A 144179-nucleotide genomic window follows, 5' to 3' on the forward strand; every position below is an offset into this window, starting at 1 on the left:
GGTAAATTTATTTAAAATTGCAGATTTGCTGGACTACAAAATTAAATCATACAGAAATCGTTCGAGCGTTCAGAATTTGCGTTCTTTGTTCATTGACAGTGAAAATGCAGTAAAACAATGTAACGTACAGCTTTCGTAAATTTGACACTAATAAATGGTTGAAAACCACCTACTGGTTGTATATTATATTATAAAATCATAAGTGATTGCTTTTTCCATTTTCCATGTTTCCAGCACTGAGTATTTTTTACCCCAGTTCTTTTTATTGAAATATGAGTACAAAATTTTCCATATTTTGACACATATGGACAGTACACACATGTGAATATGAGTCTTTTACCCATTAAATGAGTTCTCTAAGTTTTGTCCTGTTTTGTCTGATATGGATGGTATAATATTCATTTCTCGGTTGATTTTCCAGAAGGCCGTAACAGCAAGTGACAATTTCTATTTGTTTACTTTCTCTTCTATTAGCGGTTTACACGTATATCACTTAACTCTTTGCATAGAATGATGCTCGAAACGTTCGACTTCCAAACAGAACTGTGAAATCCAAGAAAATTTTTTTAGATCACATCACAATAATCGAAAGAGAGAGTGAACAAAGAGAAACTGTCACTTGCTGTTACGGCCTTCTGGAAAATCAACCGAGATTTAACTTAAATACTTAAATACGGGTACTTAAATTTAACAGTGTACAAAGTGCTCATTCCCGCTTGTACGTGCCTGGTAGATTTTCCCCCAGACGCCTGGCAGCGTCTGTCAGAAAATTTTGTCGGAAATTAGACAGAATTCCGACAAGAGTCTGGCAACAATGCAACAACCGTTTCCTGCAGAGAATTTTGCTAGCGGTTATTAATGGTTCTGCTTCTGCCGGATTTCTGCTTCATTTTGAGTGCCTTTTGTTTTAATTTTTTTCATTAAAAATTGAAATGAAGGACAAAGACAGCTTTTGCACTACAAAGCATGATTGGCACATTGTCGCAAAACTGATTTACCGGTAGCGACACCTGCCAATGAAAAACGGAACCAAGAAAAGGAGGATTTTTTCGGAAATTTTCATATCGGTAGTAGTGATTTGCAACATTTTTATCGTTTATTCAATAGTACAAATAGATATCAGCAATAAAAGTACACTCGGAGTAGAAGAAAATCGATTTCAAAGTGATTACTACTACTTTTTTTTAGTGTAAACTACGATTAAACATGGAAAATCTTCAGAAATGTGTGAAATTGGGTAAGGTTAGGTTTTTTCGGATGAACATTTTTTTAAACAAAAACCAGGGTAATGTTGATTTCTTGAGTACTAGAATGTATAGCGATCGAGTATTATTTATTTTGGATACTTTATTTGTTATTTTCAGGCATTTGAAAAATGGTATCAAACCAAGTTTAATGCTCTATTCCGAATAAACGGTAGACTTCGCACAATGAACTAAGATCAATATTACCAATTTAAAGTAAAAACTTTTTCTTCAACTTCTACTATGATTTTTCAAATGGATTTGAGCGTTTTCAAAAAAAATCGTTGGAAAGGTGGAGAAATTAGAAATTTTCCTACCGATTTGACAGCTCTTGCTGAAAGTATAATTTCTAAACAAGCAGCGCCTCTACATTTCAGTTTTGCGACAATATGCCAATATGCAAAGCTTCTTCTCTCAATATACCAATATTTTTATTTCATTTACCTTTACGGATAAGTAACATAAAACATTCTGACACAGAACTAAATATTACGAAGTAATTTTTATAGTTTTTTATAATAAAATAAAGGTAGTTCTGCAAAAAATCGTTTATGAAGGCGTTTGTGTTGGAGAGTGACGAGTTGAATTCGAATTCCGATGGATGCTGCTGACTTCCTTCATCTATTTCCAGGCAGACCTCTCCGTAGATGAGATACTGATATGGTTTTCGTAGGTATAACATTCACAATGACCATTTGGCATAACGCCGTTTGACATAATGATTATTTGGAAACATTGTTATTTGGCATAATGGTCATTTGTCATAATAATAATTGGACTCGCAATATTTTAATCTAATGTGAAATTTTGTTTGTGTTTCGATCGAGTGATGTTTTGCAAGGAACGAAATGTCTAGTTTCATTTGAGCCAATTTGTTCTGATTCCTGAACTGGGAAACTATTTGTGTAGAGAACAACAACAGATGAGCGCTGAGTGCACATCAAATATTAGTACCCACTGAAAGACGATTTTTAAGTTGTGATTTGATGTGTTTGTACATCAACACATTGAATCAGATTCTTATGACACTGTCTCGCTTGTATTCGCTATCCACCAGAGTTGCTATGGGCGGCCGTTCGGATCGATGCAATTTCAATCCAATTCTCAACACATGTTCTCGTATGCTGGAAAACGCATTCGGTTCAGTAGCCAGTTGTGTTTAGCTCGAGACATGAAATTCAATCATTTATGGTATACATCACGCTACGGTTCGACTTTTTTTTCGCTTGTGCTCGTTTTGAGTACTAGCAAAAACAAAACCGAAAATCTGGGTTGCGTTGGCAGCTCTGTGGTTTAAGCATAAACTCACCGGTGTAACTCGATACGGTGATGCCAAACTCAGTACTTACTTTTTAAAACTAGGAATGAGAGTTAGATGCTATGAAATCAAAACTGAGAACCATCAATACCATCATAACTTGATGTCAGCGGTGCTCCGTATAGGTGAGTGTGTTTGTTGAGATCAGCGGTGAGTTTCATCTTTACCATCGTTTTACGGATTGCATCGTAAATCATGAGGTGTGCTAATGAATATGTGGCTACCTTGTTTCGCACGACATATTTCGGAACGATACCCATACTGGTATAAAGATGTGTTCTACATCAATACTTTCATTTTCGCATTGCGTGAGAGCGTTGGCGTTGTAATTGAATGTATTAGTGACGGCGCGAACTTTTATTCAAATTCCGGACAACTTTACATCAAGCTCTGACGACTTCCACGATGTATAAATTTCAGATGGTGCAAACATCCTGACTCGGAATTTTATTGCAGAGACAAAAAAATGAAAATATCCAAATTTGGTTTTCCATCAACGATTTTTTTTAGTGCAATAGTGCCAAAAATTGGTTTAATAGAACGAATATTACTGCTTGAAATTACAAAACATGATCATTTTTTTCAGTGGATTAGTTTGTTTCAATCAATATGCTGCCCATACTTGCATATCAGTCCCATATGGAAAATCGGCATGTCGAGAAAAAGACGAAGAAAATTTAATTTCCGAATTTTTTGATTTATTGTGCTATCTAATGCTATATCATGGTATTATTACATGAAATCTCGGTAATTCACCTTTGCTATTCCAAAATTTCAAAATATAAAATTATTGAAATTTACACTGAATGGGACTGACATGCGTGAATTTTGCATATGGGACAGACATGAATTGATATTTTTTCACATTTTACTGAACAAACCCTCAACTTTTATTGCAATTTCTGAGAGTATATTGAGGGTAGATTTCATTCCTCAACCTAACTCAAAATTGGCAAAAATCGATATGGGACTGATATGCGAGTATGGGCAGTATGATTCAATGATAATAATAGCAATTTCACAGTAAATTTAATTAGAAAAATTAGCGATGACTTCCAGTGAAGCTCTCGACGTGTGTGCATGTGGGTTGTTGTTACGACGCCGCGAAACTATCATCTGGAGTCACTGTAAAACCAATTACAATTGGCATATTGTCGCAAAACTGAAATGTAGAGGCGCTGCTTGTTTAGAGATGATACAAGCAAGAGCTGTCAATTCGGTAGGAATATTTCAAATTACTCCACCTTTCTTCAACGATTTCTTTTGAAAACTCTCAAATCCATTTGAAAAATCATAGTAGAAGTTGAAGAAAAAGTTTTTACTTTAAATTGGTAATATTGATCTTAGTTCATTGTGCGAAGTCTACCGTTTATTCGGAATAGAGCATTAAACTTGGTTTGATACCATTTTTCAAATGCCTGAAAATAACAAATAAAGTATCCAAAATAAATTACTCGATCGCTATACATTCTAGTACTCGAGAAATCAACATTACACTGGTTACTGTTTACAAAAATGTTGATCCGAAAAAACCTAACCTTACCCAATTTCACACATTTCTGAAGATTTTCCATGTTTAATCGCAGTTTACACTAAAAAAAGTAGTAGTAATCACTTTGAAATCGATTTTCTTCTACTCCGAGTGTACTTTTATTGCTGATATCTATTTGTACTATTGAATAAACGATAAAAATGTTGCAAATCTCTACTACCGATATGAAAATTTCCGAAAGAATCCTCCTTTTCTTGGTTCCATTTTTCATTGGCAGGTGTCGCTACCGGTAAATCAGCTTTGCGACAATGTGCCAATCGAAAACATGAAAATAATAGAAAATACTAACACAATCAAAAAAATAACCTTATAATAATCAGGCGAGACTAGGCTTGTCACGTCAGTGACACAGTAATTAAAAAACTATCAGTTTCAAATGAACGAACTCTAATTAAAGTTAATAATAAACTTTGTAAAACTTTTCCGAGGCTCGGAGGACCGATTGTCGTATAACAAACGATTCAGCTCGACAAACTGAGGGAATGTCTGTGTGTGCAAAATTAAGACACGTGTTTCTCATAGATGGCTGCACCAATTCTGACAAAACTGATTGCAAATGAAAGATCGTTTAGAAAGTATTTACGCGACTGTTACGCAAAAAATCTAATTGTATGATTACTTTCCGAGTTATCCAAACTTTTACGAAAAAAAAATTTTTTTTTTGTGAATATCTGTTACAATTGACCTTGTAAACAAAATATGTTGTGAGACCTCGAAGAATGGTAATAACTATTCAGCAAGCCAATAAAATCCGTGTTGAAATCCGATCATTTTTAACGGAGACAGGCGCGTACCCAGAAAAAAAATTCGGAAGGTGTTTTCATAATATAGGAAAGACCAGGGCTAAATCGGACACTTAAAGGAATTGAGAAAAACATTATTAAACTGGGTGTTTACCCAAGCCATCTTAATAACAGGTTTATAAGATATTTAAGCTGTCCGGTTTAACATCGTATCTGGTCTAGCCCCTGTCTCCCCTAATAATTTCTAAATTTTCGTGGAGGAAGGATCTGAGCCCCTAGACCCCCCGGCCCTGTACGCGTGCCTGAATATCGGCATTTCCGTGTAAGCGACTTTCCCCAAGTATACCAAAACGCGTTTTTTGTTTGCACTTCAGAGGTTTATTTTGGATCCTAAATGCCTTTATTAGAATTGTTGATTCGAATTGTCCCATTCCCTTTTGATGTAATTAAAATTGTTAGTAATCCACCTAGAAGTGAGGTTGAAGTTATATTTTGCCTACATTGCGTGATAGAGAACTCATATCTTCGGAGAAGTTGTTATTATTATTACAAGAAAACATACCGATCACATGAACTATTTAGAATAGATTGATGTCGAGACATGAACATTGTTTATAGAAGGCCAAAAAATGAAGTTTTAATTTTTGGAAGCTCTTTACTTTTTTGCTTTTTAAGCTCCAAAAACGAAACTCACCTCGATTTCTCAGCAACCGTTAAACCGATATTCATAAATCTAGGCTCAAATTGAAGCTTTCATTGTCTAAAAAGATACTGCGCAATTTCATCCACATCCGACTTCCGGTTTCGAAATTATATGGCAATGAGTATCAAAACTTTCAAACCGTCATACAAAATGACAATGCAAAACCGAAAAAACGGAAGAAGGAAACACCAGCGCTTTTCGAACGAAGCAATCAACTAGCTTTGTTCAATTTTGTATAGCGTGTACCTTGCCACATTTAAATTTATATTTTTCGTGCGAAAAATCTGTAAATCTGTATCGTGGTATCTAAATTCTGTATTGAAAGTCTGTATATGAAAATGATAAGAAATTAAAGCGCAACGAAAGGAAAAATTCATTAAATCGAATCTGAAATAAAACTTTTTGTTGAGGTAGCATATTGTAACGTAATTGGCAATCACCAAGATCACCATATTTCTATCCTATCAGACCGCATTTGATATTTTTCATTTTCATTTAATAAACGGAAAATACCACCTACATTTGCCTGGTAGATACACCTATGCAATTGCTTTGATGCTTAGTAGCTAATAGTCAACAAGTTTTCTTGGGAACTACTTTCTGAGGTTCATGAATTAATCTTTATTCTAGAGTACAACAATCAATCATTATTCAAGAAGTACAATGGTAGGTCAACAAAACGGGCGCTCTCATCTTTCGTTTGTCTTTATTTTAAATCAATTCTAATTACGATTTCAACACGATTTCAGGATTCGGCGAAATGACCCTTTCGGCGAAATGTCATTCGGTGAAATAACCCTTTCGGCAAAATGGCTTCCGGCGAAACGACCCTGATCCCAACTTCACTACTCATTTCATATACTAAAATCCTAAGATAGAGTGAGATCTACCGGCTCTGTTTCAATCCATTTACTCTAGAGGAAGATGAAAAGGGAGCATTCGCTTCTAGCTTCAGTGTAGCTATAACAGCAGTATTGCACAACTATTTTGTCGTGAATACGACTTACTTTACTATGGGGCGCCTTTTCCAAATTAGCCATTTCTAGAAGAATGGGCAGAACTTAAAGGTGAATACCTCGACTTGTATTAATGGCAGCAACATAATTCTTTCAATAGTTCTTCAAAAATATGATCAGAAATTCAATATAATATTTTGAACAGTTTGAGATAACCACAAACATCTCAAAAATTAAGTTTGCTCAAAATCTGAGAAGTACGCGGAAAACTCTTTACTTTCGCTTGGGTTCTAATGGCTCTAAATGTTATCTAAAGAACTATTAAGATTACTTCTCTGTAAATCGAAGGTAAAAATCAACAATTTAGTGATAATACGAAATAATTTGATTTGCTTCGTGCACTTTTCGCTGTGCGAAGATCGTTCGAGAAAAATGTTCTGAACTGTGCTAAATATCGTAGAGAATTCCACAATTTGGTCCTTCTAAAAGACTGAAATGAATCCTGTACAGCATCTTGATAGTTTCTTCCAATGAAATATGCAAATCCGAAATGAGATAATCGACGTCAAAAGTTTCACAATTCACACAATCGATCAGCTATTAATTCGAATTCGATAGTATAAAGAAATCGTGTCAGTTTTATTCGTATTCACGACATCCAGTTGTGTCTCTGACATTACACACCCGTACTCTTTTTCTGCGGTATTTCTGGTCGGCAAAGCTGCATAACGTGCAACTTGAGACCGTACTATGCAGTGGCGCACCGAGGAAATTTGGCGCCCGAGGCAAAATAAGAGATTTGCCGCCCCCATCGTTGGATTAGTGACCAAAAAATAGCTGAACTCCATCTCCGGGAAGCTGACTTGGGCGATCAAAAGAAAAAAGGTCCCAAGGATTACTTTGCGCCCCCCTAAAATTGTTGCGCGAGGGCGAAACCCCCCTTCGTCCCCCCGAGATACGCCACTGGTACTATGCGGTCATTAACCTCTTATACAAAATTCCCATCCCTTCCTCCCAGCGGCGTTGGTTTTGGTGAGAGTCATGAACGGGTAACCAACCCCGGTGGGAGCTATGGTCGTATACCGACACGGAAGGGAAAAATGAGCATCTGTTCCCCATGTTAGGGGCGGCTCAAAACAGCGTCTGACCCGCTGTGGTTGAAGATGAAACGTGGTGTCTTATCAGCTATAACAAAGATGGTGTAGTCCCGAAAGTAAGCTACGCATCCCTGGTAAGATGGCATACCGAAATAAAATAAATCAACACCAAGAAAAACGATAAAAGTAATACGGGATTGCTTCTTAGAACCAAAGCGAAAATATTGCACTCTATTTTATAACAATTCGCTGACTAGAAGCCGAATTATCCGCAACATAGCATGGCGACTCAACTAATGAGATAACTATTGGTACAATAGTCCTAACAGATCAGCGGCCCTTGGACGAGAATTATTATTGTCATTTTTAATGATTACTAAGTAATGTCATTCTAAATGTGTGTGGAGAATTCATCATTTCTACCCTTACACGTTCATTAAAAATGACAATATATTTTTTTTGTAATGACACTTTTAATGATCGCGTAAGGACCGCTAAAAAGTTCAATGACACGAAGATTGTAGTCACAAAAACACGCAACCAAATGATGCATAAACACACATTCATTCTTCATCGCAAGCTTTTGATTTTCTACTAATCTACTTATAGTTGAAGTTATTTTTGTTTGACGATATTTAGATTTTTAGTGATGCTCTGTATTTTCGTTCAATTATTATAACCGCATTAGATACAAATAAATGGAATACAATGTTACACGTAGAGAGAAGGAAGGATTGAAACATGTTTTTGTATAACTGCTTCAGTGGTGCGGACTTTTCAATCCTGTTTAAAAGATGGCTGGTCTCACACTTATGGCGTTTGACCCGAAGAATTTAAATCACCCCCTGTATTCCTTTCACACTTGAGCCTTTGTCTTATCATTCTCTTGTTTTTATTGTTTTATATCTAGTAATAAATCCTATTTTCCGAAAACCTTCGGCGGTTGGTTTATACCCGAGCTCTCCATGTCTTCTCATCGCTACGGTGTTTGAACAAACCGAGATCAAGTTTGAATGGTAGATTTTGGTCCAGGTAGAAAGGCAAATATCGAGATGGTCTTTTTGTAGAATAACAATAATAGCCACTTGAGATTTTCTACATGCTTTTATACGGTTCTTTCGTTTCTCTAATATTTTTCACCAGAAAAATAACAATGAACTACCACTTTAAATAAGAATAGTGCGTCGAAGAAGCGTGGCTGAGAAAAAAAAATCTAGAAATTGATCGATGCCGAACGTAAACAACCAACAAGAAAAATCTGATAATCGATCGTTTTAGATTCGGTGTGAAGGCATATAGAAGAATTGAAGAAGAGCTAATTTGGACTCAATGAAGACCGTATTAAAAGCATCATCTTGAAGTTTAAGTTCATCATTTGGTCGGATCGTCTTGTGTTAAGAATCTTCGAATTAGGCGTAAGCATCGGTATGTGGAATTTTATCATAAATTCTTTTTTTATATGGGTTATTATCACAATGTACATGATGGTAATTGATTGCATAGCCGAATCAAATTTTTTTGTGAACTTTTTATTTCTATGCCATTGAATTATGAAAATTCTTAGAAAGCAAGTGTAAAATATAGTTTATCAGTAGAGTACTTTTGCTGAACTGTAGTTAGTTATGAGAAAAAGTTTTCTGCCGTTGAGATCACATGTAGTGTTTTAATATCAGAAAACAATGTTTGTTACAGAAAAGTAACTGTATGTTACTGTTATGCAATGTAACATTGTTCTGAAGCCCCAACATTTTGCTTACTGAGTATAGTTGACCAGCATTATTGTGTTCATTCGTTTACGCTGAATTTCATTTTTGATTCTTGTATGAGGCTTTGCGGACTGTTGATTATTTACTTGTGGTGTGTGTTGATTATACTCACGGAATGATGTTATTCTACGTGTTGACTTTTCTTCCCATCCATTTACTACACATAGCGACACAGCTCAGCTAGTTGCTCAAACTGCTCTCAAAACAGGATTGAATGATTCTTTCTATCGTAGTACTGTGTAGGTATGTGCCCAAGATAGTGTGTGTATTACCACACAAGAGAAGGAGAGTAACCCAGGATGGAATTCTTCAATGCATTCAGTCGTTCACCGACAACCGGCCTGCAAACGTGTTCAAGTGGATTGATTAGGCTTTTTATATCAAGGTACAGGCGTGGGTTGCTAGTCGTGCAGAATATATTTCATTGCTTTTGCCTATAGAATGTATGAGCGAAGTAGACTTTTCGAATGTACCGTGATCTAATCAAGAAAGACGAAGCAACGTGGCGCTGGACCTTCTTCTTTGATAGAGTTTGTTAGATTGATAATTTACAATACAAGTGCTTCGAAGTGTCAACATATGCATCTAGTATTCAATTAATAGTTCTGATATAGAAACGATTCGAGGAAGTACATTTTGGAATTGAAACATTACATCAAATTTCTACGACGTGCACTAACTACTTATATTATAGTGTTTTCAAAGGTGTAAGTGCACCCTGACACATATGCAGATGGGAATAAGTATTGATAAAAATAAAAATTACGATAATTTCACTCCACACAGTGTGTTTAGATGTATGGGTGTAAAAAATTGTCGTTTCTAGTAGTCGAGCTAAGAGGATACCAAAGCCGGAATCAGACAGTGATGATCAATTTGAAGTTCTTACGATTGGATGTACATGATAGTGATAAAATTTGTGCAGCCGTTTGATAGCGTTATCATGGAGGATCTTATTCAAATTGTTTGATGTGAAATACTACTAAAAGAATAGTTCAATTCTGGTAAGTGCTTGAGTTATATTCTTACAATAAGCAATTTAATCATAGTCAACGATTATTTGAATGGTTTAAAACTAAGTATAATGATATTTTTACCTAATAATCCTTGGAAAGCTAGTAGTAAAATTCCCCAAGCAAGATTATATAAGCGTTTACTTGTTTAATAATCACTAAACTGCAATTGAAGAAATACCTTTTTTTTCGTTCCAAAGAATCAACCAATTGCAACAAACTGTTATAATGTCTATTGAGGGCTGTTCATAAAAGACGTCACGCCGCAAGGGGAGGGGGTGTTTCATAAAACGTGACCTTTTGTGACAGGGAGAAGGGGGGGGAGGTTTTTGGAATGTGACGTCCAATATTTTTAATGAGCGCATTTTTTTAATACCTAATTATATTACTGCTTTGCTCTATTTCCTGAAAAAATCTCCACAACGTTTACATTCTATAGGAAAACGTGTACTTGTTGATGTAAAAGCTTCTTCTTGTAAATTCTGAAATGAATGATGCAGGAAATCTTTTATGTTGTGATCAACAAAAGTGCACGGAGGAGCGAGTAAATTAACGAAATTAATAAATTTTGCCTAATATGAGTAAAAAGGAAAAAGATGCCATCAAACGGTTTAACTTAAGTTATGCACTGACGATTTTTTCAGTAATTTGATTTTCTAGCATTGATAATAGTATATCATAAGAATTTCTCTTATCTGATTCTGATGCAGTTTATTCGATTGTACTCCATTTGATAAAGGGCGGGAGATCAACGATTTCAGACGTAGATCATGTCATGTCTTATCTTGATCATATGTGATTTTCCTCCACCAACATCAAAGCTTATCGAATCATCCAATGATTGAACTTACATAAATCAAGAATCATTTTAGCTCAAAATCACTACCCATTGTGTGATGGAAGATAAGTACCGATATTGATCGATGTGATTGGAAATTCACTGATCAACTGATCTCTTGGCAAAATATTTCAATTATGTATAAAATGTTCAAAACGACGTATGTAACAATGAGAGATTCTCTTTGTTTACTTTCTCTTTCGATTATTGCGAAATATTCCTGCTTTTTTCGGTAATTTTTCCAGAGCAGATTAAAAGATGACAGCTTTAGTTATTATTATCGGTAAATGATTGGAGAGAAGGATTGCTAAGAGTGCCGTAATAATCAAAAGAGAAAGTAAAGAAAGAGAATATCTCATTGTTACATACGTCGTTTTGAACATTTTATACAGAATTTTCCATTTTCATTGAGATAAAGCGCGTCTTGTCGGTTACGTTACTCATACCTTGTTAGCTTGTTGTTGCAATTTCCGAGAAAATTACGCGGTTTTTTTGATTGAAATTTCTTTTTCGTATTCCGTCGAACTAAGTCGAACTAGGGGTCTCCGAAGTCGAGTTTTTAAGCGATTCTGTATCCTTTCTATAGAGAAAGTCAAAAACATATGAACATAAATAAAACAAATGTACATGAAATTTAATTTTCGCTAGAAAATTATAAAAGAAGTTTTCTAAAATTATCAAACCACTAGAAGTAAAAGTATACTAACTTGATGTATAAAAGCAGCGAACAAATACGCTACTATGAGTTATGGCAAAAAATATTCTTGTTCGTGATTCATGAATTCTGACAATCTTTTCCTGGTTGGATAAGTAAATCTGAACGCCGACCAAATGTAAAAAAGAGGATTGTCAAAAAACGGAATTCTCGATATAAAAACATGTTCACATCAGTATTCTGAAGAAATCAAATATCGCTCTGACTTCATACTAGACAGATCTTCCATTTCAAAGTAGTGCGGTTAACGACGGTCAATTCATCTCTGAGATCTCGAAAACTTTGTTCCGAAAACCAGTTTCTGATGGGTTCATACTCAAAATTTGTTACTCATAGAGTGGAAGAGAGTTTTGAATGATTTGATAACCTTTGACAAGAGAAGTTGGACGATTTTGATTCCGAAAGTTACATCATATCTACTTTAATTTGTGTGTTCAGGATTCCCAAATCTTTCTTTTACAGCGCTCATAAGCAAGAGATGTGCTCAATTAATGATGGACTGAATCAGTTTTCATTTAAACCTAAGTTTGTAAAAATGACATATTAGAAGAATCGATGTTTGTTCCATCTCGGATTTGGGTTTCTGTCTGTACAGATCAAAAAGGTAAAGATCTCAGAGATGGCTGAGCTGATTTTGATCATACTAGCTTAAATGGTGTTTCCTCTTTTGTTTGGCACAGTTTAATTTTTTTTAGACAATATCAGTTGACCTTGTAAACAAAATATGTTTAGATACTTGGTTTCACTTATCCAACAAGCTAAAAATTGGTAGAATCCGCCTTCTAACGGATATATCGATATTTTTGTGCGACCTATTCCATTAGAGAGGATTTAGAACGAAGCATGATCAAATCTCTCCAAATATGCTTGGAAGCAAAATTCAGCGAGAAATTGAAATGGTAACCTATGTTTTTTTATATTGTGCACAAAGTTCAGAGAGGACTTTATTTCGTACTATCTATACATTTTCTATACAAAATTGTAAAATTACATTACTTTTACCTGTAAAATGTGGTTTTCGAGGAACAGTATCTTCAACAAAGTTTCTCATAATGATGTGTTTAATCTTCCTAAATGTGAGATTAAAACATCATTTTATTTCAGGATCAGCATAAAGGCTAAGTGACTTTGACAATGTTGTGCAGAAAGTCCTTTCAAACAAATTTGCAAAATGTACTACTCCCATAACTTAAGTAGAATGATATAAAGTATTTTTTGAAAGGGGTTTCCTAAAAACCAATTTTTTTAGGAAAACTATATTATAAATTTTTATGAGTTTTTCATATTATAAAAAGTTGTTCATCATTCAAAACTACACAACTTTCTCGAAAATACTATGGCCATATTATTTCAGAAGATGAGAACACTTCCATATAAAACTACTATAAAACACTTCAAAAGAGTCTTAATACGTTGTTAAATTACTCGTCTGCGATCATCTGCAGGAAAAATATATTCTATTCAAATATCCTTAAGATTCACATTGATAAAGTTTATTGTATAACAGCTCCGATTTCAATATATATTCGTTATCATGGAAATTGTCACAATAATTTTTTTCTTGTGCATCGACGTCTATGAGTAGAAAAGTTTTGAAAATAGCCACGACTTTGGAAAAAGCAATCATAAAATCGAACTACGCTATGTTGTTTCTTGGTGAAATTTCGTACTCAATTATTAATTATGCAAAACACAAATTTATCGATTGTTAGAAACAGAAAAGTCTTTTCAAAATTTTTAAATTTATTTTTGAAAACGATCACTACCTATGAAATTTGATTAAAAAACATTTTCGGAGTAATTAAACAGATGTTATTTGACTTATAAGTGAATTTAGCTAGTTTTCACCAAAGATGAATCTCATCTGATCTCACAGAACACACATTCATCCCAATCGAAACACCTACGATCATATTAATTCAATTGACTAATTCTATACTTATTTTTTAACACATTTTATTCTTTTAGCATAATTTTGATGTGAGCAATTTTGCAAAAAAATGTTTATATTTAGGAAAAATAGGAACGAGTGTCGAAAACAATATATTTTATTACTTTTACTTTTTTATTAAGGTTTTCCAGTGCTCCTCAATTTGGCGACGCGGGTATCAATATATGGAATATGATTTTGATAAAAATTAAAAAAAAAACTAGTATTTTTGTCTCAATCAAAGAGGTTTTAGCCTTGTGGTTATTTGTCATTCAGTCCAGAAAAACGTTCTGGATGTGTGTGTGTGTGTGTGTGTGTGTGTGTGTGTGTGTGTGTGTGTGTGTGTGTGTGTGTGTGTGTGTGTGTGTGTGTGTGTGTGTGTGTGTGTGTGTGTGTGTGTGTGTGTGTGTGCGTGTGCGCGCGCGCGCGCGTGTGTGTGTGTGTGTGTGTGTGGATCAGGAATCAATTTCTGACTGACCGCGTAAAAGGTGACATGCCGTGTCTACCTAGATATGCTTGCTAATCTTGTATTAAGCTATTTAATTTCAGTTTGTCATACTCGGTGCGTTTATGGTTGGGTGACGGTTGGGGAAACCGAAAAAACACTTGTTGTGAAAAAGTTTTATAGGGTTTAAGATAAGAATGTGACTTGTATGATAAGATATGAAAGGTAATTTTCAAATTGCTAATGTGTTGTTTTTATCAATGAACTTCACTGAGCAAAACATAAACATAAGAGTTTTAAATATAACTTAACTCCTAAATTAATAATCTAATGTTCTTACTAATCAATAAAATGGCAGTAAAATATTTTTTTCAAAAGACGTAATCCTACATTTAAAAATAATTTGTCAAATGACAAGAATGACCTATTTTTTGTAGGAAACATACTTAGTGCAGAACGGATGTAAGGAAAGTGATGATCTACAAAAGGATAGGATCTTTATCGAAAAATTCTCAAAAAGCCTGTAAAAAAGGGCGCCTTTTTATTGGTAGTCGCTTTAGAGATAGTCACGATTAATCCTTTCCTGAAACTTATAAAATTATTCGCATCTATATGTATTAGTATAGCACGTAGCTCGCCTTACTGTATATATCAAGCGAATTCTCTCTCACCTATCCACTTGATTCAGTATATAAATTCACACAACTTGTTTTCGTTTGTTTGGGTATATAATCAGAAGAGTATAACAAACAACGACTGTATAACAATAACAACAACACCGAAATAAAAACAGTGCAATACTATGTCAACATTTGAAATAATAGTCGCCGTCGTCAAGCACTCTGATTTATTTTTAACACATTTTTATTATCATGCTTTTGGTTCTTGTTTCGTTAACACATGTCGATTCCCCAATACTCGTTTGCATCTCCTTTTTAGTCCTCGACGAACGAATCTTTGGACTGAATTTTGATTGTTTGACCTGAACAATTCAGACTGAACTGTCCTCATTCGTGAATTCGCGTCGTCTTAAACACGAATCTATCGTTTACTTATACAACTATACGTACTAACGCATGTTAAGTAAATGAAAAATCGCTGTATTCTCAGCCGCTGTGTCTCGATTAAGAAGATGCGATTTGGCTTTGGTTTGACAAAACAGTACAGCCTGCTCTACAATGCACTGCGATTGTTGTAAATACAATCGGTTCTTTTAGATGCTTCTTTGACTCATAAATAAGTAGATGTGTATTTGAAATGGTTACGCATTTGATTTATTTATACATGATTGAAAATTAGAAATTTATATTTCTTTCTGTGCTTCGTAGATTTGCGTATACCGCTCGATAGATACACAATCTCCAAGATGTTACCCAGTAGAGAGACATACAATGTCATACGTCGTCGGTCATACATTACGAAGACTCCTCTGATGAATAAATGTATCAGTTTCGTTAGTATTCCTTGAAATACCGTGTGTGATTTGTTTCGATAACCAATTTGGTTATTTACGTAAGTGCAGATATTCATTGTGATATTATAATCGTTCGTGTTGCTAAATCTTTTTTTCTTAAATGGCACATATAAATGGCGTTCCGGTTTAAGTTGTCAATACTTTTAATGCTTGATGCTTCACATATTTTTTGTATATTGTGTGTATCTGCATGTGATAAATTTTGAATCAGATTCAGATAATTCACAATAAATATTCTGCTTATTCTCGAATATCTCATGTCTGGCGTAAAGACGGAGTTACTTCACTGATTTTTGACGCGCGATTAAAATTTCGAATAAAAATAGTAACTACACTTTTAATTCAACTCTTTTTTCGACTATAAAATCACGTGCAAACATTTTACAATATATGTATTTCTATGTATAAAAGTCTCATATTTAAAATAGAAACAAAAGATTTTTTCAAAAAATCCGTTTTACCGTTCTCATATAGAGAAGCTACGCAATGACTGTTAAGCCGACTTTTGAACCGTGGCCTACCCGATCAGATGATAATAACAGAATTATAACAACTGGAGTAATTTATTTCAGAAATATTTTGTAACAAATCTTGAAATATTTTTGGCTGGCAAGCTGTTAAAATAACAAAAATCATAACAAAAAAGACTCTGGCGGAAACAAAATCGTAACAGATTTTGAAACGTTCGTATCACAATTATTATTGAATTTGATATAACTACAGAAGTCCGAAAGCAGAAAGTTATAACAATAGTTGTAATAAATTAAATAGCATATTTAACACAGAAAAACTATATCAGAGCAAACTTTTAGCATCGTTTCAATCCAAAATTGTTGAATGATTTTTTTTAAATAAATGAATAATTTATTTAGTGATCTGGTTTCTTGTTTAAGTTTTTTGAAATTCTGATCATTATATTTCGATATAAAACAACAGAAAAACTTTTTTTTTCAATTAATGAACTTTTTCATGAGTCTTGCAAATGAAAATAAAATATCATAGCTGATTTTGTTATTATACTGTTACCATAAATTTTACCTTCAACTGTTTTCATTTGTTAAATATCTCAAAATAACACAAGTTGTTATACATATCCACTGTTGATATATTTGTGTTATGATTTTGTTATGTGCATCTGATCGGGTAGAGGACCGAGTGTCATATACCATGTGTGTTTGTTCTAAAATATCACATACTTTTCTCGCAAATGGCAAAACCGATTTTCATTAACTTCAATTGAAAATACTTACGGTCTCATAAAAAATAATGATTTCAGGTTCCGGAGTTACAGAATAATATGAGTATAAAAACCTGTAATGGTGCGTTTCTCATAATCGTTATTATAATAGATTGGTTTGAATTCTATTCCAGAAATTTGACCACTACTTTCGATATTTATGAAACTAGATCCTGGGAAAGGCATACAAAGAAGTTTCTATGGACATCAACTAACAAAATCTATGTATTGTAACAGTTTTTAAAAAATTACGATCGTCATTAGAAACGAAGGTTTAAGATTTTTAACACTCATCGTCCTATGGCCGAGTTTTGATACGAGAATTGATACAAATACGGAAACAACTATGGTGCTATAAGATTATTTATTTGAATCTATGTTTATAAAGATCGATTAAGCCATCGTTGATGTAAGTTCCGTTTTAAATTTTGACCATTATCACCCGTACTTCCGAAAGTGTGAACTGGGAACGGATATAGCCAAAGTCGGTATTCAACTGACAAGTTCCTCAAATTGAAATAATTTTAGGTACAGTTTCGATAAATTTTGCGTTCTTCGCATCGTCACTTGAAAAGTCTATTTGTAATTTTCAACACTCACATTCTGATCGGAACTATCTCCATCAGTCGGTGAATTGATAAATATAAATAACTGCAAAATTACTAAACATTTCTCAGTATCATGTGAAATAGTTTCAATAGCGCAATCGTTTCAATGTTCGTACCTGATATCACATGATTTGGAGGGTTCAAATAGATATCATACATTTTTTTTCGCTGAACCTCGGCAAAATAATTGCCGAGAGTCGCACCACCGAGTACTCGGTAATCTAATCGGAAAAAAATAAAATTGCTGAGACTCTTAGTAATCTCAAATTTGACAAACGTTAGTTATTAGCGAGATCGCCAGTAAAAAGTGTACTGTCTGTTCGGCAGTGTTCGGCAAAAGAGAAATTTATGAATTACGTAGCCTTCAGCAATTGAAAGTAAACAAAGAATTCGTTTCTTTTTAATTATAAATATGCAGTTGAGGATCAAAATTCCATTTTATTTTCGTAACATACAAAAAATATACACCACAATATTTATGTTTCGAGTACTTGCAGTTGTAAAATTAGCAATTCAAATTAAACACCGATTGTCGAATATATGTGTTGATATGTCGTTGAGTTTCTTTAAAATATCCTATAATGACTTCTCGACAGTGAAAGCAGGATCCGTATGGAGCTTTCTATAAATAATCAACAATAATTTGTAGTTATTATACTCATTGGATAGATCGTAGATTCTCACGTCTTTCTTTCGGACTAACCCCATTTTTTCTAATGACCACCGAAAAATTTCTCTGAAATTCTTCGTTAGAAAATAACTGCGTAGTGCCAAGTGAAAATGTAAAACGTAAATGACAGTTGTCTAGCCGAATTTTCACGAGAGCTAACACATATTTCGGCAAACGCATTTACTGATTTTGGGATAATTTTCAATCACTAATCAACACAAGATTATTTCGAATCTCGACAAAAAGATGCTCTTTGCCGAAAAATCAGTAAATCTACTAAAAGAGTCTGTCTCGGCATTTTACTTTACCGAGCTCAATAATTGAAGTGTGAAGGGAAAAACTGAAGCTACGAGAGTGAAGTGAAAAACATTCCGCAAATAACGCACATTCCGACCAATATGGATTTCAATAGAAGAGTTTTTACTTCAAATATAGAGAATTTTCATTATGGAATCGTGAATATTTTTGAAGATTTCATGTTAAAATATGATAAACTTTAACTGAAATGAATGGTCTAAGGGTCCCATTTGAAAAAAAAATTCATTTGCATCTGGATTCGACTTTCGATTTCAGAGTTACTTATTAATATATGAACGATTAAAATGTCACTTGATGGTCTTAGAGATCGCTGAACGGATATTCAAATGCTAGCTTCTACGACCTCGAAGAAATGCTATCCGATTCCGACTTTAGGAACCGAAATTACAGAGTGATGTGTGTTAAAAATTTCAATTTTTGGTATACTGGAAAATTTACAGAGGAGCTATTATCTTAGAATTAATCAATAAGTTCTTCTAGTTTACTAAACTTGTTAGTCGAGAGCCAAAAATCACCGTGGTTCGATTTTGGGAGCTCCAAAGGTAACGGATCAATCGTTTGTCAAAGATACCGAGCCTTGATTCCAAATGAATTCTAAACGACATGTAAGTGATCTGGTGAACTGGTCTGAAAACTATTCAAATAAGTAGATTTTTTTAGTCGATGGCCAATCGAACTCACTCCACTCAATTCGGTCCTGCTTTCCCGTTTTCGGTATAGTAGTTTAAAAAAAATCAGAATGTGAAAAAACATCAATTCCTCATGCAAACGATAATCAGGCAGCTATGATTGCACCACTAGGTGGATTGACACTGTTTTACCTTTTATATATATATATATATATATATATATATATATATATATATATATATATATATATATATATATATATATATATATATATATATATATATATATATATATATATATATATATATATATATATATATATATATATATATAAATAGGTATAGAATTCGCTCAAACATTAGACAAATTTTCCGAGGCAAGTGTATGTGTGTGTGTGTGTGTGTGTGTGTGTGTGTGTGTGTGTGTGTGTATGTGTGTTGTCAACTAAGAGGTCGAGATCTCAGAGATGGCTGGATCGATTTTGATCAAACTAGTCGCAAATGAAAGGTCTTCCCGTCACCCTGAACGCTATTGGATGGTTTTGAGATCGGATGTTTACTTTTTGAATTATACGAAGTTTTATGTCAAAATTTTTCCACAGTATCTGTCACATTTGACCTTGAAAACAGAATATATTTCCAAACTTAGATTTCGCACGGTAAAAGCAATCCAACAAGCCATAGATTGTTAAAAACCGTCCATTTTAACGGAGATATCGATATTTTCGTGTAAGCGAGTTTTCCATCTATTCCAGTAGTAGGAGTTTTTAGCACTGTATGATAAAGCAATGCTTGAAAGCAACGTGAAACACGATTTTTTATACTGATACATACAATTCTTTCTAAGTAGCAAAAAGACTGAGTACAGCATCCTTTTGCATAACATTTTGCCTCGGACCGATTTTAGCACGGTTCGTTTTTGGGAACATAGTCGTTCGTAAACCAGATAATGGCAGAATTTTCGAGTTGAAAGCAATTCCATAATTATATTGTTTTAAATTACTTCCAGCAATAAATGCTGGAAGAACATAACAGCTATATACCATTCGAATCAGTTCGTCGAGATCAGCAAATGCGTGTGTGACAAATAATTTCACTCAATTTTTTTCCGAGATGACTCAACCGTTTTCTACAAACTCATATTCATATGAAATGTCGTATGCTCCCAAACAAGGTTCTTGAATTATGTTTGGTTCCAACCTCTGGTTCCGGAACTGGAATATTTTGAAACAAATGTAATCTACACAGCTACTCAGGTGACTTTATTTGACTTCGGCTACAACGATTTTCGAATTCCGGTTCCAGTATCGAATCGTTTCTCAAAGCTCAATCGTTTTCTCTAAAAAAGCCAGATCGACAAAGGCAAAATTAATTAATTTTATCAGATTCTGACTTCCGATTCTGGAATTACAGGATGATGAGTTATTAAAATTCAAACCGATATAGAAGATGACAATCCCGAAAAGCTTTGAAGTTGGGCTCAAAACTATTGCAATTTATTCGTCATATGGCCATAAGAATCGGTTTGGGTTATGCTCTGGAAGTACCTTCAATAATCGTAAACTCTAAAGTGGAACTTACTTCGACATATCATGGAATGTTCAATCGATTATCACACTTTTAGATTCAAATTCGATCCGATTTTCAGTTTCGACATTACAGAGTAATGAGGCATTAAAATCTCAAATTGCCGCTTAAAACGACGGTCATTAAAATAATGTTATGACAACTGAAACACTGATGAATATTCATGCAAAAAACACATGCGGAATGATAAAAATGGTATCACCTCACTGCTAGGTGGATTAAGCACGTTTTTTTTTTATCAAAACTGCTGATCAACTGATCAAATTACCACTGTTTTGGTAATTTTTATTAAAAAGTGTCGTTAGCTTCAGCAGGAAACATAACGTAAGTTCAAAAATAGTTGATAACCCGACATGGTAAATTCGAAGTATTGCAATAAAAAAATGTAAATTGTAGTTCCTTGATCGACTGACTCGGAATTTGTAAGGTGAATATCTTCTAACACTTTTTGAATTGTCGATAACCTGAAAGGTATTCATGGATCATTACATATTCTGTTCAAATCCCTGTTTCGTCAAGTAAATTTCAAAATTAAATTTAAAATTACATGTTTTCAGCAATTATTTGTTGAATTTTGTGTAATGTAAGATGTTATATCATCATTTGAAAAAATATTTGTATTTATAGAAAACTTCTAATAGGAACTGAATTGGAAGAGAGAGAGAGAGAGAGAGAGAGAGAGAGTGTTAATACAAAGATCTTGCAGTTGTCATGGGATAAGGATATATTCTTCTACCATTGAATTTATGGGCGAAATACTTATCCTTATAAACGAAGTGCCTTGGGACCGCACAGCTCAGTTTTGGGTGTTCAATTGAGTGTCAAGATTATTATATAGAGTGGGAAATTATTGATCAGCTCGTAATGTGAGGGCGGACTGTTGCAATAGAATAGTTGTCGTTCTACAACAGTATGCATTAAATTTTTTAAATATATTTATTTCAACGGTTTTTCTCAAAATATGCATTTGAAATAAGCAAACATGAAAATTTAATTACTAATTTGACACTGCGGCCTTATTTACTAGAGCAGTTCATTTCTATTTCGTAAAGTTTGCAAAGTTACTAATTTTGTATCCTTCCTAGAATTAATATTATCTAATCTCATCATTTTCGAAAGTTCCACAGCACTCTACAGAAGCGTGTTTACGTTGCTTACGAACTTACGAAGTGTATATTTTTTGTGTCTGCTCTACGATCTCACACGACAATTCAGAATGTGGAAGGGCAAGGAACTGAAGTGGATCGCAACGGAACAGACGACGAATTAATGCCACAAAAGCAAACACGCAATCGTGCTCTGAAGCATGGTTTGGTAGTCATGGTATGTTTAGCTGTCTGAGTCTGACCAACACACCCTCCTCTCGCCACCATGCAGTATTTTGGTCTGGTCTAGATGGATGGATGGATCTCGTTGGTTGGCCCCAAGATAAAGAAGGTGCATTCCACATTCGCGAATGAACTAAACAAAGAGAAGACGCGGATAGGATAGGAATGCTGCATGGTTCGCTGATCTGACAACGTCGGTCGTCTGTTGAAGTAGTATCTTCCATACGACGATTACACCTACTAGGATGACCGTTTATAATTCATCCGGATTTTCATACCACGACGCATTCACTCATCATGTACGATCAGAAAAAAATAATCTCAAATCAATTAATAATGAGGTTAAATCATTTACTTATATCATCACACTGATCATGTTTGATTAGAAGAATTTACCGATCCTTATTCCCCTCTTGTTCAATCGCCCCTAGTTGTGAGCCACAATACTGTAGAAGTTAAGGGCTTATGGTACAACGCAGCTAGATCGATCGACTCGCCTCTTTGCTGTGTCATTAAAGGTCTTCTCCGTTTCAGATCAAGTTTTTGCAATTCCACGAAAAGACAAACAACGCGCCCGTCGTCTTTGCTGGGTCGATATCGTGCGAAAACGAGAAAAAACGCGCCTTGGTTGTCGTCGTCGCTTGATCATCCTTGTCGTGAGTAAATTTATGCTGCGAAACATGTGTGTTTAATACCATAATTTATAACATTGTTCAACGCGGAAAAGGTATAAGGAACTGTTACTGTAAACGGGTGAGAGAAGCCATTTTTGAACGAGCCCAGTGCCCTCAATTTCACTCAGACTATTCGTGAAGTAAATCGACCACATGTGTACATTTAAGATCAAGAAAACGTTATACTCCGGACGAAACGGGCAAATAAAATTGTGTTACGGATTTATTAAACTCGTTATTTTCTGTACTGTACACGGTATTAGTTACAAGTCAGAGATTATGTGACAGTGTAGAAATTATTGAAATTTGAAAAATTACATAACGAATCGCAACAACTGAAGATTACTTTGATGTTTTTCGAATCGACTAAAACCCTTTTTTATTACCTTTCCATGGCTCCTCAAATTCTGGTATATAGCTCTTTTCTTTTATACGCTTGTCTTATCGATCGGAATCAGTAAATCTCGAGATAAGAGATAATCACATGTAACAACCCACCGAGCATGAACACTGTGAATACGTAATTCTACACTTTTGATCAGTAATTCAAGATCTGTTTTCATAAAATCTCGCGTTTTGGGGTAAGTGCCAAAAAGAGCACCTGTCACCATTCACTTTGCACAGGAATTCTGGAGAATACAGTGCTCACTAAAAGTTAAACGGAAAGCAATATTTTATCTTTAGTCTGGTGTTGAAGTTTACCCTCTGTTAGGCATAGGTCACTCGCATTTCCTTTGCTAAGTTAATGTTGACAGGGGACCACTTATATTGAAAATTTAAAAAATTCAAATTTTTCTAGAAGTGCGTCTTTGGATATTCCACAAAACACAATCCTGTTACTGATCGATTTTGTATACAAAGTCAGCGAAGTTGTTCGCAACAGAATCGAATTCCAAGCGATCATCAAAGTCAAAAGTTGTATAAAGTCTGAACTGAAAGCAGGAGAAAATATTGGAGTAAATTGTATTCGTACAGTATTCATTTTTCCTTATACCTTCTGCTGTTTCTGGACTGGTATCGCATTTAACTCATTCCTCACACAAATTCCTCGTGCTTAGTGCCGGTCGGTCATCAATAGTGAACTAATGAAACCGGTTCTACAACATTGAGCTGGCCAAAAAAAGAATCGTTTGTGTACACATCGTATTTTGTACGGTTGTAGATTTTCTTCTTAATTGTTTCTTTCCTACGTTTTATTTTGTTCTCCGAGAATTCAGTGCTGGATCACTCGATCTTGCTGCAAGTACGCCCGCAGGTCTGGATCCCGGGTGTGATTCTCATGTTTCTCGTCTGGTGCTTTCGGAAAGTTTGGTTAGTCTGCAATCACTTAACTATACGTCCTTTCGAGCATCGAGACGACAGCAACCTGGTCCATACCATATCGTGACCGGAGTGTTCTTGTGGTTATATATGTATCATGATGAAATACACGTTTGCGATCTTGGTACGCGCAAGAATGATTAAGAATGTGTAGAAGGAAAAAACGGACGAAATCATCATTAAATAGAATTCGTGCACTCAATTGCGCCAAGATATTGTATTACGGCAGTTCAAAATACAGTCCGACGCTCGCAGTCCGACACTGTCAGTATTTAGCAGTATCTGCGATTCTAGTGGCAAAGTAAGATGGAGAATGGCGCCGGCCACGCTCAACGGCTTTGCAAAGATTACACAATTATTACTTGTTAAATATATTGCTAGAAATTGTTGAATTGAAAACAACATTGTGTATTCCGGTTTGAAATCTCTGCTTCGACCATAAGAAACTATTAAAGCTCTCTGGGTTAAAAACCTTCCAGGGATGATTTCAATATGTACTCAAAATCAATCAAACGGTTAGCATAAATCATCACCCGTTTCAACTGTTCAAAAACAGTTTCATTTAGTATAGTTGTTGAAAACCTCTGTTCGTTCTTCGGTAGCATCTAACTGTTTTCTTTTAGTCTACGTTCAGCACCTGTGACTTCAGTTTCAATAAATAAGAACTGTGTATTAAATATGTCCGGTACTTTCACATTGAATATTATTGGAATAATCATTCCGGAAGTCCATGAATTTTATGGTGCTTCTAAGCTTCTTAAGTTCGGAACAAACTAAATCGCGCGCGAATATTACTCCATTTTCCATTATTTTTTAACAAATACTCTTCTCCCCCGTGACACTTGTGGAGTTCGCAGTAAATACGGCGCCTAACATCCACCGTTGGACTAACAATCCTACCTATTCCTCAGCCGACCTACGTTTGGGCAAGTTCCGGTACGTTCGTTGAGTTGCGGGGCTATAAAAAATCAATAAATATTGCTGTTGAAAAAATAAGTATTTAGCTTTGCGTTTCTTTTAATTTTCTGACTTACAACTCTATATTATATTCAACTTAAATTATTAAAAAATGGATTTTATTGAAATTAATAAATAATGGAATATTGTAAAAATGTTTTCTTCAAATTTGACCATAATTTCAACTCAAATTAAACAGATATTATTAATGCCATTATGTGGTTAAAAACGATCATATTGCAGCTTGGAATGAAAATTATACAAACATAAAATTCGCTGTTTTGTTGTATTAAACAAGCTACGTTTTTCTATGTGTAGTTAGACGTGTGAAAATTACGTACTAAACATGTAAATCTCAAGTAGTGATTACGTATGATAATGTTGATAGACAGAAAAATAAGTTTTACATTTTTTAATGTTTACGTTGCATATAAAATTGATTGGAAACAAACTTAATTATGTGAAATAGTTCCCGTCTTCGCTGTTTAAGTCAGCTTTGAGTTTGATTTTCAGATTTTTTTACTGTGCAATCATTAGTACAAGACCAATGATAAATTAAAGATGAAGTATGTTTTCCGCCACTATGCTGAATCAAAGGTTTACATAATACATTAGAAGATACTTTCGATCGGTACTAACGAAGATAGACACCAGAAACAATAACCAAGTGACGATTGAATCGCTTAAAATGTAAATAGCGCATTTTTGTTCGAATCATGTTGATACGGCATGTTGAGTACAAGCATGCATTTGTGTGTGCGGGACAAGGCGTCAAGGTACAGCTGGAAGCCACATTGAACAGACTAGCGTTTTTTCCCTCTCTGATAGATGAGCGGTGGCGAGATGAGCAAACCATGAGCAAATTAGGTCGGGATTTCGGACCTATACTCATTGGTAACAATACAGACACCGATGTATAGAACAGTGAAACCGCGTTAACTGTTTACTTACAAATGATGAGGTAATCAAATTTGATAACAAAAGCGCAATGGAAAATTTTTCGAAAAGCTCTGCCCCTCCAATCCAACCAAAAGAGATTAAATCCTTGATCTGGAACCGGTTCAGATTGATTTAATGTTTATGTTTCACCTAAGTTGGATGGGGTTGAATCGTATGCAATCATGCTCGTTCCAAGTCTAATGCTTTATATTGATATGCAATAATGATGTCAGATAGCTAGTCATTAAGTGGAGCATTCAATTGGTTTTTAGGAGACTGGAATGTTTCAGCATTAATTTTGAGATTTACATATATCCAAGTACCGGCAGCTTAAAGCTATTTAATTCAAAAAAAATTTGTATTGAATAAATCTTCAACCTTTCTAGGAACTGTTTTTTTAAACCCACTTCATTGTAAAATAATTCAACCAATGATAGTCCAAACCAACAACACATTCATTAATCTTCAGATCATCGTTAGGAGTGATAGATAGAGCAGTGTTGTATACATAAAATCGTCCGAACATTTTTCCTGCTGGCATTAGATTTTCTTGTATGTAATCAACAGGCACTGATGAATTTTATTTTTCATTCTTCATTTCTCATTCATAAGAGCACGGATTCATAAGTAACGGAGGTTTTGGTGCTTCTATCAAGGTTATTTTTTGTTTGGATGAAGTAAACAAATCCGCTACTTTATTTGTTTCAGTTCATTGTCTCATGTTAAACTTAAAAATATTAAATATTGAAAATCTATATAATCGCATTTCAGGGGACGGGTATAGCGTGATGGTATAGTCGATGTCTTTCACGCAACCCACCTGGGCTCGATTCCCAACCCTGCACATAGGGTCAGAAAGTTTTTCTGACCCGAAGAGACGAATGACCTTAAGGTTAAAATCTCTATAATTGGAACAAAAAAAAATAATCGCTTTTCAATGTTATTAAAAACTAAATGCCAAACTCATCAAAATTGTACAAGATTGATTGCTTTGCGAAACAAAATAAATTGTTTAAACAATTGTGTTATGAATTGATCTATTGTATATTGTTGATATTTAATGAACAGTCGTATTCAATGCTGAAAATTGAATGGTTTTACTTATGCTTTGCTTCGTGTTGTGTCAATGGTATTGGCCGCATACGCACTAATATAGTCAGGTTTGCTACTTCAAGGACTATTCACGCCTTTTCGATCCGGTTCTGTTCCGTGATGGCACAGTGAAAGTGCATTCAGCCCGCTGTCAGTGTTTCTTTCATCGAAATCCTTCCGTGCCGTTTTCTGACACTGACAGACCGACTTCAGTGAAAATAAAAAATATCGGTGACGACGATTTCGAGTTTGTCGGACGGACGCTACACGATAAGGAGTTGCACTGAAACGACACTGTGTCGGATAGGTGTGAATACGAGCATAGAAAACTAAGGAAATAATTTTGGTGTCCAGCTCGGTGCTGTGCCAGCACTGAACCGGATCGGAAAGGTGTGAAAAGACCTTTACTCAGTCAGTTGCTTGGGAATTAATAACATTTTACCTCAGATTGAAGATCGCAACAGTCTGTTAGCCAACATTACCGGTTGCCTCCATCTCCATCGTTTCCAGGGCAAGATGAAAGATATGGAAGAAAGAACAGATTTTTACTGCACATACTTTTTTTTATTCATCCACATAATCACTTAAAAATTTTTTTTTATTCATCAACATAATCAAATTTTTTTTTATTCATCATTTTTTTTTATTCATCAACATAATCACCTTTTAAAAAGTTTTTTTTATTCATCAATTTTTTTTATTCATCAACATAATCACCTTTTAGGGTGATACAATGGTTCCAACGTTTTTCCAATTTTTCAATACCTTGTTTATAAAAAAATTTATCTTTCGCTTCAAAATAAGCTTCAGTTTCAGCGATGCCCTCCTCATTTGAGCCAAATCTTTTTCCCTGGAGCATTTTTCAAGATCAGCAAAGAACCAGTAGTCACTGGGGGCTAAATCTGGCGAGTATGGGGGGTGGGGAAGCAGATCAAAGGCCAATTCGTTCAATTTCGACTTGTTTTTGTTCCATCGAAAGCAATCGCGGCACCCACTTGGAAAAAACCTTTTTCATGCTCAATTTTTCATGAAGGATAGTAAATACACTTCCATATGATATCTGTGTCATCTCAGCAATCTCACGGAGCTTCACTTTATGATCTTTCATTATAATTTTTGTCACTTCACTTACATTTTCCGGTGTAACGGCTTCCACAGGTCTAACCGAGCGTTCCGCGTCATTTACGTCGGTACGACCACGTTTAAACTCGGTGAACTACCGACAAATCGTTGCTTTTGATGGACAAGAGTCCGGATAACATTTTTCAATCCATTGTTTCGCTTGCACGGTGTTTTTACCCATTAAAAAACAATGTTTTATCAAAACACGAAACTCGGTTTTTTCCATTTTTTAAACAAACTACAAAACGACTTTACTCCAACCTCGATAACTCAACTGTTTCTGGTCGGATCGACTTAAAATTTTGACCCGTTTCAAGCAAAGGTTAGTACTCTAGAAAGGCGTGGTTACTGGTTTACTACGAGCGCCATCTCTGCTTTAGTCTCGGGACTTATTGATCCATGTGTTATATCTCCAAAACCGGAAATCACAGCGATTTGATCTTAGTACTTGATACACAATTCTATAGTAGCTTTCAAACGAGCCTTTTTTACCTTACCTGGCAACTATAGTCCTGGGGTGTCCTTTGCTGTATGCTGAGACGTATTCTCCACAAGACTCGGTCGCCACCCACTTAAGACATGGATACTTAGAAGACCGTCCTCCACGTGATCCATCCATCTTGCTCGCTGCGCTCCTCTTTTTTGTGTCCCAGCCGGATCGGATTCAAGAACCATTTTCACTGGACTGTCGTCCGGCATCATAATGACGTGCCCAGCCCATCGCAGTCGTCCAATTTTAGCTATGATCATCAACGAGTTCTGTCATCTAGAAGAATTTACTGATGTTTCTATTCATGAAGTCATTTTCAAAAACACACTCCTGAATTTGAAATTTTAACACATATCATCCTGTAGTTTCGAAACCGGAAGCATGTTTTAGTGTGGTCTATTAAAAACAATTCAAAGGCATTCAATAAGTCTTCATTAAATCAGAACCTGCTGTAGTTCACTCACTTTCAACCCTTTACTCTGCGTTACGCAATTTTCACATGAATTTTTAAATTTAATTGGTTTGATTATGCTTCTTAAAATCAGAACAATTGTAATACAAAGTTCAGCATTTAGTGTATAAATTCATTTTTACACAGTCGATTATCGATAATACTCATATCAACGTATTAGAATCTATTGCTTCAAATATTATTAACTGATAAGAACAATAGCAATGGAAACTAGAAATCTGAAAACTGTTCTGTGTATTTCGTATGGTATTCATAAGTTGTACCTCACTGTAAGTCACAATATGACATAGCTCTCAATGCTGCTCAACAGAAGTTGAACAATGCTTCACAAGTGGGTGTTTTGAGATGACCTGCTAAATAGCTCCCACGCATTGCCCTTTGTAGGTGTCCAATAATAATAATCTTTTCTAGTGTCAAACTTGTTTCGCTTCCATACAAACTGGAAAGGGTCTATGATGCAAATTAAACTCGTTTATCATTGAAATAGTTTGATTGTTTGTGAGCCGGATGTCGCATATGCGCGTCCTTATCTGAACGTTCCAGAAATAGAAGGCTTGTAGAGGCACTCCATGAAAGATTGATTTGTTATAATTTGTTATTATCTGAAAACATAATTGCAAAGCTTCAAAGTCTAACTTCGAATATTTTCGAAAATACACAGAAAGAAATAATGAAATTTACACGAGATGTAAATCAATAGTAACATGGAATAGACATGAGTTGAATCGAAATTTTGATTGAAAACCTTCATCGATACAAAACTAAATTGAATTGCATTGAATTTTCAATGAATATAACTGTATCTTTCAATTAACGCTTATTTTGCGATTAAATTATATTGAAACGTACAGAATTGTAAAGTATTTTTATGTTTAATTACCTGCCTCAAATATGTGCATGAAAATAGATGTAAATTCACAAAATATTTTTATCTGTGTAGTTTTTTTTATGTACTGGCGCTCAGTCAACTCGGATGCACATAGCAAACAAAGATCAAAATAATAAAAAAAATCACCATCATATCTTGTCATATGAGCTATTAAAATTTCATTAAGTACGATAGATCCAGTAGTTCTATCTTCAAATAATACACAGAAAAAAAATGAATTTTACAGGTGACATTAGTCTACAAACGATACAATTTACAATTATTTATTTTTTCAAATGACGCAATATTCCACTTGCACAGGATTTTACACGCTCCGAGTGTAATTTGTACTCGGCTACCAAGTGCCGCTGTATTGATTTATATGTATCAATTATTCAACAAACAGATGTGCGCTGTGATCGAATGTTTCTCGGATCAAGGGATGCTGTTGCTGTTGAAATTTTGTTTTTAATTTCATTCGATTTCGAGCCATGTAATTTTCAAAATCACTCAATTCTACATGTTCTTGAGTATAAATTTGTGTGAAATACGACGCACCATTAATGTGATGATAAAAGATGTAAAATTACAAGAGTTTTTCGAGCTGTGTATATTATTGAATCATAAGGTGGAAACTACACTTCAGATAAGAGAAATGTTAGGTTAGGCCATCTCTAAGAAAATGTTAGGTTAGGCCATCTCTAAGAAAATAAAAAGATGTACATCCGAAACCGGAATCTGGGAACCGGTATAATCGAAGTTGGTTCGTGAAAAGTGGCTGGGATCCATTTTTGAGTCTATGGCTACATTCTTCGGTCATTCATCAAAAACCCAAGAACAAGGAAAGCCAAATTAATGTTTGGCTGTCTACTGACCATGACTACCGATTGGAATAGTTTTGAGACAAGTTTAGAAATTACTTTACTTTTTATTTCCAATGCTTCCGGAATCACAAACCGAGAACCAGTATAGCCGGAATCGAGTTGTTTGGTTGTCTATTGACAATAACTACCGTTGGAATACTTTCGAGACAAGTTAAGAATTTTTAACGTGTTTTGTTTCGCCGCTTCAAGTGACGGAATCCAATGTTTAACACACTTTACCCTATAATTCCGGAACAGGAAGTCGGATCCGGATGAAATTCGGAAGTTTTGTATGAGACCTTTCATTTGAATCTAAGTTGGTTGAAATCGGTCACGCCATCTCTGAGAAAACTGAGGAACTAATTTGAAATATGAATTTTTTCACTAACTTCACTGTAACTCCGGTACCGGAAATCGGATCAAAATGATATTCAGGAACTTTGTACAGGACAATTGTACCTTTCATTTGAATCTAAGTTCAGCCATCTCCGAGAAAAGTGAGTGCAAAAAATATTACATACCTACTTACACACACACATACAGGCAATTTGCGTACTCTACGAACTGAGTCGAATAAAAATGATAGAAATTGACTTATATTCTGTTACATGTTTGAGTGATATTTTGTTTTTCTAATAACTGTACTTGATGATAGTTGTGAAATATAATCTTGAAAGACTATGAATGTTTAATGAATGAAGAGATAGTTTAGTAAAATAGAGCAACCAGATGTGAAACGTTGAAAGAGTCTGCTAACTGAAGGAAAACAACTCCTCCAATGTAGGCTTTTATGACATGAAAGCAGGAACCCAGTGGATCTATTCTTAGTTGTTATTTTCCGCCATCCCCGGAATTTAGACTGGTCGTGTCCGGTGAAAGATTTAGCTACTACTGGAATGATACCTAATTGGTCATATAAACACTACACCAGCATCAGAACAGCCTGTTTAGTAAGAAAATGTGTGTGCTCGATTGGCGTTATCCGGTGGAAACGTGTTCCCTTACAATGCTATCACTTACATACGATATAAAATATGCCGTTGATTATGAAATTACAACATATTTTAGGTTCGAAATGAGATGAACCTGCGAAAAAAGATAGCATGACTGACGAATCGCTACATGAACCAAATGGCGACAAGGGACGCGGACGAAGTGTGCTCATCACCACCTTTTCAGTTATTTAAAAACAATTGCATTGATAAAATTGTCTAATTTTGATTTCAAATATGGGAAAACAAAATTTAATATTTCTCAAACATGTTCAGAAAAATACAAGTACTACTAAAATTTATATACATTCAAGAATATGTCTAAAATATTCAAGTGATGTTTATACCGCAATTGAATGCTTTTCTTCCTAACCACACGTTTTGGTGCTGAATTTTAAGAAATTATGTAAGCGGCGTAATCTTAGCAATTTTTCTTTTGTCCAAATCCGTTTCTTAAATTTTAACAAACATGAGCTCAAAGGAAACAATCCATTAGTAGTTAGCAGTATCTAGGTGGTTAGTGAAAAGTTCCTAAGTAGTTGTATTCAAAGTTCAGATTTTTTTAATTTGACATTTATATAAGCGTTTATGAAAAAGCTATCATTACACCACTAGGTGAACTGAAACAGTGGTGTAATGAACAGAAACAGAAGTTATTGCGTTTCCCAGTTTTATTGCTGTTTCGACAGTAAGAAACCAAATATTAAACAAAGGTAATTTGGTATAAAATGTCAGCGAGCGCAATGACTCATCTACAACGCGTTACCAGTAGTTGTGAATTTCGTATGTAGGTATACCATCCATCAGCAGAAAGAACTACATTCTGCACTCATTTTCAAAGAACGCTTGACTTTCGCTAATTTTATCGTATTTACGTTATCGTTATGCGAATAAACTGTCTTCATCATCAAAGTAAATTGAACGAACCGTATTCAGCATGGTGATAGGAGGTGAAGGCTGAGGAATGTGTGCTGTGAAATAAGTAATGTTCTTCAGGTCATTGTTCTCAATATTCGAAGTGCTTATTCGAGTCATTTTTTTGTACCAAGGCAACGATGAGTTCCTATTTAATACTCAACCGATGCCATGCGCTTACGGGAAGAAAAACGCCTTTACACTGTGTTACATTTTTTGTGTTAGCTACTTCTCTTTAATTCGTTATTAATTTATTACTTTAACAGCCAGTATGTTTGATTGCCAATGATTATCATGAATAGTTGTACTTGTTGATATATTTTATTTTGTAATAAAATGCTAAATAATTAAATTCTTGCAATATGCTAAAATTATAGAAAAATATGAAAATTTAACGCAATTCAGTTTCACTTGATTGAGGTTATGAATCAATTTTTTTTATTCAAGTCATGTTACATGCCATGATATATATTTTTCTGTGTACGCAAATAACTTAATTTGAAATCAATGTGAACTAAATGGCTTACGTTTGCCTTTCATTGTTGCGAAAAAGAAATTTCAACAATAAATTTTAATGCAACGGGTTTTGTATAAATTAAGAGAATGATAATTTGTAGTTTAAAGACAGTGATGTAAATTGATTTGAAAACTAAATGTTTATTAAAACAATAACTCATCTTGCTAGATATTTGCAGAGCTAAATCAATCTTGAATTATTCGTTCCTATATGAATACTGAAACACTTCATTAAGAGAATTCTTATTTAATAACTCTGCTTAATAAAAATACACGTTTCACGATTTCCAGTCATTATTGTCACATTTTGTTTATTTGGCGTTGTAGTGATAATCTATATTTAATTAACAGGAACAAAGTTTGTTTACTAATTCATTCCGTTCGTTCGTTATTTGTATTCCTATAGGGTAACGGTAGCCCCATTCATCTCAGCTCCAATAGTCATCTCATATACGAAACCATTAGTTAGAGTGAGATCAGCTGTCTCTGTTCGGTTGATTTATTTCAGGGTAAGACGAAAATAGGAACATTCGCTTCGAGTTTTCGCGTCGCTATAACAGCAGTAGTGCACAATTTTCGAACTATTCTTTGCGGTGTTTCTTCTTAGAGCCGAAGCGAAAATATTGTATCCGATTTTATCTCAATTCGTTGATTAAAAATCGAGTCGTCGACAAAATAACATGGTGAGTCACCCTTATAACAATGAGATGACTATTGGTACAATAGCCCTATCTGTTTTACATTACTTTGGAACAGACAATCGTTATCATTGTCGCACCTTAACGATCAGAGCGGACAGTCTACGAAAATGATTTAATTCCTTCTACACAATTACTAATGTGGAATGTGCGCTTTTTGTTTAGCTGGCGTCAAAACGCGATCCAATCAGAAATAAAAAAAAAACACTTCTTTGAATATTCATTAACACTAAGCACAAATTGAGATCGGAAAATCTGGAAGTCAGCACTCGTTTCGCTTCTCTAATTAGCGTTGTTTGATATCCTGCCGTATTCGTTTAGTCGTCAACACTCGAAGCAAGTTTGGTTTAGTAGATGCACACTTTTGTTGTTTCTTTTTCGCCCATCGAACGCATTTGCAAGCACATCGAGTGCTTTTACGCGACTTAAACTCATTAATCTATAATTTATTCAAGCGACAAAGACCGTTGTTCCTATACCTGAAAATAAACAACATTTGCATACTGATAATTTTCTGTTAACCCACCGCACTAATCAAAGATAAGTCTACGGTTTGCGAGTGAGAGGGAAAAATACATTCTCTATCGAGTGATGGCACTGAATGATATCATTCGTACTTCACTAACTAATCTCTTTATCCATGCGATCTACAAGTTTATGTTTTAAATTGAAACATATTGCAATTGAAGTTTGTAGTAGTAAAGTTCACGCACATATGTGTTTGAAAATTTGAAAGTGTTTGTTATCAGAACACAACATTTCTGAAAAACATAACAGGTTCACGATGTTAAATAAGTGTAACAGTACCAGTGACAAAACCAGGAATTACTTGTTCCGATATGGGTGCAACTTTGCACACGTCTTAGGTATCTTACCATTTATGTTCCTTCCTACCATTTATTGGCGAAATCAATTTGACTCGTGACTTACTTTCAAAAAAGACTATTGCAATTTGGAAACCGTGCATTGTCCAAGAAGAATTTGTAGAAAATCGGTTGTCAGTGTCTAATGTGGACACTAATCGTTTTAAATATTTTCATTTTAAATGGTGCAACTTCTTAGAAACATCAGTTCTTGTAATGTGCGAATGAGCAAATTTATTGCTTTCGATCGGCTGAATCATACTCAGTTGCAAATGTTGCTGCTGTAACGTATCTCAAAAGGTACAATTCGCATCAACATCAGGTACAGGTTTTAATAACGATAGTAGAATTTATCAGAAAAAAATAAAAAAATAAAGTGACTTTTCAATTTTGTTATGAATATGTTCATTTTCTTGTTCTTGTAAAAAGTATTTTACATTGTTTTTTTCAACTGTGTTTTTAGAGTTTCCAATCAATTTCCTACAGCTTCGTTTTGGGTGCCATCACTTAACTGTTGCCCTGCTACGATTTTAAAGAAAATGCTCAAATATATTCACTAAAAAAATCGTAATTCGAATCGATCACTCTGTTTTCATACACATCAAAGTAAACGATTTCTGATAACTTCTTATTCATTTCTGAAATTTCTTTGTTCGAAGTTTTTTAACTTTGCACGGTCTGGTGAATGGCAGTTATTCTTGTGAAACCGATATCACTGGCATCTCTTTTAACTATGTCAACATTTTTTTTGTTTATTTGTTTAATCGAGACTTCACAGCACGGACCCTGAAGAAGACGGGCATAGCGTGATGGGTAAGTCGATGCCTTTCAAGCAGCCTATCTGGGTTCGATTCCCAACCCCGCACATAGGATCGAAACACTTTTCTGGCCCGAAGAGGCGAATAACCTCATGGCTAAAACGACGGGATGCAGTTTCATACACTCTAAGCACTGTATTTCCGGAACCAGAATCCGTATCTGGACCAACTTTATATAATATTATACTTTTCATATGAATCTAAATTTATGGAAATCGCTTCAGCTGTTTCTGAGAATTATATTGATTTCCAGGTTAGAGTACACGATCACTTTTCCGGTACTTCTGGAACCAAGAACGAAGATCCGCTATACTCAAAATCAATGTATTTGATCATCAACTAACCAGACCTGTCCAATTGAAGAATTCTATGACTAGTTGAAAGTATTTGGCTGGATTTTTCCGGGTCATGTATAAAAACACGCTCTTGAACGGGAATTGTTTATGCTTGTCAATCTGTAACTTCGAAACCAAAAGTCGGATCCGGATGAATTTCAATAACTGAGTATGGGACTATGATGCCATTTATTGGAATCTGTTCTATAATCGATATGAGAAAGTAAAAAACCTTTTTTAATCCACCTAGTGGTGTAATGATGCCTTTCTCATATTACTTATATTTTCAAAAATATCACTAGAAAATTCTGTAAAGAAATTTTTTTCAATCTTGAATAAACTAAACTTTTTTTGGGTATGAACTTACATAACCTTTTCAATTTGTATACAGTTACGTCAAGTTAATAAGAATTTTTCTTCATTTTACATCGCCGTCAGTGGGACCCAGATGAAATGACAACCTATGAAACTATAGGAACAAATCATCTCTGAGAAAATTGAGTGATTCTCGTTTTAAACGGTTTGACCACTACTTTTGGTACTTCTGGAACCGGGAACTGGGAACCAGTATAGCCAAAGCCGGTTCGTTTAGCAAGTAACTAATATAGCCTACAAATTGAATCAGTTTTAAGCCAAATCTAGAAGAATTTTATCCTTCGTCGCTCTAAATGACGGTGTGAAATTCAATAGCAACCTATGGGACTACGAGATTTTTTGTTTTAAAAGTGACATTATTTGACACGTATTCACACACATACACATACATTGCTCAGCACGATGAACTGTGTCTCATAATATAGAAAACTCAGCCCTTCGGGCCAATTTCCTCTAGCCAGTTTTTCAAGTGATTGTATAAATTGTCTATATGAAAAATAAGTGCACTTTAATATCAGGTGTACAACTTTGGTTCCGCCGTTTTCCGATAGGTGGCTGTACCGGCTGTGGCTGGTTAAAATACATAGATGATAATGCCTTTAAAGTGAGTGTGTACAGTGCCAACGAATTGTCATCGCCGTTTCAGTGACAGTTGTTCTTATTTCCGTATTATTCACGCTCGAAAATGTCGGTTTATGTGTCTAATTCTCGCCATTACTACGGTGATGCTGCTCTGAGTAAAAGAACGTGTCGGGAGTTGTTTCAACGTTTTAAAAATGGTGATTTCGATGTCGAAGACAAACATGATGGTGGAAGAGAAAAAACCTTCAAAGATGAATAACAATTTACTACGAGCTCTTAAAACCGGGTGAAACCATCACAGGAGATCGCTAGCGAACGCAACTGATGCGCCTTAGTCGCGCGCTAAAAGAAAAGCGGCCACAGTATCAAGAGCGACATGGCAAAGTCATCCTCCAACACGACAATGCTCGGCCTAACGTCGCAAAAGTGGTCAAAAAGTATCTGGAAACGCTGAGTGGGAAGTCTTGCCCCACACGCCGTATTCCCCAGATGTCGCCCCTTCTGACTTCTATCTATTCCGTTCGATGGCACACAGCCTGGCAGATGAACATTTTCAATCCTTCGAAGAGTTGGGAAAATGGATTGCTTCATGGATAGCGTCAAAAAAGGACTCCTTTTTTCGAGCCGGGATCCGAAAATTTCCGGAAAGATGGGACAAAGTTGTCGCTAGTGACGGATAATACTTTGAATAATACATCTGTAAGCACTTTTTCGCAATAAAGCTTTAAATTTTGGAAAAAAAACGGCGGAAGCAAAGTTGTACTAATAGAAAAGCATCGTCACCATGATCTTGTAATAACACTAACAAGTAGGTATAAATTAAATAGAAGAATTAAAAATTTACATATTTTTCACCTGTACGCTATACGAAAATGAACAAAGCACGCTGCGAATGGAGCAAAGCCGCATGTACCGTCGCGTACTAGTTTTGCATCTTCATTTTAAATTTGAATGTTCTGACACTCATCGCCCTATAATTTCGCAACCGGAAGTCGGATCAGGATGAAATTGCACAGTATTTTTGAAGAAAATGAGAGCTTTAATTTGAATCATGATTCGTGAAAATAGGCGAACCGTTGATGAGTCACTAATCGTGCTGTAATACCAGAAGTCGGTTCTGGATCAACTTTTCGGGGGCTTTTTAAAGAATTTTGAGACCTTTTATTTGCATCTTAGTTTGAGAAAATCGGTTAGAAATTTCCAAGAAAATTGATTGCGCATTTTTTCATAAATTTCCACATATTTTCTTGTAACTCCGAAACCGGAAGTCGAATACAAATGAAATTCAGGAAAATTGTATGAGGCCATAAGACCTTTTTAAGTTAGTGAAAATCGGTTCAGCCATCTCTGGGAAGCATGTGTGACTATTTTTTTCCTTTTTTTGGTGCATGTCACTCTGTAATTCCGGAACCGGAAGTCGGATCCCAATGAAACTCTGGAACTTTGTATGGGACCTCAAGATCTTTCATTTCAATCTAAGTTTGTGAAAATCGGTTCAGTCATCTCTGAGAAAATCGTGTGAAATTATTTGTCACATACACACACACACACACACTCACACTCACACACACTCACACACACTCACACACACTCACACACACACACACACACACACACACACACACACACACACACACACACACACACACACACACACACACACATGTTGTGATCTCGACGAACTTGTTGTAAGGTCAGTTTTCACAGCGATTGATGAACATGAACTTAGCGAGGCACCTCTCGTCGCTGATAACACAAATAGGTGAATAATTGGTTGCTTATTTGTTGCTAATTAGTTACAGTAATTTTGAATTTGTTGCTGAATTTTTTTTTTAATTTTTTGCAAATATGCTTCAAAACAGATCGAAGCCCAGTGAATAATTTGTTATTAATTTGTTGCTTATTAGTTACAGTAATTTTGAATTTGTTGCTCAATTATTGTTTTAGTTTTTTGAGTATCAGGTGTACAACTTTGGATCCGCCGTTTTTCGATAGGTGGCTGTACCGACTGAGGCTGGTCAAAATACATACACGGAACGACCGAAATCAGCATTTTCGCGAAAAATTTAGTTGATTTGCTGATTTTAGTTAGTTATTTTTTGAGACAACTAAAAATATCTTACTTTTGCTGATTTAGATTTTTTATTCTCATTCCCTTAATAATAATAAAATATTTGTTGAAATGACTATTTTTTTAGTTGAATTCACAAATTAAACGTACTGTCATTTCTTAGCTAAGGCACACTTCATATCCAGTCAACTAATTTTTTAGTTGAATTAAAGAAATATAATGTTGTTTTCAACCAATATGAATGGTTGAATTGGCTTCTGCAATCTGCAGCTATATGGCGCCCTGTCACCGAAACGGTAACACCTTAATGACTACTAGCCACTAGATGGCACACTACTGCCGAAAAAAATTCAGACGCGGTTGTCTTTTCTATATTGGCAGGTATAAATACGATGTTGTGTTGGAGAAAAAGACATAAACGAAACGTAAACATCTTTTTGAATTTTTTTCCTTCTAAATCACTGTTTCTTCATTCTCACTGAAAACTTTGAGCACTCGGAAAACAAAAACCGAATACAAATAGTACACCGGACGGCGCAGCTCGGAAGGTTTGAAGATACAAAAAAACTTCATCACAATTAGAGTGAAACATTCGAAATTCACATCACTGCTCCGCGTAAAAACATTATTACGCACAATCGCTTCAAGTGCGCACAAATTCGGAATAAATACACTTTCCACTAACAGTTTACGTCATTTTTACATATCGGTTTAGAAAATTATATAGGGATATATCGTAACACATGCGAAAAACATCTAAACAATTTGCGAGCAGTTTCAACAAGACTGTCCCTTTTAGCTTTTTAATGGATTGTTTTGCTTTGACACTGCTGTCCTTCAGTAATGACGGTGATAGATAAATAGAATCAAAGTTTCTGATTTTAATAGCGAAATTAGTTGTCAATGAGAATTTCGTGTTGGATTGAAATATTGCTGGTTTGTGTCCAGAATATTCGCCAACTAAACACATTCTCTAAAAATAAGAGTTTTTTTCAGCACAGTAAATTCTACATTTTAACTAATTTTATAGTTATTTTGGAAATTTTGTTGTTAGAATCAACTAATTCAAAAACAGTAATACGAATTAGGCGCAGAGCTAATTTCGGTCGTTCCGTGTAGATTATAATGCCTTTAAAGTGAGTGTGTACAGTGCCTAACGAATTGTCATCGCCGTTTCAGTGACAGTTGTTTTTGTTTCCGTATTATTCACGCTCGGAAATGTCTGTTTTTGTGTCCAATTCTCGCCATTTGCGGGAAGTTTTTCTTTTCTGTTACAATTCGACAAAAAATGCAGCTGAAGCGCATCGAATGCTCCTAGAAACTTACGGTGATGCTGCTCTGAGTGAAAGAACGTGTCGGGAGTGACACGAAGACAGACATGGTGGTGGAAGAGAAAAAACCTTCAAAGATGAACGACTAGAAGCATTGCTTGATGAAGATTCGTGCCAAACCCAAGAAGAGCTTGCTGAATCTTTCCCAACGATTCGGCAAGCTCTTCTTGGGTTTGGCACGAATCTTCATCAAGCAATGCTTCTAGTCGTCTTTCAAAACGTCTCAAGGCCCTGGACATGATTCAGAAAGAAGGAAACTGGGTGCCGTACGAGTTGACAACACGACAATGCTCGGCCTCACATCGCAAAATTGGTCAAAAAGTACCTGGAAACGCTGAAATGGGAGGTCTTGCCCCACCCGCCGTATTCCCCAGATGTCGCCCCTTCTGACTTTCACCTATTTTGTTCGATGGCACACGGCCTGGCAGATCAACATTTTCAATCCTGCGAAGAGTTGGAAAAATGGTTTGCTTCATGAATATCGTCAAAAGAGGACTTCTTTTTCCGAGCCGGGATCCGAAAATTTCCGGAAGGATGGGAGAAAGTTGTCACTAACGACGGACAATACTTTGAATAATACATCGCTAAGCACTGTTTCGCAATAAAGCTTTTTATTTTTGAAAAAACGGCGGAAGCAAAGTTGTACACCTGATACTTCGCTAAGTTCATATGAAGTTAGCGAAACCCCTCTTTTCAAATATGCTTCAAAACAGATCGTAGCCCAGTGAATAATTTATTAATTATTAGTTACGGTAATTTTGAATTTGTTGCTCAGTTTTTGTTTTTATTTTTTTTTTGAGTACGTCGCTAACTTCATATGAACTTAGCGAAGTTCTCAAACAAATAAAAACTAAATTGAACTACAAATTCGAAATTATCGTAACTAATTAGCAACAAATAAGCAACAAATCATTCACCTATTTGCGTTATCATCGGCGAGAGGTGCCTCGCTAAGTTCATGTTCATCAGCGATTGCATAGCCTTTCTATATGAGAAAAGAAAAAAGCAGCATACTATCTATTTTTCGGGTAACGAATTTCACTATAAATAGTCGTCACAAGGCGTAATCTGGGAAATCACATAGTGGGCGTGTGATGTATTCGACAAACACCTTTTAGAGAAATAAACGAATTAGCGATCTAAGATTCCTGTTTGCTACATTCTGGATTCTGCCGTTTTCTTCCGTCCATTAAAAAAATGTATCTATCAATACCTGAAGGGAAATGATGTTTCAAATTAATAGATTCCATTTTTTAATTTGGATTCCTGCAAACCATTCAAAATATCCGGAATACCATATTTATTCTTATTTTAAATCAATAGCCAATAAACTGACTTTGAATAAAAAAATGAGTATCAATAGATTGTATCATAAAATAAAAAAGATACCATGTTTTTATACTCAGAACACAGAACAAAAAAGATACCATGTTTTTATACTCCAATGGTCCTATTTCTAAGGGTTTCATAGTAGACGCTCAAGAAACTGGTCTGTTGAATTAACAGAATCCTTTTGTTGTATAAAATAAAACATTAGTTCTATAGAAATGCATACAACAACAGATTACAGATTTATTTCAATTTTATACTTTGTAAAATGATTTTACAGTGAAATTAGAATAATTATAAAAACCTCATATAAATGAGTAAGAGTCAAATACGATTAAATGTAGTTATTCGGCAGATGTATTAGTAGCATTGATATTCTCTTGTATATCAATAGCTAAGTTTTATTGACAATGTGCGGTCTCGGGAACCAACTGTTGACGCTCCGCTGCATCAAAATAAATGGGTTACGCTACAACTGCTTCATTGAATATAGTAATCGCAGTCCGCCTATTGTACGCGATTTTATACGTGGGAAGGGGTCAGGCAGGTTGGATAGAATGGCATTGCAAATGAACCAACATTGTAAATGGCAACCAAGCGTGCCCGCCTACTCATGGCATAGCCACCACTACTGATAGATTAAAAAGTACACATGTCACTTGGATTCAACCAGACTATAAGATAATTAAGGGTTATTCTGATCATGATCGCATATTTGGCGCATTTGTATAAAAAATCGATTGGAAATGGAAGTAATATGTGATCATAGGTAGAATATATAGTTTGGATTTATTAAAGACAGTTGTCCATATTTAAGTAAAATAATAGACTTCCATTTCAGTATTCAATATTCAAAAATCATGACATGCTTCCTAGTTTTTGAAATTCTACATTAAACTAATTCTTTACAAAACAAGACAATTTGGCAGCGTACCATGAACGTGGCATCAAATTCCTACGCTTTCCCTAGAATCACTGCAGCATAGACGCAATAATTTATAAGAAATACAGTACAATACCAAAATGAAAAAAAAATTTCTCGTCTGCGATTAATGAACCATCCAACGATCGGACGTGGTACGTCTTTCGCTATAGAACGACTTTCCTAAGTACGCCGATTCACTTAAGCCGGCTAAATATTTTGTATATAAATAGGTTTTACTATAAACAGTATTTTCTTCCAACGTTTCTTTCAGCAATTTTCAACGTTGTGCTAAGGAAATACAACCGTATGTTACTTTTGTTGGTTTTATTACAGTGAAATTTTACTACTGGTAGTAAACTTTGCAGTTACAATATTTTTGTCTTCCTTATATTCGTAACGTCTATTTATAATCGAGATCATTTATTAGACTCAGTTTCAGCTTGCGATGATGATACAATTTTCCTCGTGTTGTCTGTAAGCAGCTCCGCACGATATATTTAGTATATTAATGCAGTCGGTGCGATATGACGATGTTTGCCAACGATATACGGAAAGCGAAATTGATTAATTAGGCGCGCTGATCGCTTCACAGCAATTCTAACTAGGAGTTTAGAAGTGTGTTTTGACTAGAATGCAAGCAAAATGTTTACCAGTATCCAGCATACTGACTGTCTGAGCGTGTCTGAGTACACTCTTATTTGTAAAGACTACGTGAATTTGTACAAATAGGAGTGAAAACTTCAGATGATATCCTTCTCAGTAATTGAATTTACAACTTTGCAAAAAATTAAATTGATTTTAACTAAGAGTGTAAGAACTGTAAAATGTAAGCGGGTATATTTCATCGTTTTACCGAGTTGAAATTTTAGCCCACCGGATAGTTTGTGACTCATGGGTAAATTTCGACGCAGAAACACATCATTCTCGATACAACTCTCTTTGTTCTCCACATTCGCATCATCACTTATCCGAGCTCACTTGATGGTAACCCGGCAAAGCCGTCGCATAGCAGACTGAAACTTTGAGCAAGTTCTGGTTCAGGGATTCCGTTGGAAAAGAACAATGAAACATTGCATTTTTTTGCTATTGTATAAATTGAAATACGAAATACATGAACTCTAAAAAGTGATTACGGATTAATACAACTCAAATTAACAAGCAAATGTTTTTTCTTGCTAGACTCTGAATCGAATCAGCTCTGCAGTAATGCGGACTGTAATGTTAATTTAGGTGACTCAACAACTATTTGTTTTCAATATCAAGTATACAAAAATATAATTGACATACTATTACTAGATACAATAGTTGAGATTCGGGAAAAACTTTTCAACTTGTTAGAATAGCATAGGAAATTAAGTAAATACAGAGTGTTATACAGTTATAGTATTGCAATAGTGACAGTGCCTTCCGATACGAAAGAGCACGGAACGACCGAAATTAGCTCTGCGCCTAATTCGTATTACTGTTTTTGAATTAGTTGATTTTAACAACAAAATTTCCAAAATAACTATAAAATTAGTTAAAATTGAGAATTTACTTTGCTGAAAAAACTCTTATTTTTAGAGAATGTGTTTAGTTGGTGAATATCCTGGACTCAAACCAGCAATATTTCAATCCAACACGAAATTCTCATTGACAACTAATTTTGTTATTAAAATTAGAAAATTTGTTTCTATTTATCTATCACCATCATTACTGAAGGACAGCACAAAAAAACCAAAACTGAAATGGGTATTATTAACAAATTTATTAGCCAAAAACTCATGAGAAGTGTCAAAGCAAAACAATCCATTAAAAAGCTAAAAATGACAGTCTTATTGAAACTGCTTGAACATTGTTTTGATGTTTTTCGCATGTGTTCGATATATCTTTATTTAAATTTCTAAACCGATATGTAAAAATGTCGTAAACTGTTAGTGGAAATCGTATTTATTCAGAATTTGTGCGCACTTGAAGCGATTGTGCGTAATAATGTTTTTACGCGGAACAGTGAAGTGAATTTCGAATGTTTCACTCTAATTGTGATGAAGTTTTTTTTGTATCTTCAAACCTTCCGAGCTGCGCCGTCCGGTGTACTATTTGTATTCGGTTTTTGTTTTCCGAGTGCTCAAAGTTTTCAGTTAGAATGAAGAAAACAGTGATTTAGAAGAAAAAAATTCAAAAAGATGTTTACGTTTCGTTTATGTCTTTTTCTCCAGCACAACATAGTATTTATACCTGCCAATATAGAAAAGACAACCGCGTCTGAATTTTTTTCGGCAGTAGTGTGCCATCTAGTGGCTAGTAGTCATTAAGGTGTTACCGTTTCGGTGACAGGGCGCCATATAGCTGCAGATTGCAGAAGCCAATTCAACCATTCATATTGGTTGAAAACAACATTATATTTCTTTAATTCAACTAAAAAATTAGTTGACTGGATATGAAGTGTGCCTTAGCTAAGAAATGACAGTACGTTTAATTTGTGAATTCAATTAAAAAAAATAGTCATTTCAATAAATATTTTATTATTATTAAGGGAATGAGAATAAAAAATCTAAATCAGCAAAAGTAGGATTTTTTTAGTTGTCTCAAAAAATAACTAACTAAAATCAGCAAATCAACTAAATTTTTCGCGAAAATGCTGATTTCGGTCGTTCCGTGAGGGGCGAAAATGTTCCTAAAATGTATGCAAAAAGTTGTGTTCTCATGTTCTCAATAGTTTGCAGTCTTTTAAAAACTGAAATTTCTTAACTTAAGATCGATCAAATTTGCAGACAAATAATCGGATCAGGGCCGTCTTTTCGAAAACGAGAAACTAAGATCGACATAACCGAAATGAGTTTATAAGACGATTTGTAAATTTAAATCTGAAAATATTGTACATCTTTTCGTAACTTATATGACGATTTAAAGACTGATCCAAATACCTGGAACCGGAAGTTGGATATGGATAACATTCAATTGTAACCAATGGGATACTCAGACCTGTTATTTGAATCTGAGCTCATGAAAACGGTCTAGCCACATGTTTGTTTATTTGTTTATTTGGCGCAGGGAAAAGCCCGGTGGAGTTAGTTTCTGTGAAACTTTCTCTCCAACAGGCATAAAACCTCCTCATCTTTTGCATCAACAGACTACAATAATCCAAATGATACATTTCACTTAAACATAGTATTTCTAAACAAACTAAAAGTTAAACTAATTAGGTAGTAACCCTAGGAACAATTTCTTTACAACGTTTCGTAATAGATTAAAGTCGAATGAATTGGAACAGTGGTTGAATATTCGACATATTCGGCTCGTTATACCCATAATTAGTTCTAGCATAGGGGATCCTAAGAAAAGAATAGTTTCGAAGATTACGGCGATGGATATCTATTTGTAAAAGCTGTAAGTGCTCGGAGCAGTCTATTCTATATTGGAGAATATCTGCTACAAAAGTAGCCTTGCTGACATCGCGATGGACAGATAACAAATCGAGATCAATCAGTTTGCATCTGGGGTATGGTAACTTGGTTGGTTTTCGTTGGATTGCTTTTATGCGTTGGATATCGTTATGGTAGTGCGGTGACCAGACAACCGAGGCGTATTCGAGAGTAGAGCAAACTAAGGCACAATATAATGCGTTCAAGCAATGAACATCATCGATTTCTTTAATAACGCGACAAATGAATCCTAGCAGCTTGGAGTCTTTGGAGATAGTAAACTCAATGTGTTCCTTGAAATTTAACTTAGAATCCAGGAGAACACCAAGGTTCTTCACAGACGATGTACGTTCCAGAACAATTTGTGAAATATTATAGTCGAAACTGACTACAGACTGTTTGCGACTAAAAGAGATGACGGAGCATTTGGATTGGATTTGATGACATGAAATAATTTGAAGTCATCGGCGAACGATAGATTCATGCACTTGATCGAAATATTTAGATAAAGTAAAAATATAAACGGTCCAAGGTGACTTCCTTGAGGAACTCCAGAGGTAACAGCAAATGGTAGGGTTGTACAGTATCCTATTTTCACTATCATTTCGCGATCAGTAATAATCAGAGTAATTGATATGAGTTCCATTCCGGTATCTTTTAATCACTACTTCCGGTGCTTCCGAAAAAAGAAATCGTGGACCAGTATATACCGTATTAAATTTGTGATAACACGCCCCTCATTTCAGGAGGATTTTTAGTTCATTTTTAATTGAATAACTCCTTTTTACAGTGTCGCATATAAAAACACATATTTGAAATTTGAAAAAAAAATCTATCTTTCTTGTAGTTCCAAAACCAGAAATTAAATTTAATGAAATTCAATGTTATACCATTGATGTGTGCGTGCAAGATTTTCCCTCATAATTTAATTTGCCAATTCGAAAACAAATGGCTCAACGAGCCACATGACAATGTAATGTAAAACCTACCTATTTTGGTAAGGTAACGAACGTCTGTATTCATGCACACCGAAAACAATACTATATCGGCCCCAAGCAATCTCAGACGCTATTTATCGGTTGCATCACTTATGCGATTATATCTCCGGAACCGTAAGTATGTGCAATTTTATCTTCGAGCTTGATCAATGAAGCGAATGCCGCTTTTAAGTGAGACTAGGATTGTTGAAAACGGTCGAGTCTTCACCGAGAAAACTGAGCGGCGAGAAAAAAGCGTTTTATCGGTTACGTCACTTATACCATCATATCTCCGGAACCGGAAGTGACAGCCAATTGATCCTCGAATTTGACCTAAGAGTAGCTTACAAACGAACCTAAGTTTGTTAAATTCGGTCTTTGAAAGGTTCACACACATTTTCCGATCTCGACCAACCAAGTTGAATGGTATATAACACTATGGGCCTCCGGAGCTCCGATCAAAAGTCGGTTTTCCACCAATTCTGCTCTATAGAGAAAGGCAAAGTCTGATAACAATGTTTTCAACAACAACAAACAAAATCGAAAGCAACAACAGCGACGACGAATTAATGGACGAAGGTGCTTTAGGTGAACCAATAGTTGGGGTGCTTCGCTGGATGTTACACACTTAGATTCCATTCCGTTGTTCGGTAATTTTTTTGACGAAAACTTTCGGTAATCAATAGAAATTACCGATATTTTGGCACATGAGCGTCATTTTACAAAAATTATGCAAATTTTTACCGGACACAAGTTTTCATTACCATATTCTGTAAATAGATATACAATTCATACGGTAAATCTGAATAGTAGCCGAGTACGGTAAAACCCTACCGTCCGTATAGTAAAATAATCTTCCAATAACCGAACTTCTGTAAATACCGATTGTCGTGAAAACTAACTGTCAAACAATTGATAAAATGTTCAGTAAGAGTCTTTTTATAAACCAAACGAAAAAAATCTTGAAGAGCTTTTTATTTACTTATAAGCAGAAAATAATTTTGTATCACTTGTCCACTTGCTGCGTACACAAATCGTTCGAGGGTAATTTCTGGTGGACTCGACGGATTGTGCAGTGTTTTGGAAGGTGGAATAAAACCATAGCCACAACAGGTTGGAATTAAATTAAAAATTCATTTATTTTGTGAACATGTGTTGTTTTTTGAAATCCGAAAATAAAAGAATTTTAACCAAAGGAAAACAAACAAACAACAAATTACCGAACAATCAGTTAGATCCATTTTGTTTACAGTTTACGGTAATTGTTTGACAGTTCAGCAATTACCGAACGATCGGTAATCGATTGTATTACCGAACTGATTACCGAACGTTCAGCTGTTGAAAATTCGGTAAAAAATGACCGAATTCTGCGAAATTTTCTAAGTGTGTAGAGAGACTACCTCTCCTCCAAAAAACAATCGAAGAGATCCTGAACAAAGAAAAATTGCAGTGATTTTAGTTATACTTTAAATAAATAAGATGAACCGGCTCTATTCAGTTTTAAGGCTATTGAGCCGTGTCAATTGAAAAAACCCTTCTTAATCCACCTAGTGGTGTGATAATGCCTTTCTCTTAATACATAACAGTCTCATGAAAATATATTTCATACTTTAATTAAATAATTTCGGATACTAATTTTGACACCAATTGATTCAGATTGATTAAAACAGTTCACAAAAGCAGGCTTCAGTGTTTATGTCACACAGTCAGCATCATTTTTCCAAACTAGTGCTTACATTTGCGTGGCCTATTCGTATGAGAAAAGTGATGCTAATCTAAAAAACGAGTGACATTATTTTCACATTTCTGGTATATATCACCCTGTAATTACTGAACCGGAAGTCGGATCCGCATGATATTTCGGAACTTTGTATGGGACCATAAGACCTTTCATTTGAATCTAAGTTTGTTAAAATCGGTTTAACCATCCCAGAGTAATGTGAGTGACATTATTATCACATTTTTTATGTATTACTTTCACATTTTTTATGCATATCACTCTGTATTTCCGGATACAGAGGAATGGATCTAAATGATAATCAGGAACTTCGTACTGGACCGTGAGACCTTTCATTTAAATCTAAGTTTGAGAAAATCGGTTTAGCCATCTACGAGAAAAGTGAGTGACATTATTTTCACATTTTTAATGCATTATTTTCTCATTTTTGGTGCATATCACCCTGTTATTCCGGAACCGGAAGTCGGATCCAAATAGAATTCAGGAACTTTGCATGGGACCGTAGGGCCTTTCATTTGAATCTAAGTTTGTGAAAATCGGTTCTGCCATCTCCGAGATAAGTGAGTGACATTATTTTCACATTTTTGGTACATATCACCCTGTAGCTCCGGAACCGGAAGTCGGATCCAAATTAAACACACAGACTTGGTATAGGACCGTGGGACCTTTCATTTGAATCTAAGTTTGTAAAAATCGGTTAAGCCATCTCCGAAAAAAGTGAGTGACATTTTTTTCACATTTTTAATGTATTATTTCCCCTTTTTGGTGCATATCACCCTGTAATTCCGGAACCGGAAGTCGGATGCTGATTAAATTCAGGAACTTTGTATGGAACCATGAGACCTTTCATTTAAATCTAAGTTTGTGAAAATCGGTTCAGCCATCTCGGAGAAAAGTGAGTGACATTTTTTTCACAATTTTTGTACATATCACACTGTAGCTCCGGAACCGGAAGTCGGATCTAAATGAAAATCAGGAACTTTGTATGGGGCTAAATCGATCTTCATGAAGTGAAGCCTGCCCCTGAATTGAAACAACAAATATGAATTATATATTATTCTTATTATTCTAAAGATCATTCTAAAAGTGTTCAATAATTTGAAAAGGAAGACGAATCTGAATGCCTAATTTGGCCTTCAACCGAAGTCGTGACTGCTTTATCTGATTTAACGAGTGAATATTATAATTCAATGTATCCAAATGATTATTTCATTTGCTTATGAAATTTCCTATTCATTATCCTATTGTTATCAATTCCGTTTAATATGGAATACGTTGTAAAGCAGTCACGCAATGCAGCAATGCAGTGTAGATTCAATGGAGTGTCGAAAGGACATTTTGGATGTACTAAAATAATAATTACACTGAAGTCTTTTTTATGCGAGTTTACGTACCGCAAAAAAGCCGTATAACTCTGAAAATTTCCTTAAAAACCGCATAACTCTGAAACTTCGTATAAAAAAACGCAGAAAGGAAACCGCATAACTCTGAAAATTCGCATAAATAACCGCATAACTCTGAAACATCGCATAAAAAAACCGCATAATTCTGAAAATTTGCATAAAAAAGACCGCATAAAAAAGACCTCAGTGTAATAACTATTAAATACAAATGAAAAAATAATCGTTTTAGTTTTGCCAAGTTAGTAATAATAACAATTATATCAAGATGTCAGATGGATGAAACTGGCAAAAGAATCAGAAACCTGCTCAGTTGAAAGTAGTCTTAATAAGGGGATATTCAGGAGTGTTCTAGTTGTAGATGCATAATTTATATCAGTTTTAAAATTTAAATCAAGCAATTGTAACAAAATAAACTGGCAGCCCTAGCAGCGTTTTATCTGTGTTTCAAATATGGAAAAAATAGAAAGGCAGCGTATACCAGTTTTAAATTTGACAGTAGAACTGTTCGAATAAATAAAACTAAAACGGCTTGCTGGGGATACGTTTGTTTCAGTTTCAGTTACATTATAGACCACCCATATGAATCTTGCAGCTGCTGAATTTGCTCTTAGGGCATATTCAGTAGTGTTTTAGTTCTAGATGCATAATTTATGCCAGTTCCAAAATTTAAATCTGAATTTTATAACAAGAAAAACTGGCAGCCCCAGCAGTGTTTTACTCGTGTTTCAAATATACAAAAAATAGAACGGCATCGTAGACCAGTTTTAAATTTGACAGAAGAACTGGTCGAATAAATAAAACTAGAACGGCTTTGCTGGGGATACGTTTGTTCCAGTTTCTGTTCTATTATAGATCTTCCATATAGAACTTCTAGCTACTGAATTTGCTCTTAGAGTTTTGGAGAGATTCATAATAATTTTCGAATTTAATGTTGGAAATCCAGACCTTGAAAGGATGTTTATTGTGCTGCAAAAACACCGCCTAAATCGACACTATAAAGAAACCTACCTAATAACCAAAGGCTTTCCATGTGCGGATGTTATCAGTGTTCTACACTGCATAGTTGTTAGTTAAATAGAACACATGTTGAATGATTTTTTATTATTTAAATTTAATTTTAACGATTTCCATCGAACTCAATATATCCATCACAAAGCGAAAATTCTGAAAATTAATTAGCATGCGTTGTAAACATTGGCGCAAATTGGTTCATGTTTGATAATCAGTTTACGGAATGATTAGAGTGAATTTACTAACAGTCATGTCGAGAGTCGAGCTCCCACATTATTTTGTAGATCAGTCGTCAATCAACGGATTGCAACGTAATCGATGACCTCGTTCCCAAGAAGCAAAGGCACTGCAATATTAGTGTTAAATTTTACAATACTTATGTTAAAGTAACGCAAGAATTCGGAGCGAATGTGTCAATTTTCATCTTATCATTTGAGCCAATACATCGAACAAAGAGCAGATCGCTCTCTAACTGGCTGGTTTTGATATATGAGATGAACGGTAGAACTGGGATGATTAAGGCTAACGTTACCCACATAGTTTCTTTTTCTCTCAATGAGAAAGGCAAAACAGTGAGCATTGACCAACGTGCGACATCAATCCGGCGGTTGTCAACATTACACATTGGTTTATTTTGATCCTTCTCAAACCTAGTGTTTCAAAGTCATGAACAAGGATTGTTTGTGAAGAGTTCCTGATATGCGGTGCGGAACGACCCCGCCCAGTCGAGCAACATAACGACATTGTGTTGGTTAGTCCTAGTTGTCCTTTTCCATGTGGAATCCACCCGCTTGTTGCCGACGTTATTTGCTCGCTGAACTGTGTGTCTAGTTTATTAATAGGACTCTGAGCTCCGGCTAAGGAAAAACAGGCATTTGATAGCATCGCGCGTGGGTTTATCTCTATATTGCTTGTGGCTTGGACTGGGCGCTTTGTGCACCTAGTCGTTGAAATAAGTAATTTTTCTGGCAACGAACGAAGGCGGCCTTATCGGTTCTCTATGTCTAAAAAGGAATCAAAGCTGTCAATATAATACAACACATAGCATCTTTAATGTAGTGTTTGTACTTGTTTGTATTCTTTATTTCAGTAGCAAACACGACATTTATTCGCCCACTGGAAGAATCAATCGCTTTCTCCGAGTAAGCTCGCGTTGTTTAGCAACCCCCCTGAAAAGCTTCTGTTCTCGGTAGCAATGTTTCATTACACTATTACCTCGTCTTGCAGGTCCCCATAATCCAAGTTCAGTTACCAACCTACTACCAAGGTACCATTCCTGACCTTCAATTGCTTTTTGTCGCACTTATACATTCTGCTTCCATCTGTCTTAGGCCATGTACTTGCTCTTTCCATGTTGGGACCATGCCCTCCTTCGCCTTTCTCGTGCAGACCACAACCAATACTAGTGCAATGCATAATGTACCTATGGAGCGAACAACGAATGTCGAGCATTTTAGCAAGCAAAAACCTGTTGCTTTATCAGTGTAATACGAGACAAAGTACAGGTTAGGCGTGATGTTTCACATGGATTTGTATGTACAATACTAAATATGATTTTGGCACTGTTCTTCAATTCTATCTGCTATTGCTTACGATTGAGTTGAAATATCAATTCAATATAAAGTATAGAAAAATAACACTATAAAAATATATGTGATGAATTAGTATATAATACGTAGTATATATCTAAATCTAAAAAAAATTCAATAAATATCGAACGTTCATGGTCCCAAAGGCGCTGCTTAAATATCTATGAAATTGAATTTAAGAGGGCTCCATGACAGGTAGTGCAATGAAAAACAACACGCGCGCCTCGATACCTTGGGGGATGGATGAGACGAACCGGCATTCAGTAAACAGCATTACCTTCCTCTCCATGGTTATACTTTTTCCATGTTCAAGGACGAATCGGTTTCGGTGACACCATCCTATACCAACCGGATAGCCTCGGCCTAGGTCTAGGAGAGACATTGACTCCAATTTCTCTCAGTAAATCACCGAACTTTTACGGAGTATCCGAATGGTGGTCGAGTATGCGCAAAAGCCTGTATTTTCGGTCTGATGGGCCCGGCAAACTCTTATTCAGTCTGCTACCACCCCAGCCGGCTATTATTGTGTATGGTTGTGCTTCAGTGGCATGTAATAGTGAGTGGGATAGGGCGTACTATGACCCCACCACCGATAAAATTTGCAGGGAATCGTTACGTAGATACGGAGCAACATTTCATGTCAACCAGTGGCGACGGCTGGTTTGTATAGGTTATGTACATTCATTCAGAGAATTTCGTTCGTCTAGAAGTAGGAACAGAGTAGGAGGGCATTGAGGTTTTTAGTTAGTCATATTCTGTAGTCAATATAGGACTGTTGAAAGCGTTACTTGTGTATACGTGTCGGTATATGAATCAAAATCACATTGTTTGGGACTGGTCGGTATTGGGAAATTGATACCCTTGAAAGTTCGGTGGAATGTAGAAAAAGAATAAACTGTTCAACGACAAATACTTTCTCGCAAAACTTGCAATGTTTCGGTAAAATCGTATCGACGACGGAGATCAATGAATTAAGGTAAATCAACTGCCCATAGAAAATTTGAGTTGGCAAATTTATAAGGTTTTTTACGTTTCGTCTCCGACTTATCAGTTTTGTTGAACCGCTAACTCCATCTAACAATTCATCATAAACCGGGTTATTGTACCAAGAGTCATTTAATTTGTGTAGTTACTACATTATTTTGTAAATTACTCGATCCTCAACCAACATATATCCGTTAGTGATAAAGTCGGATGCAACATTTTCTTTTCGGCTTTAAGGAGTAACATGACATAAAAATTATACAGAAAGAAAAGATGAAACTTTCATTTAGTTTTTCATTGAACAAGACTGTATTTTTACAAACCGCTTAGTTTTGCAATGTAACTTTCCGTTCAATTGCCTATTCCATATATGTGCTTGAAAATAAATGTAATATTTTCATGCGCATATATGGAAACTGTAATTGATCTAATACAGATTTAATGCGTTCTGGCATATTTTTAATTGCTGTAACATGTAAGTTACATGTTAGCCCGGGTTGGCGGTTCAAAGCATACGGTGCTGGTCATACCAGCCGATTGTTATACGTTCGAGTCCCGACCTAGAAGTGTCAGTAGAACTAGTCATGCAATGATTCTGTACGCTAAGAATCGGCTGCGAAGTCTGTTGAAATAGAAGGTCAAATTGCACTACAGGAATATAATACCAAGGTTAACATGTAAGTTTACACACCAGTTGGAAAGGCTGAGTATGTTTGACACATATTTAAATGATTTGTGTAAAGTTCAGGCATTTTACGAATTTTATTTTTTTCGAATTGAGTTATAAAGGGACTTGCGTTACCTATGAATTTCATATTTTTTTGCTGTGTGGTTCCAGTATATAAAATGATTGGTGGAGCTGTGATATATGGGAGTGCCCTGGTTGCAACTTCCAAGAAAAAAATTATCAATTTTACACGACATGTAATGTATAAAATAAAAACCAAAGTGATATGAAAAATGTAGTGATATGAAATAAAAACAAAAGTGATATGAAAAATAAATAGTGATAAAAAATCAGTTGAATCGCAAAATTTGACTGAAAACCACTATCGATGTAGAACTAATGGAATGCATTGATTTTTCAATGAATTATAATGTATTTTTAAATTACTGATTTGTTTTTCCTTTGAATTATATTGAAAATAAAGACATGTAACCTAACTTAATATTCTATTTCTTGTTTGCTTTTGTGTAAATTCACAACATATTCCAATCTGCGTTCGTTACTGACCGGAATCAGCTGAATCAGCATTCCCTCCTTGAAAAGCCTGGAAAATTCCTTCCTAATCGAACAAGTTACCTTTTACGACGAAAAAAAAGATTTATTGATTGTATTTTTTGGGCAGCAGAAGGCAATATCGGTACTACCAGTAGTTAGATGATCGAGCATATCAAGTTCTTTCTTGTTTGTTATACAACATAGCGTAAAAGCTGTAAGGCCAATTCATCATTATAACGAATTTTCGGCGAGAGATAATTTTTATCACCCGAACTATGGTCTTGAAAAATAAGAAATAACGGCACGTCAGAAAAGAGTGTTTTGCAAATAGCATTAACTTTACGTCTGCTTAGCGGTTCAAATTGAACTGTAAGTTTGCACTAAGCAGCTCAATTTGAACTGCTCTGCACTGACGAGTCTAAGACGAAACGTAAAGAAAAGTAAAAACGGTTCTGTGCCTAAAGCACAAACTTAGGATAACCCCTAAATGACCATACCTGAATCGGCCAGTATTAGTCGAAAAAGACGTTTTCGTTCGGCACGTCAGAAAAGAAATGGCTCTTCGGTGCCAATTGAAAATGTTTTGCAAATAGCATTAACTTTACGTCTGCTTAGCGGTTCAGAATGAACTGTTTAAGTTTGCACTAAGCAGTTCAATTTGAACTGCTCTGCACTGACGAGTCTAAGACGAAACGTAAAGAAAAGTAAGAAAAAATATGAAAAAGTGAAACAATTTTGCCAGTGAAAACTTGTGCATTTCGTTGATTTTTGCATTTCAAATATTAAAAAGTCATGCAATCACCGACACGAGCCAAGTCCTGGAAGCTCGAGTGACATTTTCTACTCGGTTTAGTTTGATTTGGAGATCATGAAATGTTTGTGTGTGCTTTTTGAAATAAAGTTGTAGAGTTTAAAGCTGTGTGTGAGGGACACAAGTTTACTTTGAATGTTTTCCGCAAAAAATTACATTATTTCGTTAATCCACATATAAAAATATAAAAATACGGATATTGCGAAAATACTCATAGAATAAAACATAGTTATATTGAAATCCCGAATTATACAAAAATTATACTTGTTATGTTATTTGGTTTTAATTGCCGCTTAATGTCTACTCTATCGATTTTGATTGGTTCTTTTCGGCAAGCATTAACTGAGGGAGACGAAAGATATGAAATGAAAAGACGGATTGATATTCTTGATTGAATCAGTTATAAATTTAGAACGGGAAAGCTAGCCTAGGCAGGCTCATATAAGCATGATCAGAAGAAAGACATGAGTTCTATTTTACCTTCTGCTTGAGGGGGTCGAACACTAAATTCGAGTCCCCTAGTATGGTCGTGTAACAAGTGTAGTTCTTCACCACACTATGCTACTGACACCGGCTGATATAACTACACACTTAAAAAAAACCTGTGATTTTACATCTTATTAGATGCAAATTACCGCGCATCGCCACAAGAAAATTTTTCAACTTCTTTGTATAGACGCCAAACAAAAACTAATCGTACGATATGCGTCAAAATTTGACAGAATGTGTATAAAAGTGTTGCCAACGTTGAGAGAATAAAAGTTTACCGATTGGACAAGCGCGGGAATTTTTGAAAATTCCGGTTCTTTTTTTATCATAAGGTATGTCGTTTTTGTTTTAAGCGCTGCGCACTGGTGTAGTGTAGCCCCGACTTTACTCACTCTACTTGGGGTGTAATCAAGGCATCCTTTTCTTCCCTACATAGGTGTACCGTTGAAACCGAAAACATAGTTAGCTTCATTTGGCTACAAGTATTCTACAGTCCTACTCCTGCTTTACTATTGCTTCAGATGCTCGAACAGAAAGAAATAATTAAATACCCCATTGTGATAATCACTTATTATGTTATATTTATACAATACTTAGATAATGCATCTAAAAGTTACCATACCAAAATCAACAGATGATCTAAATTTTGAATTAATTTGAATTAAAAAGTTGATTTGACTATTGTACCAATAATCGTCGCATTGGTAAAGTCGACATGTTATTTTTCGCATTATTCGATTTTGAGCCATCGAATTGTAATAAAATATTTTTGCTGCGGCTCTGAGAAGCAATATAAAAGAAAAAATAGTTTGACAATTGTGCAATACTGTTGTTATAGAAACGCGAAAACTCTTACCTTACCTCTATCTTACCCTTAGCACCAATGGATCGGATTGAGATAGTAGATCTCTTTCTATCTTATGGTTTATGCACAGATAAAAATATTTTGTGAATTTACATTTATTTTGATGCACATATTTATAGCAGGAAATTGAATGGAAAGTTGCGTTACAAAACTAAGCGGATTGTGAATATACGGTCTTGTTATCACTAAATCTGAAATAAGTTTATTTGGTTATGGACTATCCAAATCTGCTAACCCGATAAACCTGATGATTTATGTTAAATAGACATTTTTATACCAATCACCATGTATCCCCGAAACCGGAAGTTATATCTGACTGAAAAAAAATATGTTTTACAGATTCTTAAAACTTTTCATTTAAATCTTAGATCGCCATCTACGATAAAAATGAGCTACACAATTTTAATTTCGTTTTACATATCATCCTATAGTTCCGTAACCAGAAATCGGATCCAAACATAATTCAGGAACCTTGTATAGGAGCATATGACTTTTCATATGAATCTGAGTTTGTAGAAAACGGTTGAGTCATCTCCGAAAAAAAATTGAGTGAAATTATTGGTCACACATGCATTTGCTGATCTCGACGAGCTGATTCGAATGGTATATTCATGTTATGTTCTTCCAACAAGTAGTTTAAAACAATATAATTATGGAATTGCTTTCAACTAGAAAATGCTGCCATCAATTGGTTTACATATGTCATATTCCAACAATTATGTTGCCAAATACGAACCGTGCTAAAATCGGTCCGAGGCAAAATGTCATGAAAAAGGATACTGTACACAGTCTTTTTGGTACCTAGAAACAATTGTATGTAACAGTATGAAATATCGTGTTTCACGTTGCTCCCAAGCATTGCTTTGTCATACAGCGCTCAAAACTCCTACTGCTGGAATAGGGGGAAACGTCGCTTACACAAAAATGTCGATATCTCCGTTGAAAATGAACGGATTTTGACAATCTATGACTTGTTGGATAGCTTTTACCGTGCGCAATCGAAGTCTGGAAACATATTCTGTTTTCAAGGTTAAGTGTGACAGATACGGTCAAAAATTTTTTTGAATTTTGACATAAAACTTCTTATAATTCAAAAAGTAAACATCCTATCTCAAAACCATTCAATAGCGTTCTGGGTGACGGGGAGACCTTTCATTTGCGACTAGTTTGATCAAAATCGGTCCAGCCATCTCTGAGATCTCGACCTCTTAGTTGACAACACACATACAGTAACACACACATACACACACGGATATTTGCTCAGTTCGTCGAGCTGAATCGATTGGTATATGACACTCGGCGCTCCGGGCCTCGGTAATTTTTTTTTAAGTTTGAGCGAATTCTATACCTATTTTTTATATATACATAAAAAAGGGTAAAAGCAAGATATTTTCAAAGGAATTTGTTGATGGGGTCTGAGGCCTAAGTTAATTTTAGTAAAGGAGTCCATGGGAACCCCTGGTCTACACGGATAAAAATATTTACATCTATTTTCATGCACATATTTGGAAGCAAAGTCAAAGTCCTGGCATTACATTCCTTTTGTGGAATTTGGCCTTTCTGTTTCAACAGACTTCGCAGCCGATTCTTAGTGTACAGAATCATTGCATGGCTAGTACTATGGATCCTACTATGCATTGAACCGCCAACCCGGGACATATTTGGAGCAGGAAATTGAATATAAAGTTACTCCTCAGGTCTTTACTTTTGAATATACTTTAAAAGCAAAAGTAATCGTAGATTAAAATATGTTGAAAAATTCATTGAAAAATCAACGTGTTCTAATTTACTTTTACACGTGACGGTTTTCAATCAATTTTTTATTCAATTTATGTCTCTTTCAAAGTATCATTGAATTACATGTCGGGTAAATTTAATTATTTTTTTCTGTGTAGAAGTTTTAGATCCAACTATCAACGACAAAATGTAGTCTAACGTGCAATAAGTTGTAAATCATTACACTCACACCGTACTTAATTATATACGTATCATTGATGAAACCGCTTCAAATTTCCTATTTTAAAACACAATTTTGAGATGCTTTTTTGCTTTCTTTCAACGTGTAAGACAAGAATTGTTTGCCGCACAGATATAAAACATCTATTTACAAGATGAAAAAATATACATACAATGTTTTTTATTCCTATATCTCTTTCTTCTATTTCAGCCATACACAGATCTTGGGTTCACTTGGAGTCAGCGCTGTCTGCTGTTTGTGTCGAGAAGTGTTACGATCGTAGCTTGAGTCTGCTTAGAACCAATCACGCGCTCAACCAAACCAGCAGAACAACACTTTCTGGCGTTTGTGCAACAACCGGTCACGAGACACCGATGTATATATACATACCTATGAAAATCGAGTTGAAATAAACAAACTCCCGGGAGTCTAAGAAGCACTGTGTGGTGAAAGGAAAAAACTGTAGCGGCAGAAAACAAATTTTTCGATAGAATTACGTCAATAGAATTGATTTTTAATGGATTCCAACGTGGATGTAAATGATTTTAGTCTGAAAGCTGATAGCTGTAGTGAAGACGTGGCAACAGCATGCTGTCGCTAGCAGTGTGAAGTGAAACAAAAATAATAAAATATTGTTTTATTCGGTTGGTTAGTTAGTATTTGTGCTTGTATGGAAATCGAAGATTTATCAGTTGAAACACAGTTGCAAATTTGTGTTCCTCTGCCGGTGACACAGCCGGTCGCCTGGAGGCGTCGGAGCTGTACAAATCAGATAACATTCGGCCAATGCTTTCAGCGGTAGAGAGCCTAGGATCCGGCCGGGTCTATTCCCATCCGTTTCCAGGGACAACAGCATCTTCACTTCTCGGCCAGCTTCCACTTTCGGCTGCCGGCCTACCGTTGCTGGGTCCAAATTTGGTCGACATGTCGGTGGCTGAATTTGCCCGACCCTATCCGAAACAACAGAGGTAGGTGAACTAACGTGTGTTGATCGTAGTCTCACTACTGTGCAATAAGTTTAATAAATTCGTTATATAGTGTGCGCGATTTAGTTCCTTATCAAATCTAGACAGATGTTTCATTTGAAGCAAATTTGTCGCAAGGGAAAGGAATACCTTTTTTTCTATCAAACATAAACGAAACGCGAAGAAATAGAACCAAATTATGTGCTTTTTGCACGAACAAACAAAACCCCTGAATGATGAATTAAGAGATATTATGAGATAAAGTAAGGTAACTTCTTCTAATTAAAAATTTCATATGTATCTAGCATAATTATTCGATTCGGTGTGGTGAGAATTGAATACATTTTCGTTGTGTTTCAGAATTGATAACTTCAACCGGGTCAACTTGACAGTTTCCGAACATACTTCTCATACAGCTTCTCACATCGAAGAATAGTATTAATGTATAAAAATAATACTCTAAAGATAAATACTATGTGTAGCTGTTATTCAAATACAAACATATCAGACGTTTTGATTTTTGCTAAGATATATTACCTGTGATGCAATCGTCGAGTGGTTTGTATATCTTGTCAATATGTTATCCGTTTATCGGAATTTTTCGTTTGTCTTAGTTAACAGTAATACATTCGCAATAGAAACTAAAGCATTTTTGCCTTTCTCATAAAGAAAGGCTATGCAATCACTGTGAACACCGACTTTTCAAACGAGACCCAAGGGTGATTCCCAAACTGGTCCCTACAGTCCACCACTGGGCGCTAGCTGATTTCTAGTGGGCAGTAATCTCTTCATGGTCAACGAGCGGGTAATGAGATGTATATAGTGGACTGTGAAGCTTTTTCAAAACAGTTGTTACGGTACCCCCCTGTATACGCGCCTGGTGTATGTAATATTTTATCGTCACTTAAAGCGGCGAATCAAAAAACTTAAAAATATGTCTAAACCTGGCTTGCAACTATTCCAATCGCTAGTCTTTGATAGTAGACGGCTTTTCAAATTAACTCCGGGTATCCTAATTCGCCAAAATGAAACTCAGTATATTTTCTCAGAGATCGTTTGACCGGAAGTCCACAATTTAGTGTGGATACTACTTCCGGTTCCGGAACTAGAGTATAACCAGAATTTATGAATTTTGCTAGATTACGTCCGAACAAATTTTCCTGTTTCTATTCAATGAAAACGGCTCTTAGAATTCCACGGAAATATTCATGATGGTATGAATTATATGAGAGTGGAAAGGTGGAAAGCGCAAGTGGAGAGTGGACTAGGTGGAAAGCGCAATAGTTTTATTGATGTACCATACTTACCATAGTTAAATTTTCCAACTCCCTATAACAAGTCGACAACGTTGTTCTTCAATCGATTCTACTATAAAAATACGCACAGAAATGCTGAAGAATGAGAAAAAAATATATTCAAAAATAAACATAATGAAAAGTTCAAGGTTATTCTCTTCTCTCCGTCAGTCAACACGGTGATACTACCCAACAACATGTAACTCACGCAAACTTGCTCGTGTACATTCACTCTGCAACCTACCGGCAGATCCCGCATCCACCAATCATTCATTAAAATATTTTTCATCCACTCACTATTTTTTCGATTCCTTCCTTACACGCTTCTTCTACTATCCCATTCTTCGTTGTTGCCATTGTCCTCATCGCATTCCACCGGTTTACGAACTTATCTTCCACACGACACTTATTATGAACAGAGGCTCATGTGAGTCGTTTTCCTTTCGGCAACAAGTTCCCACCCAACCATTTATTGGCAGTGACCGGATCATCTGTGGGAGTAGGAAAGGAACACTCATCAAAGAAGTTGTTGAAATGTCGTCTAAAAATATCTACATCCAAATCACACACATTCCTGGGATATTTTCCCGAGACATGAAATCCACATATTGAGTGTGTAGGAATAGTAAGTATATAAACGACGAAAGCGCCGAATCAATACAACATTCTCATCAACTTGCCGCTAGGCTCTCTTTTTCGACGCCCAAAGGGAGAAATTTCTACACTATTAACTGCTGTTACGGTAAAAATATCATACCATCAAGACTAAAAAAAAAACAATATTTTGTCTTAACCTTAGCTAATGCTTATCATAACGTAGTTATAATAAAAATTTGAGTGTAAAGCTTCGTACTTGTACTTTGTTTTATTTTCCGTAGTAGCCTTCACGAGCCGGTATGTCGCAAAATCGCTGTAGGTATGTCGTAAAATATTGTAACTTTCATTGGAACATAATTATATTTTACAGCATGTTGTAATTTATAATCGATATCGGTGACATGCTGACGATATACTGAGGTTGATTTTCGTGCTTTATAGAAAATTTTAAGGAAGCTGAATATGTAAAAGTAAGAGGCGAATGCACAAAAGTGTAAAACCTCCTAAATAAAAATCAATCAATCAATCAAATCGTTTTGTTATTATTTTTTTATTCAGACAATGAGAAATGTATGAATGTATTGATTTGCTGCTTTCAGCATTTTCTGTCGTTTTTAGTATATTTTAGAAAGAAGTTCAAAATATATAAGAAAAACTCGAATTTTGGCAGAATAATGGATTGAAGATTGTAAACCCTGTTTAAATGATTTTGAGGGCTGATTAATTTATTCGAGCTACCAAAGTTGGTATAAAAACTGTCCCAGAAAGTATGGACGCACTAATTCACAAGTGTTAGATATTCAAATTTTATTCGATATTTTAATAATATTAAACTACAACAACAGAATATTATTCTCAACATTTGCTACCTAGCCATTGTAGACTAATTGGCGCACCTTCTTGCGAACGTTCCTCATTAAATTCCGTACAAACTTCTTGGCGACAAGTTTTGGCACTTTTTTCCAATCTTTTTCGAACTGTTGAATGGTTTCGGCTGCCGAGACATGTTTCCTAAGATCTGCCTTCGTTAATACCCAAAATTCCTCAATTGGTCGAAGCTGTTGGCAATTTTATGGATTCATGTCTTTTGGGACGAAAGTGATATTTTTGATAGTATACCATTCTACCGTTGATTTCGAGTAGTGGCAAGAAGCAAGATCTGGCCAGAAGACAACAGGATCCTTGTGGCTTCGAATCATAGGTAGAAGTCGTTTTGTAAACATTCCTTGATGTATATTTCGCTGTTTATTGAAGCAGTGGTGATGAAGGGTTTCGAAATCTTATCGCAGCTACAAATGGCTTTCTTACCAAATTTTTCGACTTCAATCGATGGCTCGGACTGGTTTAATACTTGCCCTTCTCGCACCGTATAATATTGTGGTCCCGGCAAGGATTTGTAATCGAGTTTCATTTAGGTTTCGTCGTCCATGATTATGCAGCTCAAATTTCCAGCAAGAATCGTATTGTACAGCTTTCGAACCCTCGGCCTGACCGATGATTCGGACTACGTTTTGGTTGTTTCTGCTTCATATAGGTTTGAAGATTCAAACGTTCTTTAGCACGAAGAACATTTGACTTCGAAGTGTCCACTTTTTGGCCACATCCCAAACTGAAATTTCCTTCTTTTGTTCGAACGCCTTCAGTATACGTTTATCCAACTGAGGGTTAGCAGGACCTTTTTTCGACCCGTTTTCGGTTTATCCTCAAATGTGTTGTCCTCACCGAACTTCCTGATTGCATTTCGCACGGCTTTTTCACTTACTCCTCCCATTTTTGCTATCTTTCTCAGTGACAGTCCGCTGATAGTCCACGCATTTCTAAACAAACTAATGAAAACGAATAAACAACTGCACAATTGACAGATTCTGAACCATTGCGAAATGGCAGCGGTTTTTGGTTGCGTCCATACTTTCTGGGACAGTCTTTAGATACTTCTTGCTTAGAGATACTGCTTCTTCAGAGCTAACCGTAAGGGCACCTTAATGGGGAAGAGAGCGTAGCAAATGTCCTTTAAATGGGTGGCCATGAAAAAAATATCTAATTTGACGAGAATTGATTCGTTTTGAAGACCATAGAAAAATTTTGCATTCCGAAGACATGATAATAAGGGGGGAGGGAGGGGGTTCGGTTGGGGGATAAAGCAAGTGCATTTGATCTGAGGGGGTGTAATGTTTGTAACGGCATAACTCCGAAACTACTGAACGGATTGCTATCAAACTTAGCACAGACAGTGTTTGTGAACAATCGACATTTTTCAACAAGCATATTTATATGCGTAAAGGATAGCAAGTGTCGCTAATAAAGAAGCTGGAAGTCAAAATGTTTGTATACATCAGCAAAGTTCCATAACAACTCAGTAAATTATCACCAAACTTGGCACAGGTAACATATTTTTTGCAATTCAGAGGTGGTCATTAGGGTATTTTTTTATTTTTCTCGACGAGCTTAGATATTTATTGCAGAGGTGTTCAAGAGGGTGTAATTCGTATCAATTGCCTCTAACAAGGGGTGTTTATTGTAAAATTTTCTTATATGTCGACAAACAAGAGAGGGGGAAGGATTCAAACTAGGAGAAGGGGGTCTTGAAAATCAATTTCCATCTTCCGTTTTTTGTAAAATAGGAGAGGGGCAATGCAAGACCTTTCATTTGAATCTAAGTTTTTTAAAATCGGTTCAGCCAACTCTGAGAAAAAGTGTACTCAATTTGTTGTGCACACACATACAGGCTTTGTCGATCTTGACGAACGGATTCGAGTGGTATATGACACGCGACCCTCTGGGTCTTGGTTCAATAGTCGATTTTCATAGTGATTGCACAACCTTTCTAAATGAGGAAGGCAAAACACAATAATCAGCGAATGAAAATTTGTAAATCGATGCAAAAATGTAAAAACTTTTTTTTAAATATTTTTAAGTATAAACACCGGATAAAAACATTGGGTGTAAAAAGCAGACTGAGATCGTATATATATAATGCAAAAATTGTTGCAAAACATTTCTTCATTTCTAGCACCGCACAAAAAAATTGTATGCAAAAACAGGCTAACTTCTGGTTAGTTGGTTATTCCGAAACAAATGCCTATATCCGATTACTTTTGGGCCAACTGTTGTTAAGGAACGCGGCGTGCATCAGTCCCCGTAACTAATAAACAAATTCTGTATAAAATGTTCAAAACGACGTATGTAACAATGAGAGATTCTCTTTGTTTACTTTCTCTTTTGATTATTACGCCACTCTTAAGCTACGATCAGCCTAGCCAGTTTATCTGTCACAGTTTATCTGCCACAGACAAGTAATTTTTCGGCAGTTTATATTTGGTCTGGCAATGTGATTACACTATTCACAGTTAAATGACTGCAACAGTCAAGTTTGACTGCCGACAGTCAATACTTTGACAGTTGTTATGTTTGACTGTGACAGACTTTTTGAGCATGTCTGTATTGTGATTACATTGATCAGACAAATCAAACTGGTTACAGACTTAAATATAGGGACTGGGCTGTTTATTACAGTTTTTCTGCACAAAGTGATCACATTGGAAGAAAGTTTGTGGGGCAGAGAACTTTTCACGGAATATTGCATTATGATAAAATATCGATCTGATCTCACAAACGGAAGTTCGTTGCGTTGCTACTTGGTGTGTTGTGTTTCGAAGAAATTAAAGAAGGAATATAAATGTGCTCCGGTTTTGCCTTTCTCATATAGAAAGGTTATGCAATCACTGTAAAAACCGATTTTTGAACCAAGGCCCGGAGGGCCGAGTATCATATACCATTCGACTCAGTTCGTCGAGTACGCAAAATGTCTGTGTGTGTATGTATGTGTGTGTGTGTGTGTGTGTGTGTGTGTGTGTGTGTGTGTGTGTGTGTGTGTGTGTGTGTGTGTGTGTGTGTGTGTGTGTGTGTGTATGTGTGTATGTAACGTATTTTTGCACTAACTTTTCTCGGAGATGGCTGAACCGATTTAAAATGAAAAATGAAAACTTAGATTCAAATGAAAGGTCTTGTGGTCCCATACAAAATTCCTGAATATTATTTGGATCCGACTTCCGGTTCCGGAATTATGGGGTAAAATGTGAAAAAAATTGTGAAAATAAGTGCACTAACTTTTCTCAGAGATGGCTGAACCGATTTTCACAAACTTAGATTCAAATGAAAGGTCTTGAGGTCCCATAGAGAATTCCTGAATATTATTTGGATCCGACTTCCGGTTCGGGAGTTATGGGGTAAAATGTGCAAAAAAAAAGAAAATATGTGTTCCAACTTTTCTCATAGATGGCGCGACCGATTTTCACAAACTTAGGTTCAAATTAAAGGTCCTGTGGTCCCATACGTAGTTCCTGAATTTCATCAGGATCCGACTTCCGGATCCGGAAATATACGCCCTTATTCTGAATAACGACGTATTGATTTTTCGATCGAATGTGGTTCGATCGAATCATAGCTACCTTTGATTTTGCTAGCGTCATGGGGAATACAAATGAAATACGAGGGAAAAAACGATACGACGTTATTCAGAATAAGGGTGATAGGGTAAAGTGTGTTAAAAATTTAATACCATCACTGAAAAGAGCGAAAAACCGTAAAATGTTTTCTAAATCGACCTCAAATCTTTTCCAATTGATAGTTTTTATCAGTAGACGGTCAAACAAATTTATTTCGGTTATTCTTTTAAGAATCGAAGAAAAAAAATTTTGAAGAATACCACAGTATTATATATGATAGTATGATTGATATGAGAAAAAAAATTTTGAAGAATACCACAGTATTATATATGATAGTATGATTGATATGAGAAAGGCATCATTACACCACTAGGTGGATTAAAACAGGTTTTTTTTTATCTTTTTTATAAATATCAAAAATAGGTATAGAAATCGCTCAAACTTTAGAAAAGTTTTCCGAGGCCCGGAGGTTATTATTTTAGACAATTTCAAATACTGAACTTTTCCACAGTTTTTGAAAATGTGAAACCGAAGCTCTTCGATGTATCTAAAAATCATTTATTACCCAAATATGAAGTGAGCGGATTTTTGTTAAAATGAAACGTTTATTTTGAATGAGAAAAAAAAGTCGAAATAGTGACCATCTTTCTAGCAATTTGTGGATACCTTGCGAATCAGACATCCCATTTTCGACTTCTTCGTAAGAATTGAAATGGTGCAAAGTCAATGCGTGGCTATTCGATAAAAACAAATGGTAGTCATTTCATTTAAATTCATATTTCATTTCAAAATATTTCATCTTTGGTTGTTCTGTTTGTTATTTCCTATCTTTATCTTGGTTTTCACTGATTTAGTGTCGTTTGATACAAATAGTATTCGGAAATAAATGAATACGACGGTGAGGGAGAAGCTCCCAGTCAAGTGCTTTGATTGTATCCTTCCTGAACTTTGAAACTGATTTTGATTTGACTCTGCAGTATTGTTCTTCAAATGCAAGCATAATTCTAATGCTTTCCCCAAATCATCTCTTTCTAATACAAAATTCGACCATTTTTAAATGATGAAAATATACGATGTTGTCTGTTCTATGACTATGATGTATATTTTATATGTTTAGCAGATGTCATAATAACAATTGAGATTCTTTCACATCATATGTTCATTATCTACACGTTTGTGTCTTAACGCTCACATCATACTGGTATATCTGCTATTACTAAAAATCCAGAGTGGCACCAAGATCGAAAGCGTGAAAAAATATGTTTCGCAATTGTTAAGTATTTTTCACGCAACAGATACATTTTCAATAAATTGTAAATGGAGTGGTAGATTCAAAAATCAAATGCAATAAAAATCCATAGAATCATCCTACCTCCGTAAATATGACAATTGAAGAGTTAAGATTTTGGGAAGGTTGTCTCCAGTCCAAGCTCTTTCAAACATGGTATAACGGTATGAATTCGTTTTAGGGCAGAGTTCAGATTTTGACAGATCCACAATTTTATTACCAAACGCTTTGTAATCAATTCAATTATCGAACTAATGAACGAACGATAAGCTATTGGAAATTCGGTAAATACTTACAAATTTCAAATAAGTACATTTTCTGTTACCGTTCAGAATTTTTTAATTTGGAGTAGTTAATACTTTTTTCATTAATTCATTATTTAATTTTTCATAATTATTTCATCCAAGTACAAAGCAAAACGTTCCAGTACTATGCTTCTGGAGATCCATTGCACTTTATCGTGAAGGAGGAGCTCGGAAAATTCAGTAGTAATTTCTATTAGTAATTCGCATAAGCATATTTCGCGATAAGCTTCATTGTTTCCACCGGAAATGACGACATTGACAACGCGGTTCGGTGAGAAGTTAGTACACGTGGTTAAGCGATAGAATTGGGGTCCAATACTCGTTAATCGATTTCGATCGATTTTAAGTACTTTTTTGTAAAATAAACAATATTTGTGTATAAAACTAAAGAGCCACAGCATCATATGCAAAGAGCCTTTGGCTATTCCCGACTTTCTGTTCCTGAAATAGTGATCATATACTCAAAAATGGAACTCACTCACATTTCGTAGAGGTCGATTGACCGATATTCACAAATTTAGGTTCAAATAAAAAGCCAAAACTCCCGAGCTTCTGAACTTTGCGCGGATGCAAGTATTTAAAACTTAAACCGTCGTTTAAAGTACGATGGCCGAATCATATAAAATCTTATAAAATTGACTAAAATCAATACAGTTTGTAAGTCATGTTAACAGATGGTCATTCGAACCGACTTCATTTACACCGGTTGCAGAAGTACCTCCAATAGCAAAACTGTTTCATTTTGTTGGTTGTGCTAATTATTTTTTTTTCTTTCAAGAAGCAAAAAAAAAATATTGAGGAAAATCACGTGTACTCACTTCTCACACTGGTGCTGGAACTTTTTGCTTTGTGTTTGGATGAAATAAACAAGTTTTTGGTTGTCATAGAATCTGTGGCAGACAACTTCTGCACAACAGTTTCAGAAACAGTCAAATTTGTCTGTACAGTCATCAACTGTTTGTCTGTCGACTATGATCACACTGTGATTACATTGTCACAGATAATGTGCATACTTTGACTGCATACAGATGGACAGTCAAGCCGATTTTGACTGCTTGCAGACAACTGCGAACCGATTACACTATGATACAGTCAAACTGCACAAGTTTGTGCAGATAAACTGGCTAATGTAATCATACCTTTAGCAATCCTTCTCTTCAATTATTTACCGATAATAATAACTAAAGCTATCATCTTTTAATCTGCTCTGGAGAAATTACCGAAAAAAGCAGGAATATTTCGCAATAATCGAAGTAGAATATATGTTTTCTAAACGATTTCATTTCGATATATATGTTTTCTAAACGATTTCAGTAAAGTACGGGATGTTCGTGGGATCGAATGAACGGAAAAATTCGTTTTTGGAGACTCTCTTTTTGGTATAGTTCCGATGTCATTGTCTTATTTGTAACGAAAACTTTCGTTTTTTTGCCACAGCTGCAAATGGCCTTCCAAATCATAAATTTTTTTGCAAATTTGTCGGCAAAAACAAATTTAAATCTAGCTGGAACATCCCCCCGAGCCGTTGCCAAGTAAAATTTTTATCCTGGGATTTGCCCGAAGTCAGCCTTGACATAGGTTTTATCGTCCATCAGAAAACACGGTATTTCTGGGCAATTTCAGCTGTTTAGCTAGCCTAGATGCAGTTCGCAATGGATTTTTCAAATAACTGTGCACAATTTTTTCCCTTCTTTCGGCTTCCATGTTGATTGTTTACAAAGTACAGTCGATTTGCGGAAAGTCAAAAATCATACGTGAAGCTGACAAAATTCCCGACACGATGGCGTCAAGAACTTCCAAATCCGTCCACCATGAGCGCCACTATAGCAAAAGTTTGTTCCAATTCTAAATGAAGCAAGCTTTACTATTTGATAGGAGAAGTCAAACGAAAAACCCTGTAAATTGCATTTGACAAGAAGACATTTTATTGTTTTTTTCATTCTGTATGAATAAAACTTGACACAGAAATAGGGTTACCATCTGGTCTCGCCCAGCAGTGTCGTGCTTAGAAGAAGCTGTCGAACTTATAAAATTTCTGCCGAGCCGCAGTACGAACGATCACTCTTGAAGATTCATATGATTTAATGATTTCGTTAGGACGTAAAGTCATTATTAACTTGGCTTTACTTTTAATCAACACCCAACGAAAGACAGATTTACATAACTGACAATTTGAAAATTTCACTGTCTTCACTAACTAGCTGATTACCCATCGAATTAAAAAAATTGCTGCGACACAAACTGGCCCACTTAGAAAAAACCATGCGCATCTCCTTCGTATCGTAGATAAATACATACACCCCTAACAAAGGACGAATGATATTGTGTAATCAATACCGAAGTATGTTACCAGCATCAGGTATTCACCCTTATTCTGAATAACGACGTATCGTTTTTTCGATCGTATTTCATTCGTATTTCTAATAACGCTAGCAAAATCAAAGGTAGCTAGGGTTCGACCGAACTATATTCGATTGAAAAACCAATACGTCGTTATTACATCGTAACGATGTCATGATATTTGTGACATAGCAAGAAAAGTTGAAAGAATCTACTCCCTTAAATTGCTTTTTTTTATCAAAAATAAATTGCTGCCTAGCGAGAGATGTATTCAAGATGGTAGCTCGACAAAGAAACATGATCTAAAGTTTTAATAATAATAACTTGTCAATTGTTGATTTTACGGTTTATGGTATTACGAATTGAATTCAATTGCAGAAAATATGTAATAGAAATTTTTACTGAATTATGATACTAATTAAACTGATCTAAGAATCATCTGTTTTCAATGATAAGTATATCATAATCTTTTATCTTCCACTTCCAGATACAATGAAGCAACTCGAAACGGATTATTATCATCGACGAGAACTAAATACTCAGATCCGCCCCAATCACCTCAGACTGGTCCAGTGAACTTAGCTGTCAGTCCAAACCTGCCAAATCCTCACAGCGCGCAGTCGCTAAATGCTGCTAAACACAACCACTACAACCATGAGTTTCACGAACGTACTTTGCAAGCTCAAACACGCACTCAGCAACATCTCCAACAGCAACAACAAATGCAACAGCAACAGCAGCAGTTTCAACAACAGCAGCAGCAACATCACCATCAGCAACAACACCGGCATCAAGAGCAGCAAAAAGAAGCCGCGGTAGCTGCTGCTGCAGCTGCTGCTGCCGTGGCTGATATTGGAAAGCTGTACTCCCCTACCAATCCTCGTTTGGCTTTTTTCCCTAGTCCTTTGGATGCCAATTCCTTTCCTGGTCTAAACTATGGACTTTATCCGTTTGGGTAAATTTTTACATCAATCGTTCTTTGTATCTTCACGTATATATTGTTATTTTCTTACAGATACCCTTCAGCACATTTGGACGCGCGAATCTTAGGACGACCCACGTACATGCCGGGACAACGGGAACCATATAATCCATCGTCTTTTCTTGCTCCAAACACATTCAATTCACCAGAGAGCAAAGCCAAAATCTATCCACCAGTTTCCTTAACTAATTTGAACAGCCATGGCGGCATGAAACCTACCTCTCTTCCACAATTACCTCAGGACAAATTACTCTCTGATGAGAGAAGTCCCAAAATGTCATCATCTCCATCGTCGTCAGCTTTGATTGGGGCTTACAAAGATCGAGAACTTGGCTACCTGAACGGACTGACGAATGTTCCGGAGCATTCACTTCTTAGCAAGTATAAAAACAGTCATCCAGCACCACCTGAGAAGGAGAACAAATATGAGCACAAGTCACTGCAGCAACACTCTAGTCATTCTCAACACCTTCATCAGATTTCCAGTTCCATGACAGGGTTATCTTCTCATGGACAACACCATTCCTATACTCCATCAACTTCATCATCTGAGGCGTTTGTGACTACTTCTACGTCATTATCCTCAGCCCTGTCGTCTTCCAGTCAACGTCACCACTCTATGCCACATCCGACAACTTTGTCGCATCATCATAACCATCAACATCCCCATCACCAAACAGACGGGTTACGTCTCGACCAACTGCCCCACGATAATGAATTCAAAGTGCCGTCCGGCAAAGAAGGTTCTCTTAAACATCGCATTCTAACGCGTCCGGTCAGTGAACGTGAAATCAAACGAAGATCTCCAACAACGAAATCTACCACTATTTTTAGGTGAGCATTGATCGTATCGGTAGTATTGAATGTTATTTCATTACAACTTGTTCAGGCGCGACTCATTTCATTGCACTTTCCACGGAAACTTTGAAGAGACTCCTTTCAAATCCAAGAACATTTCAGTCAACCACAGTGCATGCCAATGTAATATAAGGCAACCTCAATAATTGGGAAAAACAACCTACAAGGAGTTTGTCACTTTACAATTTTCGTTCAAATACTTTCTATTCAATTTGTATATAGCATGTATATTTAGCTTAACTCCACATAACCCCTTAATACTTGAAGTAAACGAAGCTAGAAATACGTTTCCCATCGAACAATGTCTGAACACGCATTGAAACAAAAATTACAGTTAGCGATGACACGAGCCTTTTCATTCGTACTCAGATTCGAGTAAATCTGTGAGGTTCTAAATGACGTGTTAGTCGTTTGAACTTCTTTGTAACCTTTAGACATATCTTTGTGATGAATAATGACAATGTTTTTAATTATTCAAAACGAGCAAGTTTCTTTCATTTGATTTCGTTTGACGATTGCTTTTCAACATCGTTCTAATAAAAAATTCACTATTACACAGACCATTTGAAAATGGCTCAACGACGAACTTCACCAAAGGTGCGTTGATCCAACTGGCAGATGAATGCAAACGAGTGGAAGATGTTCGAACGGAAGACTTAGTACAAACGGCTGAGAAGTCAGCTGATCTACGATTGGCCGAGTCGACAACAGTTAAAATTACTCCGCGAAGCAACAATGTGATAATCACGTTCAGCTACGACGACAACAGATCTAGGGTAAGTTGGCTTATCTATGTCAATTTTGTTTTGTTTTTTGTCCCATATATGATGTTCTGTTCAAACAGGAGGTCAAGTTCATTATCGAAACGTATAATGCATACTATGCATTAGGAACATTTTTTTTATCTTGAACACTCAATTTCTATAACTTTTATCAGATTTCAAACATCATAATTCGATTTTTTTTGAATCGGTTCACTCAGAATCGTAATTCGAGACAAATCCCAACAGGCGTCCAGCAAAGCATATCCAGCTTCAGGAACAAATATTACAAAATATGCACGGAACCTTAAAGTAATGAATAAAACGTATACCTATCCACTATGCATTGCTACTAGTGCACTTGTACTCGTTGCCTAAGGGAAATCTATTAAGGGGAATTTACAATCCTAGAAAAACATCCATTGTTGCCAAACGCAAAAGCAGTTTTTTCGCTACGCTAGACTGTAAGTGGTAGCAATTTTTATCACAGGGATGTATAGAAAAGAGAAGAAAAAGGGACGTAAAAGAAGAAGAGAGAATACGATACGCAACAATCAGTATAGACCTACGCGACGAAATAAACAATACGATTGAAAACTTGGAACATGAAACTGCAAGTCGTTAAATTTCACAAGATGCAATAGGATAATCAGCTATAAGTTAAATTCTTGCTAATTTTGACGTCGTTGCGCTACAGGAGCTTTGTTGAATGAGAAAGAAAAATGTCATCGAAATAGGAAGATAGGCATTATACAGACCAGTAATCAGACCTAAAAGCCTTTATGCCGTATTGAATGACAACAACCAAGTGTCAGCTTTGCGGCTAATCGGAGTATGGTAGACAGATACACCTTCAATTCTTGCAAGTACATCCATAAAGCTATTTGAAGATCACCTGGCCAACAAACTAAATTCCCAATAATCCACGGAGTTGCTCACGATTATACGTAGTAGCTGAAAGTAGCACTACAAACGGAAGAGCAGCTTGATGCAACTACTTCTGAAGGTGAAGAGACATCCGAGCTACCAAAGGTCTATCCGAAGATGGAGTTCAGCTTGGTTTTTGTTCAGTATACCAACGATGGGAGCGACAAATCTTATTTTGCCTCGATGCGACTGAATTTAGCTTTTATTATAAAACATGTTAGTATGTAGAGCGAACTTGTAACGCGAGAAAGTAGTAACTGTAGCCCTACCCGGTGAACGACCAAAATGGTTAAAGCCGGGGTAAAATAAATGATATAAAAAAAACGTAGTAACTGTACCGTGATAATGACACAAGAAGCTTCTACGAGAGGGTAAGGTCGCGAAGATGTTTTGTATTACAGCCTGATATGTTCAAGGACTGCAGCGAGAGTCTTCACTCCTCAATGACTGTGAGGTCAGAAGGTGGCGACAACATTTGTACGAAAACTTCAACAGCGATGTGCTGTAGAGATGGGCAAAACAGTGCATTTAAAAGAACCGTTCAGTGATGCAGAGTTCTGTTGAACGAACTAGTTTTCCAGAGCCGTTCGTTCATTCTACTCATAGTTGATTTGTTCGTTCAAAGACTAAACGAGAACTTACTTTTGTAAGCTTAAGCGAGCAAAAAAAGGTCCCTCGAAGTAGAACTGAGGTTTTGTGATGAAACTTTCTTATTAGTACCATTCTTGTTAAGCTTGTTAAGTGAGCTCAAAAAACAAAAAAAAAAGATCCCACGACTTTGAACTGAAAAACTACCGTTCTCGAAAAAAAAAAACTACAGCTCGTTCGTTCTTTCAAAAGAACTAGTGGCGGTGTGGTAACGAACTTTAGAGCACGTGTTAGAGGACAAGCAAGCAAGCTACTAAAATATGGTGGTGATGTACTGAAGAGAACGCTGCTCTGGATCTGGTAGTGGGAGGACGAGATTTTACCGGATTGCGAAGGAAGGATTCATAGGAGAACGTGCTACTGCATACCACTTCGTCAAATTCTTTAGAAATGTCGTGAGTGCATCTTGGCCTCATATCACATTTTCGTCAACTTTTATACTTACGATACAACCGACTGCAAATAGCCATATTTGCCATAGAACACGAGATCGGTTTTCCGGACAAACTGACTCGATTGATCAAGTGTATTCTGGATCCTGCGTTTTTATAAGAAAATTAGCGGAATTTTTTGAATCACGACTAGGGTCTATCCTGTGCGCTGTTTTACATCGGCATTAAAAGCGTTGTTCGAAGTGTGGTCATCAAAACGAGTGCCACGATTACGTCCTACTTTAACATGAGGCGCCTTTTCGAAATACACTCGGTACAGGAATAGGCAGGCTTTACTCGTGAATATATCTTGTAGTATTCAATACAGCCATATATTTTTTTTATACATTCAGAGATATGTTCAGCCATTTTTTCCCCCTTTATGGGCAACTTTGGCCGAGGGGGTGGTTACACCGATCCGAACTTTCCATACCGGACGAACTAGGCTATGGTGCCCAAATGAACACTAGTAACGAAGGAGGAAACCCTCCAATATGTAACCCAAGCTACAGATTCCTTTACGGTTATCAATTAGCAACGAAATGTACGAATATCTTCTATTGCAAGTTCATCAGAGAGTTTGTCACTTGGGCAGGAAGTGTGTGCTTCACCCTGTAACCAGTCAATCATTGAGTCGTGCGTCTGTATCGTATTGGTATTTTGTCATTCTACCAATTGCTTCTGTGTCGTAAATGTCCTCGTCGATGAAACTTTGGAAAATTTCGCATTGTATCCGCTTCGGTCTTGGTCCTGCTTTCTCCTTTCCTAACAACATATCCATTCTAATCTGTTCTGATTGATCTTTGTAGAAGTTACGTTACATTTCCTTTTTCCCATTGCATCGCTTTTTTTACTATGCCGAAGAAACCTGTTAATATCTCAAGCTAATAATTTATCAAGAATAAAGAAATAATAATAATTACAACAACAATAACAATATCAATAAAAAACAATAATAGTGAAAATCACAACAATAATAATAACAATAATACTCATAATAATACAACAACAACAATAATAATGATAATAATAAAAGTAATAATAAAAATAGAAATATTGACTTACCAAAAGTTAATATGTCATCAAATGAGTTATTACATGAAAATACCTATTTTTCGTCGATTTACTGGGGCTCTGGTTTTCATTTCAATTTCATTTTGGTATTCCTGTGGCACCCTAGGAACTTTCCGCTCCATATCGTTTTTGTCTATAATCTTTTATTTCGATAGTTTCTCGTGATTAAAATAAAATAAAGTCATGTGTTAGTAAGTTCGTTAAGTTATATAATGTAAGGATGCGCATTTAACACTAGATTGCCCATCAGAGACGCTATATGTACACAATCGAAGGATTGCTTAATTGTGCTCTTATTTTATTCTTTATTTAACGGTATATGCACTAAGGCACACTGGACTAGCTTTTAGTTATTTTGTCACAGTTTTTTTTCTTCCAATCATTTTTACTGCTTTTGAACAATTTAGATCTATACCAAGTTTTGGGACTTCTAGTGTTAAGCACGCATCCAGGAAACAAGAACTACATGTATTTCGTGAAGAAATACTAGGTGTGATTGTATGAAATGGTCCACGTGAACCGTTTTCTTCCAGAAACACACATCTCACAGTCTTAGTTAGAAGGTGATATCTGTGTCCAAGTTGGAGAAATCTAAGTACATTCAAATCTTTCCCGATTTGAGAGTGTATTTACACCTGATCAATCAGTTTCGCCGTCATTGCAATTTGTAAACATTAGTACCGATACCGAACCGGATCGGAAAGGTTTGAGAGTTCCTTAACGGTTCATAAGATGTCAATTTACTCCTATTCCTGATAACACTAGTCCTTCTTTTTGAATTAAATTCACCAAGTTCAGGACGAATATGATATATTAATATTCATCCCAACTAGATCAAGATAATTCAAATTGGTGACCAATTCCAGGCATAAGAATGCTCGAAACCACCTAATGACCTATTGTCAATGTCAAGCATTATTAGTCCTGTCCACTCCGTGATTGATTCAGATAATATATTAAATTTTAATTTTTTACATTTATAAGCGAACGATCGATCTCGGTATGGTCCGACTGTCAATACGAAGAATAAATTGACCCCCACCCCCATCCGCCAAAGGGGGGTACGCGCCCTGTAGCTCATCATCCAAAGACTAGGGAGAAATAAATTCAGCAATTTAGGATAAAATTTTCAGTATAACCACAATAACCAGTGCGAAATTCACACCATCGGAGCGCAAATAAAGCCGGCGTTTGGCAGTTTCTCGTTCGAGCAAAATGCTCCAAACAGTGTTTAATATCGTAGAGAATCCGTAATGAAATAAACAACATCAAAATTCAGTATATTACTATTTTGCAAGCTGTTACAATCTAATCCGTACTTTAGTGTAGGCAGTGTGGGTGATTGCCGAAAATTTGACAGAAGCTGCTGTATTGCTATCTATATTGTATACAACATTTTCAATCCGGTAGAAGATGCTACAAGAACTCGAGTCTCTAAAAGCATGAACCGTGAGAGAATTTTGCTACATTTCTTCGCTCCACTTCATACTCTGAGTATTTCACGCCCTTAAAAAAATTTACAGTCTGATAATGATCGTTGCTGTGTGGAACTTCCCAAAAGAGAATCGCAAGTTGACAATTATCGCAGAAAATCGAATCGATGATTCAACCTTATGATTCTCATACTAGATTGCAATATTTCAAAACCCTTATGTGGAGCATTCACAGACATTTTCATAGACACAACTTATACAAAGGTTATATGCACATAGTTAAAATAAGCGGCAATAGTAAAATAATTCTATCGCAATTATCAACTGACTGTAGAGAATCGGATCGCGAAACGAGAATAAACGACCGTTTGTTGCTTCAGAGAGAATCCCCACAGCAGCGTGCTAACCTTTGATTCTCAGAAATGTTATCGAGAGAAATTCGCTCTCGCACTGGTGTCGATTCTATGTTAAATGAGCCATTCCGGGTTTTTGTTGTTGCGATGATATCCGTCTCTCTTTAATGGCACTGATTCAATCGTGTGAAGAGTTGCCAGTGAGAGTTCTTTGATACGATAAAAGCCATCCTTGAGTGTAGGTGCGTCGTTTCAAATTCTAGTAGATCACAATTGGTCAACTAATTGTAATTCGGAAGTGTGCCAGTATTATTCGCATTCACGTTATCCAGTTATGTCTGACATTACCCATCCGCCCTTTTTATATGGAATTGCAACTTGCTTGTAAGATGTTCACTAAAATATCTAGTTTGTTATGTGCATATCCTATCAGCATATAAAACCGATGTGATATTCAAAGTACATGGCTTGCTGGCGATTGTAACAAATGTTTTTAAACAATTTAGAAATGTTATGACCGTATAATGAAGGCGCGTTTGTATTTTTTAGCTTGTCAGAATTCCTACTTCTCATTTATATTACTCAAATAACAGGTCCACGAACTGATTGTGTTTGATTTAAAAATGTAATGAATGAGTGTGTGTACTGTTCATTCAGTTCAGACTGTGATATTTATTGTGGTCTACTGATCACATGTAGATCTATGTAATTTTTTGAAAGTTTTTACTCTGAGACGTTCCTGTTCCCATAGAAAATACGAGTGGTAAAAATTGGGCTATTCATAACAATACACAATAATGACTTGTTTTAGTCTAGTTAAAACGTAGAGACGCCTTGAGCTAGTTTTAAATATGATCAGTATCTAACGAGAACACAGCTGACTAAAATAACATGCGAATTCAACTATTCAACCCGTAGCTAGCTCCTATTCGGGGAAATTGTTTTGCCTACTAAACTACCCTGCATGTGAGACACGCGAAGAAACATCCTAATTGATTAGAATTACTTTTTTTTGTTCTTTATTTTTGTCCTCTCTTTCACTGTCTATGGTTGACGAACCCGATCAGTTATCATGAATCTCATGAAACGAAAGAATTAGTGCTTTCAGTAAAACTATCATGTTCTGAGCGGTTCTTTGATAATATCGGTTTTACCAATCTCTAATGGATATGCACCCGAAAATGTATGTATAAAGTAGTTTGCTTATTTCACATAACCACTGTTTTATTCAGTTTCTTCGTATTTTCAATGATTACTTGCATTGTTGGTACATAAACTGGATGATTTTAACCGCTAGTTACTATGGTTATGTAATATGAACTGGCACATTTTCTCATGATTTGCGGACAACAGTTACTTATTATGAAACCTTTTCTAGGTGGTTTATGAATGATTTTTTAACGTCGTTATCCTTCAACTTGCTTTTATTTTCAGATCGACATCGAAGCAGCTAATGAGCATCCCTTCTTCGTGTACGGACAAGGCTGGGCCTCGTGCAGTCCGGAGAAATCTATGCAAGAATTTGGTCTCAAGTGCCAAAAATTACAAGTCGGCGACATTTGCCTCTCTCTAATTCCACGCGAAAAGAATAAATCGAGTCATTCCTCTTCATCGTCGGGCTCAATGTATTTGGCGCCCCCCAACGGCCAGTATTTACCATCGACGCAGCAGCTACATCATCACGATATCAACGGTAATCAAACATCTTTGCACCACCAGTCTCCTTATCATTCAGCGGACTTACGATTGGCTAGAGACAGAGGAGATCCCAACAATAGTCAACAAAAACCACAGCAATGTCTACCTCAAAATCTTTCGCGAAAATCTTCTCATCAGACGTTTCAAATTCCAGTTTCTGTACCAACAACGAATATCTCTTCCAGTCCATCCAGAGCTCCGTCGTATAACAGTTATCCGTCCGTGCCAGTTTTCTCGATGCCATTTTCCGCGGCCAATTTGAGTAAGCCACATGAAATAACACCCGATCTGCTAACCCAAAGCTCTCGATCTGCAAACAATCAGCTCAATTTCTTTGAATCTAGTGATCACCCAGTTGCTATGATTATGGATAAATCGATCCACTCGTCATCCTCTTCAACATCTGGCGTTAGCGGTACCTCATATACATCCTCGAGCTCGTTGACGTCTTCAACGTTTTCCGTAGTAAGTCCGAAAGTAGGAAGCTGTAGTACATCGCTACCGCCACTGAATTTGGCAAATGATCACGACGAGGATGGCGCAATTGATGCAACATTATCGCGTAAGCGTCGTTGGTCCGCTCCAGACATTTGTGACGAAAGTGAAGCTGAACATTCATCGAATACTTCAGTTCATCCGCCATCACTAAAGGTCTCTCATATGATAAAATGATAAACGTAAGTCCTCTTGCATATATTTATGTATTGTCGAGAGCTCTACACTTAAAGTAGAATGTGATTCTGGGTTAAGTTCGTTGAGCAGATGAAGATTTCTACAAGGCTTTAATATGAAATTCTTTTGAACCAAGTTTATAAATCTTTGGTGTATATAGTTTACCTGTATTGTTTTACTGTAACCTTTTAAGTTGCAATTTACAATTTCATCAATAACAAAAAATATTTTGATCGATACGATACTCAACGAAAACAGTTCTAGAACTGATTTTAGTTTTTTTTGTATCGAAAATAAAATTAAAAATATATTTGAAAAGAAATAGGAATATTCACAAAGACAGATGTTTATGTTAGTTGTTATATTGGAAACGTTCAAATACATCGCAAAAAAAAGTTTTTTTTTGTCGCTAGGGTGTAAATTGTTCAAAATACTCGTACTATTTCGTTATCAAAATTGCTCAAGTTACAAACATGATGGTTGATAAACATGTAAAGAATAGTTTAGACAACACAAGATGCTAAAAATGGAGCTCCTGATAGTATTACAGAGGAGATATTTCACATCGCAAGCCTGTTTTGATGCTAGCTGAGTCCTAAAATTTTGCCTGGACAGTTGTTAGTTCTGAAATTGAACTTTTAACCCAGCTCGAATTTCGGTGTTCGCGTTGGCACAAAGGTGGATGTTTATATCTTCTCCAATAGTACTATTGTATACATTATTTCAAAAACCTATTTTCGTCGGTAATGTACGAGTATTAAACAATCTCCAATTTAATCCCAGAATTGTTGAAATGCTTAAAGAAAAATTTCAGGTGCCACTTCCACTGCATTGATGGATGTAAATATTTGTGATTATTAAATAACTGAGAAAGAACAAATGGCTCACTTATTATAAGACGATAGATGTTTTCTAAAAACAAAACAAGTGCGTTCAAGACGCGTTGAAAGCGTGAAAAACACAAAAAATATATTATCGAAAATGCTATTGATGTGATTGGGAAACTGAAAAGTATTGATTGGAATCAAATTTAATTTGTTGTTGATGCACAAAACAATAAATAACGCAGTGAACAAATGTATATGTACATCTAAACAAATCTTCCTAGATAATTAGGTAAGTGGTAGGGTTAGATACTCATTTGATTGTATGCCATGCTACAAAATAGTTAGATATCAACTGGTACTGTTGTCACGTGTACACTAAAAGGTTTCAAATGTCATACCGTGCAAAACGATTTTAGTTTTATTTTTCAAATCCAAACCCAATACATAAACCGATGGTATCTCAGATCAAAAATTTAAAATTGCGGTGAATTTAATGTAAATATACCAATTACGGTAAACGATACTCCTACAAAAAATAGTGCACATTACAAAAACAAATGAAGACAGGTGGTAAAGATCTCGGGGCATTTGAACTAAAGAAAATACAAATTTGAATCGTAGATGATTAGCAGAAATTCATATATTTTGTCTCCAAGCTGAAATGTCAAACACGTGCCTTTCGGAAATATTTTTTTCTCAAAGAGTGAACCGCTAGTACTTTGGTACAACGCAAACCAAATGCCTTTTTATATTACTGAGAAATTTGAAACGATACAGTTGAAGTTGGAAATTTAGCTCACATACAGTTATTTCATATTAACCACGATTAGTATTGCAGCAAATGGATTGTAGACAAAGCGCATCATGTAGCTGAAGAATAGAAAACTGTGCCCAGCTTTTGACAGTGAGTAATTGTTTTAGGGCGATGTAGTGCACAAATTTAAACATGTATATAAATTCAAACTACTGTTGTAAATCAATGTCAATCAGGTTGAAAAATAAACGAATAATAATATAACACTTACTTTAGAGAAATATTATTGACTATGGAATGTAACACATGTCACTATATGCAGATTGAGAAGTCCTACGCGTGGAGAATCCCTAAGCAAATCAAGTTGAGAATAAAGTTCATTAGTCGGTGTTTGAGCATAGAACTTAAGCATAGTGTGTATAATTTTGTAGATAGGTGTTCCATCTATGATTTCGTATCGATTATAGCCTACACAGAAGTTATAACACATGGATCAATAAGTCCCGAGACTAACAATGGAAGCAACATTTTTTTGCAATTTTTTTTATTCATCAACATAATCACCTTTTATGGTAATACAATGGTTCCAACGTTTTTTTTCGATAAACTGCTTTCTGAATCATCGACTCGTTGCTGTTTTTGTTCCATCGAAAGCAATCGCGGCACCCACTTGGAAAAAAACCTTTTTCATGCTCAATTTTTCATGAAGGATAGTAAATACACTTCCATATGATATCAGTGTCATCTCAGCAATCTCACGGAGCTTCACTTTACGATCTTTCATTATAATTTTTGTCACTTCACTCATATTTTTCGGTGTAACGGCTTCAGGTCTACCCGAGCGTTCCGCGTCATTTGTGTCGGTACGACCACGTTTAAACTCGACGAACCACCGACAAATCGTTGCTTTTGAATGACAAGAGTCCGGATAACATTTTTCAATCCATTATTTCGCTTGCACGGTGTTTTTACCCATTAAAAAACGATGTTTTATCAATACACGAAACTCGGTTTTTTATTTTTTAAACAAACTACAAAACGACTTTACTCCAACCTCGATAACTCAGCTGTTTCTGGTCGGATCGACTTAAAATTTTGACCCGTTTCAAGAAAAGGTTAGTATTCTAGAAAGACGTGGTTACTGGTTTACTACGAGCGCCATCTCTGCTTTAGTCTCGGGACTTATTGATCCATGTGTTAGCGCCGAGCAATGAGATGAGCATTATATTTTGTAACATTCACAGGGGCTATCGTACGATATACCCAAATTACATGTTGTGTGATGTGTGTGCATGTGTCTATGTCCTATTGCAGCAGGACCACCACCCATAGCACTGGATCATCTTCCGCTTTGCTCAATCACTACCGACTAACCCTGATCAGCATGCCACCGTATAAAGGTTCAAAACGGGATATGGTCGACAAGCAATTGTTTCCATTTATACGACCACACAAGTCACTGGTCGTGCAAGTCCATTGTGGTTACTGGAGTTAATAAATTATTCTTCAATAATTATTTTGAAAAGCAATTCATTTGTTTATAACTTAACTTATACAACACTAATCTAAATTACGTCTAAGCTGCACTATGGTTAAATTAATCCGAAACATCAGAAAAATGGATGATTTATACACTATTCTTGACAAGTCTTCAATTGGTGCTGTTCCTATTTCTTCATTTTTTATAATAAGTATAATCTGTGTCATTTTCCATCGAATAATTATGCACATTCCAAATCCTACAACTGCTAGAAGAATGGTCGAAATGCCTATGGTTCCGGAAAGATGAAATTTCAATTTTAATGATTCATTTTCCAAATATACTGTTGTATCATGCTCGATGGTTTAAAGTAAGATTTCCTAAATATTCTGAAGATGGCACATCGATAATATTGTCTTCATATGCGATTATTTCTGTTGTTGGCCTAAATTCTTTGGTTGTTATGAGGGCATTTATGTGAAGAGTTTCATTTATGTATAGATTGCATTGTTCAAATTGTATAAGATATAATTCATTTCCATAATTTGTTGCTTTTTTCTATTTGAAATTCAATTGTAGTAATTCATTGGTAACCTTACTTATGTAGATGTGGAATTTGTGAATTTATTGCTTCATTTATAAATACCTGCTGATTATTATTGTCGATTAGGTTGTTAAAATTTCGCTTTCGATTATTGAAATCAATTACAAAAGTATCATGATTTTCTTTAATTTTGACCTTTTTGAATTTACTTTTTGTTTAGGATAATTCATTATTTTTTCAAAGGCATCTGACCCATGCATGCTGGGTAGTTTTCATGTTTTTCTGTGATACAATCGAGTAATTTTTTAATTTAACGCCCGTAACGCTCTTTTAGTCTGCGTCAAATCACATACCAGGCACGTATCCAGAGGGGGCCCGAAATCAGCAATAAAAATAATAAAGCTTTGATAGTGGCTTTCAGAATTTCGTGATATTCGAAACTTAACTGCCACTGGCAGTGTCAAAACTACATAAAATGAAGGTTAAAATCGGGGTAAAATAAACGACAATAATATAAAAATAAACTAAATTGTAATGGATGACCGGGAAGAGAAGGTGCGCTAGCATGACGTAATCGGGCAAGATTCTACAGATGAGAAAGATATCCTGGCACTGGATCCCGCACATACTTATTTAGAACGAAACATACGAACGCAAGCACACTTTGAATACATGTTTGGTTGGATCGACGACGTTGGATCCTTTATTTTGCGCCAGAGCAAAAACAATACAATTGACTGAAGTTAGCACAAGTTCTTCCAAGCGTTACGAGTGCCTCAAACAAGGAGCAATGGGTCGAGCTACGGGGTCGAGTCTCGTCTTTGCGATAACATTTTCGAGGTTTTCATTACATAGCTGCATTCGTATGTCTTTTCTCCAATTTGTTTTCCCCGTTAGATACTGATCAAATTTGAAACTAACCTTTGGCGGCTCTTCGTCCTAACAAGACTAAAACAAATCATTGAAAATGTAAGTACAGGGTGATTTTTTAAGAGCTTGAGAACTTTTTTAAACAATAAAACGCATAAAATTTGCAAAATCTCATCGGTTCTTTATTTTAAACGTTAGATTGGTACATGACATTTACTTTTTGAAGATAATTTCATTTAAATGTTGACCGCGGCTGCGTCTTAGGTGGTCCATTCGGAAAATCCGCTTTTTTATCGACAAATTTTGTTCAGCGATGAGGCTCATTTCTGGTTGAATGGCTACGTAAATAAGCAAAATTGCCGCATTTGGAGTGAAGAGCAACCAGAAGCCGTTCAAGAACTGCCCATGCATCCCGAAAAATGCACTGTTTGGTGTGGTTTGTACGCTGGTGGAATCATTGGACCGTATTTTTTCAAAGATGCTGTTGGACGCAACGTTACAGTGAATGGCGATCGCTATCGTTCGATGCTAACAAACTTTTTGTTGCCAAAAATGGAAGAACTGAACTTGGTTGACATGTGGTTTCAACAAGATGGCGCTACATGCCACACAGCTCGCGATTCTATGGCCATTTTGAGGGAAAACTTCGGAGAACAATTCATCTCAAGAAATGGACCGGTAAGTTGGCCACCAAGATCATGCGATTTGACGCCTTTAGACTATTTTTTGTGGGGCTACGTCAAGTCTAAAGTCTACAGAAATAAGCCAGTAACTATTCCAGCTTTGGAAGACAACATTTCCGAAGAAATTCGGGCTATTCCGGCCGAAATGCTCGAAAAAGTTGCCCAAAATTGGACTTTCCGAATGGACCACCTAAGACGCAGCCGCGGTCAACATTTAAATGAAATTATCTTCAAAAAGTAAATGTCATGTACCAATCTAACGTTTAAAATAAAGAACCGATGAGATTTTGCAAATTTTATGCGTTTTATTGTTTAAAAAAGTTCTCAAGCTCTTAAAAAATCACCCTGTATTAGCGTGCATTGATGTTTGTATAGTCATCAACTAATATGACCTGAAAATTTAGATGTTCTCCGTTCTCCACTAATCCGAGTAAGGGAGCTATCTCGGAACACCTCTCAAAATCAATCATCACAAGTCTTGTGGATTGTTGTGCTCGGGGATATGCACCACGTAAAAAAAAACTGCGTAACTTCAGAAATTCGTTTAAAAAAACCGCGTAACTTCGGAAATCCGCGTAAAAAAAACCTCAGAACTAAAGAATTTTTTTTTATGATTTTTATGTTTAGTGAAAATCGACTTTGAGACTTACAAAATCGAAAAAAAATTTTTGTTGATGCCGGATGTCTTAGAAATGCATTTTTGTAAAAAAATCAAACTCAAACAGTTGACTTAAAAAATTTCGGGATAACACCAGTTCTAGAAGTTTCATTCATTTTCAAGACAAAACAAGAAGACTGCGTAACTTGGGAAATCCGTAAATCGGCTGTAGTTTTTGTGTGTCTCATTTCTCGAATGAACAAAGTATGGAACACTTGTAGAACTAATTTGATACTATCATTTTGCCTATGTTAATACGTGAAGGCATTTAAGAGTTATGCAATGTTTTTGAGTTTTTTAAATGTATTTTTAAAACTAATTTAAATAAGTTGAAAAAATAACACCCTTCCCATTTTCTCTTAAACTTTTACTTATATTATGATCTTTCAGGAACCGCGTAGGATACATTTTTATCGATCTGGCATCTAATGAATATTGATATTTGAAGTTTGACTAGTTTTTGATGAAACAATAATCATAACTTTTTACTGGTAGCTCATATGAAAAAGCTTGGTTGAGCAAAATTGTGCGCATTGATTTGTACAACAACTCTCCAGAAGACAACTTTTCCGTAGAACGTTTCACAAAAAAGTTAGAACAAAAAAAGTGAATTTTCAGGAGCCACCCTACTTTTATTCGGGAAAATTGATGTAACTCGATCAAATAAAAAGCTAGAGAGGTGTTTTTTTTTAGCAAAGTTGCTCAAAACAAAATTTCCTACAACTTTATTGTACAACAAAATCATTTTTGAGTTCAATAAAAAAAGTCAGATTTCAGATTTCAATCCAAATGAGGACCACCCTAGCAACAATTATCATCAAAAGGAGCGCTATTTGATTACAAACAACTTTTGTGAAGACACCAACTACAAAAAACTAATATTTAATAGTGAAAATATTTTTGTCACGCTAATTTCCCGTTTCGGACCAATAGTGCAATGTGGATGTGATTTCTGGTTCCGAAGATATGAGTATAAGTGACTCAACCGACAAAACGCGTTGTCATTTTACCGCTCAATTTTCTCACAGGTGGTTTAGTCGGTTTCTATAGGTCTAAGTACGTTTGGAAAGCTACTCTTGGATTTCAGATTAATTTTGAAAATCACATTGTTGTCACTTCCGGTTCTAAAGATATAATGGTATAAGCAAGGGGCGGGTCGTTTAGATCAGTGTGCCAATCACACATTAACACAATGCATTGAAGCATTTCTCATTATTGGCACTTTCGTTTTCATTCAGTTGCACAGGTTGCGGCACACAAAGGGCTCACTTTTGACAAGTAGCTGTTTCCATCGTATTGCACTGCTAATCATTTTTATGCCAACGGTGAAATAAAATTATCTCTTCTTGCTGCTAAGTTTGCCAAAAAATTTAATTTCAATAATTTAGATGTTTTGTAAAAACTAGCTGTGTCAAACATTTTTCATCAGCTGATATTTTTCGAAGAAGAATTTCGATAAACTTACATTTATTTGAATTCTAATAAAGTTAGTCAAAATTAGAAGGATTGTGGTAAACATTTCCGGTTTTAGAGATGTAATCGTATATGTGACGTAAACGACAAATCCCAATGCTTTTAATGCACCATGATTTCTCGCAGATGAAAGAATCCGTTTCGAAAGACAGACTCGTTAGAAAGTTTCTATTACTCACAATACTAACGGGTGGCAACTAAAATTTTGGAATTTTTTCGAGGCCTGTATGCTCAACAACAAACGAGCTCAGAAAGAACTAAGAGTGTGTATGTGTTAGCTCTCTTTCTCCTCTTTCTGCTAGTATTTTCTGTTTTGTACATTCTTGCTCAATTTTGCTCAAAATGCCGTCGAAACAAGAAGTATTTCATGAGCGCATTGTACAGTTCTAAGAACTGCACAGAAATCTCGGCAAATAGTATACGGTACAACATTTTAAAAGCAAAAATGTTGCGGCTTCGACAGTTTACAATATCCTGAGATGCCCAACAACTGTTCGTAAGGAAGATAGTGGAAGACCAGCCAAAATTATTAACGCAAAAGGACATCGTTATCTTTCTCTTGCCTTCAACTACAAGGATTCACTGAGTTTCTCTTGACCTTCACGACGTTTGTGACGAATGCTATATCCTGCGGTTTACAAACTGATGTTATCTACACGGACCTTTCCGCTGCCTTTGACAAAATTAACCACGCCATTACTGTTGCTAAGTTAGACAGATTGGGATTTGGTTCTAACATGCTGCGTTGGTTTTCCTCATACCTTAATAATCGCCGATTAGCAATCAAGATAAATGACGCTGTATCCAAAGAGTTCATCGCTTCTTCTGGGATTCCACAAGGCAGCCATCTCGGACCTCTGATCTTCCTCCTGTATTTTAACGATGTGAATCTTTCTCTAAATTGTTCACGTTTATCTTTCGCTGATGATCTCAAGCTATTCCAAATAGTTCGAAGTAACGAGGATGCTGTTTTCCTCCAACACCAACTTGAAATTTTTTCAAAGTGGTGTGAGGTAAATCGAATGGCTTTGAACATTGATAAATGCTCAATCATTGGTCATTATTGGTCTACAGCGAACTTTTAATGGAGTATCTGCCGGATTCGATTTTCACATTACGCGTAGCAGAATTCAAACAAATTTTTCAAACATACTTAGAAATAGGAATAGTTTTTAATCATTGGGACTACACATTGTCTGTTGATTACATGTAAATAAATAAATAAATAAATAAATCTACGGCTACCGAGTTAAAGGGATGCCGCAAAAAAGTTCCACTGTTCTCACCAGTACATCTGCAAAACATTGAAAAGACTCGGAATAAAGTACCGAAAGAAGACACGAGCTCCGGGATATACTGACGCACAGATTTCAATGCTGAATTCCCAATGCCGCCGGTTAATTAAAAATTTTTGCGGAAAAAGTTTTGTTTTGGACGACGAAAGTTACTTCCCTCTTTCGAAGACGCAGATTCCCGCAAACGATCGATACTATTCAACGTATAGTTCTACTGTACATCCGAACATAAAATATTAGTTTAAACATAAGTTTGAACAGAAAGTGATGTTGTACATTGTCATTTCCGAGAAAGACATTTCTAAACCATAGTTCAAGCCTTCTGGGTTGGCAATCAATCGAATGTGTACCAGAACGAATGTTTGTAGAAAGTTTTGATCCCGTTTTTTTTCAAAAACATCATGCTGAAAGACAATACGTGTTTTGGCCGGATTAAGCGTCATCGGATTGCGCCAAAAAACACAATCGTTCCTGAATACCCATTCGATCCCATTTGTACCCAAAAACCACAACCCGATAAATCTACCTCAGTGTCGCCTAATCGAAGATTTCTTCGAGGTTTTGAGCTCCTTGGTGTACAAAAATAACTGGAGAGCCACGAATTGCTAACAGTTGATTGGTAGAATGAAGAGATGCATTCGCAAAGTTGACATGAGGGCCGTACAACGCTCCTGTTCCGACATTAAACGGAAGCTTCGCCGAACATCCGATTACGTACCGTTTTCAAATGTTCACTAATTTTTTTCAACAATGAACAATATATCTTTAATTTCAATAAATCAGATCTTCTCCAAGTATGTTTGTCTTTTTTTGACAGCTTGAGAAAGAAATTCCAAAATTTTAGTTGCCACCCGTTAATGGTCGAGGATAGAATATTTTAAATGCAGGAGAAAGACATTACCACACCACTAGGTGGATTAAGTAGGGTTTTATAACCCTATCCAGCTATCTGTGGATACAATCGTTCACACTGAACCCTAAAAACCGAGAGGTAAATCAATAGATATTGTCTAACAGTTAACCGTGACCAAAACTCTTCCATGTGGTACCTAGTGATCTTAAGTTTATCTTTGGTCCTATCTCGCTTTTTCGTGGTAAAGGCCAATAAACCACCTATTAACATTCACTTTGAAGAAGTATTCCGAAAGACTCGGTGCTTTCAGAGAGTAAGCCATAAAAGTAAACGAAATGTTTTCATATGTTAGCTCGTCTGCCATTTTTTTCAAAAGTGGGTGTTGAAAGGTGGATTATTGGCCGTTATCACAAAAAACGCGTGATATGTCCCATAACATAAAATCATTGTTGGCAGGACCTATGTTTTATGTGAATTTCACTAATGGTAGGTAATTATATGAAATTAATGTATCATTTATCTAAATTTCATTTGATTCATATGTTTTCTGGTTTGTTTATCTGTTTTCTGTACACTCAGAAAAATATTACACTAACCGCAACCTGTTCCTCATAGTCATTTCAACTATGCATTCAAATAATAGTAACGACCATTATATCAGGTTATTTATCATCTGTATTGTAATAAGCACTAGAACATAAAATCTACTACTCGACTATACTATTTGTCTTCATGACTTTTCTGGCATGGTAATTCTGACAATCATTAAAATAAGAACGAAAAAGTCCCAATGACAATTACAAGTAAGGTGAAATTGAACTTTCGATTACCATAAAGTTGAGAAATGATATAGTTATGACTACCATGTAATCAAGTTCTTCAGAATATGAATAAACATATAGTTGGATACAGATTGTCAAACTTGAAAGCACTATACATATTGTTCATATCAACATAATTTATGTAGAAGAACATCGTCTGTATGGTGTTTCTCAACCGACTATGCATTTACTCAGCCCTACACTGAGCTAAATTTTCTTTTTCACATTATATGATATTCTAATGATTTTGCACTATTAGCATTTCCAATAATAGTTACAAGATGTGTTCAACATCATGTCAAATATATGAGATAATCTTATGAAACATAAAACTCTTCTTAACGTTATTTTTACAGGATTTCCATATAACGAATGAAATTTCCAGTCTGAGTCAAATTGATTGGCGCGTCTTATAACCATTACTAGATATCCGCACAACATACATTGGAACAATTTATGAAGCGCATATGATATTCACATCGATTTTATTTAGATAGGTTCATATATACCATATGACTAGTTTTAAAAAAATGTATATATATATATATATATATATATATATATATATATATATATATATATATATATATATATATATATATATATATATATATATATATATAACTTTCAATAGAGCTCATACGAATAGCAGATAATCGCCAACTACTACTTTTCTTTGAGGATTCAAGCCTTACTAGTATTCCGTTCGGTAAGGGAGCACCTCATGATATTTGCGAAAAAGAAGTGAGATCCCGAGACTGAAAATAAAAATGAATCTTACTAGACAGATAGAGTAATGAAATGTACCGGATATATATTTTATGGTCCGTTAACGCATATCCTTGAACGAAGTTGGATGAGCTGTCTTGTCAGCGATTTAAAATTACATTGAGATGCGGAACTTCCTGAAAAAAAAATGATCTGGAGCAGTTGATGAATATCGGAGACACAACTATTTCTTCAGCTTCAAGCAGTACGATTCACGACTTCCATCGGATTTCCATATAAATTATATGGGATATTTTTATAACTTTCATTATGATAACGTCCATTTAGATTTGACGTACACATTAAATAAAGATGATAAGTTTCCATATAATTTCTATGAATTATATTCTGCATATGATTCATATGACAAATCTAATGAATATAAATAAGATTTTCATTTCAGTGTACTATACACATTGTCAATCAACGCGTCTGCTGTTTTTAGTGTCACATAAAGCTTCTTAACAGCGGCAGATTTTCAACGACGAAATTGCGATGTCTTGTATACGTGTTTAATTTGGTAACAGTGCGCAGTTGTGCTTCAGCATTGGTATTGCAGGTGACTAAATTTCATTAGAAATAATGATTGTTACAAATTGTAACAAAACATAGAGAACTCGACTTGGAGCATGTTAAACACTTGGCACATGTCGTATTCGATCGATACATCGCCAATAATGAATATCTCTAGCGGATATGGAAGCTTTTTCGGAAATAATATCCAAAAATTCTTTTAATGTGTTTTTCATTAAGTTTCTGTGTAAATACTTCTATTAGTAATATTGTATAACGATTTTTCTGCACTTTTATAGGAACTGTATTATTCCCCAATAAATTCGCTGGTAAAAACCCCTTCTGATTTATTATATGATCGATTTCATAACAGAAACAAAAAGGAAACATTAAAACGTTAAAGAGAGCAACAAGTTGGTGATTTTGAATGTCCACGAGCGATCAAAAAATAAGCTCTTGCGCTAACAATTGAAGGTAAATTTATCATCATAAATTAGTTGAAAGTAACGAATATTCGAAATAAAAATCAATTACTAGAAGTCGCTTGTTTGATTGATGAAAAAAAAATTAGCTCAGAATCAGGTTTTTCGTCAGGCTGAAGAAACACTAAGAATATATTTTATAAATGTTATTGATAATGTTTATATATAATATTTGATTAGTGTATAAATGTATTAGGAAATAAAGCATCGAAATTTTAATTAATATAACTTTTGAACGTTTTCGCATGTTCGAACGATCTTCACCATTGTCAAATTAACCATAATACCGTGTTTCGAAGAAACCAGAAATGAAATGTTAAAAATATCATGGTACTAGTTGGAACAATAAGTACAATGTAAAAATATGTGCTGTCATGGTTATGTTAAACATTCCAATTGTAGTAGTTATTCATACGTTATACAGTTCAATATTACTATTCTAGAGCCAAAATCATTCATAGTGAAAGTGAGTTTGCATATTGTTAATATCATCTGATTTTATTGTGTGCTGAAAACCACTATACTCGTATGGTTAAACCGACGACACGATCAGTCACTCCGAAGGATAATCAGAATAAAAAGTGATCGTGAGCGATTTGCCGTCAGTTACCAGAAATATTGCGACCCTTTGATAATGATAAAAATAATGTTGTTGTTTAAGTTGCTACGAACTAGTTATCTAGGAGTCTCACAATAAATAAACAAACCATTTGAAAAAGTTCTTTAAATTTTGTTTCATCAACGCAAAATTTAATAAAAACTCATTAATTATTCTGAAGAAATACACAATTTAAGGACAATAAATCGACAAAAAATGCTATTGGCGGTAGAGAAAAAATAATTGAAATCGTTTTACTTCAGTCATTAGTCATTAGAAAAGAAAAAATATAAATTCTGTAATTGTACCGATGACGTGCTTCTCTGGAAAGAATTAAAAAATAAAGCCAAACCTTAAAGTACTTTTGATTCGCTGTAACCGAATTTTCTTTGCATTTCGTAGAATAGTATTGATATACCGATTTTACTCCGCTTTATCATTTATGTGTACTAAATTTCGATTATTGGACAGCACTTCACCACCTTTTAAAAACTTTTTAACAAAGCAGATAGTCTTGATAAATCTAAGTCGTTAAAACGTAACCTGATACTGACAACATATTGAAAGTATCCAATACAATAAATATTGGCCACATACGGCAACCTGATAGCGCTGGGTTCAAGACATTTTTCGCATGTTCGAGCCCCAGCCAGCGCTCACGAAAGCCTCTATCTGATTAAACTGATCGATCTACGGCTCTAACAGGAGATGAAACTGAAGAACTTGCAACGAATCCCTTCGAGGCAGGTAGTATTTGTTTACATTTCTCAAGTCCTCAATATGCAGTAACCAAGGTGATAATAACTGTTATTCAAAATCAATAAATCATCATCTTGAGTTGCCAGTTTTAATGGTTTTTCCAACGATTTCATTTTGACATTACCAGTTACTGAGGGGTAGTTAAATTTGCGATACAGTTTCGATAGACGAGTGGCAGGTCGTGTCGTCGGTTAAACCGACGACACGACCAGGCATTCCGAAGGAAAATCTGAATAAAAAGTGTTCGTGAGCGATTTACCGCCAGTTACCGCAAATATAGCGACCCCTCGATAATGATAAAAATAATTTTCTTGAGCAACACTGTTTAAGTTGCTACGAACTTGTTACCAAGGAGCCCTATAATAAATAAACAAACCTTTTGAGAGAGTTTTGAAACAGTTATATTATTTTAAATTGTGTGCCATCAGTACCAAATTAATAAAAACGAAAGATTTTTCTAAAGAAATCGAGAATGTTCGGATCTGTACAAGGTGCCGCGAGCTATCGGCCGAAGACTCGTCACTCTGGGGACGTTCAACGTAACTGGTGACAGATTCAGAAACTCTCACAACCTACAAGTTTAACTTTTTGGATTTGCACCAACCGAACTAGGACTGGAACTGGGTGCCCAATATCCAAATTTGACATGACAGACATGCGTCATCTTATATCATCATCATTGATAATGTAGTGTTATCAAACTCATTCATGATGCTGGTCATTCTTTTCAGGAATATCCAATCGAGTTTCCGAAACATCACTATAGCTTAATATATTGTCATCAAACTAGGATTTTCTTACCAGTCTGCACGGAACAAACGAAGAAATTTATTGTTTGAATGTATCCGAAATGACATTTGACTACTTCAACAGCTTCCAGACGCCTTACGGGAAATCATAGTTACTGACTATTTTCAGCTTGAGAATAAATTATCAAATTATTTGAAGCAAACTTGTTTTTATGGGTAATTTACAATGTGCACTTAAGAACCTATAATTTTGATCAGATCCTAAGAAGCTTGATTCCCGCACTTTTCAAGTGTCTTTCATGTTCATCAAATTTTACACATGTTTTGCGAAGGTCTCCAAATAACAAAGCAGAAGTAGAGGAGTTTCTCGAATGTCTGAAATATGACAGCGTATTGTTTTACAACATGTACGCTGATCAGCAACGAGGGTTGAACGATTTGGAACAAACTCAGATGTGCAAATATACAAAGATTTGTGGAACAATTGAAATAGTTTTACTTTCAAAAGTCGTTAGAAAGAGCAAATATGAATTCGGTTTATATGTGTATTCGTTCCTGTATACGAAGTGCGATTCTGGAATGGATTAAAAAATACAGCTCAAATATTTAAGTATCTTTGATTTACTGCACTCGAATTTCATGCATCTCGTAGAATAGTACGAATATACCGGGTCGACTCAGTTTTATCGTTTATATTTTGATACTTCGTTTCGATAATTGGACTGATAAAAAGTTTCGGAACAGCGGTACTCCATACAAAAGATCTTGGTCACATACAGCAACCTGATTGCTCTGGCCTTACTAGAAATTGCTCTGGCCTTACTACTACTTGCTCGAGTCCCAGCAGAACTAATCGATCCACTGCCCTGACGTTAAATGATGTTGCAGAACTTGCAACTTGCCGCGAAATAAGGATTTTACACTCGAGGCAGTTAGTTTTGTTTACATTCCTCAAGTCTTCAATAAGCGGTAACCAAGGTTTCGTTAATTGTTATTTAAAATCAATAATTTATCAACTTGTGTGGCCAGTTTTAATAATTTTTCAGGTGATTTCGTTTTGACATTACCAGTTACTGAGGGGTACTTAAATTTGCGATACAGTTTCGATAGACGAGTGGCAGGTCGTGTCGTCGGTTAAACCGACGACACGACCAGGCTCTCCGAAGCAAAATCAGCATTAAAACTGTTCGCTAATGATTCACCGCCAGTTACCACAAATCTAGCGACCCCTTGTAAATGATAAAAATAATCTTCTCGAGCAACACTGTTTAAGTTGCTATGGACTAGTTACCAAGGAACCCCAAAACAAATAAACATGTTTTGAAAGCAATGGAATAGTTCTTTTAGTGTTAAACTTTGTCCAAAGTAAGCAGAAATGCATTTAAATGAACTCGATTTTCGGAATTTAATCGAAACTATGGATGAAACCAACGACAAGGACAAGCTTCCAGCGATTCATTCCTACACTTCACCTGCTAGCTTTTCTGGGCAGTAGGATTCGGTGTAATATGCCGGTGTCAAAATTGTTTTGTGTCGGTTGATTGCGCAGCAGTGGAAACAGTATTTCACCTTGTTGGCCACTATTCGAGGATTACTAGTGGAATTTCACAAAGAAATCATTTTACCGTACGTTATGCAGGTACCGCAGAACACTAGCCTCGCTCAGCTCGTTGTCGGTCATTTCCATGTCTTCCTTCTCACACAACGGTTTTAAGTCAAGACCTGAATTTTGAACTTGGCTTTATAAAAGACATAACTCATACTCCTCAATTTTTACATTCCGCTCGAGTTATGTGAATCCATTAAAATGTTCCGTAATATAAAAACCGATCTGGAATTTATTTTGTTTACATTCATCTTGCCTTCGATATGCAGTAACCAAGGTTATGGTGACTGTTATTCAAAATCAATAAATATATCAACTTGTGCTGCCAGTTTAAAAAAATACACTAGCGTTTTCGATTTGACATTTCCAGTTACTGAGGGGTAGTTAAATTTACGATACAGTTTTGATAGACGAGTGGCAGGTCGTGTCGTCGGTTAAACCGACGACACGACCAGGCACTTCGAAGAAAAATCGCAATAAAAAGTGTTCATGTGCGATACCTATCAGTTACCGAAGTATTGAAAGACCCCTAGGTAATAATGAAAATATATTTTACAAGCATCACTGCTGTGGTTGCTACGAAATAGTCACCATGCACAGCATAATAAACCAACAGGTGATACTTTAAAAGATGTATTATAAGTAAAACAGTTTATTTCAAGGCTAATTATATTGATTGCAGGAATAAACCAGTTTTCATGGCGCTAACAATATGGCGATGTAATGGTGATCTAGCAAAATGGAACATATACGTATATATATATATATATATATATATATATATATATATATATTGCCACTGAATTTTTCGTCTGCTATCTACGTATCTATCAAAAATATTTGAATGACAACAGGAATGATAATGTCGTTTCGGGATTTTGGTTTTTTCCTTAACGTGCAGAACCGCGATTTTGCATTTCATTCTAATAATCAAAATACCCTGTCAAGTCGTTCCCACTGATTGTCTCGTCTTCTACTGGCGTTTAAAAAGAGTTTCAGGCCCTAATAACCGTTTTCACTTCCACTTTCACTTCACACTTATATCACTTCACTTGATTTTCCCTGTTACTGAAGTGTTACGCACACTGAAGTAGTCACTGTAGTGAAAAAAATCATTTTTCCAAAAAAATTATGTGAGGTTCGTAATAACCACAAGCTCATAAAAGTAATTACTTTTTCCTCTGAGAAGCGACTTTCGTGATAAATACCTACATTCATTTCACTTGATTTTCACCGTGAAGTGATACCTATAATAAGGGTTTTCACCGTGTAGTGATACTGGTAATAAGGGCCTCATTATATGAATTCGATATAAGGGAAGAATTAAAAAGGGACACTCCGTTTCCGCATTTTAGCGTAGGCCACTCGACCTACGGTTGAGTAGTTACGTACATATATCATTAAATGCAAATCATATCAGCGAAGCGCAGATCACAGTTGATTGAAATTGTAATCGCAGCATATTTCACCGGTAACTAAACATTTATTTTGTGTAGGACTTTTATATAATTGAAATATTGGTGAAAAAGTTATATAAAATTTGTGAATGCTGATTAGTACATTTGAAAGTATATAAATAATTGCAATCACGATCGAAATGATTCTAACAAGTAGCAACATCATCAAAATTGCAGCATAATACCAACATTCGCGGTCATACTGTTCATCTGAGTACTACAATGCAATTGGTTGAAGATCATTCTGGTCTCACGGTGAGATTTTCTTCACCCTCTGAGCATCACGCCGTAGATAAACGCAAAATGGTTAGTTTCGGGTCTTTACGCACTTTGAAGAGAGGCTACAAGAATACATATTATTAGTGAACAGAATATATAATTAAATACAAAATTAGCAAGCCATAAAAACTTTCAATTCCGATTTAGATCCGCAGTCGACGATGAGAACTTCTGAGATGCTCTAGATTGGGCATATGCAATAATGAAACCGAGAACGATTACCTTGAAAAGATAAACAATGGTAACTAGGGTTACTGTAACTGTTATTTTGAAAACAACAATTTCTCTGACCGCGTTCCCAATTTTAAACATTTTTCATTAGATATCATTTTGACATTACCAGTTACTGAGGGGTAGCTCGATTAGCGATACAGTTTTAAAAGCGAGTGGCAGGTCGTGTCGTCGGTTAAACTAAACTCCCATATGGCAGCTGTTACCACCTTATTTTTCTTATGGCGTTTTCGTTTTTAATTTGCACTACACCGGTGCAGTGCTACACTGAGGCATGAATAAACGAACAAAAATGACGAAAACATAAACAGTAACCATTGACTACAATAAACGATTCCATTGCGCAGGGCTACACCAAACTTTTGATGAGTGCTACACCAGTGGTATCGGTGCAGAAAAAGTGTAGCACTGGTGTAGTGCAATTGGTAAAAACGAACGGTTTCAGTGCAGCTTTCGCTACACCAGTGTAGTGCAATTTAAAAACGAAAACGACATTAGTGTACTTTTATGTCGTTTTCGTTTTTAAATTGCACTACACTGGTGTAGCGAAAGCTGCACTGAAACCGTTCGTTTTTGCCAATTGCACTACACCAGTGCTACACTTTTTCTGCACCGATACCACTGGTGTAGCACTCATCAAAAGTTTGGTGTAGCTCTGTGCAATGGAATCGTCTATTGTAGCCAATGGTTACTGTTTATGTTTTCGTCATTTTTGTTCGTTTATTCATGCCTCAGTGTAGCACTGCACCGGTGTAGTGCAAATTAAAAACGAAAACGCCATTAGTTTTCAAGTACTAGAAACACAATATTGGGGTATTCCAGATCAGTGTGTAAGTGCATTCAGATTAATCGGGTGATACGAAGTGATGTGTCAATTTGCCACATAATGGCAAAATTGTAACATTTTAGCAATTTGTTTATGAATTGTGTGAACAAGTTTTGTAATTTTCTATTCGTGTCGACATTATTTGAGTGAAATGGCCGAAGTACCCAATGATGTTACTGGAGCTACATGTACTATAAATACAATGAGAATGGAGGAAACACCTGTCAGAAACGTTAGTTTGATGCAATCGATTTTTCTTGAAATGTGAAATATCTTTCTTTATGTTTTCGATTAGCTGCGTTCCGACTTAACCGAGCTAGAAATTCAGGCTTCTCAAGTATTGAACCGTTTGGAGTATATTAAAGCTGCTGAAGATCATCAAGATATACCAATATCTCCTGGGTTTCTACAATTGGAAAAGAAAACGACATCCGAAGTACTCTCTAGTCTAGAAACGTTGATTTCCCAACTTGACATAGAAGAACCTGAGTTTGTTCTTCCGCCCCTAGATGATCCATCTCAATTGGCTGTTATAACTCATTCGGTTGGAGCTTACCTGTCAGCATTGGAAAGACAACATTTAAATCGCGTTGTTGCAAAAATAGTGACTGATACAAATCGATGGCTTAGTCATATGTTTCGATACATTGACGCCGCTACTAACTATTACCGAGATAGTGCAGAGTGCATTTTACATGCGGTGCGAATAGCAATAATGCACCGCTTTCCAGAGTCTATCGAAAATCGTTTAGCGCAGCTGCAAAATGCAACTTTTTATGTTTCGGAAAACAGCTCACTGTTTTCTCTACAAAATAGTCTTCGTTACATTGGTATACCCATTTCCAATATTCGCGTAGTACCTAGCAATGATATCAACTATGCCCGTGGAACAATGAATGTTTCGGAATTGCAGAAAATGCTAGCTATTGATATTGAAGCAGGCAAAATACCGTTGTTTTTGATAACAGATCTAGGCTCTTCAGTTTGTGGAGAAGTTGACAATTTAGCAACGATCAAAAATATATGTAGTCAACAAAACATGTGGTTACATTGTCAGGGTCATTCTCTTGCTGCCTTAGCGGTAACGAAAGGAACACTCACGGGGGTAAGTACGATTCAGAATCCTGTTAATAAGTTATCGTATGTGGCGCGTATTCTGAGTTAAGAAATTTAGTTCAATCTAATTCAAAAAGCTCCGTTTTCATTACACTACGCTGCTTCGGAGTGTGAAACATAATAAACGATTTTTTTTCTTTGGCACATGGTTTTTAATAAAAACAAACATGTCATCTAGGAGCTAACCTATTTTGTGCATAGGGCATTTAACCGTTTTTTTATACTTTATGTTTCATTTTCGACTCGTCAGTACAGTACAGTCAAGACTTTGCACTTTGATGCCACCTGACAAAGTGTTCTGTATATTGCAAAAACTTTATGTCTGCCTAGCGGTTTATCTTGAACTGCTTGGTAACATAACAGTTCAACATAAACTGTTATGTACTGATAAGTCGAAGACGAAACTTAAGGCAAAAAATATGTTTTAGACAGTGGCGTCTCGTGACAAAATTTACGGGTTGTGCACTGCTTATATGGTATGATATCAGAACCGTTTCGACGTTGCAACTGAGACAGCAATTTTTTTTTTCAACTGCCATAAACATAAGCCACTGAAGCCTCTCCTGAATGTGTGCATACAAATTTTCACAGAGCCTATTTGACCAGTTGTGCAGTGCACGAGGTGCACATGAGGACGAGACGCCACTGGTTTTACATCAGCCATTGATATTTCTCACCGTTTTGAAATCCCGAAAAGTGCTGGTCGTATCACGTATCATATTATTATTTAAGGATTTCAACGATGAGTTCACTTCTGTTTTTCGTTCGATATAGTCTTCATCTTTTAACGTTGTGAGTAACAGAAATAATGTACTAGATAGTTTTGTGGACAATAGATGTGTGACAGTTAAAATATCCTGCTCCTTCATAGTTTGAAAATTTATATGTAATTTATTTTAACTTATCCAGTTTTTATCATTGCTAGATTAAGTCCATCCCGGATTCGATGAGTTTGAACCTAGGCAGTTGGTTAGGCATCACAGGTATACCATGTGTGCTGATGTACCGCCAAATACCGTTGAATACGCTGACTATGTTTGATGTAGATCCAATTCTATCCAACCGGTTGACTGCTATAAGCTTATGGACAATAATGCAAACCATGGGTGCTGATTCTATAAGCGAACGAATTTTTCTGGCTTTCGACTCTTGTCGGCAAGTTTACGATGTGCTTAGTAGAATAGAGGGCATAAGGATATTGGTAAATTGAATAAAATGATATTATTTTTAGAAATAATCTTATATCCTTTTCAGAGTAAAGCTCCTCTTCACGAAGCAGGAAAGTCTTTTAGAACGATGTTGAATAACCCAATCAATTATTGTGTAAGTTAAGGTAAATTTATTTCTCTTGTACATGTAATAAATCTTACATTCTCAGGTTCTTTTCGAGACCGCCGTCCCAGTTGTTGTTTTTCAATTTAATGGAAACTGCTGTGACAGTGATACAGCTGCAGGCACTGAATGTCCTACTGTTACATCTACTAGCGATGGAAACAGACCTGCTTCTGATTTGCATAAGATTGAAGGAGAATCAAACGCTGGAAAAAATAGTTTTAAAAAATCTATTGAAAAATCGACCGACTCTTCGTACTATGATCGTTTAAACAATTGGCTGGGCCAAATTTTGTTGCGCGATTGTGCTCAGCTTAATTTAGAAATTATCAATCATCCTGAATACGGTACTTGTATTCGATATTCTCCATTCGCTCTTGGCTACGGAGAAATGCTACCATTAACTGAAGTTATAGAAACCGTAGCACAATTTATTGAGGCACAAATAGAAATTCTCATGGCGACCGTGAAGCACAAAAGTCGATTTAATATGCTCGTCGAGAAGAGTTCTGTGTTGCGATTGATTGAATTGAACGATTGGGCTGGTCTTGGTAGTGTGCATTATGTTCCAGAAGGATGGGAAACATTGCTGACTGATCAAGCTAAAACAGAACTCAACAAACTCAATTCTGCATTGGTTGATATGTTGAAGGCGCACGATGGTGCATTCTCATTAGGCGAAGGTAGCGATGGATTGATATGCGTGCGGTAAGTAAGACTTCCAATCATATCAGATTAACGACGTTTTATTCAAACTGACATTGAAAAATAACCATCAGATGAATCAACTCCTTATTGATGTTCCATTCAAGATGGAACTAATAATAATTTCCTAAAATTTCCACTCTGAGGTTCGTAGAACACAGCGAAATTCAAACCAGAGAATATTTTTTCCTCAAATAAAATCTCGGAGAAATGATGATATCCTAATTCAAATTTCATAACTCCTGATTTCAATTGTGATATTATAGCCATTGTTGAGTTTTACAAAAACTTCCATAAATGGTTTCTTGACTTCTTTTTTTTAATTGCGACAATCCTAGATCCTGAACCAACTAAAACGAATGTGTGTATCGACGATTATCTGACGAGCGATTATTAAATTTCTGCAACACAATTGACATCATCAGCTATCATTATAGTAGATATGGTATGATTGATGATTCATTCACAATAATATTCTCAGGTTGCACGACTTTCTCCCGAAAACCATTTCCCAGAAAATAAAGCAACGAAGCGTTATCCCCGGAATGTACCGTTCTCCAGAAAACCATATTCACGAAGGTACTAATTAGTAGAAAGACATACAACAGAATGTACATTCCCCATATGTTTTTGCATAAGTGTTGTACTTCATTATAATTGAAGCAATCTTCGTATTCCAAAAAATTGGTCTTTACTCATCCAATTCAAAGTACAACGTGAAAATTCTATACACTGAAGTCTTTTTTTATGCGAGCTTACGTACCGCATAACTCTGAGGATTCGCATAAAAAACCGCATAACTCTGAAAATTCACATAAAAACGTATTTAATCCACCTAGCAGTGAGATGATACCTTTTTTATCAATCCGCATGTGTTTTTTGCATGAATATTCTTCGGTGTTTAAGTTTTCATGGCATTATTTTAATGACCGTCGTTTTAAGCAACAATTTGAGATTTTAATCACTCATTATTCTGTAATATCAAAACTGCAAATCGGATCGAATTTGAATCTAGAAGTGTGATAATCGATTAAACATGCCATGATATGTAAGTTCCACTGTAGAGTTTACAGTAATTTAAGGTACTTCCAAAGCCGGTATTCAGGAACCAGCATAACCCAAACCGATTCGTATGGCCATATGACGAATAAATTACAACAGTTTTGAGTTCAACTTTGAAGCTTTTCGGGATTGTCATCTTCTATATCGGTTTGAATTTTAAAAATTCATCTTCATGTAATTCGAGAACCGGAAGTCATAATTGGATAAAATTAATTAATTTTTGTATGTATGTATAAAATTAATTAATTTTGTATATAAGTTTATTTTAAGTTGAATTTTTGTTTCTGAAATTTGATTAGGCTTCTTTTAAAAAAACGATTGAGCTTTGAGAAACGATTTTATACTGGAACCGGAATTCTAAAATCGGTATGGCCGAAGTCAGATAAATTCACCTGAGTAGTTTACATTTGTTTCAAAATATTTGAAAATCAGTGAAGACATCTTGAAGAAATCATAGCAGGAATTAAATTTTTAGGTGCCTTCTGAATCGACAACTGAATACCACTAAAACTGAAAAAAGTTAATTTTTTTTTATCGACTATCCTAATCTGCTAACACGATAAACCTGATTAATTTATGTGGAATAGACATTTTTATACCAATCACTCTGTATTCCCGAAACCGGAAGTTGGGTCTGACTGAAGAGCAAGATGTTTTATAGAATCTTGAAACTTTTCATTTGAAGCTTAGATGATTCTTAGATTTCATTTGAATCTTAGATCGGTTCAGCCATCTTCGAGAAGAATGAGTTACACAATTTTGATTTCGTTTCACATATCATCCTGTAGTTCCAGAACCAGAGGTCGGAACCAAACATGATGCAGGAACTTTGTTTGGGAGCATACGACTTTTCGTATGAATCTGAATTTGTAGAAAAGAAATTTTCCTAGAAAATTGAGTGAAATTATTTGTCACACACGCATTTGCTGATCTCGACGAACGACGTAGCTTAAATAATTTAATTTTGGAATTGCTATCAAGTCGAAAATGCTGCCATTATCTGGTTTACATTTGTCGTATTCGAACGATTATGTTGCCAAAAACGAGCCGTGCTAAAATCGGTCCGAGGCTAAATGTCATGAAAAAGAACTGAGAACTCGACCTCTTAGTTGACAACACACATACAGACACACACACGAACATTTGCTCAGTTCGTCGAGCTGAATCGATTAGGATATGCCATTCGGCCCTCCGGGCCTCGGAAAAATTTTCTAAAGTTTGAGCGAATTCTATTCCTATTTTTACCTTTTTTTATATATATAAAAATAGGTATAGAATTCGCTCAAACTTTCGAAAAATTTTCTGAGGCCCGATTCAGCTCGACGAACTTAGCAAATGTCTGTGTGTGTATGTGTGTGTGTCTGTATGTGTGTTGTCAACTAAGAGGTCGAGATCTCAGAGATGGCTGGACCGATTTTGATCAAACTAGTCGCAAATGAAAGGTCTCCCCGTCACCCAGAACGCTATTGAATGGTTTTGAGATCGGATGTTTACTTTTTGAGTTATACGAAGTTTTATGACAAAATTTTTGACAGTATCTGTCACATTTGACCTTGAAAACAGAATATGTTTCCAGACTTAGATTTCGCTCGGTAATACCTATCCAACAAACCATAGATTGTTAAAATCCGTCCATTTTTAACGGAGATATCGATATTTTTGTGTAAGCCTTATTCCAGTAGAAGGAATTTTGAGCGCTGTATGAAAAAGCAATGCTTGGGAGCAACATGAAACACGACTTTTTATACTGTTACATATAATTGTTTCAAAGTACCAAAAAGACTGTGTACAGCATCCTTTTTTATGACAATTTGCCTCGGACCAATTTTAGCACGGTTCATTTTTGGCAACATAATCTTTCGAATATGACATATGTAAACCAGATGATACCAGCATTATCGAGTTGGAAGTAATTCCATAATTATATTGATTTGAACTATTTACAGCAATAAATGCTGGAAGAACATGACTTCCATATACCATACGACTCAGTTCGTCGAGATCAGCAAATGCGTGTGTGACAAATAATTTCACTCAATTTTCTCGGAGGTGGTTAAACCGTTTTCTACAAACTCAGATTCATATGAAAAGTCGTATACTCCCAAACAAGGTTCCTGAATTACGTTTGGATCCGACTTCTGATTGCGGAACCACAGGATGATATGTGAAACGAAATTAAAATAATGCAATTAATTTTTCTCGTAGATGGCTGAACCGATCTAAGATTCAAATGAAATCTAAAAATCATCTATGATTCAAATGAGAGGTCTTAAAATACTATAAAACCTCTTACTTTTTAGTCAGATCCGACTTCTGGTTTAGAAAATGCAGGGTGATTAGTATAAAAATGTCCATTTCACATAAATTAATCAGGTTTATCGGGTTTGCAGATTTGGATAGTCGATTACCAAATAAATTTATTTCAGTTTGAGCGGTATTCGGAATGTACCCCCAAATTTTAAATCGCACTACAATTTCTCAAAGATGTATACACACTCCTCAGGTGAATTTAACTGATTTCGGCTACACCGATTTTAGAATTCCGGTTCCAGTATCGAATCGATTCTCAAAGCTCAATCATTTTCTCAAAAAAGACCAAATCGAACTTCAAAAACAAATATTACAGGACTTAAGGTCCCATACAAAATTGGTGAATTTTATCCGATTCTGGAATTACAGATGATGAGTTTATAAATTTCATGTAAATTGTTTGGCGTAATAATTTATGGTCATTCGAATCATTTTGGGCTATGCTAATTCCTGAATACCGGCTCTGGAAGTATCATAAATAATGACGAAAAACTCCAAAGTGGAACTTACTTCGACATCTCATGGAATGTTCAATCGATTGTCACACGCTAAGATTGAAATTCGATATGTTTTGCAGTTTCGGCATTACAGGGTAATGAGTGATTAAAATCTCAATTTGCCGTTTTAAACGACGATAATTAAAATAATGTCATGAGAACTAAAACACCTAAGAATATCCATGCAAAAACACATGCGTATTGATAAAAAAAGGTATCATCTCACTGCAAGGTGGATTAATCACGTTTTTATATATATAAAAAAAGGTAAAAACTGCATAACTCTGAAAATTCGCATAAAAAAAGTCGCATAAAAAAACCGCATAAAAAATACCTTACTGTATCCTGTTTCTACCTTGTTGCTAGCGTTAGCTATGGTAAGTACAAGGGTTGTCTCAACAAACAGCAAATGTCGTCACTTGATATGTTGAGCCAACATTCCTCCTTCGTTATTTCTAGAATACCAGAAAAAGTTCAAGTCTTGATGACATCTGGATCATACGTTTCGGTCGGCTTGTATTTGGTTCCTGATTAGTATTCGACTGAACGATTGTTGAACGGCTATTTCGTTTCGCTCAGATTGAACTAGAAGCTCCTAAATCAGGCTGAACTGAATAATTTGGATTTGGTTCGTCTTTGGATTCAGGATTTTCTTCAGGTTCTTGAGGCACTGGAATCGGGGTAACTTGCAATCCAAACTCATCGACGAAAATGTTGAGTGGAGAATTTTTTTGAGATTCGTCTTCTTGCTCACTATAGCGATGCTTAATTTGATTTGCATGTGATCTGATGAGTTTCCTTCTCCCATGCCAGTCATTCAGAAGAACGTTGAAGTTTACTTCACCGATAGCTTCAATAATAACCCCAGGAGCCCATTTCCATTTTGAGTTACTTTGGTAGACCTTCGCATAGATTTTGTTACCTGCTTGTAAGGTCAGAAGTACTGCACCATGCCTGCGGTACTTCGGTTTATTGTATGTGTACTAACAATAGATTGTTTGGATACATTGTTTAATTTACTTATCGTCTTATTTTGAATCTTCTAGTCATAAAGAGTAGTAAATAGCACACTATCATTTTATATAAGTTTCTTATTTAATGCTAACACAGCATTATGTTCGTCATAGATGATTCAGGTCGAGACGACCGAAGGCCGCGAGTGAGCCGGCAACCCGCCGTCTGTCTAGTGGCGGGCGTTTACCCGGATTACCTAAAGCTAGGGGTTATCCCTCAGTTAAGTCCGAACGAACGGTAGCGAGGTCGGACAGCAGGTCATTAAAAACGATGAGGCGTAGCCGCATAAGACCTTTCAAAATCGCAATAAATTAGAACAAATTCTATTAAGCAGCATGTTGATCTGTTATGCCATATGATCAGTATGCCAAATAACCATTATGCCAAACGGCATTATACTAATAACAATATTCTAGCGACTAATGCCTTCGGGTATATGGTTTTCTGGACTTTGGTACAGTCTGGGATTTTTCTCTGGATTTTATTGCTTTCTAGAGTCTGTATTTCTGGAAATTAGTACTTTCTGGGGAAAAAGCTTCGGTTTTTTATGTTCATGCGTAAAGATAATTACGGACACGGAGACACAACCATCATACATGACTCACATTGTTGCATCTACCTGAATTTGTGTCAAAAAATGAATGTGTGCTTGATGAAAAGGGATTAGTATTAGACAATTTGAATGACAACAGGAAGGTAATAAATATTATATCGCTAGGTGGATGAAAATACCTTTCTTGAAGCTTTTCGCCTTTTTCTATAGAAAGGTAATAAAATTGCTAAAAAAACGACTTTTGATCGGAGCTTCGACTCAGCTCAACAAGATCGAGAAATGTTTATGCGTCTCTCACTTTTCTCTGACATGGTTGAACCGATTTCAACAAGCTTTGGCTCATTTGAAAACTAGGCTTGACTGTGAGTCAAGTTCTAAGATTAAACCAATTTTAACAAGCTTAGGCTCAGGTTTAAGCTTATATTGGGTTGTGGATCAAGCTTGAAGATTATATGGCAGTTACTTCCGATTTAGGAGATATAATCGTGAAATTGAAATAGTTATTTCTCTGAAAGCTTACCGATGGATTATTTAGTGAGGTCTTTGCCCTCCCTTTGGTTGGTGGGCTTGACGGTATTGCAAACATCATCACATACAATCGATTAGCGTTACAATTTGATAAAGATATGCGTTACAGTTTTTAGTTTCATAATTGAATTAAATGAATAATATATGGAACGACTTGAATAAGATGTTGATTGCATTACGCTCCAACATCCGGGGTTGGAGAGGCCGGTAGGGCTTAACTGAGCTCTTTTTTATGTTTTATTTTCATACTACCGGCCCTTATTACCAGTGTGAAGTGAAAATTAAGTAGAGTAAACTTATCCCAATTGGGTTTCACACGATGACAATAAATGAACGGTAAATCGAATCCATCTTTGACGTTTATTGGTGGTTTGTGTACCATGGAATACTGTGGAATGAAATAGAATATTGTAGAATATAATAAAATAATAATGACCGAACCAATGAGCAAACCACTGATAGCTGTCAAACGATGTTCATCCAGTTTATATTGTGAGGATGTATCGTTTGGGACCTGATGGGTGAGATGATGTGTGAATGAAATGTAAGAGTGAGTGCATGCAAGAACGGTAATAAAGGCCACCGTTTCAGCTCAGGACTAACGATCGACCAATAGAAGAGATAGAAATTGGGTAACGGTACCCCCATTCATCTCAAATCCATTAGTCATTTCATGTACGAAAACCATTAGTTAGAGTGAGATCTGTTATCTCTGTTTGATAGATTAATTTCAAGAATAACATGAAATCTGGAGCATTTTTTTTGTTCGTTAAAACAGCAGTATTGAATCATTTCTGAACTACTTTTATGTGCCATTGTTTCTTACAGACGAGGCAAAGATTTTGTATTCGATTTTATCTCAATAAATTTATTGAAAGTCGAGTAATCGGTAAAATAACATGGTGACTCTACTAATGAGATGACTATTGGCACACAAATTTTAGTTAGAATCTATTAGAATAGAAATAGTAACTCAATGTTGTGATGCTTGCTTGTGGAATACATGTAGGTATGTATGCATGTGTGTATGCGTATGTGCCTGTGTGTATGTATGTGTTTTTGTGTGTACAACATACATTATACCGTTCCCTCGGGTGTGTTGTATAAAATTGGTTGTGACACATTTCGATTGCGAGTCAGTGTACCAGATGTTCAAAAGTGCCTGAGCGGATGGTAATATACTGTCAAGAATCAACCGAAGATAACGAAATGTGAACATGCTGTAGCAATACTATTAAACCCAAGTGTTATTATCATTTAAATAAAAACGCATGTCCTCAGTTCTTATCCGTCAAACCATGATGAGCTGCTCTACAAAGATCAATGAAACACAAATTTTTATTTTTTTTTATTTTTTTTATTTTTTTTTATTTTTTTTTTATTTTTTTTTTTTTTTTTTGGAAACGGATGACTGGATGAGGAACAAGAAATACGAAAATGCTGAAAGAATTAGATGGGAATATTGGTAAGAATATAAACACCATTGCATACAACTAACTTTTACATTTAAGGAAGCAACATAACATGCCAGCAAAAGTACGGAGTGAAAAATGACAACAAAAGACACGAATCACAGCTGAATAGAACACTGGAATTAAGGTAAAACAGAATACAAACTATGAACAAAGGTAAGAAAACCAACATGAAGAAATAATAGAAACTGCTGGGTAACAATGTAATTTCCTCATATTGAAAGAGGCGTTTATATGGCGCGCATGCGCTAATTCGGCCTGATACAAATTAACGGGGAGGGCAATACATTTTGGACAGGGCTGTAAAAAGCTGATTGGAACCCTTTCCCCACCAAAATGTAATATAAGGATATAAGGAAAATCGTGAAATTGAAATAGTTATTTTTCTGAAAGCTCAATTTTCTCGAAGGCGAAAGAACGGTATTATCACACTATTAGACGGGCTAAGAGGTTAAGGTTTTTGTACTTAGAATCAGTAGGATCGTAGCCCTAGTCATGGGATTGTCTTGTTTTATCAAATTCGGCTGTAAAATTTTTCGAAACAGAAGATCAAGCATTTCAATGTTGTACCGGTGATTTCCTTTGGCTTTGTTAGAGCCTTTGAAATGTTCAAGACATGATTTTTTTTCAGAATAATAATAATTGAATTGATAAGCCGTCTGTCTCTCAACGTTGACATTTATGAATATTATTTTTGTCAAATCCGTATTATTGACATTCTTATGGTATTTCGAAATTACTTGTTACTTATTTTAAAATCTCTTCATGAAAGCAGTGTATAATCCCAATTCAGGATTCCTTGTAGTTTTTGGCAACAAATAAACTTTACTTCTTACTATGTGAGACTTGAAATGACAAATTATTCGCGTTTAAGTTTGCCCTAATAATTTTGAACGCCTATAACTCAGTGATTCGCTGTTGGATTTATACATTTCAACTACCAATCGATTACGAAAGATTTAATTCAAATGTATTTCTGAATATCAATATGATTAATTTGAATCTTCAGTTCATTTATTTGTATATTTACTAGCTGAATTACCCGGCGTTGCTCGGAAATGTTTCGTGAAGGGAAGGCCGAAAGTTGTCGAAGTTGTCCTGCTTAGTGAAATACTCTTGTAGTGAAACATAACTTAGACGGAAACCCGATCGAACTCCATCACTTGCTACTCCCTCCTCTTGATAAAAATTTTATGACATCTTCAATTGTTCAAAATTTTCCATCTGATAATGATTATTTTATAACGAAAGGTTGTTCAACATCATAACTACATTCGTACTATAGAATGACGTTTTTATATAATTTATTTTACCAAAATTTTAACCATTTTGATCGTTCATCGGAGAGGAAAACCTATAGAATAATGATTCAGTTAATACAAATGTTTTTGTAATCCTATTTCCATCACCTTGAGTCGACAGTTTTCTCAATTTACATAATAAAATGCACATTGATTGTATGATTTCGTCAATTTAGATCAATGTTGAGAATACTTATTTCCCCTTCCTCTTGTGAATATTTTTGTGAACATCTCTCAGTTGCTAGAAATATACTGTACTCGTAAAGAAGTACCAATTCTTCGTAAAACCCGATCAATTTTACCTTACACTTTCTATGTTCGGGGCACTTGCTACTCTCTCTCTCACCCTCAAAATAACCTTATAATCTATTTTGATTTAACTTCCTTTTTGTCAGTGAACTTACTACAGATCTCCATGATTACCCTGAGTAGTGTATCTGTGCTTTTAAAAAAATATCGATTCCCACCTTTGGTACATGTGCCAAACGTGGTGGCGATTCGTTTAGTTGTTTCGTAGTTATGCTGAAACTTGAATACACTCGCGTTCATAGACAGATCAAGTGTGATAGCAATCCGTTCAGTAGTGTCGGAGTTATGCCGTTACATCCCCCTTCTTTAATGCACTTGCTACATTCACTCCCCATATCTATCATAACTAAGGCATGGAATATGTTTACATGATCTTCAAAAATGATCGATTCTTGTCAAATTTTATGTATTTTTTTTCTTGGCCCCTGCTGTTAATGATACTTGCTACGCTTCCTCCCCTATAAAAATACCTTTATGACTATTTCTGAAGAGCAAGAAAGAACTGTACCAAATTTTATAGCAATTCGTGCAATAGTTCCGGAGTTATGCCGTTACAAACATTGCACTCCTTTTTAGAGGCACTTGCTACACCCTCTCCTAACAGAATATCCTTATAATCTTATCTAAATTGTGCAAAAAGTGTCTTCAAAAGTACTGATTCTCGTCAAATTATATAATACTTTAAATGACCACCTTTGTTAAGGACACTTGCTACGCTCCCTTCCCCATGGAAATATTCTTATAACCATATCTGAAGAGCAAGAAGTACCAGGTTCAATAGCAATCCGTTAAGTAATTTTGAAGTTATGCCATTACAAACATTACACCCTCTTTTTTAAGGCACTTGCTGCATCCATCCCCCCATTAAGTTATATCTATGTTATGCAAAATGTTTCTAAGATGTTCAAAAAATTCATTTCATCAAGTTATATGAATTTTTTCATGACCCCTCCTTGTTTATGACACTTGCTACGCTCCCTCCCCTCATAAAGATACGCTTATGACCATCTCTGAAGAGCAAGAAGTACATGTGCCAAGTTTGATAGCAATCCGTTCAGTAATTCCCGAGTTATGCCATTACAAACATTACACCCCCCTTTTTTAAGGCACTTGCTACATCCACCCCCCATATAATCATATCTAATATATGCAAAATGTTTCCTTGGTCTTAAAAAAGTATCGATTCTCGTCAAATTAGACAAAATTTTTCATGAGCTCCCCCTGTTAAGAACACTTACTACGCTCCCTCCCCCCATAGAAATACGCTTATGACCATCTCAGAAGAGCAAGAAGTATCTGTGTCGAGTTTGATGGCAATCCGTTCAGTAGTTTCGAAATTTTGCCGTTTTAAACATTACTCCCCCCTATTTAAAGGCACTTGCTACATCCACCCCCCTTAAAGTCATATTTAAGGTATGCAAAATGATTCTACGGTCTTCAAAACGTATCGATTATTGTCAAGTTATATGATTTTTTCCATGACCTCCCCCTTGTTTATGACACTTGCTACGCTCCCTCCCATATAAATATATTCCCTAAACAATCTCTGAAATACAAGAAGTACCAATGCCAAGTTTGGTGGCAATCCGTTCAGTAGTTCCGAAGTTATCGCGTTACAAACATACAAACATCCATTTTTATATATGTAGATGATTCTCGTGCTCACATATTTTTTTTATATTTCATAGATTCGGTATGGTTACCAAAGAAACCGATGTCGAAGAGCTTTTAGACCTAGTGATTCAAACTGGTCAAAAGATACAGGAAAATTCAAAAATTCTAGACACTATGTCGGAGATATTGAAAAAGGGCATTGAAGCTGCTACTAATGACCTACAGCGTGAGGCTGAAGAGAAGCTTTGGCAAGATGGTATTCTCCGACAGGTTCCATTGGTCGGACGAGTCGTTAATTGGTGGTCCCCGCCGATAAAGGAATCCGGTATGAAAGGAAGAAGCCTGAACTTGACACAAGGAATTGTAGAGAGTACAGAAAATATCTACAAGTAACTCGAATGTAAAACAAGCATTATAGAATTGGTTTTATGAATCTGTTCCCGTAGGTATCATATGCAAATGACAGCCAAACCTAATCAGCTTCCGGGAAAGAAGAACCCACCAACACCATTGGTGCAAACTACTATCAGTACTGAAAGTAAAAATTTACATTCCCGAAATGCGAGTTCTAGTAGTCAGCAGTCCAGTGGAACAATAGCACAGCACCATCAGCAGCAGGATGCGGATGTAACTTCTGCATGAAATTTAAATGCGGTGTTGCGACAGCAAGAATAAATGGTAAGATATTTTAGCAGTAAACAGTTTTTTGTTATTTACCAAAGGCATTAGTATCCAGTTTTTTTAAAAATCGAGTTCAAGGTACAATATTAAAGTTTAAAGAAAACTTCAGTGACTATAAGTAGAACAGGAGTGTAGTTTAAGGTTTCCTATTTTTAAAACAATTGAAACGATATGCAGTAACGCATAAGAACCTTTAATTTATTACAGGTAATAACATAAAGCGTATAATAAAACTATGTTGGCACAAAAAGTAGTGATTTTTTAAAATTATTTTCAGGTTCAATGCAATATGTTTCAGGAAATTTTATCCTTTTTTTTTTTTTTTTTCATAAATACGTTTATTTCATAGGCAATATACATAAGTTTTTCTTCGCCGTGGCATCCACAATACATAGTAGTTTAAACCTAATACATTTCGAATATCATATTAGTATGTTGGTACTCATTAGTTAATCTAAACACTGTTTTTATCAAGCGAGTTGCTATTTTAATTACATTAAATAAAATACATTTATTTTGTACATGATCTTATAACTATTTCAGGATTGTTTGTATCAGTTCACCACTTATATTCAATATCCTATAGTTGGCTATTGGTTGAACTCATGGAAGAGAAAACAGTTTAACATAAAATAAAATTTAAATTGGAACTCCAATGGATTTAATGAAATGATAAAGAAGTTTCATGTATGGAAGGTCACGACAAGCAAGAATGTCGCGAACTGGGACATTGGATAGTCTACCTTGGGTACGCAAGGAATTTATTAGTTGAGATCTGACATCACGAAACTCCACGCATGTCCAAACAACATGGTCAATATCGCGGTAACCTTCGCCGCAAGCACAATGATTAGTCTCGGAAAGTCCAATTCGAAGGAGATGTGCATCTAACGTGTAGTGATTGGACATGAGTCTGGACATCACACGAATGAAATCTCTACTCACATCCAGTCCCCTGAACCATGCCTTTGTCGATATTTTAGGAATAATTGAGTGCATCCACCGACCCAGATCATCTTTATCCCAAGAAGCTTGCCAGCTGGCAAGTGTTCTTTGGCGAGACGCGCTATAGAATTCGTTGAAAGCAATCGGTCTCTCATAAATTTCACCCTCAATAGCACCACGTTTGGCTAAAATATCGGCTCTTTCATTGCCTGGAATGGAGCAATGAGCCGGAACCCAAACTATTGTGATTAGATAATTATTATTCAATATGTCGTTCAGACACTGTTTTATTTTACCCAAGAAAAACGGTTCATTTTTGCCAGCAGCGTTTGAGCGAATGGCTTCAATTGCACTCAGACTATCTGTGAAGAGGAAATAATGGTTTGGAGATAATGTGACGATTACATTCAAGCTATAATGAACTGCTGCTAACTCTGCTATATAAACAGATGCAGGTTCTTGAAGCTTGAATGAGGCCGAAACATTATTGTTGAACATACCAAACCCTGTCGCTTCTTCCATTCGCGATCCGTCCGTGTAAAACATTTTCTCAGAGTTAATATGCCTGAACTTACTTGAAAATATTTTTGGGATTTCCATAGAGCGTAGGTGGTCCGGGATTCCACGCACTTCGCGCTGCATGGATGTGTCGAAAAATAAAGTTGAGTCAGGTACATTTAGGAGGCTGACACGGATAGGAATATATCTTGAAGGGTTGATTTCCTGTGACATATGGTTAAAATATACTGTCATGAATTTTGTTTGAGATCGAAGCTCGACTAGTCGTTCGAAATTATTAATTACCATGGGATTCAGCACATCACATCTTATTAGCAGGCGTGATGAAAGCTCCCAAAATCGATCTTTTAATGGAAGAACTCCCGCCAGAACTTCAAGACTCATTGTATGTGTCGAATGCATGCAGCCTAAAGCAATTCGCAAACAACGGTACTGAATTCGCTCAAGTTTGATAATATGAGAATTTGCAGCGGAACGAAAACAAACGCATCCATATTCCATCACTGAAAGTATCGTTGTCTGATACAATTTTATTAGATCTTGCGGATGAGCACCCCACCAAGACCCTGTTATTGTTCGAAGAAAATTTACTCTTTGTTGGCATTTCGTTATCAGATACCTAATGTGTCCTCCCCACGTGCATTTGGAATCAAACCACACCCCGAGGTATTTGAAAGTCAAAACCTGTTCGATTATTCTTCCCATCATATGAAGCTGAAGTTGCGCGGGATCATGCTTTTTTGAAAAGACGACCAGCTCTGTTTTCTCCGCAGAGAATTCGATACCAAGATGAACAGCCCAAACGGACAATTTATCTAAGGTATCTTGCAATGGTTTTTGCAGATCAATAGCTTTGGATCCAGTAACTGAAACCACGCCATCATCTGCCAATTGTCTTAGTGTACATGGGGTTACTAGACAGCTGTCAATGTCATTCACGTAAAAATTATAGAGGAGCGGACTGAGGCATGAGCCTTGCGGGAGACCCATGTAGCTAATTCTGATTGTTGCCAAATCGCCATGTGAAAAATGCATGCGTTTCTCTGACAAAAGGTTGTGCAAATAATTATTTATAACCGCTGGGAGTCCATGTTGGTGGAGCTTGTCTGAAAGAACATCAATGGAAACTGAATCAAATGCTCCTTTAATGTCTAAAAATACAGATGCCATTTGTTGCTTTTGAGCGAAGGCAATTTGGATGTCAGACGAAAGTAATGCAAGGCAATCATTCGTCCCTTTATTTCTACGGAAGCCAAACTGAGTATCTGACAACAAACCGTTCGTCTCGACCCAAGTGTCGAGACGTCGTAGAATAATTTTTTCGAACAATTTTCTGATGCAGGACAACATCGCAATGGGTCTATATGAGTTGTGATTGGAAGCTGGTTTCCCCGGCTTTTGAATGGCGATAACTTTCACTTGTCTCCAGTCAGGTGGAACAATATTTTGCTCAAGAAACTTGTTGAACAATTCCAACAAACGTCTTTTTGCGAGGTCGGGCAGATTCTTCACCAAGTTGAATTTAATTCTGTCCAATCCAGGAGCGTTATTGTTACAAGACATGAGTGCTATGGAAAATTCCATCATTGAAAAGGGGCTATCAATGGAATCATCATTTGAAGAAGACTCCCTAACAATGCTATGCGTAGGAACGGAATCTGGACAAACTTTCCTCGCAAAATCAAATATCCATCGATTCGAGTACTCCTCACTCTCATTTCCTACGTTACGATTCCTCATTCGTCTGGCCGTATTCCAAAGAGTGCTCATTGAGGTTTCTCTTGACAAACCTTCCACAAAATGTCTCCAATAGCTGCATTTCTTAACCCGAAGTATGTTCTTGTACTTGGTTTCTAAAACCAAGAATTTTTCAAAATTCTGAGGAGTTCCTCCTCCTCGTTTTAAAAACGTCTTGAAAGCATTTTGTTTCGCGTGTTTAGCATCTGAGCACTCTTTGTCCCACCAAGGATTTGGAGGTCTTCTGTTAGACGATGGACCAAGAAATCGTTTGGTTTGGGCTTGTTCTGCGGCCTCCAGAATCGAACAAACGAGGAAGTCATATTCTTCAAGTGGGGGAAGCTCTTCCATTGAAGTTAAGACACTTGAAATATTACTTTGGTATTTAATCCAGTCAATATTTTTTGTCAAATCATATGGAATATTAACTGAATTAGCAATGCCTTTGTTACTGCTAATTGAGATGATAATTGGTAAATGATCGCTACCATGTAAATCAGGAAATACTTTCCAGGTGCAATCTAGTCGAATTGAAGTCGAACAAAGAGATAAATCTAATGCACTTGGACGTGCAGGAGGTCTTGGGATCCGTGTCATGCTACCCATATTTAGTACCGTCATGCTAAAATTGTCGCAAATATTATATATTAGAGATGATCTGCTATCATTGTAAACGGAACCCCACATCATTCCGTGCGAATTGAAATCTCCTAAAATCAAACGTGGAGCAGGAAGGGCTTCGACAATTTCATTAAGCTGTCGTTGTCCAACTTGAGCTCTTGGAGGAATATATACCGAAGCAATGCAAATGTCCTTTCCTTTAATGTTTATTTGACAAGCAACAACTTCTATACTAGAAGTCGAAGGAATGTTTAATCTATAAAAGGAATAACATTTCTTAATTCCTAAAAGCACTCCACCATACGGGGAGTCTCTGTCGAGACGTATAATGTTAAAGTCATTAAAATTTAAGGCTATGTTTGATGTAAGCCATGTTTCGCACAAAGCAAATACATCACATTTTTGACTATGCAACAAAACTTTAAATGAATCAAGTTTTGGCATGATGCTTCGACAATTCCACTGCAGGACAGTGATTGAATCATTTGCGGCGGATGATAAATTATCCATCAAATGATACAAAACCTGAAAGAGCTGGCCATTGAGCTGATAACTGTTTCAAAAAAGTTCTAGCTATTGGAAGGAATGCTGTTATGATGGTCTTTAGAGGTTCAGAAATATTGAATGCAGCGAAAATCCATTCTACAATTTCCGAAAATTTCAGTAATCCTGTTGGTGAATGTGAAATGGAGCCCACTGGATTATTGTCTTTTCTTGAGCTAGTTCCTGGATTGGTTTGTGAATTTGACAAACCAGGAGGCACAGTTTTTGGTTTTAAATTTGGCTTTTTAGCTTTAACACGGGGATCTTTTTTTGAAGGTATAATTTTAGGTGTCTTTTTTGGTATTTTGTGGTTTGTTAATCTCCTCTTAACAGACCCTTGAGGAGTGACAAACGAGGTATCTTCACTATTTCCGTCAGAGTCAGATTCCTCTGGCTCCGCAAGATTTGAAAAACCGTTTTCGGTTTCCAAAGGGGAGACATGTATGACCGTTTTGAGCATTTCTGCATATGTGCGCTTAGACCGTGCTTTTAAAGAAAGCTTCATTTTGTCTTTACGCAGCTTAAATGCAGCGCACACTGAAAGATCATCATGAGGGCTTTCCCCACAATAAACACATTTTTCAACATCTTTATCGCAAAGATTATCCTTATGAGGCCCTTGACATTTGATACATTTGGACTTATTACTACAGTAAGTAGCTGTATGTCCGAATTTTTTACAGTTCGTGCAATTCATAACATGCGGTACGAAAAGCCGAACAGGAAGACGAATTTTATCGATATAGACATGGCTAGGCAATGCAGATCCGGCAAATGTTACGCGAAACGAATCTGAGGGACGATAAGACTTTTTTCCATCGACAATAGATGCTGAGTACAATTGTTTGCACTCGAGTATCTTAACTCCCTCAAGCATGGAGTTTTTAAAACGGCCAACTCCATTTTTAAGTAAATCATCTGCTGTCAGACTTGCTTCAGTCACAACACCGTCAATTTCTACCTCCTTCGATGGAATGTAAACTCGATATTCAATAGCAAATAATTTACAGGTTACAATATCGTTTGCCTGTTTCAAGTCGTTAACTACAACTCGAATTTTATCTCTATTAACCTTACAGATTTCTTTAACTTCAGAGAAATGTGATGTCAAATCCTTTGTAATTTGCATCAAGTTTAAAATCTTTTCTTTTTTTCGAAGATAGACTATCCATGGCCCAGTGGTACCCTGTGGATAATGTTTAGCCCTCGGAGTATTTAAACTTTTACTAGTATCCGGAATCGGATTCGGATGATCTTCCATGAGATCATCCATTACATTAAATTTTTTTTGTAAATTAATAATACCAAAATATAAACTTATGTTTAGTAAAATTTCAGATATAAGAAATAAAAAATAAATTAAATTAAATCTACCTTGTAGCTGATGTCTCTGTTCCTTTATCGTGAAGAACGACGTGAAGCTCTTCCAACGATTTCCAATTGGCAGTCTTTTGCTGTTTCCAATTGGCAGTCTTCTGTCGTTTACTGCTATCTCAGTTGCTCTGCCGTCGTTGTGAACACCACTGCACTTGCTGTACCTGACCCCAGGTACAGTGCTTTTGCTCTTGGTGGCGATCAAATGCGATGCTTGCAGTGTAGCACCTCGCGATATATGCCGTCTCTTTTGATCCTACGCAGCGTACAAATTCTGGTACCTGGTAGATCAGCACTGGGTTGCTTTAGCACCTCTGTGCCTTTGCACCCCTTCGTCTTCGCACCTTTATGCGATGGCACCTCTGTGACTCGTCACTTCTATGCTCTCGCACCTCTGTGTCTCTACACCTCTGTGCGTATGAACGGGATGGCCTTCGTTGCTAGCTTTCCAGTCGGGAAACGCCCCGAATATTGCGTTTGCTATGGGCAGTTTAACTACCTGAAGCTTAGAATTGTCTCGGTAGCAGCCGTTAACTCACGAGCCAGTACAATCGAAACACAACCTCTTCGCTTGAATGGTTTTTACTGAAATTTTATCCTTGTTGATAAGATAAAAGAAACAGAAGTTGAAAGAATCACGTAGACGCAGACTAATTTCAAGCATGACATTTGGTGGTAAGTAAACTTTTTATCTGATTGTTTAAATCCACTTCCCAATGTAAAAAAAAGGATATGGACCTATCAAGGCTGTTACTTCGTTACTGATCGGGATTAGCTGGAATTGTACAGAGAATTCTAAGCAATCAGGCCTGGCAAATCATCATTCAATGTACTAATTTTGATAACCCTAGAATTCATCGGTCAGTACAGGTGCCAATCTAACCGTATGTACCACTGCACATTACATAAGTTTTACGCAGTACACACGTACAAATTAGCCAGTATATGAAAACTAGTTATGCCACGTATTACAGATTTATCTCTGAATTCACAGATTGCTGATTAACGCTGCAGATATGTAGGGATTTTACTTAACATCAAATTACAAATGGACATTTTTGAAATTTACATCTATAGAGCATTTGACTTTCATTTTGGTTTGCTAAAAAGCGATATTTTTTCTACTATCTGCAACAGTTTGATTGCTCAAACTTTCTAAAACCTGCTTAAAAGTGTAACCTGTTATCCCTGATGTGAACGGTATATGGCATTTGTAATAATATTAGTGTGAGAGAAAAAAGATCCGGTTAAAATTAATTTTTAGCGCTAGAAGCTGAAGACTCATAACATTGGCAATATATTGTATCAATTTGTAGTGTGGAGTATACCCTAATAAAAACTTGCACTATCGTTTTGATCATACGAAGATTTATCGAATGTCAGGTAAAACTAATGCAAGTCAACCGTTACCCGATCAACATAACAGAATTATATCTAAACTGATTTTCAAGATTCCAAACTTTTAAAAATCAATTGTTGTCCAACTTAAGCTTTTGGAAAATATGTGCATGAGTTCTATATTAAGAGAGTCCTCTAGTGCAGGGATCGGTAACCTGTAACGCGGTCCTCTGGATGTGAAACTACGACAAGGGACAGTTTTAGTGAAGCAAAAGATGCAAGTTGACAAGAAAATATTTGTGGTGTTTTCAAAAGATTGAAATTTTTGACTTTCGATGTTCGAGTCGTAAGGTTCCAGATAGTATAACGGCCTTTTTCTACTGTACTTTTTTGAGATTTGTAAAAAATCGTTGAAAACAACTAATTGAAATATTTCTTATCTTTTCTGGATACTTCTAAAACAACATTTTGATGTTTTTTGAAGTCATTCACGCAGAGAAATGCAATGTGAATTAAATCAAATAACATTGTTAACATAGTTGAAATAATAATGTCAATGTGTTAGTTCAATGATATAATATTGTTGAAATCACAGATTCATAGATCAATATCAAAAAATGGTTGATTCTACTGACCTTTCCAGTCGGAATAACTAATGATCTTTTTGTTTCAACAAAGAACTACACTTGAATTTACCTTAGGCTTTGGATGATGAGTTACAGGGCGCGTACCCCCACTTTGCGGATGGGGGTGGGAATTCTTATGCCTGGAATTGGTCACCAATTTGAATTAACTTGATGCAGTTGGGGTGAATATTAATATATCACATTCGTCCTGAGCCGGTGACATTAAATCGAAAAGGAGGACTATTATTATCATTATTATTATTATTATTATTATTGACATCTTATGAACCGTGAATGAACGTTCAAACCTTTCCGATCCGGTGTTCCTTTCCGATTCCGGCGTATTGCAATGACGAGCGTAAAGGCACTTTCAGATTTGAATTTCTCCAAATTTTGACATAGGTACCACCTTCTAACTGAAAGTGTGAGATGTGTGTTCCTGTAATACGTTACGTTATACGGTTTACGTGGACCATTTCATACCAAAAATCCTAGTATTTTTATACGAAATACATGTAATAGACAGCAATGTGTGACTGTAGAACTCTTTGTAGTTTCCCTTTCCACAATACTTTATTTCTTTTTTACTCTAACTTCATCACTTGATTATGCTTTGTCCTTTAGAAGACACACTCAGTAAACGTATCGCGGTACATTGCTCTCGCGTCTTCAATGACTTGCACATCACGTTGTGTTGCTGAAATTTTTTATAGAGTTGGGAGCCCCTGAAAAGTTAAAGAATACATGTTGGTCTTTGGTGTTCTTGGCCATATGCAGCGTCTAACGTCTCCATGTAGCTCGATCCATGGCCACTCAAAGCACGGATACTGCGTAAATCCCTATCCACTTGATCGATCCACCTTGCTCGCTGTGCATCTCTTTTTCTTATGCCTACCGAATTAGATTCAAGAACTATTTTCACTGGGTTACCGTCCGGCATCCTCATGTTTTATATTCTATTGTTCGAATGAAAAATAAAAATCGTACGTTCAGCGAGATACGGTACGGAAATCCTGCCACTTCGCACTTTGACGCTTCGTTTCGGGCTCATATTCAAAGGACCATGTTTCGTCACCAGTCACAATCGAATACCAATAGTTTGGGCCGTTTTTGGCCTCTTTAATGATGTCTCTTGAATGTTGAATTCTGAGGTCTTTTTCGTGTTGTTTCAAAGTGTGCGGAACAAATCGAGCACAAACCTTTCTGAAACCCAAATTGTTTGTCAAAATATAATAAATCGACACTGCGGATTTTGATCATTCCGATTCCTTATATTTAAGCGATAATTGCGGGTCTTTTTTAACGAATTCACGCACAATTTCCGTGTTTTTTTCGTTCACAACATCTTTTGGCCGGTCTGAACGTTCGTCGTCGTTCAATTCCTCCCGTTCCTCTTGGAAACATTAAACCGCTCGTAAATACGGCTACGAGATAACATAGTCAATCATCGTCATAAACTTGTTTTATCATTTGATAAGTTTCATGCTCATTTTCCGACCGACACTACAAATGTACTGTCACATTTAGCGCGATATCTGAGCTTATATACGTCCAAATGTCATGAAAATTTTATACGACTACACTGAAGAATACACAATTGACGTATAAAAATTTCAGACAGATGGTGACACTAGGAGCCGCGCTGTTCAAAAAGTCCTGGAACTTTTGAATTGTACCTTGTACTTATGCAGAGCAAAAGAATAAAATGTTCAAATTAAATAATCTTTTAATTTGCATCAAAACTCTATGCATTGCAACTTAACGAAACAGAAACGGTTTTAGATTCTAACGCTCAATATATTTGATTCTATTCTGCTGTATAGTTCTGAATAAAAGTATTCGATTAAAAAAAGTTTTGTTTGAATTTTCAAAATATTCCACTTTGAATCAAAGGTTCAAAGCATTTTTTATTTAGACTATATAAAAATGTTGTTTTTGAATTTAAGTGTATAATATTCGTTTTGTTTCTAATACCTTACTGCTCTGAAAAAGATGTTTGAATTAAATATACGTTAGGTAGATTCAACAAAATCTTTGGATTTTTATATTAGGTTAAAATACATTCGATTTTAACATGCACCTTTTTTCTGCGTGCTACACAGAACATTTTCGAAGTTACACCGATCAACAGAAATAGATGTAAAAACCTGTTTAATCCACATGGCAGTGTAATGATGCCTTTCTCATATCACTTATATTTTCAAATATAAACTGTGAAACTTTTCATAGTATTTTGCTTTGATTCTCGAAAGAAAAAAAAGATTGTGCGAGCACCTAATAATATAGCAGTGTTGGTGATTGATGAAAATTTGACAGAAGCTGCTCGATATTACCAATATTGTATACAAAATTTTCAATCCGGTAGAAGATGCTACAAGAACTCGAGTCTCTCAATGCATGAACCGCGAGAGAATTTTTCTACATTTTTTCGCTTCACTTCATATTCTGAGTATTTCACGGCATTTAAAAAAAAGTTACAGTCCGATAATGATTGGTGCTGTGTGGAATTTACCAAGAGAGAATCGCAAGTTGACAATTATCGCAGAAAATCGAATCGATGATTCGACTTGATGATTCTCATACTAGGTTGCAATATTTCAAAACCCTTGTGTGGAGCATTCACATTCATTTTCATAGACACAACTTACACAAAGGTTATATGCACATAGATAAAATAAGCGGCAATATTAAAAGTCGGAGTGTGTTCCATTTTGAAATATTTCACCGCTAATTCCGGTATTTCCGGACCCGGAAATCGGTTTGTGTATGACCAGTACATTCGAAATTCACTGCTGCCATGATCCCGGCCCTTTGACTTTGACTTTTACCATACGACATTATATTCGTGATACTTGAGACTTTGTGTGGAACTAAGATAAAGAACAAATTTTTGAAAATAAATTTAATGGAAAGTCCCAATCGCTCACACAAAACAAGAATCAGTAACGAACCGACTTGCACACTGTGCATCTCGATACCGTCGTATAAAAGGTTGCTGTGCTCATCAGCAAGTGAACCTTTTGCAGGTTTATTTTATGCACCGTTCGCCTCGTAAGAGAGGCAACGGTGTTTGGAAGAATTCCTTCATTCACGATTGTACAGGGCACCAGAACTGCCATGTTATTTAAAAAAAAATGTTTATTAGTCGCAAAAATCTATACAGAATATATGAAAAAAATCTGTTTTAATCCACCTAGTGGTGTAATGATGCCTTTCTCATATCAATCATACTATCATATATAATACTGTGGTATTCTTCAAAATATTTTTTTTCGATTCTTAAAAGAATAACCGAAATCGGTTTGTTTGACCGTCGGTTTTTTGCCCTTTTCAGTGATGGTATAAAATTTTTAACACACTTTACCCTATATTGCCGGATCCGGATGAAATTTTTGAATTACGTTTGGGACCACAGGACCTTTCATTTGAACCTAAGTTTGTGAAAATCGGTGGCGCCATCTATGACAAAAAGTAGAACACATATTTTCATTTTTGTATATTTTACCCCATAACTCCGGAACCGGAAATCTGATCCCAATAATATTCAGGAATTTTTTATGGGACCACAAGACCTTTCATTTGAATCTAAGTTTGTGGAAATCGGATCAGCCATCTCTGAGAAAAGTTAGTGCACTTATTTTCACAATTTTTTGCACATTTTACCCCATAATTCCGGAACCGGAAGTCGGATCCAAATAATATTCAGGAACTTTGTATGGAACCATAAGACCTTTCATTTAAATCTAAGTTTGTGAAAATCGGTTCAGCCATCTCCGAGAAAAGTTAGTGCAAAAAAAAACGTTACATACACACATACGCACATACACACACATACACACAGACATTTTGCGTACTCGACGAACAGCGTCGAATGGTACTCGGCCCTCCGGGCCTCGGTTCAAAAGTCGGTTTTCACAGTAATTGCATTACCTTTCTATATGAGAAAGGCAAAAACCTTTGAGGATTAGATATATTAGGTTCTATATTAGAAAGGCAAAAACCATTGCACAGTGGTCCGGATCCACAATTTAGGGGGACAAAAACATTTGTGGCTTAGCCTTATACTTTAGAGCTATGATGTCTTGGGAACAAATGATCAGTGAAAGATAAGCCATATTTTGAAGCATATGGTATTAGGGTGGTTCTAATTATTAGAGTGATCCAAAAATTATTTTCCGTATGTGTTGAGATAGAGGACTGCATCCTTCGGCAAAATTGTAGGAAAACTTATATCAAGCAACTTTGCCGAAAACACTATTGTAGTATCTCTAACGGTTTTAGTGTTACAGCTATTTTCATAGATCAACTTAGGGTGTTCCTAAAAAAATCAGATTTTTTGCTCTAGCTTTCTTAATATTCACTTCTCGATTTTGGTGTCTTTGAATATCTTTTAGAGTTTGTTGAAACCAATTTTTTCATGACTAGCGCATTCAGGTAGCGTTTTCTGAACCGAAGTTATCAGCAAAACTAGTTCAAAAACAGATCATTTTTAAATTGTTATATCTAACATTGGAGCAAACGAAAAAAAAATCGGTTTCTTTCATTTGATAGAAAATACTTTCGAGCATGTTTATAGAAAAAATGGCGAAGGAGATATTTTTTTAAATTTTTTAAATTGTGTTCAAACATTGGGTTTTTTCATTGAAAAATGCTCTTTCATGTAAGACATTTATTAGCTATACATATTAAAATAAGGTATTGCGGTCTTCTAGCGTGTTAAAATTAAAAATGTTATTTTAGCTGCATAATCGGGAAGATGGAGCACACTCACGTTGGTTGTTACTCTATTCGATAATGCTATTACAGGATCAGACGTTAATAGAAATCGTTTGAATACATTCTCTAGATTCACTAAACGATTGAAGTTCTGCGGATGGAACTGCCTATACTTGCGAATTGATTTATTTCGACTCTCTTGCGCTTCCTGTGTGCGAGCACCTAATAATATAGCAGTGTTGGTGATTGATGAAAATTTGACAGAAGCTGCTCGATATTACCAATATTGTATACAAAATTTTCAATCCGGTAGAAGATGCTACAAGAACTCGAGTCTCTCAATGCATGAACCGCGAGAGAATTTTTCTACATTTTTTCGCTTCACTTCATATTCTGAGTATTTCACGGCATTTAAAAAAAAGTTACAGTCCGATAATGATTGGTGCTGTGTGGAATTTACCAAGAGAGAATCGCAAGTTGACAATTATCGCAGAAAATCGAATCGATGATTCGACTTGATGATTCTCATACTAGGTTGCAATATTTCAAAACCCTTGTGTGGAGCATTCACATTCATTTTCATAGACACAACTTACACAAAGGTTATATGCACATAGATAAAATAAGCGGCAATATTAAAAGTCGGAGTGTGTTCCATTTTGAAATATTTCACCGCTAATTCCGGTATTTCCGGACCCGGAAATCGGTTTGTGTATGACCAGTACATTCGAAATTCACTGCTGCCATGATCCCGGCCCTTTGACTTTGACTTTTACCATACGACATTATATTCGTGATACTTGAGACTTTGTGTGGAACTAAGATAAAGAACAAATTTTTGAAAATAAATTTAATGGAAAGTCCCAATCGCTCACACAAAACAAGAATCAGTAACGAACCGACTTGCACACTGTGCATCTCGATACCGTCGTATAAAAGGTTGCTGTGCTCATCAGCAAGTGAACCTTTTGCAGGTTTATTTTATGCACCGTTCGCCTCGTAAGAGAGGCAACGGTGTTTGGAAGAATTCCTTCATTCACGATTGTACAGGGCACCAGAACTGCCATGTTATTTAAAAAAAAATGTTTATTAGTCGCAAAAATCTATACAGAATATATGAAAAAAATCTGTTTTAATCCACCTAGTGGTGTAATGATGCCTTTCTCATATCAATCATACTATCATATAAAAGGTGATTTTTTTGAGGTTAGGATTTTCATGCATTAGTATTTGCTCAGATTTTTTGAGGTTATGATTTTCATGCATTATTATTTGCTCAGTATGCTTTGACATTTCATCATGAATAGACTTACTAACGAGCAACGCTTGCAAATCATTGAATTTTATTACCAAAATCAGTTGGCAGAAAATCCGCTTTTTTATCGACAAATTTTGTTCAGCGATGAGGCTCATTTCTGGTTGAATGGCTACGTAAATAAGCAAAATTGCCGCATTTGGAGTGAAGAGCAACCAGAAGCCGTTCAAGAACTGCCCATGCATCCCGAAAAATGCACTGTTTGGTGTGGTTTGTACGCTGGTGGAATCATTGGACCGTATTTTTTCAAAGATGCTGTTGGACGCAACGTTACAGTGAATGGCGATCGCTATCGTTCGATGCTAACAAACTTTTTGTTGCCAAAAATGGAAGAACTGAACTTGGTTGACATGTGGTTTCAACAAGATGGCGCTACATGCCACACAGCTCGCGATTCTATGGCCATTTTGAGGGAAAACTTCGGAGAACAATTCATCTCAAGAAATGGACCGGTAAGTTGGCCACCAAGATCATGCGATTTGACGCCTTTAGACTATTTTTTGTGGGGCTACGTCAAGTCTAAAGTCTACAGAAATAAGCCAGTAACTATTCCAGCTTTGGAAGACAACATTTCCGAAGAAATTCGGGCTATTCCGGCCGAAATGCTCGAAAAAGTTGCCCAAAATTGGACTTTTCGAATGGACCACCTAAGACGCAGCCGCGGTCAACATTTAAATGAAATTATCTTCAAAAAGTAAATGTCATGTACCAATCTAACGTTTAAAATAAAGAACCGATGAGATTTTGCAAATTTTATGTGTTTTATTGTTTAAAAAAGTTCTCAAGCTCTTAAAAAATTACCCTGTATAATACTGTGGTATTCTTCAAAATATTTTTTTTCGATTCTTAAAAGAATAACCGAAATCGGTTTGTTTGACCGTCGGTTTTTTGCCCTTTTCAGTGATGGTATAAAATTTTTAACACACTTTACCCTATATTGCCGGATCCGGATGAAATTTTTGAATTACGTTTGGGACCACAGGACCTTTCATTTGAACCTAAGTTTGTGAAAATCGGTGGCGCCATCTATGACAAAAAGTAGAACACATATTTTCATTTTTGTATATTTTACCCCATAACTCCGGAACCGGAAATCTGATCCCAATAATATTCAGGAATTTTTTATGGGACCACAAGACCTTTCATTTGAATCTAAGTTTGTGGAAATCGGATCAGCCATCTCTGAGAAAAGTTAGTGCACTTATTTTCACAATTTTTTGCACATTTTACCCCATAATTCCGGAACCGGAAGTCGGATCCAAATAATATTCAGGAACTTTGTATGGAACCATAAGACCTTTCATTTAAATCTAAGTTTGTGAAAATCGGTTCAGCCATCTCCGAGAAAAGTTAGTGCAAAAAAAAACGTTACATACACACATACGCACATACACACACATACACACAGACATTTTGCGTACTCGACGAACAGCGTCGAATGGTACTCGGCCCTCCGGGCCTCGGTTCAAAAGTCGGTTTTCACAGTAATTGCATTACCTTTCTATATGAGAAAGGCAAAAACCTTTGAGGATTAGATATATTAGGTTCTATATTAGAAAGGCAAAAACCATTGCACAGTGGTCCGGATCCACAATTTAGGGGGACAAAAACATTTGTGGCTTAGCCTTATACTTTAGAGCTATGATGTCTTGGGAACAAATGATCAGTGAAAGATAAGCCATATTTTGAAGCATATGGTATTAGGGTGGTTCTAATTATTAGAGTGATCCAAAAATTATTTTCCGTATGTGTTGAGATAGAGGACTGCATCCTTCGGCAAAATTGTAGGAAAACTTATATCAAGCAACTTTGCCGAAAACACTATTGTAGTATCTCTAACGGTTTTAGTGTTACAGCTATTTTCATAGATCAACTTAGGGTGTTCCTAAAAAAATCAGATTTTTTGCTCTAGCTTTCTTAATATTCACTTCTCGATTTTGGTGTCTTTGAATATCTTTTAGAGTTTGTTGAAACCAATTTTTTCATGACTAGCGCATTCAGGTAGCGTTTTCTGAACCGAAGTTATCAGCAAAACTAGTTCAAAAACAGATCATTTTTAAATTGTTATATCTAACATTGGAGCAAACGAAAAAAAAATCGGTTTCTTTCATTTGATAGAAAATACTTTCGAGCATGTTTATAGAAAAAATGGCGAAGGAGATATTTTTTTAAATTTTTTAAATTGTGTTCAAACATTGGGTTTTTTCATTGAAAAATGCTCTTTCATGTAAGACATTTATTAGCTATACATATTAAAATAAGGTATTGCGGTCTTCTAGCGTGTTAAAATTAAAAATGTTATTTTAGCTGCATAATCGGGAAGATGGAGCACACTCACGTTGGTTGTTACTCTATTCGATAATGCTATTACAGGATCAGACGTTAATAGAAATCGTTTGAATACATTCTCTAGATTCACTAAACGATTGAAGTTCTGCGGATGGAACTGCCTATACTTGCGAATTGATTTATTTCGACTCTCTTGCGCTTCCTTACTGTACATTATTTGCTATTTGTTTGGTTCCCTTGCGATTGATTGTTGAGCAAGAAGGCTGGATAATCTGGAACAACAATTATCCTTCATCTGTTTCCTTTGCTGCCCAGAATAATAATCTTTCAAAAGGAAAACACGGAACTAACTAAGCCGGAAGTGGACAAAGTAAATGCAGAAATTGCAGAGCTTTCTCCCACAGTATTGGGGAAAGTATTTGTATCAACGAAGCTAGTGTTCTGCCTGAACGATACGAAAGTGTTAAACGACATAACAGGCATACACTCCCAAGCTTGGTACATATGCAAGCGCTCAGGAAAAGCTCTGAATTTTTCAAGAACTGAAACAAATGAGAATAATCCAAACAAATATCAATTTGGAATTTCGCCTCTACACGCAATGATTCGATCTATGGAACTTTGGCTAAAAGTGAGTTATTGTTTGCATATTGAGAAACCGATATGGCGCGTGTCCCGACAAAATCAGCATGTCAAGGAGCAAGAGACAAACATACTAACGGCATTCAAAGAGCAGCTAGGGTTACGTATTAGCAAAGACATCATATTAACAAGATATCCAGCTCGCACATTTCCAGAATAAATCATTGGAAACATCCTTTTTTGCGAGCATGGTGCCCTCAGGTGAGTCCGCATCGAATCTCGTACTTAGAAGTAAGGAAGAGAAATGTCAAATTCTTGCGCGCAAAAATAGCAGCACTGCGCACCCACACAATTGACATGATATGTTGAATGTGATGCCGTGTGATGGCGTTCCTATACTGAAGATTGATTTCGCTCCAAGCTGACAGGGTCTAGCATTGGTGAACCATTACCTGGAGGGGGTAACTTGAATGATGGTATCTGGGCCCGTAGATTTTTCAAAGAATATAACACAGTAGCGCAAACCATCGAGTTAAATGGAAATATACTTGAACGGTTTTTTATAATCTTAACGTTGATAAACAGCAATGTGAAGATTTTGGTACCTGCTTTCCAGGAGTTTACTGAACAAACAAGAATTCGTTTTGTGGAGCTGTATGGATGCTCTGTCGCCAACCGTGCATAAACTTCTGGTGCATGGGACTGCAATTATAAAACATGCTTTGCTTCCTATTGGTATGTACAGTAAGGAAGCGCAAGAGAGTTAGTGAATCTAGAGAATGTATTCAAACGATTTCTATTAACGTCTGATCCTGTAATAGCATTATCGAATAGAGTAACAACCAACGTGAGTGTACTCCATCTTCCCGATTATGCAGCTAAAATAACATTTTTAATTTTAACACGCTAGAAGACAGCAATACCTTATTTTAATATGTATAGCTAATAAATGTCTTACATGAAAGAGCATTTTTCAATGAAAAAACCCAATGTTTGAACACAATTTAAAAAATTTAAAAAAATATCTCCTCCGCCATTTTTTCTATAAACATGCTCGAAAGTACTTTCTATCAAATGAAAGAAACCGATTTTTTTTTCGTTTGCTCCAATGTTAGATATAGCAGTTTAGAAATGATCTGTTTTTGAACTAGTTTTGCTCATAACTTCGGTTCAGAAAACGCTACCTGAATGCGCTAGTCATGAAAAAATTGGTTTCAACAAACTCTAAAAGATATTCAAAGACACCAAAATCGAGAAGTGAATATTAAGAAAGCTAGAGCAAAAAATCTGATTTTTTTAGGAACACCCTAAGTTGATCTATTAAAATAGCTGTAACACTAAAACCGTTAGAGATACTACAATAGTGTTTTCGGCAAAGTTGCTTGATATAAGTTTTCCTACAATTTTGCCGAAGGATGCAGTCCTCTATCTCAACACATACGGAAAATAATTTTTGGATCACTCTAATAATTAGAACCACCCTAATACCATATGCTTCAAAATATGGCTTATCTTTCACTGATCATTTGTTCCCAAGACATCATAGCTCTAAGGTATAAGGCTAAGCCACAAATGTTTTTGTCCCCCTAAATTGTGGATCCGGACCACTGTGCATTGAGGGTTAGAGAGTAAAACAAAAACCAAAAATTGATATTTATCTGTTTGAAGAATGAATCGGTATTTTAAGAGTGCAAAATTCGATCAATATAGTAGGCAGCTTGCAGAGCACCTGCATCTGCACAAAACAAGAATATCGAACTTGTTTTGCACTCTGTGCGGTTTGTTAATGACGTTGTGGAGAATGCAATGCACATCCGCGTCTGAACCATTTATGGGTATCTTTTGTGCGCCGTTTATTTCGCACGATAAACATTTTCATCGAAATTCTGCTTCACATTCGAGGAAATTGCAGGATGACAAACGGTAATTTTCAGGGTACCTATCTAAAATTCTCAAAAAATTTTTTTTTCGATATTTTGCATAGACACAAATAAGTGTATATGAAGCATATAAAAACTGCTGCTTAAATATGCAAAACAAATGTTTACACCGATTTGATACTATTTGTGTAGTCCTACGTCAACAGTTCGAACATCCTCATAGCGCTGTCCCGGATCATTTCGCCGAAAGCCGTTCTCATTTCGCCGATTCCTGCAATTGTCTTAATATTATAATTGGAATTAATTTAAAATAAACACAAATGAATGATAATACGTTAACGCCCGTTTGGTTGACCTACAATTGTACTTCTTGAATAAAGATTGATTCATGAACCTCCGAAACTTGTTGACTATTAACCACTAAGCATCAAAGCAATTGCATAGGTGTATCTACCAAGCAAATGTATGTGGTATTTTGCGTTCACTAAGTGATAAAATATCTAATGCGGTTTCGCCACATCGATTTGATTCATGTCATGTCCGACCTCGCTACCGCTCGTTCGGACTTAACTAAAGCAAAGAAACCTAGCTTTGAGTAGACTGGGGAAACGAGGCGGCGAAATGGCGTAAAAATGGAAGTACAGTTTTTTTTTATTTATGGTTTTATTATATTTAAATTACGTTTTGAAGTCTTCAAAATTCTACATTTTTCTTCTTGTTATGTTTGAATGATTCTCCATTGAAGTATGCGTTCGATCTTAACCGCGAGTAATTTAAAAACTGAATGCCGCTAAAATTGCACAACTTTCTTCTTCTATTACAATTGTCATGTGGCAATATCAACAGACGCATCTAGTCGATTTCAGTTCGAATATTAATACGTTGATGATTCCACCTGCATATGTGTATTGAAGATTTGTCACCAAATATCCGAACACTATCGTCTTTTCCAATAACAATACTGTTTTTCTCGTATGCTTTGACATGATAGCGATGATGTATATTTGGTATATCTATGATAAAGTGGTAAGCTATATTGTTTCATTTGTTTGGATTTAGTATAGTTATTGATCATTAAAAATTAAAAAAATAACCATATACAACAGTTAATTATCATTTGCCTACATTTAATATATTTAATTAAATATTTGGTTTAATAGTTTACGCTCAATATTACATCGCATATTGCTAATAAAATGCTCCGTACTTTAGCAATCACACTCCTTCCCAAAGCGCATTTAACTGCTAGGCTTTGTTAATTTTCCATTCGCTGTTGCTATACTTTATATCAATTACATAAATATGCATATCAAAAAGAGTTAGTCAGGATTTATTGGTTTTCAATAATCCTAGATTTTTTTATGGGTTGTTCTTTTTTATTTTGTTGTTTTGCTTAGTCTTTTTGTCTGGTTTTCGTTTCCATCTGTGTACCCAATAGGATAGTTAAGCAAATAAGGTAGAGTCAGTAATTTAAAAGTATATTAAGAAATCATGAACTGTTGTGATTTTCATGACATTTTGATTTCGACCCATATCGGGTTACCACAAACTCAACGTTGCATAACCTTTTTTGTCATATTATTGACTCCTTCTTTTGAAAAATGTCATTCATCAAATTCACGTGCTCTCTTTCATTTTTAAATTTTGACTTGTCATATGTACTTTTGTGTATGATGTATATATATATATATATATATATATATATATATATATATATATATATATATATATATATATATATATATATATATATATATATATATATATATATATATATATATATATATATATATATATATATATATATATATATATATATATATATATATATATATATATATATATATATATATATATATATATATATATATATATATATATATATATATATATATATATATATATATATATATATATATATATATATATATATATATATATATATATATATATATATATATATATATATATATATATATATATATATATATATATATATATATATATATATATATATATATATATATATATATATATATATATATATATATATATATATATATATATATATATATATATATAGTGATGCATGTCCGTTTCTTAATAAATTATTTTGTATATACATTGACACTTACTTTGGAAACTGACTAATTGAGCACTGCTTCTCAAACTAAAAGATATCATTTGACAATGATGAATGATTGAATAAAATTGTATGAGAAAATACTAGTGCGTACTGTTTCTGTTGAAATTAGTTGATAATAATAAAAAACGAGATCATTTTCCCTGTTTAATGTGTATTGCGGTAAACTATTTATTGATAATAAAACAGACTAGCACTTCGGAAATATGACAGTTGATGTGGTCATGCATACTGTCATTATTTCGTACTGAAATGTTTCTATGGAGTTCCTAGCTGAATATAATCTACCCTAACGAATATTACGCCTTTATTAGCAATGTCTAGTTTCCATTCTTCTTGATGAACAAACCTTTTATGGTTTTGGTTATCACTAACATTCAATGTATATATTTATATTTTCCATTGCCAAAGATTTCTCGGCTTAGTGAATAAAACATACCTATACACTGCAAGGTCATCAAAAATTTTGAATTTCTATAGCATACCACCGATTTCACAAGCAGTTTTGCGGAACAATCCTTATCTGGATTGATGTACAACTTATTTGAAATGTATCAAAATATTCCAAATAATCTAGCCTTTTTTAATGATTTTTTTTGTTGATCCGCGAGACGCTATACAAACTTTATTCAACTCTGCTTCTATTGTTCACCTATCCAATAATTTAATTACATATAGTAATGAGCTAAAACTTAGTTCACTAATATCAAGATGAGACCTCATGTTTGTGTTTTCACGACTTAGCCAATCCAATCAGCTGTTATCGACAGTTTTATAATTCTATGCCGCGAAAGGAAAAACAATTCATTTCTACCATGTCATCGTGGCATGTTGAGGATTTTATTAGCTTACAATAGAATTCACAACTTATACCTGGTTTCAGTTGTGACCGAATCAAATTTATATAGTTTAATGTCTTCATTAAGCGAGTCGAAATAAACTTAAATTCCGCCTGTAACGATTATCCGATTGTTGAAGATGCTAGATATTTATATCACCACTATGTTTGTGTAATCTACAGTTCAGTTACAGCATAGAAACTGCTCTCGTCACTATTGTTGTTAGTGTTCGTTGGGTTTGTAACGATGCTTCCATTTGATCCATTATGGTTCCCGTTAGTTCCGTTATTATTATGACTAGTAATCGCTTTGGTAGCATAGATAACCTCTTTGGTATCAACTTTGGTAACGTTAATGTTTTTCGAACTATCGTGAGCAGTCAATTCATCATCCTGGACAACAGGTGGTGGTGGGGGAGGCAATGCTTCCTCTTCGATCAGTTCTGGTGGTGGAGGTGGTAAGGGAAGAGATTGAATTTGGGATGCAGTCAGGACTCCGCTCACTGTTGTCACGGGAGGTGGTGGTAGGGTTGAAATGGTCGTAGTAACGGGAATACCATTCGGTGTATTGGAGGTTTTCTGCTGCTGGGCTTGCATAATTTTTTTCTTCTGGGCCTCAAGTTCTAATGCCTCGATTTTTGGCATCGGAATAGCCTTCAACGTAGCAAACTTGCTGTTTTGATCAATAAGCTTACGTTTAACGTATATGTCATCTTTTGGTGGCGGTAACTGATGTTGCTTAGGTATTTCCGGCAATGGTGTATTGATGATCGATGGTAATGGCTTAGTTGTCGTTGCTGGAGTTGAGTTGAATGTAGTTTGATTCTTTATTGTATTTGTGGTTTGTTTCATGGTACCGTAGGAGTTATTCCCATGGGCATGATTATTAGTATTGTTCGGGTGAGTTTGGCCATTGCTGTTACTCATAATGTTACTGTTATCTTTTGTATTGTGACTAGTTGGATTTTTGAGTGTAGAGCAGATGTAAATTTGCTTGTCGCGCTCATTAATGGAACTATCGTTTAGACTAGGTATTGCTTGAACTGGATCCAATGCTTTTTGTGGATTACGTAGGGGTGGGAGGGGAGGCGGAGTATCTTCATTATACTGATTTTGATCGATAACTTTTCTGTTTATAGTCATAGTGTGACCTGGATGACCACTTGCGTGTTGATGATGTCGTGCCCCTGGTGGCATGCTTAGATGCTGTTGCGATAACTGCTGCTGTTGTAGTTGTTGTTGATGCTGCAGTTGCATTTGTATTAATTGTTGTTGTTGCTGATGAGTTACCGTGTGGTAATGTTGTATGTTTGGCGGATGATATTTTTTATCGTTACAGGCGGCGTAGCTTCAGTAAAAATCATTTGCATCTAGTGTCTTGCAGTGCTTGCTCAGTGTGGCATATTTGCCGTTGTTTGGACCATGCATATGAGTGGGACTGTTGTTATGAGATGGCAGTCTTCCGAGGGTATGAGTTCCTCCCGGTCGCATCATAGCTTGATGATGATGCTGCATGTGAGCTTGTTGTTGCGGTGTCAATTCATGCTTTGCATTTCGCGCCGGATGCGCCATAGTATGTGAGCCACTGATTACAGGAGGACTGCAAAAAAGAGACAATTCTTGTAGTGATTATTGTAAATAATTAGTTATTGTTTTTGCACTCTACCCCTTATGATGATGTGGCAGTACTCGGGTAGTATTATTTTGCTGGTTTTGTGGATGAAGTTGATGCGCTGATACGTATGATTGCTCTTCGACTTGAGCGTAATCATTTCTGTAATAAATTAGAATGTTAAATTTATGTGCAACAAAATAGTTGAAGGTGATAATAACTGAATCTGACGATCGCCGCTTAGTTTGTATGACTATAAAACACAAAACTTTCAACTACAGGATTCGACGATTCCCCCGGAAAGATGAGCATTTCAATGTTATAGCATTCAGTTTAAAGTACATTTGATGTCTTTTTTTATCATAGAAAACATTTGATGGTGATGTTCAATCATGTTATGCTGTCATCTTGAATTTAGAAAATGAATTTTTCCAAATTTTGTAAAATAATGTCAAAATCTTTGTGAAGTTGTGATTCGGGAGTTTTGGTACTTCATTGGCACAGGTTTATGCTAAAGGCACAAGCACATTTTCGTTTGTTCTACGCTTCGTCTTCGATTCATCAGTGCATGAGTAGGTGGTAATGACAGTTTAAAATAAACTGCTAATACATTGATTGTAATTGTAATTGTAATTTATCAGCCCACAACCTGGCAGACCGTGTCCGCCCATCTGCTTGAGTGAGGTTCACTTCAAGCTGGCTGTGAGCCTACTAAAGCCTGACCGTTGATATGCACTAGATCGTATAGCACACCGGCTTCCTCCACCAGCAGGCGCTGCTCTGAGTCCCACTGGTTTCAGATACATTAGGTTAGGGATAGTGGAGATAAATAGGGAAATATAGCATTTAGAAGTTTACTAACTACTACTAACTACTGTGTTTGTGGCTGAAAATAAAGCGTACGGAACAATAATAATAATTACAATAATAACAATAATAATAATAATGGTAATAATAATAAAGTGACATTAAAAACAATAGTGCACTTACCCCTCTCTCCCCACCTTACCTCAGCTTAACAAAGGTCAAGTTATCACTCAGAGTACCACCTTTTCGTCATTCTCTGGAGACGCCCCAGGGTTCTTCTTCCTAAAATTTCCTTGCTCTTAGGCCTTCGATGACAGTTCCTTATTTCAACATTCTCGTTTCATTGCGCCCCCACCATGAAATGAAATAAGATAAAATAAAGTCAGGTGTTAGTAAGTTAGTAAGTTTGTTGGATTATATGATGTAAGGTAAGGATGCGCATTCAACACCAGATTGTCCAGGGAAGCCACAGTATGTACACAATGGCACGATTGCTTAAAATGTCTTCACACCTGCCCGAATCAGTTTCGCCGTCAATGCAATTTGTATAACATCAGTACCGATATCGAACCGGATCGGAAAGGTTTGAAACTTCCTTAACGGTTCATAAGATGTCAATCCGCTCTTATTCCTGATCAGAGATGCCAGAACTGCAGATATGTCTGTAAATCTGCAAATTTTACAGACTTTTGAAATTGTCGCGACCTTTTTTCCAAGTTCGTTATACATTATAGAGAAATTTCTGCAATTTTTGCTAACAGCAGATTTGTTTTCGGATATACAGACTTTTGCAACGCTGTCTGAAGATATTTGAAATTTTTATCTGGCATCTCTGATAATAATAAGTCCACTTTTTGAATTTAATTCACCTGTTCCGGACGAATGTGATATATTAATCACCCCCATTCTGCATCTCGATCGAGTCGGACCCCGTCGAACGAATGTAAAAACCTGCACTCTGTAATTCGATCGAGTGATGCCTTTGTATGGAGAACTCGATCGAGCTACAGAACGCAAAACTTCACACCCGATCGAAACAATCCGACTCGAACGAAACACAGAGCCGGGGTGAATAAGCATCCCAATTGCATCAGTAATGCCTGAAACAACCCAATGGCCCATTGTCAATTTCAAGCAGTATCAGTCATGTCAACTCTGTGATAAATACAGATGATATAATAAATTCGTTTTACCGTTTTAGGCGAACGATCGATCTCGGTTTGATCCGACTTGGTCAACACGAAGTGTAAATTGACTCCCACCCTCATCCGCCAAGCAGGGTACGCGCCCTGTAGTTTATCATCCTAAGCTCAGGGCAATAGGATAGTTACTATTAATAATATAAAATTTATAATTTTTTTAATAAAAGTTTACATGTTGCACACTTCCCACGTTGAGAATATTAGCAACAGTCACAAAGTGGGTTGGAGACATCTATAGTAAGATGTTAGTTCCTTATCAACAGTTGCACTCTGTCCCACCGCTTGCTAATACTCCGCACCTCCTCATTCTGCTAAAAACAGGAGTCACCAGTCATCATTTGACACCGTGTAGGCAAGAGGTCGGGGCTTGTGACGACCAGAGCTAAGTCAATCAAACTGCCGATACAAACAGTAAGATATGATATTTGTTGCTCCTTCCAGGATGTCGTGCACCTTTGACCCCCAATAAACTGCTAATACATTGATGAGTCGAAAACGAAACACAAAACAAATTACTTGAGAAGTTACTATACTATCATATAAAATCCAATGATTTTTATTAGAAAGATGCATTAGAAAATTTTAACATTGTACCGAAAAACTGACCCTCCTGCATTAGTAGTAATTCCTAATTACTTAGATTAATTGGAGGTTTTTAGCATAGAACAGCTTGATTAATTAGATTTTCTTGTTTCGTCCATAATATCCCTTAATCAAGTCTGCATGAGATGTAGTGACATATATTAGTGAATTTAGGCTTTTTGACTTGAAAATTCCACGAATGGGTAGAACTTAATCGCTCCATATCAACGGGAATGTGTTGAATAATTTATAATAAATAGTCCCATACTGCAATCACAACAAAATAGTCACAACTAACTCATAATCAAATTTGATTCTCGCGTTATCTACATGCAAAGGCATCATATTATGAAGATATCCAGCTCTCACATTTCACGAACAAATCGCAAACATGGCGCGAATATGGCGCCCTCAGGCGAGTTCGCATCGAATCTCGTACATACAAGTAGGCAGACCCTGTCAGCTTAGATAAAAATCAGTCTCCAGTTCAGTTACGTCATCGCACGGCATCACATTGAACAGATGCAGACTCTGTCAGCTTGGAGCGAACTCAATCTTCAGTTCAGCAACGCCATCGCACGGCATCACATTCAACGTATCATGTCAATTGTATGGGTTCACAGTGATTCTATTTTGGCGCGCACGATTTTGACATTTCTCACTTCATACTTCTATGTACGAGATTCGATGCGGACTACCCTGAGGGCGCCATGTTCGCAAAAAAGGATGTTGCCAATGATTTGTTCGGGAAATGTGAGAGCTGGGTATCTTGTTAATATGATGTCTTTGTAGCATGTTAATTGTATGGGCGCGCAGTGCTGCTATTTTGGCGTGCACGTCATAGTGAGGTGAAGTGACTGGGTAAAATTTAGCAAAAGTTTGCATTTCTGATTTTTCGTTAATCAGTTATTTTTAGTCGGTGTTTTATTGGATTATGAGAAAAATCAAACTATGTTCATGGTGGCTTACGACGTATCGAAAAAAAAATCAACAAATTAGTCGTTGAAGAATAATTGTTGGTCCAACGGTGACAAAAAACACTGTAGCGCATGAAATATAGTACCTTCACATCCGAGATACGACAGGTAAAACCAGCCATCTGACACCGGTATGTGAGCACCAGCCATTTGAAAGTATACCGATTAACAACGTTGAGCCCCTCGCGTTTCGAGCCCCAAACACTGCGATGTTTTGATACCATCGCGACTCTCAAATTGTGAAAATTATCTCCACTTGATGTCCCAAAACACTGTCTGCGGTATTTTAGGTAAACCGACAAGTTATTGTGAAAGAGTCGACAGCTATCTAAAAATATATATATGGAAAGTGAATTCTTAAATCTCGCGATGCAAAATCGACAAGTGACATTTAATGACAAGTGTTCTACCGAATTTAGGTAAAAGCTAATTCGAAACTGTTCGAAATCTCTAAAAACGCATTTGCTGAACCGGGAACTAATGTCTCCACCCTGTAAATTAGCTTTTATGGCCAATAACTAGCAAACATACCCAACATACTGAGCGGAAACATATATTGGAGAAGCCAAATGGATGAAAAACTAACAGAAAAGATGATTTAATGGAAAAACGCTCAGAGACAGGACTCGAGAACCTGCGTTCTTATGCATTCCGTGCATACGCGCTTCCATTTCGCCACTCTGAATCTTGTTTTAGTCACTCTAAAACGCCAGTTAGGCACAGTAGCACGTACATCGAAAATGGTCTACATCCAGGCCGTCACCCGACCGATACCTTATATCCAAACATCTTCTCTGTCCATCAAACACTAGTCTTCTCGCTTTATACCTATTTCTCCGATCAAGCATTGAGTATGGGAGTGAATATATAATCGCTTGTCACCTTCTTTAATGGTGCCAGATTCAAAGTGGCGAAATGGTAGCGCGTATGCACAGAATGCATAAGAACGCAGGTTCTCGAGTCCTGTCTCTGAGCGTTTTTCCATTAAATCATCTTTTCTGTTAGTTTTTCATCCATTTGGCTTCTCCAATATATGTTTCCGCTCAGTCATTGCAAAACTGAACTTAGTTATGGCGGCTTTACGTCAAACCAACTAAAAATAATAAATCAATACCCAACATAGATTTGTATGGTTAGTTCAGAGGATTTTTTTTCGTTTTTACATTGTTCAGTAACATATAGAGACATGAATATTTATTATTTTGGAACCGGAAGTAGTATCAGAATGAAATTCAGTATTGTTATACGAGTATGTGAGACCTTTCATTTGAATCTAAATTTGTAAAAATCGGCTCAGTTATCTACAAGAACATGGAGTGCATATTTGTTTCTTTCAATTTTTTGCACATATCACTCTGTATCTGTGGAAGCGTTTAATGGGAAAGTATGGCCTTTCATATGAAGCGATTGTAAAAATCGGTTTAGACATCTCCAAGAAAATTTAGTGTATATTTTGTTGTGATTTTTCGTAAATATCACCCTGTAATTCCGGAACCGGAAGTCCGGCCAGGATAAAACTCAATAGCGTTCATTGTAATGGGATCATAAGACCATTCATATGAATCTACGTTTGTAAAAATTGGTCCAGCCAGCTCGGAGAAAATCAAGTGCATTTTAAGAAAATTTACACACACACACACACACACACACACACAGAAACAGACATTTTACGATCTCGACTAGCTGAGTCGAATGGTATATGACACTCGGCCTTCCGGGCCTATGTTCAAAAGTCCGTTTTCATAGTTATTGCGTAGACTTTCGAAATGAGAAAGGCATACTGAAAATTTCACAGAATATTCTTAAGCAGCAAGACTCTTTGCAAGCGTATGAGTAATGCCAACAATGTGTGCGTAAAAACAAATTCCGGCGCTTCTTTTCCTGATTTTAATCAATAAATCTTCCATATGGTTAAAAAATAAACCAATCGGATCATTCTGCTTAAAATTGCATTTCAAGAAAAGCGAAAATCTTAGTCTAAAACTCTTCCGCTTTCCTTAAAACTGCTCGAGAAAAAATATTTCAGTTTCAGCTTACATCCACTAACACATTTGATTAGCAACAAACACATTCCTATAAGAATTTCCTCTTGCAGCAATTATTGCGATATAAAGATTTACGTACCTTCTATAAGTAAACCCGAAAAAAGGAACCTTTAATTCAACACGCGAAAGGCAATGGATATGAAATGTTGTCGTAAAACTATTTATTTTTCCAGGAAACTGCTTTTGTAACAGAAAATATTTAATTTTGTTTATTTTGTGTAGCGCATACTAATACAAATCCATTGAAGTAGTGTTGCTGACTTTTTTATTAGGGAATTGAAATCATAATTCATGAAATGTAAGTAATTTTTCATCAAACGTTTATCAAAACTGATATTTCATCCAAAAAGTCTGGCTTAACGTTCGTTTGAGAATAAATTATTGCTAAAAAAGATTGTTTGAAACTCAATCGTGCAAGCCACTTTGATAAACTGGTTGCACTTCATATGACATACGTACCAAATAAAATGTACGTAATGACATACGTACCAAATAAAATGTACGTAATACACAAATTACCAACACAAGTTAACTTGGTTTACTCTTGATCCTTAACTAAATTTCAAAGACATCATCGGGAGGATTCTTCGACATTCATCACCGTATCAAGGAAAACGTTTTCGATTTGAAACGGGAAAATATTAAAAAAAAAAATAAGGCCTTAAACGTACTGTCCTCAACCTTTAAGAATAATCGGAGCCTTGAGTGACTGACAACGACTGTTTTTTTAAATTATTAGTATGGCACGTTACACAACAAGAACAAAATTTTTCACGGTATTTCATAAGTATGGAGCGCTCCTGAATTTTTTTTTTGAAAATAGCAGAAATCAGTGGTGTACGAAATTCTCGTTTTGTGCCAGGTAGATGCCGCTCACTTCTCTCGATATGAAGGGAATTCTATGATTTTTTTTTGTGAGTTGAGAATGCGTCCCAAATATGGAACACCATGCAATCGGTAAGAAATATACATTACAACGCTTTGTAGAATATTTTGAAATGTGTGTCCCATATTTGGGACTCAATGCATTTAAGGGTTATGACGTGTACTTGATACAGCAAATAATTTCGTGGTGATAGACTAATGCATAAATAGTAGCGAATGATCAATCAATCTCGTACTAGGTAATTGATTTAAATTTGTATCATTCCTTGAATCATACACGAACAGTTCCGAGAATTATTTATTGTTGGTAACAGTTATAGTTATGAATATTTGTTTAAAAAATTGTTTCGGTTTGTTCTTATGATGATGAATCAGTGGCCCATTATCGAGTGATGTAAATGTGGCACATTATTTATTTAAAAGTATCGGCGATAATTAGATTGTTATCATCTAAATAGAGTGGTATACCTTTTTCTGATATAAATCCAAGTATGTGAGTCAACCCAAACCATTACTGTCAGTAAAATTGCTGCCATGAAGCTAGCGATAAGCATAAGTACGAGTCCGAGTAGTCCACCCTCACAGAGGCCTCGTGTTGCGTTGAGATAACTGTAATGGACTGCTTTGCAGTCTACAAGAGCCGTAAGTCCAGTAAGGATTCGCTCACACAGTTTAATATCAGCGTTGACAGATCCAAGTTTTGGTCCAAGACCAGCGTTTTTAAACAAAACTGGAGATATCCTGCAATGAAGATGGTATTAGTACTGCATGATTTTTAAAAATTGTACTCTCTTTACTTCGAGACAACGCTCATAGCGTTTCGTGCGTTGTTGATCGCATTTTGTGATTCTCGCAACCGCTGTGTGAATGGGTTAGAACGTGCCACATCACATTGTGTGTAATATAACAGAATATCAGAGGGTAGCTCGTTGGGTGCTTGATGTACAAGGAAATCCGCTGGATCATTGCACAAATCTCCCACGGCAACTGACGTTGACAAATATAGACCTGACATGAGCCACGACCCAGTTACTGCGAGTAGGCCGCAAACACTAAACAGAATCAACGCACACCTTGAATGGCGAGCCACTCCGACCAACAATACGGCGCACAATACTAGAAGAAGAGCTAAGATTGCAACTGTTCCAGGCCACCGAATAAGCTCCCACTGGTCTCCTTTCTGAAAAAAAAGATATCGTTGGAATTATTACGTATTACGCATGAATAAAAAATATTTACTGATAGGAAGTCCGTAATAGTCAACCCAACCAGTGGTCGACGAATATCATTAGCTGCATTTTTTGCAACTGTTACGTTTCCTTTGGTAATTGCTAGTGCCATTT

General features: G+C 35.9%; 4 protein-coding genes across 7 annotated transcripts in view; 2 read left to right on the top strand and 2 right to left on the bottom strand.

Annotated features, from left to right (window-relative positions):
* The first annotated feature begins 9709 nt into the window (after positions 1-9709).
* Positions 9710-82091, top strand: LOC131425128 (ataxin-1-like). Of its 4 annotated transcripts, none has more exons than XM_058586737.1 (7): positions 9710-10383; positions 59379-60136; positions 70891-71358; positions 71419-72219; positions 72803-73019; positions 79305-79830; positions 79913-80079. In XM_058586737.1, the coding sequence occupies exons 2-7, from the start codon at positions 59955-59957 to the stop codon at positions 79930-79932; spliced, it is 2214 nt and encodes a 737-aa protein (XP_058442720.1). In that variant the 5' UTR covers positions 9710-10383; positions 59379-59954; the 3' UTR covers positions 79933-80079. The 4 variants fall into 4 exon arrangements, with proteins under 4 accessions (XP_058442720.1, XP_058442721.1, XP_058442718.1 ...); XM_058586738.1 differs by having other exon boundaries at positions 79893-80040; XM_058586735.1 differs by having other exon boundaries at positions 79305-82091.
* A 16682-nt stretch (positions 82092-98773) lies between these two features.
* LOC131425130 (pyridoxal-dependent decarboxylase domain-containing protein 1) lies at positions 98774-113510 on the top strand. Its single transcript, XM_058586739.1, has 7 exons — positions 98774-98998; positions 99062-99871; positions 100808-101083; positions 101137-101205; positions 101261-101922; positions 112654-112968; positions 113026-113510. The coding sequence occupies exons 1-7, from the start codon at positions 98918-98920 to the stop codon at positions 113219-113221; spliced, it is 2409 nt and encodes an 802-aa protein (XP_058442722.1). The 5' UTR covers positions 98774-98917; the 3' UTR covers positions 113222-113510.
* A 21393-nt stretch (positions 113511-134903) lies between these two features.
* LOC131426965 (putative uncharacterized protein DDB_G0277255) lies at positions 134904-135983 on the bottom strand. The gene has a single exon (XM_058589790.1). It carries the CDS (start codon positions 135981-135983, stop codon positions 134904-134906), a length of 1080 nt encoding a protein of 359 aa, XP_058445773.1.
* A 93-nt stretch (positions 135984-136076) lies between these two features.
* LOC131425131 (protein tweety) overlaps positions 136077-144179 on the bottom strand; it is a 19457-nt gene continuing 11354 nt past the window's right edge. Inside the window, exons 2-6 of the mRNA XM_058586740.1 lie at positions 144076-144179; positions 143634-144016; positions 143305-143577; positions 136393-136500; positions 136077-136326 (exon numbers count right to left, since the gene is read on the bottom strand). The exon at positions 144076-144179 is cut by the window's right edge and continues 382 nt beyond it. Coding sequence (XP_058442723.1) covers positions 136077-136326; positions 136393-136500; positions 143305-143577; positions 143634-144016; positions 144076-144179 — 1118 coding nt within the window. The remainder of the gene's footprint in view (positions 136327-136392; positions 136501-143304; positions 143578-143633; positions 144017-144075) is intronic.

The sequence above is a fragment of the Malaya genurostris genome, chromosome 1 (genome assembly GCF_030247185.1).
Source record: "Malaya genurostris strain Urasoe2022 chromosome 1, Malgen_1.1, whole genome shotgun sequence".
Classification (NCBI taxonomy): domain Eukaryota; kingdom Metazoa; phylum Arthropoda; class Insecta; order Diptera; family Culicidae; genus Malaya; species Malaya genurostris.

Bases quoted from the DNA above. Each gene is read 5' to 3' on its own strand.
- LOC131425128 (XM_058586735.1), top strand. From the start codon at position 59,955: ATGCTTTCAGCGGTAGAGAGCCTAGGATCCGGCCGGGTCTATTCCCAT. The intron at 71,359-71,418 runs GTAAATTTTTAC...ATTTTCTTACAG, and splicing joins TATGGACTTTATCCGTTTGG to ATACCCTTCAGCACATTTGG. The intron at 72,220-72,802 runs GTGAGCATTGAT...ACTATTACACAG, and splicing joins AAATCTACCACTATTTTTAG to ACCATTTGAAAATGGCTCAA.
- LOC131425130 (XM_058586739.1), top strand. From the start codon at position 98,918: ATGGCCGAAGTACCCAATGATGTTACTGGAGCTACATGTACTATAAAT. The intron at 101,084-101,136 runs GTAAATTGAATA...TATCCTTTTCAG, and splicing joins TAGAGGGCATAAGGATATTG to AGTAAAGCTCCTCTTCACGA. The intron at 101,923-112,653 runs GTAAGTAAGACT...TATATTTCATAG, and splicing joins GATGGATTGATATGCGTGCG to ATTCGGTATGGTTACCAAAG.
- LOC131426965 (XM_058589790.1), bottom strand. From the start codon at position 135,983: ATGCAACTGCAGCATCAACAACAACTACAACAGCAGCAGTTATCGCAA.